Genomic DNA, 122,652 nt, shown 5'->3' on the forward strand with positions numbered 1-122,652 from the left:
GGTTTGACCTTCGGTTTGACCTTCCCATTCCTCCACGTCACTTCGCCGCTCCTGTCCTGGCTAAACCGTGCGGCAGCAGACAGGCTTTGGGTTTTTGGCTGGGGGTGGGAGTTAGGAAGGTCCTCCTGCTCCCCCCCGAGCCGAAAACCCAAAGGCGGTCTGCCACCGCTGGCTTGAGCCAGGAGGCATTCAGGACAAAGTGCGTGGAGGGTTTGGCGTTGGGGTTTGGCGTTCGGGTTCAGGAGGCTGCTGGGAAGCCTCCCGGCTGTTTTAAAAGGTGACAGCCGGGCTGCGGGGCTTCCCAGCAGCCTCCCGAACCCCGAAACTTTGCCAAACTTCCGGGTTCGGGAGGCTGCTGGGAAGCCCCCCCCCCCCCCCCGCCGGCTGTTTTAAAAGGTGACAGCCAGGCGGCAGTGGTTTTTTTTCGGGGTTTTTTTTTGTGTTGCACAGATTAATTGACTTTACATTGTTTCCTATGGGAAACAATGTTTCGCCTTACGAACCTTTCGTCTTACGAACCTCCCCTTGGAACCAATTAGGTTCGTATCTTGAGGTACCACTGTATATATATATATATATATATGTTTTCGTAAATTTTCACGGGTATATGTATGTAGATTGTTCTGAGTTCGGGTTTTGCCCTGTGTAATGTTTTGCATGTCTATGCGACGTTTCGGTGAAATCACATTCACCATCATCAGGCTGGAGTTCCAATCTTTGTGTTTTTGCAAATGAATATTAGCAACTGACATTTCTTCTTAGCATGTAGTGTGGGGGTGGAGATTTGCTTTGAATGTAGCAAATAGATTGGGTGACTATGCTTCCGTGATCTGATTGGTTGGTGTAATCATGGTTATAGAAGGAATGGCATGAAGATTATGAAGTGTTTTGTTTAAGTCTGATATCCAAATATAAAATTCTAAAATCATAATAATTAAAGGATTGACCTATTGATTATAATGAGGTGTTTATTTTGTTTAAGGCTGGTTTCCAAATCTCTGGCAGGCGCGAGGTATCATCCCTTTTATTTAAACAAAAAGATCTTTTTTCAATTTCAATAGCTTCTAGAGAGATTCTTTTATATAAATTCTCTGTTTTGTGGAGTAATTTAGTTTTTTCAAAGTCAATTTCGTGCCCTGTTTTTTTAATGTGCTGGACAAGGGAGGAGGTCTTCTCCTGTTTCTTGACTGCATTCATATGTTCTGCCATGCGCTGGCTCACTCTTCGGTTAGTTTGTCCAATGTATGTGGCTGCACATGTTTTGCAAGGGATTTCATAGATACCTTGGTATTCTAATTGGATTTTATCTTTGGGGCTCCTTAGGATATTAGATATTTTTTGGTTAGTGCAAAATGAGGTTTTGATGTTATGTTTTTGTAGAATTTTACTAATTTTATCCGTGGTGCCTTTGATGTAAGGAAGGATGGTGGTGCCATTGTCCTGTTCTTGATCTTGTTTTTTGGGGGGTGTCTCTTTATTGATCAATAAAGAGACACCCCCCAAAAAACAAGATCAAGAACAGGACAATGGCACCACCATCCTTCCTTACATCAAAGGCACCACGGATAAAATTAGTAAAATTCTACAAAAACATAACATCAAAACCTCATTTTGCACTAACCAAAAAATATCTAATATCCTAAGGAGCCCCAAAGATAAAATCCAATTAGAATACCAAGGTATCTATGAAATCCCTTGCAAAACATGTGCAGCCACATACATTGGACAAACTAACCGAAGAGTGAGCCAGCGCATGGCAGAACATATGAATGCAGTCAAGAAACAGGAGAAGACCTCCTCCCTTGTCCAGCACATTAAAAAAACAGGGCACGAAATTGACTTTGAAAAAACTAAATTACTCCACAAAACAGAGAATTTATATAAAAGAATCTCTCTAGAAGCTATTGAAATTGAAAAAAGATCTTTTTGTTTAAATAAAAGGGATGATACCTCGCGCCTGCCAGAGATTTGGAAACCAGCCTTAAACAAAATGAACACCTCATTATAATCAATAGGTCAATCCTTTAATTATTATGATTTTAGAATTTTATATTTGGATATCAGACTTAAACAAAACACTTCATAATCTTCATGCCATTCCTTCTATAACCATGATTACACCAACCAATCAGATCACGGAAGCATAGTCACCCAATCTATTTGCTACATTCAAAGCAAATCTCCACCCCCACACTACATGCTAAGAAGAAATGTCAGTTGCTAATATTCATTTGCAAAAACACAAAGATTGGAACTCCAGCCTGATGATGGTGAATGTGATTTCACCGAATGAAATATTCTCATTGAATACTTTGTTCTGTACAAAGTTAATGTGCTGACAACATGTGAAATTGATTGTCAATCAGTCTTGCTTCCTATGTTGACAGACGTTTGATTTACTTGGAGTTATATTGTGTTGTTTAAGTGTTCCCTTTATTTCTCTGAGCATAGATCTATTTCAAGCTAATTTGATCTCATCAGTTAGCTATACCCTTACTGGGATTTGAACCTGGGTGGCCTGCCTGTAAGGCAGTAACTTCAGTTACTTATTAACACTAAAATTCCATTGGGTCCGAGATCTGAAAGTTGGGGGCATGCGAAATGTTTACTTCTTCCTGGGGATGGGGGGGGGGACGGGGGCTAACAGAAAATAATTGAGAAGCACTGCCCTATATTAATCTCTCTTGCAAACAAACATCCTGGAGCCTGCCCCCCTCCATCTATTGGTGTAGTCTCCCAATTCTTCCTCTTTTCCTACAGCCATACGTTGTGGTTCATTTGATAATAATGGCTCTCATAATAGGTATAGCACAGCGTAAGCAGAATTGGGAAAGCCAAGCAACATGCTAACAAAAGGAAGCATTGCAGTGAGTGAAGGGACCGCTTGGTGCCATGAAATATCTCAGGATTCACAGCGAGAGGCAGCAGATGTTCTCTGGGGACAAGGCTATTCAACTCGATGGCTGTTTATCCCACCCCACTCCACCCCATAAAACCACAGATGGCCTGCCTTGAAGATCAGCTGCTATGGAATAGCTGCGGAAGAGGCCAATTGTCGATTTGTCCACGTTTGTTTCTTTTCTGGATGTTTTTATTTATTTTTTTATTTTGTCCACACAATGAGGGTTTTAGTGGGTCTATATATATTCAGCAAAAAAACCCCATGTGATGTATGTATGTATGTATGTATGTATGTATGTATGTATGTATGTATGTATATATATATATATAGTCCCCTTTTTTTTTTTTGCTGAATTTGAAAATTAAGGGAGACTAGGATAGATCTATTTTGGCCTTATTTTGGCCTCATCAGCTAGCCATACCCACTGGGACTTGAACCTGCAACCTTTGCCTTGTAAGGCAGAGAATTATCCTCTAGGCTACAGTATCCAATCCCTTCAGCTATATGTATGTATGTATGTATATATATGTGTGTGTGTGTGTGTGTGTGTTTTCATAGATTTTCACAGGTACAGGTATGACGGTCTTGGTATACAGTGATCCCTCGAGTATCGCGAGGGTTACATTCCAAGACCCCTCGCGATACTCGATTTTTCGCAATATAGTGGTGCGGAAGTAAAAACACCATCTGCGCATGCGCACCTTTTTTCCCATGGCCGCGCATGCGCAGATGGTGTTTTCACTTCCACACCTGGCCCAGGGAAGGTTCCTTCCGCCGCCCAGCAGCTGATCTGCTCGGCAGCGCCGCAAAGGGGAAACCCCGATCTTCGGCTCCTCGCTGCTGCCGCGCCGGCCGCTTGTCCGCCGGCCGCTTGTCCGCCGGCCACTTGTCCGCCGGCCGCTTGTCCGCCGCTTGTCCGCCCGCCGAACTTCCGCGTTTGGCTTCAGGACTCAGCTGGGAAGAGGCACGGCTGTTTTAAAAGGTCGCAGCCGGCCTGGGGGGCTTCCCAGCACCCCCCCGAACCCGGGTTGGGGGTTCGGGGGGGGTGCTGGGAAGCCCCCCCAGGCCGGCTGCGACCTTTTAAAACAGCCGCGCCGCTTCCCAGCTGACTCCCGAAGCCAAACCCGGAAGTGGTTTTTTTTTTAATTAATATTTTTTTTAAAATCGCGATATAGCGTTTCGCGAAGATCAAGATCGCGAAACTCGAGGGATCACTGTATTCGAGTTTCTTCCCATGTAGGATTTAGACATTTCTGGCGACGTTTCGACGAGGTCCCACTCGTCATCTTCAGGTTGGTGCTTCTGTCCTTGTTCTGTGTTCGCCCTAGAACAAGGACAGAAGCACCAGCCTGAAGATGACGTGTGGGACCTCGTCGAAACGTCGCCAGAAATTTCTAGAGGAGATACTCATAGTAAAATATATCTAAGAAAAAAATAGAAAAGAAGATATAGGAATAGAACATATCAGTGAAAGAATAGAAGAAGAGATATAGGAATAGAAGAAAGGTATAGGAGATATAGGAGAGCAATAGGACAGGGGACGGAAGGCACTCTAGTGCACTTGTACTCGCCCCTTCCAGTTTGTCCATTGGATTTTTTTGCCTCTGGGGCTTCAGGGATACTGATAAAAAAAAATAAAGGGAACACTTAAACAACAGAATATAACCCCAAGTAAATCAAACTTCTTTGAAATCAAACTGTCCACTTAGGAAGCAACACTGACTGACAATCAATTTCACCTGCTGTGGTGCACATTCAACTTTGTACAAAACAAAGTATTCAGTGAGAATATTTAATTCATTCAGATCTAGGGTGTGTTCTTTGAGTGTTCCCTTTGTTTTTTTGAACAGTGTACTTTTTGGTGTTTGAATCTGCATTCATTTCCTTCCATTTTAAGGGCGAGATTGACTTGCAGAGTTTAGTGTTAATAAACTCTTTGCTTTTTAAAAAAAATGCAGTTAAACCTCGTATAATTAAAATTTATGCATAGCCGCAGCAGGAAATCGCTTGTTTCATTAGAATGGTAACCTTTGAACACAACAAACAACGCTTTGAATTTTGAGACCGAGTATTTAAAATGAATTTATGTTATTTGACTGCTTGTTTTTGCCCCAATCTCTATTTTCAGACAGTTCTTGAAACCAAAACTTTTACAATGGGAGATTGATCTTTTCCGGGGGTTTTGGTGATGGAATCTTACAATTAAATCCCTTCTTTTGAACCTTATAGCTTTACTCCTCTGTAAAGAACAGACCAAGGCAAATAGCTTAGACCAGAGATCGGCAACCTTAAGCACTCGGACCCATATCCCACAGAAAAGAAAACACCAGGAGCCACAAAACTCTTCCGGTGCCTGACTGTTTTCTGAGCGGCTACAACACTAGCATTAAAGGTTGTGTTTTCTTCTGAAACTTTTATTTTCTTGGATTTATCCATGGTTGGCCTACTGGGGGTCAAAAAGTGTAGTAAATTTATTTATTTTATTTATTGGATTTGTATGCCGCCCCTCTCTGCAGACTCAGGACGGTTAACAACAATGATAAAAAACAACATGTAACAATCCAATTTAATAAAACAACTAAAAACCCTTATTATAAAAACCAAACATACACACAGACATACCATACATAACTTGTAATGGTCTAGGGGAAGGAATATCCTAACTCCCCCATGCCTGGCGACAAAGGTGGGCCTTGAGTAATTTGCGAAAGACAAGGAGGGTGGGGGCCGTTCTAATCTCTGGGGGGAGTTGATTCCAGAGGGAAGACATTGTTTGGCCGACGGGACCCGGAGAAGGCCAACTCTGTGGGACCTTATCGGCCCCTGGGATTCGTGCGGTAGAAGGCGGTTCCGGATGTATTCTGGCCCAATGCCATGTAGGGCTTTAAAGGTCATTACCAACACTTTGAATTGTGACCGGAAACTGATCGGCAGCCAGTGCAAATTGCCAGTCAGTGGGTGTCGCACATTGGCAGTTGTGCCACATATTTGAAGTGACAGGAAGCTGCAGCAGAGGGATGAAAGAGCCACATGTGGCTCCAGAGCCGTGGGTTGCTGACCCCTGATGGCGAACCTATGGCATGTGTGCCACAGGTGGCACATGGAGCCATATCTGAGGACACATGAGGCATTGTCCTGTCAGCTCCAGCGAGCATGTATGTGTCCCAGATAATTGATTTTCAGCCTTCCAGATTGATCTTTTCCATTTTTTTTGGTCCTTCTGTGATGGAGTCTTACAATTAAATCCCTTCTTTTGTACCTTATAGCTTTGCTCTCCTCTAAAGACCAAGGCAAATGGCTTAGACCAGGGCTCTGCAACCTTAAGTACTTGGGCCCATTTCCTACAGAAAAGAAAACAACGGGAGCCACAAAACTCTTCCTGTGCCTGACTATTTCCTGAGCGGCCACAACACTAGCATATATAGTATTAAATACTGTATATTGGCAGTTGTGTCATATATTTTGAGTGCCAGGGAGCTGCAGCAGAGGGATGAAAGAGCCAAATGCAGCTCCAGAGCTGTGGGTTGCTGACTCCTGGCTAAGACCATGGAACTATGTATTTGTCCAATACATAATACACATTGAAGAGAATAGATATATAATAATATAAAGAATAGAAGAAAATATATAAAAGTATAGGTGAACATGTTTGAAAGGAAGAAAAAATAAATGAGATAAGGAGAGACAATTGGACAGGGGACGGAAGGCACACTGGTGCACTTATGCACGCCCCTTACTGACCTCTAAGGAACCTGGAGAGGTCAATCGTGGAGAGTCTAAAGGAGAAATGTTGGGGGTTAGGGGTTGACACAATTGAGTCCGGTAATGAGTTCCACGCTTCGATAACTCGATTGTTAAAGTCATATTTTTTACAGTCAAGTTTGGAGCGGTTAATATTAAGTTTGAATCTGTTGCATGCTCTTGTGTTGTTGCGATTGAAGCTGAAGTAGTCATTTTTTAATTTTTATTTTATTCATTTGTCCAATACACAGATACATAGGAAGAAAAATAGACATGTGATAATATAAAAGAGGGTGAAAGTGAACTTAGAGGAGAGGATATATGAAAGGAAGAGAATATATATGATAGATGAAAGAAAGGAAAGACAATTGGACAGGGGATGAAAGACACACCAGTGCACTTATGTACGCCCCTTACTAACCTCTTAGGAACCTGGTCAATCATGGAGAGTCTAAGGGAGAAATGTTGGGGGTTAGGGGTTGACACAATTGAGTCCAGTAATGAGTTCCACACTTCGATAACTCGATTGTTGAAATCATATTTTTTACAGTCAAGTTTGGAGCGGTTTGTATTAAGTTTGAATCTGTTGTGTGCTCTTGTGTTGTTGCGGTTGAAGCTGAAGAAGTCATTGACCGGTAGGACGTTGCAGCATATGATCTTGTGGGCAATACTCAAATCGTGTTTTAGGCGCCATAGTTCTAGGCTTTCTAGGCCTGGGATTGTTAGTCTATTTTCGTAGGGTATTCTGTTTCAAGTGGAGGAGTGAAGGGCTCTTCTGGTGAAATATCTTTGGACGTTTTCAAGGGTGTTGATGTCTGAGATGTGGTATGGGTTCCAGACAGATGAGCAGTAGTCTAGGATGGGTCTGGCAAAGGTTTTGATGGGACCCTGAGGAGACCAACTCTGTGGGACCTCACTGGACACTGGGACTCATGCGGCAGAAGGTGGTCTCGGAGATCATTCTGTTAATTCTTCGGTTGTCTTTTTCATAGTAAAACAAACCGCTGATGGGAGATAAAGAGTTTCTGTAGTTTGTGTCTAACACTTCCAAGTGCCATGAGAAGCAGAGTCAAGTCTTTCCCACGTGGTCCTTCTTGCTCAGCAAGGGGCCCAAGCTGAGTCAGCTAAGGAGCAGAGCTGGAAAAGATGAAACGGCCACCACCGAAGGGTGGAAAAGCATCCGCCGATTCAGCGCCAGGTTCAGAGAGATAAACCAAGCGGCAGGGAGGCTTCAGAAGTGCTAAAAATATTCAGCCCCACTGCTGTATAAAAACCCACCGAGGGACCAAAAACAAAGAAGGTGCAAGATTGTGCTTTTCCTTGGGAGATCAAAGTGGGAAGGAGGGGGGCCGGGAGAAAGGCACCCACAGACAAATGCAGCAAACACACGTACCCAAAAGAGCAGCCACGTTGGTCTGCGGAATTTGCACGCTATCTCACGAATGGACAAAATTCACAGGCCTCCCTAGTCTTCCCATCCTGCTTCTCCAGAGTGCAACCTGGCTTCTATGGAGCGTTGCAGAGAGTACTGTTGTTTGCATCTCTTGGTTGACAAAGACAAATCTCAGCATCTAATATATGGAATGGAATGGAATAGAGAAAATATGGAATGGGATGGAATAGAATAGAATATTGGAATGAAGAATCACTAGAACAGAACAGAAAGGACAGAATAGAATATTGAAATGAAAAATCACATGGAATAGACTAGAAGAGAATATTGGAATGAAGAATCACATGCTATAGAATAGAATAGAATATTGAAATGAAAAATCACATGGAATAGACTAGAAGAGAATATTGGAATGAAGAATCACATGCTATAGAATAGAATAGAATAGAATATTGGAATGAAGAATCACATGGAATAGAGTAGTGTAGAATATTGAAATGAAAAATCACATGGAATAGACTAGAAGAGAATATTGGAATGAAGAATCACATGCTATAGAATAGAATAGAATAGAATAGAATAGAATAGAATATTGAAATGAAGAATCACATGGAATAGACTAGAAGAGAATATTGGAATGAAGAATCACATGCTATAGAATAGAATAGAATAGAATAGAATATTGAAATGAAGAATCACATGGAATAGACTAGAATAGAATATTGGAATGAAGAATCACATGCTATAGAATAGAATAGAATAGAATATTGAAATGAAGAATCACATGGAATAGACTAGAATAGAATATTGGAATGAAGAATCACATGCTATAGAATAGAATAGAATAGAATAGAATATTGGAATGAAGAATCACATGGAATAGAGTAGTGTAGAATATTGAAATGAAAAATCACATGGAATAGACTAGAAGAGAATATTGGAATGAAGAATCACATGCTATAGAATAGAATAGAATAGAATAGAATAGAATATTGGAATGAAGAATCACATTCTATAGAATAGAATAGAATATTGAAATGAAAAATCACATGGAATAGACTAGAAGAGAATATTGGAATGAAGAATCACATGCTATAGAATAGAATAGAATAGAATATTGGAATTAAGAATCACATTCCATAGAATAGAATAGAATATTGGAATGAAGAATCACATGCTATAGAATAGAATAGAATAGAATATTGAAATGAAGAATCACATGGAATAGAGTAGAATAGAATATTGGAATGAAGAATCACATGCTATAGAATAGAATAGAATAGAAGAATAGAATAGAATATTGGAATGAAGAATCACATTCTATAGAATAGAATAGAATATTGAAATGAAGAATCACATGGAATAGACTAGAAGAGAATATTGGAATGAAGAATCACATGCTATAGAATAGAATAGAATAGAATAGAATATTGAAATGAAGAATCACATGGAATAGAGTAGTGTAGAATATTGAAATGAAAAATCACATGGAATAGACTAGAAGAGAATATTGGAATGAAGAATCACATGCTATAGAATAGAATAGAATAGAATATTGAAATGAAGAATCACATGCTATAGAATAGAATAGAATAGAATAGAATAGAATATTGAAATGAAAAATCACATGGAATAGACTAGAATAGAATATTGGAATGAAGAATCACATGCTATAGAATAGAATAGAATAGAATAGAATATTGAAATGAAGAATCACATGGAATAGAGTACTGTAGAATATTGAAATGAAGAATCAAATGGAATAGACTAGAATAGAATATTGGAATGAAGAATCACATGCTATAGAATAGAATAGAATATTGAAATGAAAAATCACGTGGAATGGACTAGAATAGAATAGACTAGAATAGAATAGTGGAATGAAGATGAATAGAATAGAATATTGAAATGAAGAATCACATGGAATAGACTAGAATAGAGTATTAGAATGAAGAATCACATGGTATAGAACAGAATATTGAAATGAAGAATCACATAGAATAGAGTAGAATAGAGTAGAGTAGAGTAGAATAGAATAGGTCAACCATGATGGTGAGAATGTCATGGTCTGGGGCTGCATGAGTTCTGCCGGACTGGGGAGCTATAGTTCACTGAGAACACCATGAATGTCAACACGTACTGAGATACTGAAGCAGAACATGATCCCCTCAATTCGGAGACTGGGCCGCAGGGCAGTATCCCAACATGATAACAACCCTAAACACCCCCCAAAAATGACCACTGCCTTGCTAAAGAAGGTGAGGGTAAAGGTGATGGACTGGCCAAGCATGTCTCCAATCTTCAACCCTACTGAGCATCTATCGGTAGAGGTGTGCAAGGTCTTTTAACATCCACCAGCTCTGTGATGTCATCATGGAGGAACGGAAGAGGACCACAGTGGCAACCTGTGAAGCTCTGGTGAACTTTATGCCTGAGAGGGTGAAGGCAGTACTGGAAAATAATGGTAGCCACACAAAATATTGATACCCTGAGCCCCATTTGGAGATTATCATTTAGGGGTGTGGTCAGTGATGGACTCCTAGAGGTACGGTCAAAATTTTAGCAAAACTTTGGTCAGGCACACAGTACCGGTAGCAAAATTTTCATTTCCCCCCCTTTTTTTCCCCTTCTGGGCTCTGGGTATGTTTTTCCTATTGCAGTAAATGAGGTTGAATGTGTATAATTTTAGAAGAGCTATGTGTGTAATTACATTAAAAAAAAAAAAAAAAAAAAAATTTATTACAATACAAAGATTAAAAAAGAGCAGATATATAGTGTTGTACATATTGTATTATTTCAGAGTACAGTGGTACCTCATCTTACGAACGCCTCTTCTAACGAACTTTTCAAGATACGAACCCGGTGTTTAAGATTTTTTTGCCTCTTCTTCCGAACTATTTTCACCTTACGAACCCAAGCAGCTGCTGCTGGGATGAAGGGGTTTCTCCCCCCCCCCCTTTTTTGAAGAAAGAAAAGGGAGGGGCAGCTTGGAGGAGTAAAGATTTTGCATGCTTGCAAAGGCACTGAAACGGTGTCTTTTAAAGAAAGAAAAGGGAGGGGCGCCCCCCTTGCCTTTCTTCCTTCCCACTCACCCTTTAGCCTAGCCTTGCTTCTTCCACCCGCCCCCTTTAGCTGCTCCTCCCTGCCCTCTGTTTGCCTCCCTTCTAAAGTTTGGGATTTTCCTGAAGGATTTGCACGCATTATTTGCTTTTACATTGATTCCTATGGGAAACATTGTTTCATCTTACGAACTTTTCACCTTATGAACCTCCCCCTGGAACCAATTAAGTTCGTATCATGAGGTACCGTGTTTCCCCGAAAGTAAGACAGTGTCTTACTTTCTTTTTACCCCCAAAAGCCCCACTACGTCTTACTTTCGGGGTATGTCTTACATTGGAAAAAAATTGAAAGGGTCGCGTTCCCGAAGGCATCTCCCCAGAGTCCAGAAGGGCAGCCGCGGGACACGAGCCTCGTGAGCCCTTTTCCAAGTTCAACCTCAGGGCTCCAAGCGGCGTGCACGCGTGGAGCCACAGACGCGTGTCGGGGAAGCGTGTGTCTGGAGGGGAGGAGCCGCTCTGCGCAGTTGGGCAGCCCCACCTGCCTGCCAGAAAGGAGGCGGGCGAAGGAGGGCGCAGCTCCGGCCGCTCGCCTCGGAGCCGGTCGGCCTCGCTGGCCGCTTGCAGCCGAGCCTCGGCAGGACTCGGTTGCTGGGACGAGCGCCTTCGCTGCAAGCCGCCGCCCGCTCGGCTCGCTTCGGACCAGCGCCGTCCTTCGCTTTGCCAAGCCAGGTAAGAGGCGGTGGCGCCGCGGCGAGGCGAAGGCGAGGGGCGCGCGGGGAGCTTGGAAGCGACGTCATCGGGCTCCCCCCCCCGGCAATACCCCCGTGTTTCCCCGAAAGTAAGACATGTCTTACTTTCGGGGTACGGCTTATATTAGCCGACCCCCCTGAAACCCCCGATACGTCTTACAATCGGGGGTGTCTTACTATCGGGGAAAGAGGGTACCACTGTATAATTATTATTTATATAGTTGTGCTTAAATTCTAAGATACTTTATACAGAGCTGCCCCTAGTTCCCTCTCCCTCCCCGTTGAACTGTTAACCTAACAGTTCTATTTTTCCTTTTGATATCAATATGCAGCTTATGGCATCAGCAGTTGTCACACATTTGTTCTATCATACAATTAATCTAAAGCCAGATTGGTTTGATCTTAATTTTGTGTCTCGGAATGATTTTAAGAACATCTTGTTTATTTACTACCATTATTGTTATTGTTTTTGTTTCCCCCCCCCCCTTGTCTCTACCAAGTCATATTTTTTTTTCCAGATTTCATAATATTTTGATTCTTCTTTATTTTTAAGTTTTGGCGTTAATCTGTCCATTTCTGCACAGTCATATATTTTTTTTTATCATTTCTCTTTCTGATGGTGTTTCTTTTTTTCAATTTTGTGCTATTGTAATTCTTATTGCAGTAATCATATGTTGTATCAAATAATAATAGTCTTTTTTAAGTTTTTGATTTATTATGCCTAGAAGAAAGGTCTCTGGTTTTAATCTCAGTTTAATTGTGGTAATATCGAAAATCCATCCTTGGAGTTTCTTCCATGTCTTTTTTATTTGGGGACATGTCCACCATAAATGAAAAAAGGTCCCATTTTTATTTTTACACCTCCAACAATTTGGTTTCAGGTTTGGATATACAGTGATACCTTGTCTTACAAACTTAATTGGTTCCGGGACGAGGTTCTTAAGGTGAAAAATTTGTAAGACGAAACAATGTTTCCCATAGGAATCAATGGAAAAGTGATTAATGCGTGCAAGCCCAAAATTCACCTTTTGCCAGCCAAAGCGCCCATTTTTGTGCTGCTGGGATTCCCCTGAGGTTCCCCTCCATAGGAAACCTCACCTCCGGACTTCTGTGTTTTTGTGATGTTGCAGGGGAATCCCAGCATCGCAAAAATGAGCATTTCGCTGGCAACAGAAGTCCGGATGTGGGGTTTCCCAGCGAAGGGAGCCTCAGTGAAATTGCAGCATCGCAAAAACACTGAAGTCCTCGAAACCCCACCTCCGGACCTCTGTCTTTTTGCAATGCTGCGATTTCACTGAGCCTTCCCTCGCTGGGAAACCCCACCTCCGGACTTCCGTTGCCAGCGAAGCACCCATTTTTGTGCTGCTGGGATTCCCCTGCTGGGATTCCCCTGCAGCATCACAAAAACACGGAAGTCCGGAGGTGGGGTTTTCGATGGAGGGGAGCCTCAGGGCAATCCCAGCAGCGCAAAAACTGGTGCTTTGCTGGCAATGGAAGATCTGGAGGTGGGGCATCCCAGCGGCGGCGGTGGGTTTGTAAGGTGAAAATAGTTTGTAAGAAGAGGCAAAAAAGTCTTAAACCCCGGGTTTGTATCTCAAAAAGTTTGTATGATGAGACGTTTGTAAGACGAGGTATCACTGTATTTTGGTTAGTCTGGCTGGTGCTAAATGCCATCTGTAGAACATTTTTTGGATATTTTCTTTATATAGAACAGATTTCGTTATTTTAACATTTTTCCACATTAAATCCCATTGTCCTAAATATATGTTATGTCTTACATTTTTACACTTACACTTTATATAGTAGATAATCAGGGGTGAGCTACTGCCCGGACGAGGGGGGGGGACACGCGGTGAGGTAGCAAAAATGGAGCTCCACCCCAAAGCACTCAATTTGCACTGAAAGATGTTGAAACAAAATGCATAAGCCACACCCACAGTGTGGTAGTAAAAATTTTGGTAGCCCATCACTGGGGTGTATCCACTGTTGTCCTCAGAGTTTAGAAATTAATGGTTGTGTGTTGCATTATTTTGAGGGGACAGCACATTTACACTGTTATACAAGCTGTATACTCACTACTTTACATTGTAGCCAAGTGCCATTTTTTCAGTGTTGTCACATGAAAAGATATACTTAAATATTTACAAAATGTGAGGGGGTGTACTCACCTTTGTGACCGCCTTCTGCCGCACGAATCCCAGCGACCAATTAGGTCCCACAGAGTTGGCCTTCTCCAGATCCCGTTGACAAAACAATGCCAGGAGAAGAGCCTTCTCTGTAGCAGCCCCGACCCTCTGGAATCAACTTCCTCTGGAGTTTAGGACTGCCCCCACCCTCCTTGCCTTTCGCAAACTCCTAAAAACTCACCTTTGCTGCCAGGCATGGGGAAATTGATTCCCCATGGCCGCTCCATTTTATATATGGTTTGTTTGGGTTGTATGAGTGTTTTTATCAAGGGTTTTTAACTGTTTTGCTTTTTTTAATCATTGGATTTCTATTTTGTATTCCTGTTGTGAGCCGCTCCGAGTCTTCGGAGAGGGGCGGCATACAAATCTAATAAATAATAATAAAAATAATAAATAATACTGTGCATACCAGGGGTGAAATCCAACAGGTTCTGACAGGTTCGGGAGAACCAGTAGCGGAAATTTTGAATAGTTCAGAGAACTAGCAAATACCACCTGTGTCTGACCCCAGAGGGGGGAGTGAATGGGGATTTTTCAGTATCCTTCCCCTGTCAGCCCCACCAAGCCATGTCCACAGAACTAATAGTTAGAAAAATTGGACTTCACCACTGGTATATACCATGATACAAGATCATATACCATAGTAGTATATGTGTGGCACAGAATACGACCTATATATGGAGGCATATGACTACGGGTTTTTTTCTAACTACAGTGGTACCTCATCTTATGAAGCCTCATCTAACAAACGTTTCGCGATACGAATCCAGTTTTTAAAGATTTTTTTGCCTCTTCTTCTGAACTATTTTCACTTTACGAACCCAAGCCGTCGCTGCTGGGATGCCCCACCTCCAGACTTCCGTTGCCAGCCGAAGGCTCTCCTCGCTGGGAAACCCCACCTCCGGACTTCCATTGCCAGAGAAGTGCCCGTTTTTGTGCTGCTAGGATTCCCCTGAGGTTCCCCTCGCTGGGAAGCCCCACCTTCAGACTTCCATGTTTTTGCAATGCTGCGATTTCCCTGAGGCTCCCCTCGCTGGGATTCCCTTCATTTTTGCCGGCGCTGCTTTGAATCCCAGCAAGGGGAGCCTCAGGGAAATCACAGCATCACAAAAACAAGGAAGTCTGGAGGTGGGGTTTCCCAGCAAGGGGAGCCTCAAAGAAATCCCAGCAGCGCAAAAACGGGTGCTTTGCTAGCAATGGAAGTCCGGAGGTGGGGTTTCCCAGCGAGGGGAGCCTCAGGGAAATCGCATCGCAAGAACATGGAAGTCCGGAGGTGGGGTTTCCCAGTGAGGGGAGCCTCGGGGGAATCCCAGCAGCACAAAAATGGGCGCTTCGCTGGCAACGGAAGTCTGGAGGTGGAGTTTCCCAGTGAGGGGAGCCTCAGGGGAATCCCAGCAGCACAAGAACGGGTGATTCAGCTGGCAACATAAGTCTAGAGGCGGAGATTCCCAGTGGTGTAAGGCAAAAGGGGTGAGTTTTGGGTTTGCACACATTATTCGATTTTACATTAATTCCAATGGGAAACATTGTTTCATCTTACGAACTTTTCACCTTACGAACCTCGTCACGGAATGAATTAAATTTGTAAGATGAGGTACCACTGTACTTCTATAAGGATTAATCTTTATATTATTCATGTTGTGTTGCATTCCTGTATGGACTGCACCAGTAGAGGCTAAACCAATCCCGTTGTATACATGATGTACAAAAGGCTTTGAATTGAATTGAATTTGAATTGAACAGAACCCTAATTCATCCCAAGATTGCCTTAATATACTTTTCCATTAATATACTAAAAAACTCCAATCAAATATCTCACACGGATGTATTTTATTCTATTTATTAACCATTCACTTATTTAACTATTCCAATTGTTCTTACAAGTTTTATTTTCATCATACTGCAGTCACTTTCACCTTATTCTTATATTAGAATAGCTCCTCATATTTGTGCAAAAACTTCCATAACCTAAGTTTATTTACTTTACTGTATCAATGCTCTAAATTAACAAATCTATACTAACCTTTCCTTCCTGTGTTCATACATTTGTCAACTGTATTGCTGAAAAACAAACATTTCATCTTATTTGTTTGTTTGTTTGTTAAATTTCTAAGCCACCCAACTCCTTCTGGACTCTTATTTCCCTTGCCTTGCCAGCTGTAAAGTATATTTATGGATTTTGCTGATTTTCAACTCTTTTACCCTTTCAGTAAGAATTCTGCAAAACACCTGCTCAGTCATGGTTAAAAAATTAATCCTCTGCAACCTTCCAATTTTGGTATGTTTCCTGAAATCTATTGAAAGAGTAACATTTGGAGTCTTCCCATATGCATTGTCTCTCTTTTCTTTGCATAACTATTTTTTAAAACGATAAATGGATCAGCAATAGATAGCTTCACAAATAACAGCTGCATGAAATAACCACTGGTGTGTATGTATCTATGTATGTATGACAGTCTTGGTATATTCAGGTTTCTTCCCGTGTAGGATTTAGAAATTTCTGGCGATGTTTCGACCAGGTCCCACTCGTCATCTTCAGGCTGGTGCTTCTGTCCTTGTTCTAGGGCGAACACAGCGAGATCTGAGCTGCCTTCCTTCTATAAATACTGATGGCTGGGTGTGGTTTGATGGCTCAGTAATTGCCTGCTGTGTAGAAACTTCCTGGTGAGTCAGTGGGGTAACACCTGGGGTCATTGATTTAACTGAGGTATGCTGATTAGTTAATGATTGTGGATTAGGCGTGATATCCTGAGTAGTTGGAGGTTGCAGGCTACTTGGTTGTTTTGCAATGTGTGTTTTGAGTCTGGTTTAGGTTTCTATGGCTGGGATACGTTTGTTAATGAGGGCTGGTTTCCAGATGTCTGGTAGGCGGGAAGTATCATCCCGCTTGTTCATATTTTGGGGATGTTTTTCTATCTCGATGGTTCCATGATTATTCTTTTGCTGTAGTGTTCTGTTTTGGAAATTAATTTAGTACTGTCAAAATCAATTTCATGTCCTGTAGTTTTGAAGTGTTGGAAAAGGGAGGAGGTTTTTTCTTTTTTTCTTAATGCATTCTTGTTCTGCAACACGTGCATTTACTCTCCTATTAGTTTGTCCAATATATGTGGCTGGGCAGATTTTACATGGTATTTGATAAACTCCCTGGTTTTCTAGCTGGATATTGTCTTTGGGGTTTCTTAGGATTGTGGCTATTTTTTTATCTGTACCAAAGGCTGTCTTGATGTTGTGTTTGTGGTGAATTTTGCTGATTTTATCTGTGGTGCCTTTGATGTAAGGGAGGAGGGTGATGCCATTGTCCTGTTCTGTGTCTTCGTTCTGTGTCAACAGAATAATGGTAACTATTTACAGCTGAAGTGATATATACCTTTTTTCTATTTTATTGTATTTTTTTCAATTAAGAATTTTTTTTTTCTATGCAGGGTTTTCTTTGACATTGGAGGTATTTTTATCTTTGTGTTTGTTTTGTGTTCCTGTTTTTCTGTCATTGCTTTAAAGCAACAAAATAATATTTTTTTTACAAAAAAGAAGTCACACTTGTTTGCAAGTTTTCAAGTTGGTGTTTTGACTTTTAGTGATTACATAATTTCTCCTAGAATTAGCTGTCGCCAACAAAGGCATTGATATTTTAACATTTCTCCAGGCATTCGTATACTGAGATGTCCAACCTACCTCGCATCTTATTTTTGAAACAAACATATTGCCTCTTTTTTTTAAGCAGATGCTTCTCACAGTTACCATCCTCATTTTATTCTTGAATTGTTTAAATGCTCCAAACTTCTTTTTTGTGTGTATTTTGTTGCCATTTTTCTAAGAATCCCTTCACGTCATCTAAAGCAGTGTTTTTCAAGCAGTGTGTCGTGGCACACTAGTGTGCCGCGAGACATGGTCAGGTGTGCCGCGAAGAAGGAAGCTCAGGTTTCGGTCACACAACTTTTTGCTGAGAGAGAGAGAGAGAAAGTAAGCAAGAGAGAGAGAGAGTGAGAGAGAAAGAGAAAGCAAGAGTGAGAGAGAAAGAAAGCAAGAGAGAAAGAGAAAGAAAGAGAGAGAGAAAGAAAGAGAGAAAAGGAGAGGAAGGGAGAGAGAAATGAGCAAAAAGGGGAGGAAAAAAAGAGAAATGAGAAAATGATTGAGACAGAGAATGTGAGGAAAGAGAGAGAAACTAAAGAGAGGTGACTCTTGATTTAAAGCATATGATAAAAAGCACCCAAAGAATAAGAGAGAAACCCCCCCCCCCTCAGCCCTCACCTGTTTTTGGAAAGGGTTCCTGAATGTGTACACAAACACACACACACAAGGGGGGGGGGAGACAGGGATGGAAAAAGAGAGGAGAGTGTCTTAGGGTGTCATTTTGGTTGGTGGTGTGCCCCAGGATTTTGTAAATGTAAAAAATGTGCCGTGGCTCAAAAAAGGTTGAAAATCACTGATCTAAAGAGTATTTCCCCTCCTGTCTGGACCGCATTCATTAAGAATATTGCAAAATATTTTTTTCCCCTAAAGAAAGTTACCTCTGGCTCTTTCATTATTAACATTCGCGGGATGTAAATGCATCTACTATTAATCTATATGAGTGCCAGCTTTCATAAATACGCACCTCAAATAATTTGGATAAATCAATTCATTTATTTCATTGGCTTTTTGAGGCTACTGTTACACACTGTTGGCTCATATTGAACTGGTTGTCCACTAAGACTCCAAGATCCCTCTCACAGTTACTACTATTAAGACTGGTTTCACCCAGTCTATACGTGTACTTTTGGGTTTTCTTGTCTAAGTTTAAGACGTAACTTTTCTCTACGTTGCATTTCATTTCATTTTATCTTTGGGACCTTCTTCTGCCTCATGTATCCCAGCGGCCAGTTAGGTACCAGAGAGTTGGCCTTCTCCATGTCCCATCGGCCAGACAATGTCGACTGGCGTTGCCTAGGGGAAGAGCCTTCTCTATGGGGGGCCCGGCCCTCTGTAAACAAACTCTCTCTGGAGATACGTACTCACGGCTACAGCAAGGAAACTGCTTTGGTCATGCTGATGGATGATCTTTGGAGGGCCCGGGATAGTGGTTTATCCTCTATCCTGGTGCTTCTTGACCTCTCAGTGGCTTTCGATACCATCAACTATGGTACCCTTCTGTGCCGGCTGGAGGGGTTGGGAGTGGGAGGCACTGTTTTATGGTGGTTCTCCTCCTACCTCTCCGTTTGGTCGCAGTCGGTGTTACTGGGGGGTCAGAGGTCGACCTCTAGGATTCTTCCTTGTGGAGTTCCTCAGTGGTTGGTCGTCTCTCCCCTGCTATTTAATATCTACATGAAACCGTTGGGTGAGATCATCCAAGGACATGGGGTGAGGTATCATCAGTATGCTGATGACACCCAGTTGTACATCTCCACCCCGTGTCCACTCGGCAAAGCAGTGGAAGTGATGTGCCAGTGCCTGGATGCTGTTGGGGTCTGGATGGGTGTCAACAGGCTCAAACTCAACCCTGACAAGACGGAGTGGCTGTGGGTTCTGCCTCCCAAGGACAATCCCATCTGTCTGTCCATTACCTCGGGGGGGGGGAATTACTCACTCCCTCAGAGAGGTTCCGCAACTTGGGCGTCCTCCTCGATCCACAGCTAACATTGGAGAACCATCTTTCAGCTGTGGCGAGGGGGGCGTTTGCCCAGGTTCGCCTGGTGCACCAGTTGCGGCCCTACCTGGACAGGGAGTCCCAGCTCACAGTCACTCATGTCCTTATCACCTCGAGGTTCGACTACTGCAACGCTCTCTACATGGAGCTGCCTCTGAAGAGTGTTCGGAAACTCCAGATCGAGGAGAACGCGCCCGCATGAGCAGTCATGGGTCTTCCCAGATACACCCATGTTTCATCAACACTCCGTGGCCTGCATTGGTTGCCGATTAGTTTCCGGACACAATTCAAAGTGTTGATGATGGTACAAGTTACAAGTTAAAGCTACAAGTTTGCAAAGAGGGTGGATTCCAATTAGGGTCCGAGGCAAATCTAAGCTGTAGGGTTTAATCGACGGAATTCCAGTTCCATTGGATGGACGAGGGAAGCAGGCAGATCCGGGATCTTCATCGAAGCAGAATAGGTTGGCGACGGTTTGGAAACAGAAAGAAAATGGCTGTGGCCAGCGACCTTTGATGGCAGAGGGGTGGAACCCAGGCCCTTTCTTTATGACTTGTGGACTTCAACTCCCAGAATTCTGAGAACTGGCTCAGGGATTCTGGGAGTTGAAGTCCACATGTCACAAGAGGGCCATCCATAAAACACCCCTGTTTTATGAAAACCATCTCATGAAGATTTCCCCCTCCCCAAAGAAAACATCACCACAAAAAGCCTCACAGGCTACAAAGTAAGGTATTGTTTAAATAATTCACTCTATTTTATTATTTTCCTTTAAAATAGCTTAAACTTTATGCTACAGACTCGTTTCAAAAAAAAAAAACCAACCCGAAAAACCCAGAAACTCTCATCTTGCGCATATATATATATATATATATATATATATATATATATATATATGCACGTATCTCATATATATGCATATACTACGTATACACATATACGCACAATCGAATGAACATATATATACATATACATATAGTCATTCAGTATCACTCTATTTTTTTCCTCCAGACCATTAAATATTACATGGAGAGAAGAATGTGTGTTAAAAAGAACTTTTTTGTGTGTGTTTTATGACTTTTTAAACTCAGCAGTTACAGAAACAAATTCTAACTTTCTCTCCCCCTCCCACCCAAAGGGGGAAAAATAGAGATGCGAGCAGAGTTGTTGAAACCAAGACCTGTCGAGAAAATTAGAAGCCCGATCCTGCAGCGTGCCATATTGCTTATAGCAAAACCAGGGAGGTTTTTGCAGCCGAAAATGCCAACTTTACTGAAGGCTCAGTATGACGGCGAACCCAAAGTGGGCACGCTTGCCTAACCTGTGCTTAAAAAATATATATTAATGATCAAGTGCATCGATTCTTAACCATACAAGGGCTACAATCTCACTGTTTCAATTCGAGCAAAAGACAAATGGAGACAGGTTGTCGCTCTGCCAAAATAGAATACAACAAAAATAGCAAAAAATAAAATGAAAAATAAAATGAAAATCAAACTCCAAATCCTTTAAGCCAGTGTTTCCCAACTTGGCAACTTGAAGATATCTGGACTTCAACTCCCAGAATTCCCCAGCCAGCGAATGCCAAGGTTGCCAAGGTTGGGAAACACTGCTTTAAGCTATCCAGTGGTGGTATTTTTTTCTCTTTCTTCCTCATCCTTTTTTAAAGAAAAAAGATTACTTTTTTCTACTCTTCGAGAGAGAGGAAAAGTGTAGTGTTTTTAATTAACAAAAAAAAAGAGAGAGTGGTGGTGGTGGTGGTGAGAAAAACTGGTTACCAAGCTAAAAACCTCATGATTCCTTTAGAACAAACACAGTGCACAATTGGAAGAAGTTTGGTTAGAATGCAGTCAGGTTTTTTTTATATATATACATGGAAGTCACAGCAAATACAAACTAAAAAATAGCTTCTTCTTTTTTTTGTCTTCACCCCCTCTTCATTTTAAAGGGTAATCCACCAGTATGCCCCCCCCCCCCCAGATGATTCTGATACTGGCCAATAACATGAAGAGACTAAATACTGGATTTATTAAATCAGTAGATCAGTTAGAGCTATAGCTTTCCTTACTAAAAGAAAGAAAGAAAGAAAGAAAGAAAGAAAGAAAGAAAGAAAGAAAGAAAGAAAGAAAGAAAGAAAACATAATAAAATCCCCCCACTTTTTCTGGATTTGGGGGAAAGGAAAACAAAGCTGCTCTAAGCCAGATTTCATTTAATCTTCAGCAAATTCCATCAGCTCTGCTTCCCCTAACACAGGGGTCTCCAACCTTGGCCATTTTAAGCCTGGAGGACTTCAACTCCCAGAATTCCCCAGCCACCATTGCAAATTCTGGGAGTTGAATTCCTCCAGCTTTGCAAAGCTGGCTGGGGGATTCTGGGAGTTGAAGTGGCCACGGTTGGAGGCCCCTTACCCTAATATAGTATAGTTTCGGGTGTCACCGTTGGAGTGGGAAAATTGAAAGTGTGCAGGAGGACACAACTGCAATTTGGTAGAATTGGGAGGCGGCCTTCTCTTTGGCTACGCAGGAAGAACTCGGTGCTCTTTAATGGCCCCGTTACCTCCACTGCTACTTTATGTACCGCTCATGCTGACGGGGAAGGACCCAAGCCAGAGAGCGGCCAATGACCTTGATCTGATCTTCCCATGTGGAAATTATGGGATGGGCCTCTGGTGAGACAGGAGGGAACCAGCCCTTGAGAGAGAAAAAGAAGAGACGGTTCTTCGACTTGGAAAAAATCAGATCTGGACCCACCGCTGGCTGCCTTGAGAACCACAAAATGGTAGAGGATGGGGACGAGGAACAAGGAGCCTTTCGGAAGTTGGGTGGGTTATTTGAGCAACATCTGGATGATAGCCACGTGCTATCATGCCTAGGCTGGTTTCCCTTTTTGACAGGGGAGGAGGGAGCATAAACACACACACTCCATCAATGATGGGTTGGCGATGCAATTTCCGGCTATTGTTTTCCGGCGTATCCGTGCCGGAAGAAGCCCTCAGCTGTGCTTAGGACAAGGAATAAAGATCGCCATTAAGACGAGGGCGGGCGGGGTGACTTCTCCCGACACAATCGCCGAAAATTGCTTCGTCAGTGAGTTCCTACCAGTGTGGTTCTCTGGACCGCACCAATAGTAACCCACCACTGCACCCCACCTTGTAGGAAATAAGATTCACGCTTCACAAGGGGTCCAAGCCTGCTTAAGGGAAAGGGAGCCCCTCCTTCAAGAGACGCATGGTCACAGTTCTTCTCCGAATCGTTGTAAGATTTATTTCCCGTCTTGAAATCAACTTTAGGCGAGGGTCAGGAGGTGAGAGGGCGTCCCGCAAGGCTTTCTGAGTGTGCCTATGTGTGCTTGGGTAGGGTTAGCAAAAGCGGGCGCGCTCGGAGGAACGCCGCTTCCGTTCACATCTGATCTAACGGCCTCGCTACATCAGGGCTGGCGAGGCACAGAGGTGCCAACTCAAGATTTGAAGCCGGCCATTCGAACCAAGAAATCGGCAACCTGTCCCTTACCTGGTTAAGACTTTCCTAGCCTCCCTAAGTGGTTAAAAGCCTCACAATTCTGCAAAAGGGTTGTTGGTTCATTCGCCCTCTTAGGGAGAGATGAATCCTTCTTGAATTTTCTACATCCGACAGCTCTCACCCGCCTGTTTGGCTCCGCTGAGTCGAACACAAGCAGCAGATTTTATTATTTTTTAATACAGAACGGGCTCGTGACCTTCAAAGGACTGGATCTACTTGGGGGTACATGTTTAAGAACATGCTGAAGTATTATATTTTATGTTTCTATTTATATTTTTTGGTTGCGAGCCGCCTAGAGTCCCTAGGGAATGGGGCGGCATACAAATTGAATTAAATTGAAGTCGAAAAATGCTTCTGAATCCCAGCAAATGGCAGGGTGTTCCAGGGTCTACATTTTTCTTTTCTTTCCTTTTTTAACCTGAGCAAATGTAGGGTTTGTTTCTCTTCACTTTTCTTTTAAAACCGCCCCAACTTGCCAAGTAATTCTTTCTGATGTGTGATCCTCGCTTTTCTAAAGGGGTTGGTGCAGGAATAGAAAAAATTTCTTTTAAACCAGAGGTCTCTCCAAACTTGGCAACTTTTAAGACTTGTGGACTTCAACTTCCAGAATTGAAATCCACAAGTCTTAAAGTTGCCAGTTTTGGAGACCCCCCTCCTTTAAACTACTATTCGCAGTAGGTGCAATCTGATGATCCCCCCCAATTGCTCCTCCAAAGAAGGCCGGTGAGCGAGGACACTTCGCGTAAAGTGGAGTCATGCCACGAATTGTCGTGCATGCAAAGCCACCGGGAGATTGAAGGATTTTTTTAGGGGCCAAGCTTCCTGACACTTTGGGAGTGTTTGAGGCTGGCTTGCCCAATGACCCCAGGACAGAATAAGTGCCTCCATTATTCCATCCCACTCCCCAGGAATAAGGATGATCTCAGTGGGCAGAGAAAGATAACGCCTGCAGAAGGCAACTGAGCCTAAGGCCCAGGAGACGTTCTACAAGCAAAGTGCATTGTTCTTATTTGGGTGGTGAAATCCAGCTCAGTTTAAACGAGAACTCAGGAGGAGATCCGAGAGTTGGGAGTAAAATTAAAGCGCATTAACTGCTTTACAAGCAAATGTATGCGCATGAGCTGAATCCTCTGGTTATCGGTTTGGGGAACAGCAACTTTTTTCCCCCAAGAACGCATTCAAATGAACCCAGGCAGAGCAGCACAGCCTGTTCCTGCACGGGTGCCATGCCAACGCACACCTTAATTTCATTCCGATGTGATCGGAGCCTTCCCTGGGTTTTTTTCTCCTCGGTTCCAATTGACAAGACAGCTACCCTGAGAAGGAACAGCACTCAGGCTCTTCTGGTTACGGAAGAGAAAAATTTCAGAAAGTGGTAGCATCCCTCTAAATCCCACTAAGAGCAGAGCTTGGAACGGTTTGACTTTTAAAATGGTTTGTTTCAACCTTTGGTGTGAAGGCAGCCTCTACAGTAGTCCTCACTCCCCCTACAATCACGTCTCTATAACCTCACAAATATGGGATTACAGCTACAACAATAGTGGGTTGCAGCCGGTAAGCCCATTTCTGTCCTGGTGGCAGAAAAGGAGATGTACATGCGTCTCGTGGGCCCCTGGTGCGTGCACGCATGAGATATCACTTCTGCGCAAGCGAAATCTCGCACGAGGATGCTCTCGCGTGTGAGATTTTACCGATTTTTAGGCATTTTTTGCATGCGCGGATGCAAAGAAACCGGCGAAAATGAGCAAAATCTCACACGCAAGAGCCCCCTCGTGTGAGATTTCGCTTGCTGCGCATGCGCAGAATCAAAATCTCATGCCGACAGGTGTGTGCATGCCCACCGGGCGCATACCGGGCGCAGCCGGTAAGTGGAACCCTCACCTGAGCTACAACCCTAACTGTAAAACACAGCTGAGATCAGAAAGGAGAAACCCCTTTCTTCCTGTTGTGCTGAGTTCTTTTCAAAAAAAGGCAGGGAGGGGAAAAGGCTGTTAAAGAGGCCAAGTGACCAATGGGACACAGTGGTATAAGGGGGGGAAGAGGGAAATAATAAAGAAAATGAACTACTCCTTTAAAACTCAAATCTGACCGCAGGCTGAAAATTCGCCAAATCGGGAGGCAGCTGGGTCTTGGGGGAACCGAGTCTCGGTCCTTCTACGACTGAATCCGTTGGCCAGCTGGTCCTGACTCGCTGCTTGTTAAACTCTCCCCACCCTCCTTTCCAATTAGGCTACAATGAGGATACTCGGAACCGGGAGCCTTGTTGGGCCAGCAGTGCCTTTTTAATGCTTACACTGCCAAGAGACGAAGGAAAGGACACCAGCCGCATGCGGCTTGCGTGGTGGGTTGAAAGCAGCCGCTATAAGCTCTCTCTCTCGCGCGCGCGCGCTACAGGGTGGGGCCGAGGAGGTAGCGTGGCTCCCAGCCGACCGGCACCTCCGACCGAAAGACACAGAGTTTAAAAACAAACAAACAAAACAAAAACTACACCGTGGAAGCTTGTCGCTGAAGTTCAAAGTGTGCTAGGCTTTCCGCCGACGACGGGAAGCTCCTTTCTTTTTTTTTCTTCTTTTTTTTAAGCAAAGTGTCCTCCGTTCAAAGGAAACGTCTGAAGCGATCTTGCAGTTCTAAAGGCGGGAGGGGAGAGGTGGAGGAGGCAGAGGAGGAAACGTTCCCAAGGGAGTCTAAAGATTTCCAAAAAACCCCAAAAAACCAATTCTCGGAGCAGAGTCTTTGGACACCAAGGCGATATCCAGAAACTTCTGTGCCACACAAAAAAAGGAAAAGGACTAAACAACTAAAAAAAAAAAAAAAAAAGGAAAAGGGAGGAAAAAACGAAACCACAGTGGAAAAAAATTACGGCATTACAGTAAGTATTTCCGCCGGGTGTCCTCGTCCAGCGTCAGATCTACGACTTCGGGGGGCGAAGACCAATTCTGCGGAGGAGGGGCCACGCCTGTCCATGTTTCCGATTGCCGCGGGCACTGCAGACCTGAGCCGAGTTTCCGGGAAGACACCGTCTGAATCACACCTCCACGAGGATGGACGTATCTGTGGTCAAAGCAAAGGGAGAGACACGTTCTTGAATATGGCCTGGTGCAGCAGTGGATCGCAGGTGGTACGCATGGAATTGGCGTCCTGGTGGGTGGGTGGGTGGGGTCATGTGATCAAAATACAAGTGATTGGCAACTGGCAAGAGGTTTATTCATTCATTCATTCATTCATTCATTCATTCATTCATTCATTCGATTTTTATGCCGCCCTTCTCCTTAGACTCAGGGCGGCTTACAACATGTTAGCAATAGCACTTTTTAACAGAGCCAGCCTATTGCCCCCACAATCCGGGTCCTCATTTTACCCACCTCGGAAGGATGGAAGGCTGAGTCAACCTTGAGTCGGTGATGAGATTTGAACTGCTGACCTTCAGATCTACAGTCAGCTTCAGTGGCCTGCAGTACAGCACTCTACCTGCTGCGCCACCCCGGCTTCTTAATTGATGATGGTTGCAGTGCCCTTACATCACGTGATCATTATTAAAGAATCAATTGGGGCGGTTCTGAATGTGGTTGCAAGTTGAGGATTGTGTGTCCCTTTCCTGTTAGCATTGGAGGTTTGCTTTAACAGCTGCGAGGAGGGGGGAAATTCTATTTCCTCAGTCCCCAGGAGCTGTTTTACTTTAAATCTTAATAATATGCTCTCTACATGGGGTTACCTCTGAAGAGAGTTCAGAAACTACAAATTGTGCAGAATGCAGCCACGCGAGCAGTCATGGGCCTCCCAAGGTATGCCCGTGTTTATTTAGCACTCCACGGTCTGCATTGGCTGCCAATTGGTATCCGGACGTGATTCAAAGTGTTGGGTATGACCTATAAAGCCCTACATGGCATCGGACCAGATTACTTGCGGGACCGCCTCCTGCCGCATGAATCCCAGTGTCCGGTTAGGTCCCCCAGAGTCTGCCTTCTTCAGGTCCCGTCAACTAGACAATGTCACTTGGCGGGGTCTAGGGGAAGAACCTTCTCTGTAGGGGGCCCAGCTCCCCCCAGATTCACACTGCCCCTACCCTCCTTGCCTTCCACAAGAATCTGAAAACCTATTTATACCACCAGGCCTGGGGTCACTAGACCCTAGCCTCTGGCTAATGAGATTATTATTATTATTATTATTATTATTATTATTATTATTATTATTATTATTTGTATGCTACCCCTCTCCGCAGACTCGGTATGTCTGTGGTCTGAATCTGAATGAATGAGTTTTAATGTTTTAGCTTTTTCAGGATTGTTTTAGATCAGTTATTATCCCACTTGGGACTGTATGACTGTCACTTGTTGCTTGTATCCTAAGATTCTTATTAATATTGCTTGTTTCTTCATTGCTTATTGACCCCTATGACAATCATTAAGTGTTGTACCACATGATTCTTGATACATGTATCTTTTTCTTTTATGCACGCTGAGAGCATGTGCACCAAGATAAATTCCTTGTGTGTCAAATCACACTTGGCCAATAAAATTCTATTCTATTCTATTCTATATTAATTGGATTTTAGATGGAGAGGGACGGCATACAAATCCAATAAATAAATAAATAAACAAACAAACAAATAAATTATTGGCAGGAGGTTCAACTTGAATTCGCTGCACCCTATAAAAGATTGTAATAGCTTTCAGGAGAACTGAAGGGGTGCCCTTCTACCATGCTTCCCCGAAAATAAGATCTTGTTTTATATTTTTTTTGAACCCTGAAATAAGCATGTTAGGATTATGTCCAGAACTGTTGGGTTGGCAATATATTGGCTGCAGCTATTGCAGACTGCCACCAGAGGGAGCTACAGTTTATAGCTTATTTTTCTGAGTCACCCTCTCTGTTTCTCTTTGGCTACTCACTGTTAATGGCTATTCACTGTTAGGTTTGCTCTGCAATTCTCTGCATGCTCTGTATCGTAGTTATGTATATCAGCTAAAATATGTTTAGGCTTGATATCTTTCTTTGACGATTATGACAAAACACAACTAGTAAGAAAGACTACGAGGGTCGCCCAGAAAGCAATGCACCCCATTTTTTTTCTCAGCCTACAGTAATGGTACGAATGCAAAACTTTAGATATTCATTATTTGAATTGTCAGGAGTGCGTGTGTAAAATTTTGCATTTCTTCAGACAGATAGCGTAGCTACAGCAGTGTTTTGAAATTGTGTCTGTAAGTAGTGTATGTTAACAGGCAGCACATCATCATTGAATTTCTCACTGTGGAGAAAGAAACTGTTGGGAACATTCACAAACATTTGTGTAGTTTATGCAGAATCTGCGGTCGAGAGAAGTACGGTTAGACGCTGGTGGGCACAGAGGGTGAGGCCATTAGAGGGGATTCACACAGTGCAGAAATGGCTTTGTAACCAGAACAAGGAGTGGTACCGACAGAGCATACACGCCCTTGTGGCTCGCTGGAGGAAGGCCAAAGAACGGGACGGAGACTTCGTGGAAAAATAGGGAATGTAGAAGAAACATCATTCTTTCTTGTGTGTAAGTTTCATTGTGTTCAATAAATAATTGTTGAAGGGAAAAAATGTGGTGCATTACTTTCTAGGCAACCCTCGTATGCACTTAATAATATTTGGATTGTTATTCTGACTTATGTGTATGACTTTAGACTGTATTAGCTGAACAGGCTATTTCTCAAAGTAAACTTTAATTCAAGTTAGTATATCTGTGTGTGGCTGAACAGTTATTCACAACTGATCCAATGCCCTACATGGCATTGGACCAGATTACCTCCGGAACCGCCTGCTACCGCATGAATCCCAGCGACCGATAAGGTCCCACAGAGTTGGCCTTCTCTGGGTCCCGTCGACTAAACAATGTCGTTTGGTGAGCCCCAGGGGAAGAGCCTACTCTGTGGCGGCCCCGGCCCTCTGGAACCAACTCCCCCCGGAGATTAGAACTGCCCCCACCCTCCCTGTCTTTTGCAAACTACTCAAGACTCACTTATGCCGCCAGGCATGGGGGAGTTAAGATATTCCTTCCCCCTAGGCCATTACAAGTTATGCATGGTATGTTTGTGTGTATGTTTGGTTTTATAATAAGGGTTTTTAGTTGTTTTATTAATTGGATTGTTACATGCTGTTTTTATCATTGTTGTTAGCCGCCCCGAGTCTACAGAGAGGGGCGGCATACAAATCCAATAAATAATAATAATAATAATAATAATAATAATAATAATAATAATAATAATAACTAATCTCAGTCTAAAAGTTTCTGTGCGTGCACAACCTTGGTAAAAAGGGACTACTCTGCTCATACATTAACAAAGCACTTGGCCTCATTGCCATTCACTCAAAAGCCCAATTGCGCTTATTATCAGGGGATGTCTTGTTTTGGGGGAAAACAGGGTAGGCTGGATATCTGCATTTGATTCGTATCTCTCCTCTCAAGGAAGGGAATGCCTAAAGGGGAAATATCTTGTGTTAAATAACCTTTAATGGTTTAATGTCTATGGAGATTCTCAGTCATCCATAGAAGATTGACGGCAGAAAAAGACCTCATGGTCCATCTAGTCTGCCCTTATACTATTTCTGTATTTTATCATAGGATGGATAATGTTTATCCCAGGCATGTTTAAATTCAGTTACTGTGGATTTACCAACCACGTCTGCTGGAAGTTTGTTCCAAGCATTACTACTCTTTCAGTAAAATAATAATTTCTCATGTTACTTAGGACATGGTTGTCCTTAAAGTGCTTTTTCAAGAGGCAACTGGACTTTCTGGGGTTTTTTTCCTTTCAAGATGTTTTGCTTCTCATCTAAGAAGCTTCTTCAGCTTTGCAGAATGGAAGGATTTATATTCCTTGCAGACCGCTGGTCATCTGCGTCCTATTTGAGGGTCCTTGAAGCACTGGGAGGTCTTTGTGTCCTCAGGGTCCACCTGACTTGTGCTGGTTCCAGTAGTCAATGACCTTCTAAAAGGATGCAAATGAAGAGTTTATCTGCAGGGAGTATCAATTCTTCCTTTCCCCACCATCCAGTTCACAGCTGAAGTAGCTTCTTGGATGAGAAGTGAAACGTATTCGAAGAAAAGCCAGAAAGTCCAGTTGCCTCTTGGGGGAAAAAAACATACAGTGGTAAATCGTGATACGGACCCCTGTGATATGAACATTTCGAGATATGAACCAGGGCTTTGGAAATTTTTTGCCTCTTCATACGAACTTTTTTCGACTTACAAACCCACCGCCCGGCTGTCACCTTTTAAAACAAACGGGGGGCTTCTCGGCATTCTCCCGAACCCGAACTTTTCGGGTTCGGGAGGCCGCCGAGAAGTGCTGCCGCCTGACTGTCACCTTCTGAAACAGCCGGGGGGCTTCCGAACCCGGATGTTCGGCAAAAGTTTGGGTTCGGGTTCCGGAGGCCGCAGAGAAGTGCCCGGCTGTTTCAGAAGGTTACAGCCGGGCGGCGCTGGGCAGTGGAGCGCCGTTTTTGCAATCGGCAGTGGCGTTTTTGGCCGATCTGGAGGCTGAAATGGAGGTGGGGAATCCCAATAGGGAATTCCATGGGCGGAGCTTTGACGTCACAAAGACGTCCTTCCTGGTTAGCTGAAACGTGGCCTCCAGGAAGGACGTCTTCATGATGTCAAAGCTCCGCCCATGGAATTCCCTATTGGGATTCCCCACCTCCGTTTCAGCCTCCAGATCGGCCGAAAACACCACTGCCGATCGTAAAAACGGCGCTCTGCTGGGCGCCGCCGTCCAGCTGTAACCTTCTGAAACAACCAGGCATTTCTCGGAGGCATCCGGAACCCGAACTTTTGCCGAACTTCCAGGTTCTGCGTTCGGAAGAATGCCAAGAAGCCCCCCGGCTGTTTCAGAAGGTGACAGCTGGGTGGCGGCGCCCAGCGGAGCGCCATTTTGCAATTTTTTGTCCCCCTTGCATGCATTAATCGCTTTTACATTGTTTCCTATGGGAAACATTGTTTCATGTTACGAACTTTTCGCCTTACGAACCTCCTTCCGGAACCAATTAGGTTCGTAAGACGAGGTATTACTGTATTTGGGAAAAGCCTTTTGCAGGCAACAAAAACATAACCCCAAAAGCCTAACCTTAGTTCAGATGTCCTCAAACCCAGCAACCTTAAGACTTGTGGACTTCAACTCCCAGAATTCCTCAGCCAGCCAGGGAATCCTGAGAGTTGAAATCCATTCAGTCTTCAAGTTGCCAAGTTTGGAGGCCCTCGTTCTACGTGGAGAATGAACACGATTCTGCAAGTTTAGCTTTCACTGGAAGAAGGAGGAATAGCTTTGTTTTGGCACCTGTTCTCAAAGAGTTCTTCACTTTTCGTGCTGGGCTTTCCTTTTGGCAGCTCATGGGGGTTCTCTGCCTTCATCTCACTGCTCCCTATGCCTGGGATTCTCTGGGCCCCTGCTGCTTGAGACACTTCATTCCTGTTTCAAAAAAAGGATCTCTTTATAACTTCTTCCACTTCTCTCCTTGCAGGTGACTCTGCTACGACTCGATGCTTTAAGGCTTCGATGACAAACCTATGGCACACCTGACACAGGTGGCACATGGAGCCAGCTCCAGCACGCATGCTGAAGGCGGCCCCGGAGTTGCCTAACTATTACTGGTTGGAGGTCTTCAAGTCCAACCCCCTGCTTAGGCAGGAAACCCTATACTCCTTGAGACAAATGGTTAAACATAGAAACATAGAAGTCTGACGGCAGAAAAAGACCTCATGATCCATCTAGTCTGCCCTTATACTATTTTCTGTATTTTATCTTAGGATGGATATATGTTTATCCCAGGCATGTTTAAATTCAGTTACTGTGGATTTATCTACCACGTCTGCTGGAAGTTTGTTCCAAGGATCTACTACTCTTTCAGGAAAATAATATTTTCTCACGTTGCTTTTGATCTTTCCCCCAACTAACTTCAGATTGTGTCCCCTTGTTCTTGTGTTCACTTTCCTATTAAAAACACTTCCCTCCTGGGCCTTATTTAACCCTTTAATATATTTAAATGTTTCGATCATGTCCCCCCTTTTCCTTCTGTCCTCCAGACTATACAGATTGAGTTCATGAAGTCTTTCCTGATACGTTTTATGCTTAAGACCTTCCACCATTCTTGTAGCCCGTCTTTGGACCCGTTCAATTTTGTCAATATCTTTTTGTAGGTGAGGTCTCCAGAACTGAACACAGTATTCCAAATGTGGTCTCACCAGCATTCTATATAGCGGGATCATAATCTCCCTCTTCCTGCTTGTTATACCTCTAGCTATGCAGCCAAGGATCCTACTTGCTTTCCCTACTGCCTGACTGCACTGTTCACCCATTTTGAGACTGTCAGAAATCACTACCCCTAAATCCTTTTCTTTTGAAGTATTTGCTAACACAGAACTGCCAATACAATACTCAGATTGAGGATTCCTTTTCCCCAAGTGCATTATTTTACATTTGGAAACATTAAACTGCAGTTTCCATTGCTTTGACCATTTATCTAGTAAAGCTAAATCATTTACCATATTACAGACCCCTCCAGGAATATCAACCCTATTGCACACTTTAGAGTCATCGGCAAATAGGCAAACCTTCCCTACAAAACCTCCCCCTATGTCACTCACAAACATATTAAAAAGAATAGGACCCAGAACAGACCCTTGTGGCACACCGCTTGTAACCTGACTCTGCTCAGAATACTCGCCATTAACAATAACTCTCTGATGTCTACGCTTCAGCCAGCTGCAAATCCATTGAACTATCCAGGGATTAAGTCCAATCTTCACTAATTTATCTATCAGCTCTTTATGTGGAACCGTATCAAAGGCTTTGCTGAAGTCCAGGTAGGCAATATCCACGGCACCACCTTCATCCAACACCTTTGTGACATAGTCAAAGAAATCAATGAGATTAGTCTGACATGATTTGCCTTCAGTAAAGCCATGCTGATTTGGGTCCAATAAGTTATTGTTTTTTAGGTGCTGATTTATCCTCTTTTTGAGTAGAGTCTCCATCATTTTAACTACAACTGATGTCAAGCTAACTGGCCTGTAGTTACCAGCTTCTTCTCTACTGCCCTTCTTGTGGATAGGCACAACACTGGCCATTCTCCAATCCTCAGGAACATCTCCTGTTAACAAGGATTGGTTAAACAAATCAGTCAGGGGGGTAGCAATGACAGATCTGAGTTCTTTAAGAACTCTGGGGTGGATGCCATCTGGACCCATTGCCTTATTTATCTTTAATCGTTCAAGTTCTTCTAAGACATCGGCTTCTAAGATCACTGGAGCTGAATCCGTACAGCTGAAAGCAATGCTATATCCCTCTATAGTTTTATTTTGTAAGGTGTCTTTTGAGAAAATTGAACAGAAGTAGCTATTGAAATGGTCAGCGATCTCCTTATTCCCATTAATGCATGTATTATTCCCGGTACTAAGCTTCGTGATGCCGCAGTTTTTCTTCTTCTTATCACTAATATATCTGAAGAAGGTTTTATCCCCCTTCTTTACAGATTTGGCAATTTCTTCCTCTTTTGAAGCTTTAGCAGCATATATTATCTGTTTCGCCTCCTTCTGTCTCATTTTATACACCTCCCTATCAGCTATACTTCCAGACTCTTTATACCTCCTATAGGCAGCCTTTTTTTCATTGACTATAGCCCTTACATCATTGCTAAACCATAGCGGTTTCTTCTTCCTTTTACCTTTAGTTATTTGTCTTACATACAGTCCAGTGGCTTTTAAGATGGCCTTTTTTAATATAGTCCACTGGGTGCTCGCTCCTGCCATTTTATCCCTCCCCTTTAATTCATTATCTAAATATTCCCCCATTGCATTAAAATTTGTTTTTCTGAAATCCAATACTTTGGTTGCATTATAGGATTGCTCACAATGCGTTTTTACATCAAACCACAAACATAGATGGTCGCTGCAACCTAAATTTTCTCCCACCTTGACATCTGAAACCCAATTCCCATTCGTAAAAACTAAATCTAGAATATTCTCCCCTCTAGTTGGTGTCTTAACCAGCTGTGCCAGAGCTGCTCCTGTAAAGGCCTCTACTATATTCTTACTTTTGCATGTAAGGGCACTGGGGATATTCCAGTCAACATCAGGCATGTTGAAATCACCCATAACCACAATATCTCCCTTTACTGCCATTAGGGTAATTTCATCCACCATCTTGTTGTCATATTCCTCGGATTGCCCTGGAGGCCTATAGATCACCCCAATTCTAATGACAGAACCTTCTTTATTCAACATCTTCTTCAAAACTTCCAGTGTTGGAGCATTTACAATTTCTGGAGGCAAGTTGATTACTTGCCTGATTATACACTGATACAAAAATACACGGATTACTGTATTTTTCGGAATATAAGACACACGGGAGTAAAAGACGCCCCTTAGTTTTGGGGGAGGAAAATAGGGAAAAGTATCTGCTTACCAGATATTCATCTGGCTAGCGTCCTTAGTCAGTTTCAGCGCATTATTTTATTCCCTAATTAGGACTTTAAAAAAACCTTATTTGGGGAGAATAACAATGAAAGAGCTTGCAAGCCAGTCAGAGGTGGGAACGTTGTTAGAACCTGGTTATGGCTGGATCCAAACCGACATCAACTCACCTCTGATATATATATATAAAGAAGCAAAGAATATAGTTCAGCATCAAGTGGACTCATGAATTCTCTTTAAAGAAACAAGTACAAGCGCACTAGCCAGCTGTTTTACAGCCTTGGGGAAGGCCGTTTCACCCCCTGGACGCTTCAGGGAATCTTCCCTGAAGGCTCCGGAGTGTAAAAAACCCGTCCAACGGACAAACCGGAAGTTTAGAAAATATACTTCTGGTTTGCCCACAGTGCTGTTTTTTGCACTCCAGAGGGTTCATGGAAGCTTCCTGAAGCCCCGGAGACAGAGGTGGGCAGCAGGCAGGACGGGGTGGAACGCAGTTCCACCGGTGGAAAAGAAGATGCGTGCGCAGCTCCATCTGATCGACGGCTGTCACTTCCTGGATTACTGGTCTCATCTCGGCTCTCCTTTTTTCCCCTGCTGCTGTTGCGTCTGCGCTCCTTGCTTTTTTCCTCTTTCCTCCTTCCTGGCCTCGGACGAGCTTCCCTCTTTCTTGCCCCGCTCCCCTCCAGCCTCACACGGCCACCTCCCGCCTGAGGTGCAAGCAGAAGGTGTGGGTGGAAGCGGCGCTGGCAGCATTTATGCTTGTGGCAGCACCCATTTGCCCAGCTACCCAGCCTGAGGCGGGCGCGACCTAGGAAGGAGAGCGCGGAAACGCGAAGCAAATTGTCACCCCAGCGAGCAACACCGGTAAGGTTGTAAGTTGAGGACTTAACAGTTCACTTGAATGATGATGATCTTTCAAGCCACTCCCACCTGGTCACATGGCCAGCAAGCCACTCCTACCCAGTCACATGACCATTAAGTCCATCCACTGGATATACTCTCTTAAGCCCAGAATTCCATAACTGTCAGATACAGGGTGCATTCCAAAAGTACTGCAATTATTATTTTTTAAAGTAATTTATTGAACAGATTTGCACAAAATTCTTCAAATTCTTCAAAGTACTGTCCTCGGGCCTCTACATATTTTTTTCCAGAGGCTCTGCCATGACCGGTAAGTGCCCTGGAAGGCGTCTTCGGGGACCTCTCACAAGGTCTTCATCACGGATGATTGGATCTCTTCTAAGTACAAAAAACGCACTTGGCCATGACGCGCTACAAGTCCATGAGTTCCTGGCCAAAACCAGGTGTCAATGCTGCCCTCCCCCCTATAGTCCTGACGTCACCCCAGCAGACCTCTTTTTGTTCCCTTGGATTAAGGCAGCTCTGTTTTTCATCCATAGAAGAGATCCAATCAGCTGTGATGAAGACCTTGTGAGAGGTCCCCGAAGACGCCTTCCAGGGTACGTACCGGTCACGGCAGAGTCACTGGAAAAAATGTGTAGAAGCCCAAGGACAGTACTTTGAAGATTTTTAAGTGTTTGTGCAAATCTGATGAATAAATTACTTTTTTTAAAAAAAAATTGCATTACTTTTGGAACGCACGCTATAAATGCTGCTTCTACATCTGAAATTAATCTTAAAAGAAACAAGCCACCTGCCATAGCTGGAGAGATTTTCAAACATCCATGTCATGGCTTTCCCAAAGGTGCTGTTTCAAGAGGCAACTGGATTTCCTTTGGGGGGGGGGTGTCCCTTGAAGATGTTTTGCTTCTCATCCCAAGAAGCTTTTTCAGTTCTGACTCTTCGGAACTGAAGAAGCTCCTTAGATGAGGAGCAGAACGTATTCGAGGGAAAACCAAGGAAAGTCCAGCTGCCTTTTGAAAAAGCACCTTTGGGAAAAACTCACCTGCAGGCAATGAAAACATAACCCACAAAGCCTAACGTTCTTCATTTTGGAAACATATCCCAGTTTTGTGAGCTGCATTGGCTTCCAATCAGTCTCCGGACGCAATTGAAGTGTTGGTTATCACCTATAAAGCCCTACATGGCTTACGGCCTGACTATTTACGGGACCGTCTTCTGCCCTATACCTCCCAGCGACCGATCAGAGCATACAGAATCAGCCTTCTCTGGGTCCCGTCGGCCAAACAGTGCCAACTGGCAGGTCCACGGGGAAGGGCCTTCTCTGCGGGGGCTCCATCTCTTTGGAACCAGCTGCCTCTGGAGATTCGTACTGCCCCCACCCTCCTGGCCTTCCGAAAGTCCTTGAAAACCTGGCAGGCCTGGGACCCTTGAGCTATGCCACTCAGCTCCGGCCAAAAGGAGTAAATGTGTTTATTGAATGAATGTTGATGGGTTTTACATTGTTATAGTCTTTTATGCTATTTATATTGCTTGTTTTATATTGTTTACGTACGCTACTTGTTCACCGCCCAGTCCAAAAGGAGTTGGGTGGCTTATAAATGTAATAAATTAGATTAAATTTAATTTTTAACTATAGTAAGAGTTAAAAACCGGAAGCAAATGGGAGGGAAAACTTAATAAACACCTTGCATGTTCTTGGACTCCTACAATCTCCACTTCGCTATCAGAGGAGGCCACGTTAATTTCTTCCTTGACCTGGGAGTGGCTGGTGGGAAGTTTGTTGCTTGCCAGGAACTCAGCATCCAGATGATCTGCGGGAGAGAAACCGACAGGCATCAGACTCAACGGCTGGAACAGCTTCAATGCTAGGTTATTCGAAGATCCTACTCAGTGCAGCACAGCTGCAAACTTGCAGAGCTAGTTTTAAAACAGAGCAAAAGCAAATTCCAAACAGAATAGAATAGAATAAAACAGAATAGAATAGAATATATGGAACGGAATGGAATGAAATAGGATAAAATAGAATAGATAGAATGGAATAGACTAGACTAGACTGGACTAGAATTCTCTATTGGTCAAGTGTGACTGGACACACAAGGAATTTGTCTTTGGTGCATAGAAACATAGAAGACTGACGGCAGAAAAAGACCTCATGGTCCATCTAGTCTGCCCTTATACTATTTCCTGTATTTTATCTTACAATGGATATATGTTTATCCCAGGCATGTTTAAATTCAGTGACTGTGAATTTACCAACCAGGTCTGCGGGAAGTTTGTTCCAAGGATCTACTACTCTTTCAGTGAAATAATATTTTCTCACGATGCTTTTCCCCCCAACTAACTTCAGATTGTGTCCCCTTGTTCTTGTGTTCACTTTCCTATTAAAAACACTTCCCTACTGAACCTTATTTAACCCTTTGACATATTTAAATGTTTCGATCATGCCCCCCCTTTTCCTTCTGTCCTCCAGACTATACAGATTGAGTTCATTAAGTCTTTCCTGATACGTTTTATGCTTAAGACCTTCCACCATTCTTGTAGCCCATCTTTGGACCCGTTCAATTTTGTCAATATCTTTTTGTAGGTGAGGTCTCCAGAACTGAACACAGTATTCCAAATGTGGTCTCACCAGCGCTCTATATAAGGGGATCACAATCTCCCTCTTCCTGCTTGTTATACCTCTAGCTATGCAGCCAAGCATCCTACTTGCTTTTCCTACTGCCCGACCACACTGCTCACCCATTTTGAGACTGTCAGAAATCACTCCCCCTAAATCCTTCTCTTCTGAGGTTTTTGCTAACACAGAACTGCCAATGCAATACTCAGATTGAGGATTCCTTTTCCCCAAGTGCATTATTGCATAAAAGAAAAGATACATTTGTCAAGAATCATGAGATAAAACACTTAACAGAATGGATCCAACCCAACCCCCTCCCTCGAGCAGGAGACCCGATTCCATTTCAGTTAAGTGTCTGTCTAGACCAGGGGTGTCAAACTCAATGCCAGGGTGCTTAAATCTGGCCCCTGGGCCCACCAGGGAAACTTTGACGGACCGGCCCATGGTGTGTCTTCAATCATCCATTTTCTTTTGATTTCTATCCCTCTTTCCTTAACTTCTTTTTTCTCTTCATTTTACATTTATACCCCAGCTTCTTTCCCTCCAAACTTTTTTCCTTCTCTTTAGGTAGAGCATTTGCCTAATTCCACCTTCAATTCTTCTTAATCTCTTCACTATATTTCCCCCTTCTTTTTTTAATTGTTTCATCCAAGACCAATAATTTCTCCCTATTCTCTTTTTTGTCACTGTAAAACCCAGTGTAATTATCATAAATTTCAACATTATCATCAATTTATCCATTTAGAATGTCCTTTTTTCCTTTATCAGTTCAAGTCCCTATGTATTCATCAGTTTGATTATTCTCTTCTAGTTTCTTCTTTTCTTCCTTCTTTTCTTTTTCGTTGTTTTCATGATTATTGTCCTCTAACCTGCCACCTCCAAATTGTGCCCCACCGGAAGACGCATGTTCTACCTAGGATTTGTAGCTTCGTCGCATTCCTCAGTGTTGTTTTCCAGGGAAGAAAGCCCATTGTATTGGTAAAAAATAATTTCTCGCGAGTTCAATCAAACTTCTCAAACTCACAATAAATTTTCTTTTACCACTACAATGGATTAGATTAGATTTATTGGATTTATATGCCGCCCCTCTCCGCAGACTCGGGGGCGGCTCACAACAATGGTGAAGAACAGTACATAGTAACAAATCTAATATTTAAAAATCTAGATTACAGTTTTAGGTTAAAAAGTCCAAAAAAGAAACCCCAATATATAAAAAACAACATACAATCGAATCATATACAAAAACTACATGGGCAAGGGGGAGATGTTTCAATTCCCCCATGCCTGACGGCAGAGGTGGGTTTTAAGAAGTTTACAAAAGGGAAGGAGGGTGGGGGCAATCCTGATCTCTGGGGGGAGCTGGTTCCAGAGGGTCGGAGCCACCACAGAGAAGGCTCTTCCCCTGGGTCCCACCTGACGACATTGTTTAGTCGACGGGACCCGGAGAAGGCCAACTCTGTGGGACCTAACCAGCCGCTGGGATTCGTGCGGCCGAAGGCGGTCTCGCAAATATCTTGGTCCAATGCCATGAAGGGCTTTATAGGTCATAACCAACACTTTGAATTGTGACCGGAAACTGATCGGCAGCCAATGCAGACTGCGGAGTGTTGGTGTAACGTGAGCATACTTAGAGAAGCCCATGATTGCTCTCGCAGCTGCATTCTGCACAATCTGAAGTTTCCGAACACTCTTCAAAGGTAGCCCCATGTAGAGAGCGTTACAGTAGTCGAGCCTCGAGGTGATGAGGGCATGAGTGACTGTGAGCAGTGACTCCCGGTCCAAAGAGGGCCGCAACTGGTTCACCAGGCGAACCTGGGCAAACGCTCCCCTCGCCACAGCTGAAAGATGGGTTTTCTTCCCCTGGACACAACGCTGAGGAACGCGAGGGAGATACAAGTCCAAGATAGGACATGATCGTGGGATTACTGTGCTTGATTGGCCATCAAATGTGCCTGACCTGAACCCCATAGAAAATCTATGAGCCATTGTCAAAAGAAAGATGAGAGACATGAGATTAAACAATTCAAAAGAGCTGAAAGCTGCTATTGAAGCATCCTGGTCTTCCATAACACCTCAGCAGTGGCACAGGCTGACTGCTCCCATGCCACCACCGCACTGAGGCAGTGATTGTTTCAAAAGGGGCCCAAACCAAGTACTGAGTGCATATGCATGCTTACATTTTTTAGAGGTCCAATATTGTTCTATGTACAATCCTTGTTTTTTTGATTGCATGTAATATTTTACAATTATGACAAATCACAGCTTCAACTGTCTTGCCTTGCATGTAATGAGTGTCTCTCATATATTACATTTCACCTTTTAATTTGCATTACTGAAATAAATGAGCTTTTGCATTATATTCTAATTTTTCATCTGAGTTTCCAAACAATAGAGAACAGCAGATTGACGGGGCTGTCTGAAAAACATAGCAGCGGATAAATATCAGGAGGTAACTACATTTATATACTGCAAGCAATTCTTAAAAAGAATTTGCTACAAAGTAGAATGGTATTTTAACCATATTTCTGCACCCAGTGCAGATTGAACATTGTCAGATTATATTATATTTTGAAAAGAAGATATATTTATTGCATTTCTCTTCCGCTGATGGGAAAGTCATAATCCAAAACTACAGCTCAGAGTAGCCGTAGCCCCAGCATTAATTTAAATAAATTCTCAGCCTGTCTCCCCCCCCCCCCACTACTTTCTACATAGTGTGGCTTACAAATATAAAATGCAACCGAGCCACTGAAATATCAGTTTGAAACAAACTGTCTCCTGAAACGATAGTTTTCTTCTCATTAGCTACACTAATGAATCTCCTTAGAGAGAAAGTTCCGAAGCCCTAGAAACAAAGCAGGATGATATGTGGCAGAAATAAGAAATAAGCTTCGATGCTTATTATGTTTGTTTGTTTGTTCGTTCGTTCATTCATTCGATTTGTATGCTGCTCCTCTCCGCAGACTCGGGGCGGCTAACAACAATGATAAAAACAGCATGTAACAATCCAATTAATAAAACAACTAAAAACCCTTATTATAAAACCAAACATACACACAAACATACCATGCACAACTTGTAATGGCCTAGGGGGAAGGAATATCTTAACTCCCCTATGGCTGGCGGCATAAGTGAGTCTTGAGTAGTTTGCGAAAGACTGGGAGGGTGGGGGCAGTTCTAATCTCCGGGGGGAGTTGGTTCCAGAGGACCGGGGCCGCCACAGAGAAGGCTCTGCTCTTCCCCTGGGGCCCGCCAAACGACATTGTTTGGTCGACGGGACCCGGAAAAGGCCAACCCGGAGGCCCTCTGGAAGCTGAAAACAACCTGTTTCCCAACTTCTGGTGGGCCCAGTGGGCTTGTGTTTTGCCCTCCCCAGGCTCCAAAGGCTTCCCTGGAGACGGAGGAGGGTAAAAACGCCTTCCCCCATCTTCCCGGAAGCTCTCTGGAAGCCAAAATCGCCCTCCCAGAGCCTCTGTGTGAGCCAAAAGTCAGATGGCTGGCACACAAATGCATGTTGGAGCTAGGTCAATGGCTCATGTGCCAGCAGATATGGCTCCGCGTGCCAGCTGTGGCACCCATGCCATAGGTTCGCTATCATGGGCCTATACCATAGGTAGGAAGATTTATTTATTTATTTATTGGATTTGTATGCCGCCCCTCTCCATAGACTCGGGGCGGCTAACAACAGTAATAAAAACAGCATATAAACAATCCAATATTAAAACCGTTAAAAACCCTTATTATAAAACCAAGCATACATACAGACATACCATGCATAAAACTGTAAAGGCCTAGGGGGAAAGAGTATCTCAGTTCCCCCATGCCTGGCGGCAGAGGTGGGTTTTAAGAAGCTTACGAAAGGCAAGGGGGATGGGGGCAATTCTAATCTCTGGGGAGAGTTGGTTCCAGAGGGCCGGGGCCGCCACAGAGAAGGCTCTTCCCCTGGGTCCCGCCAAGCGACATTGTTTAGTTGATGGGACCCAGAGAAGACTGGTCGCTGGGATTCGTGCAGCAGAAGGCGGTTCCTGAGATGTCTTTCTCTGTGCAAGGTGCCCTGTTTCTCGGAAAATAAGCCCTCCTCCGAAAATAAATCCTTCCCTGAAAATACCCCCCCCCCCCCCAATAAGCCCTCCTTGGAAATATTTAACTGCATGTGCAGCGGCCCCTGCCATTTCCTCTGGTTAGGGTTAGGGAGACAGAGTTGGAAATCGTTTTAAGACGGCAACAGGAGCCCCATTTTGTTCTAACACACCCCAAAATAAGAGCTCCACAAAAATAAGGCCAATCACTTCAAAAATGTAAGACAAACTACTGAAGTTTGCAGATGATACAACAGTGATCGGACTCATTCGAGACAATGATGAATCCGCATACAGACGGGAAGTTGAACAACTATCCTTGTGGTGTGACCAGAACAATTTAGAACTGAACACACTCAAAACCATAGAAATGGTGCTAGACTTTAGGAGAAACCCTCCCACCCTTCCACCTCTCACAATACTAGACAACACAGTATCAACAGTAGAGACCTTCAAATTTCTAGGTTCTATCATATCTCAAGACCTAAAATGGTCACCTAACATCAAAAACATCAAAAAAGCACAACAAAGAATGTTCTTTCTGCACCAGCTCAGGAAGCTCAAACTGCCCAAAGAGCTGCTGATACAGTTCTACAGAGGAATCATTGAGTCTGCCATCTGCACCTCTATAACTGTCTGGTTTGGTGCTGCAACCCAACAGGACCGACACAGACTTCAGAGGATAATCAGAATTGCAGAAAAAGCAATTGCTGCCAACCTGCCTTCCATTGAGGACCTGTATACTGCATGAGTCAAAAAGAGGGCGGGGAAAATATATACTGACCCCTCCCATCCTGGACACAAACTGTTTCAACTCCTACCCTCAAAACGTCGCTACAGAGCACTGCACACCAAGACAACTAGACACAAGAACATTTCCGAACGCCATCACTCTACTAAACAAATAATTCCCTCAACACTGTCAGACTTTCTACTAAATCTGCACTTCTATTCTACTAGTTTTTCTCATCATTCCTATCAACCATCTCCTCCCATGTTGACTGTATGACTGTAACTTGTTGCTTATATCCTAAGATTTTTATTAATATTGCTTCTTCATTGCTTATTTGACCCCTATGACAATCATTAAGTGTTGTACCACATGATTCTTGACAAATGTATATTTTATTTTATGTACGCTGAGAGCATATGCACCAAGACAAATTCCTTGTGTGTCCAATCACACTTGGCCAATAAAATTCTATTCTATTCCATTCTATTCTATTTTCAGGGAAACATGGTATTAGTAGAAGATCTAGGTTGGGATAGCTTTCCCAAATATGCCCATGTTACACCAACACTCCGCAGTCTGTATTGGTTGCCGATCAGTTTCTGGTCACAATTCAAAGTGTTGGTTATGACCCATAAAGCCCTTCATGGCACCGGACCAGATTACCTCAGGGACCGCCTTCTGCTGCACGAATCCCAGCGACCAGTTAGGTCCCACAGAGTGGATCTTCTCCGGGTCCCGTCAACTAAGCAATGTCGACTGGCGGGACCCAGGGGAAGAGCCTTCTCTGTGGCGGCCCCAGCCCTCTGGAACCAACTCCCCCCAGAGATTAGAACTGCCCCCACCCTCCTTGCCTTTCGTAAACAACTTAAAACCCACCTCTGCCGCCAGGCATGGGGGAATTGAGATCCTCTTTCCCACTAGGCCTTTACAATTCTATGCATGGTATGTATGTATGTTTGGTTTTTATATTAATGGATTTTTAATCATTTCTAATACCAAATTACTATTGTACACTGTTTTATTGTCGCTGTTAGCCGCCCCGAGTCTCCGGAGAGGGGCGGCGGCATACAAATCCGATAGATAGATAGATAGATAGATAGATAGATGGATGGATGGATGGATGGATGGATGGATGGATGGATGGATGGATAGATAGATAGATAGATAGATAGATAGATAGATAGATAGATAGATAGATAGATAGATAGATAGATAGATAGATAGTGTGATTCCACATAGAAAGAGAAGTAAATCTCGAGAGGAAGCACCCGATCCTAGCAAGACCAATGAAATGTGTTCTACCCACTTGTCTCAGCATTCAGCTCTTCCAGCAACCCTCTCGTCCTCCAATTAGGCTCCGCGTTCTGGTTGGCGACGGAACTGTTGTGCTCTTGAACGGCTGCGGCTGCCAAAAGATTGTCCACGTTCACCACTTCCGGGTCAGAGTTTGTGTCCGAGATATCGTAATGGGGCACGACGGGAGGTCCATCTGGAAAGGAAAAGAAACCTAAAGAGATCAGTGATGACACCGCATTAGATACATGCAGGAAAAAAACCCCGACCGCCTTGGCTGTGAACCCAACATGTGAGCATTTCAAAATAAATGGCGCAAATGATACGCATGAATAAAATGCTTAATGTAAAAACTTAGGAAATGAATACATGAAACAGACAAAATCAAGAATTGGGTGATTTCTTTTTTCTTAAAGATGGTGTAGCCCAGGGGTCGGCAACCTTAAACACTCAGAGAGCCATCTGGACATGTTTCCCACGGAAAACACCGGGAGCCACAAAACCCATCCCGTGCCTGACTATTTCCCACAAACTAGCATATATAGTTGAATTAAAGATTATGTTTTCTTCTGAAATTTTTCTTTCCCTGGATTTATCCATGGTTGGCCTAGCGGGAGTTGAAAAGCTCAATAAATTGTGTGCCAGCGGGTGTCGCACACTGGCAGTTGTGACGCATATTTTGAGCGACAGGGAGCTGCAGCAAAGGGATGAAAGAGCCACATGCGGCTCAAGAGCCACGGGTTGCTGACCCCTGGTGTAGGTGTATCTGTTTGGAAAATGGCTGATTAAACCGAATAAATTTCAAATATATGTCTATACTGAATATATTCTGATAGGTGACTGCACTGGCATGCTATTTTGGTTTTATGTATCCTTACATCAGAATTTGATCCTATTTTTTCCCCAAGTTGCAGTATTTGTTTTTTAGGATGGAAGGACTCAAAACAAAACTCCAGATTAAATTTTGAAACAGAACACATAACAGGCCTATTCCCAAACTAGCCACGCTGGTACCTATTGTATTACTATTAATACAAAAGAAGAAGAGAAATTAAATAAAAGGGCACGGGGTTTGTGATACAAAGTCAACGGTCCAATTCAGATATGGCCAAATATGCTGGCAGAAATATCTATTCTTCTCTTTTGTATCTTTTTAGATTCTGGGAATTTTTCCCAGAAAATTGCCTTCCCGTCCAAATGAGGCATAGTTTTGTGTTCCCATTTATCATCATAGTTTATTTCAAAATTGGAACTGGAAACTTCAGTTTGAAATGGGCCTAAAACTAGTTTTCACACACACACACACACACACAAATCTGAGTTTGCTCATTTGGAAGCCATTGCTGTTGGCTCACTGGGGCTATTTCAGTGTTATCGGGAAGTGAAGGAAGGAAGTGAGCGTTGCAAACATGGAGATAAGTCTGAGTTGCCAAGTTATATAAATCATATCTGAACTAAGTCCAAAATTAAGTCCATTTGGATGCACATTATTCTGCAGGAATTCCCAGTGGAATACATTTCCCCTTCAGTTTTATTTTCAGAACAATGGGGATTTTTAATCTCAAGGGTTGCGGTGGCTCAGCAGTTGAAGACAGCCAGGAAGCTGACGGACAAAGTTTGAGCCCCGAGCATCATGCAGCAGGGTGAGCTCCTGTTTCTACCTCGGCTCCTGCCAATCTAGCAGTTTGAAAACATGCAAATGCAAGTAGATAAATAGGTACCACCTTTGGTGGGAAGTGAACAGGGTTCCCTGCATCTCAGCATAGAGTCATGCCAGACATTTGACCACAAAAGTGTCTTCGGACAACACTTGTTCTCTTAGCTAAGAAATGGAGATGAGTAACATCCCCTGGAGTCGGACATGGCTGGACGGGGGAAACCTTTATCATTTTTACTCCCAATGTCACTTAATGTGGACTTGAGACTTCCTAGCCATCACATCAGTAGTGGCCATCACTCACTTTGAGGATTTATAAACCCCTTTGGGGAATCAGTGCTCCGCTTTGTTGTGGTTAGCTCTGGCCCAGCTCCTGCCCCAAGGACTGTGGATGTGGGGGAGACATCCACATGCCGCAGGCCTGTTTTGCCCCCGGTGGAATCTGCTGATGAAGGCTCCTCTGACCAAGAAGACATGAGTGACAGGGAGGAGGAGAGTGTGGCAGACAGCTCAGGAGGAGATCAATTATCTAGCTCCTCCTTGGATTCAGAACAAGAGTTAATGATACAGCCACACATGAGGAGAGCGATGCATAGGCAGCAACAACTGAGAGATTATTATCAAAGAAAATGAGGCCACCTGTGGTTGGGTGGGGATGTGATGATTAGTGAGGCTGCTATAAAAAGCAGCCTGTGGGTTTGGCCATTGAGGAGGATTATCTGATCATTGTGTTTCGTGACTGCTTTACTGACTTTGACCTTTTGTGTGCTGATTTTTCCCCGCTTTGAAACTAAACCAGAGCAAAATGTGTTTCACTTTGTGAAAGAAGAAGGACTGTGAATTGCCTCACAGCTGCAAGCTAAGTATCACAGAACTGATAAGGGACTTGTACAAATTACCAGTTTGTTTGGAGAAGAGTCCTCTTTGCTATACCAAAAGAGGGCTTGGTTTAAGTGAATTTTCATTATAAAGAACATTGTTTTGAATTTTAAAACGTGTGTGTATCTGAAATTTGTACCTGTGAATTTTTGGGAGGAGTCTACTAGAGAGCCCGACAGAACACCCTTAGGACAGTGATGATGAACCTATGGCACGGGTGCCACAAGTGGCACGCAGAGCCATATCTGCTGGCACACAAGCTGTTGCCCTAGCTCAGCTCCAACGTGCATGTGTGTGATGGCCAGCTGATTTTTGGCTTGCATAGAGTCTCTGGGAGGGCATTGTTGCCTTCCAGAGAGCCTACGGGGGGTGGAATTGACTAAGATCATGGGAAAAGACAAATTTCCCCTGGTGTTAGGACCTAATGCTTCTATTCTGGCGCCTTGGAACTAATCAGGTGTTTACAGTGGGGGTGTCCCACTGACCTTCCTGCCAATCAGCTTAAAGTTCTGTTGGGAGAATTGGGGCTAGACTTATGGTTGGGGGTCACCACAACATGAGGAACTGTATTAAGGGGTCACAGCATTAGAAAGGTTGAGAACCACTGTGTTATAGGAATACGTACATTGTTAAGAAGCATTTAAAGCAGGGACGTCCAACCAGTGAAGAAGGGCTACCAAAATTTTTACTACCATGCTGTGGGCGTGCCTTATGCAGGACGCCCTGCATTTTCTTTCAATATCTTCCAGTGCAGATTGGGTTTCTGGGGTGGAACTCCATTTTTGCTACCCCACTGCGTTCCCCTCCCGTCCGGGCAAGTAGCCCACCCCTGCGTCCAACTTTGGCATTGGACCAGAGTACCTCCGGAACCGCCTGCTACCGCACGAATGCCAGCGACCGATAAGGTCCCACAGAGTTGGCCTTCTCCGGGTCCCGTCGACCAAACAATATCGTTTGGCGGGCCCCAGGGGAAGAGCCTTCTCTGTGGCAGCCCCGGCCCTCTGGAATCCACTCCCTCCCGGAGATTAGAATTGCCCCCACCACTCCTTGCCTTTTGTAAATTACTCAAGTCCCATCTATACCGCCAGGCATGGGGGAGTTGAGACACCTTTCCCCCAGGCTTTTTTATATTTATGTTTGGGTATGTATATGTTGTTTGCTTTTTTTTAAACATGATAGGGTTTTATGTGCTTTTTAATATTAGATTTGTTTTCGCTGGAATATTGTTTTTATTATTGTTGTGAGCCGCCCCGAGTCTTCGGAGAGGGGCGGCATACAAATCTAATAAATTGAATTGAATTGGCGACTTTACAATTTATGGGCTTCAACTCCCAACTTCTGGCATTTGAAGTCCCACAAACAGTAAAATGGCCAAAGCTGGATACTCCTGACTTACGGGCACACCGGTTAATCAAATGGACCCCTTGATTAGAAAATCAGAAATAAGAATTCTTGAAAAGTCTAAACATTCTTGCTTTTCCAACGTGATCAAGTTCATTTTTTGGAAGCACACATGCAGGATGAGAGCTCCTGGACCTCCTCCCACTGTCACTCTCCAGCAAATGGTAAATGAATCATCGCCCTTAACAATGGTTTATAATCGCTTCCATAAATTCCATATCCTGCCTCTTTGAATGCGGTACTGGAAACCAGCAGCTGTCTCAACCCTATAACCTTTCCCCTTCGGAGCGATTAATAAAACTGTTTTGTAGAGGACGAAAGAGGAAGCCTCTTGCTTCCTCACTTAAAGGAATTTAGACATTTGCTCCCAGTTTCTTTCCTTAGTGTCCTCGCATAAAGCAGTGCCCAGGGTAAAACTGGGAATCGCCTCTGCCAAACATTTTAGGGAATTCACGACGTGCTAAGACGCAGTGTTGGACTCATTCAGAACAGGCAGTCCTCGATTTGCGATCACAATTCCCCTTCCTAAGCGAGATGGCTGTCAAGTGAACTTTGCCCCATTTCATGGCCCGTCTTGCCACGTTCGTTAAGTGAACCCCTGCAGTTGTTAAGTGATCTCAAGCTTCCTCCATTGAACTGGCTCGTCGGAAGGGGGGATCACATGACTCCAGGACACGCTACCGTAATAAATGAGTCAGCTGCCAAGCAGCATCGCATGACCATGGGGGAATGCTGCAAAGGTTATAAATATAACGGGGGGGTTGGAAACGGTTGCAAGTCACTTTTTCAATGCGGTAGTAAACTTTGAACGGTCAGTAAATGAATTGTTGCCTGTTTAATAACAACTATTAACATTGGAACAGCTGTTGTATTGCATGCAAGGTAACCTTCATTCTGATATAACTAGAGGTGATGAAAGAATCAACTGTATTTAAAGGAAAAGAGTGGGAAGCTTGAAGATCTAATGGTTCAAACCAAAGTCTTTTCTCTGTTACCAGGAGAGGACAGCAATAGCACTTAAGATTTATATAACGCTTTGCAGCCCTCTCTAAGTGGTTTACAGCCTCTTGCTCCCAACAATTTGGGTCCTCATTTTACCCACCTAGGAAGGATGGGCGGCTGAGTCGGCCTTGAGCCTGGTGAGGTTTGGACTGCCAAATTGCAGGCAGATGGCAGTCAGCAGAGGTAGCCTGCAGTACTGCATTCAACCAGTGCACCACCGTGGCTCATAGCGTGACACCCATAGCAATAGCAATAGCACTTAGACTTGTATACAGGGTGTCCAAGGGGAAAGCATTTTGAAATTCCCTGACATTTCCCTGTAACTTGTGATCTAGTTAAGGTGCGGTCGTAGATGACGCCACACAAAACGGCTAAGCCATGGAGAAATATTGGTAGCTAAGCACGTTGTTGCCACAGTTATGCTTATCTTTGCTTGACTCTGCCAGGCAGCGCGATCTGTTGGGTTTTTTTTACATGATTTTCCCCTGACTTTTAAACATTTTAATGCAGTTTGCTTCCCCCTCCCCCCGATTTATTCTGGTTTTTTTTCACAAATTCCCTGATAATTCCGATATTTCCCGAACCGCCAATTTCCCTGATAATTTCCTGATTTCCCTGTTTTCCAGGTTTGCTGGACACCCTGTATATATCACTCCATGTTGGTTTACAGCCCTCTCTAAGCGGTTTACAGAGTCAGCCTCTTGCCCCCAACAATCTGAGTCCTCATTTTATTGACCTCAGAAGGACGGAAGGCTGAGTCAACCTTGAGCTGGTCAGGATTGAACTTCTGCCAGTGGGCAGAGTTGGCCTGCAATACTGCATTCCAATGAAGTGTTTCACCTGGGTCCTTGATTTACGACTACAGCTGAGCCCAACATTTCTGTTGTTAAGTGAGACAATTGTGAAGTGAATTTCACTTCCATTTTACGATCTTCTTTGCCTCCGTTGTTAAGTGAATCACTGCAGTTGATAAATTAGTAATCCAGCTGTTAAGTGAATCTGACTTCCGTACTGAGTTTGCTTGTCAGAAGGTTGCAAGACGAGATCACGTGACTCTGGGACTCTGCAACGGTCATAAATGTGGTCAGTGCCAAGGCTATGAATTTAGGTCATCCAGCCATGGGGGTGCTGCAAAATTGTAACTGTGAAAAACAGTCATAAATAACTTTTTTCAGTGCTGTCATAATTTTGAATGTTCACTGAATGAACCTTTGTAAGTCGAGGACTCCCTGTACTTTCCTAAAGAGCCTTCCCTCAAGAAAAAAGATATTTGGACATGGGACCTCTAAGCACTGACATTCCATCCAGTGGATGAATTTTTAAAAAAGAATCAAAATTTTAATCCACAGTTTGCCCTTCCCTTTTAAAATGTTTGGCAGGTAAGATTCCAAGGCAAATTACGCAGAGAACATCTAAAATCAGTTTTGCAATTTATACTAAAGAAAGATATACCACGAAAGGAGTCAAATCTAACTTCTTCTTCCTCCAAACGTTCTTTTCTGAAAACCTGCAGTTCAAAAATGACTTCACTTAAAACCACTTTACTTCAAAAGGAAAAATGAATGGTTAAATATGAGGCGGCATGGGGGTTGGTGAGGATGGAAAAACGATGATTTTGCAATGAACGCTGATGACTGCAAAGTGTTGGAGACGCCTTAACCAATCGAAGTGTCAATATTCACTGTCTAAATGTGATGTGCAGCGACATCGAAGTTAACGCTTGAGGTTGGGGAAGGGTTTGCAGGTTTGGGTAACGTGAAAAATGAAAGCTGTTTCTCCCTTTGACGAGTCATCAGAGTTCAGAGCAACTGAGCTTCAACAGACATTGCATGATCGATTAAAACAAAAGTTTTAAGTGCAGAAGATACGAGGGTTAAGTACAATATTGACTGTTTTATTACCTAACCAATGACGGTGCTGTTCGTAATTCCTCTTTATCAATTTCTCAATGGATTGCCTTTAATTATCAGCACTGGTTTTGTCCAAGATAGAATCAAACAGATTTATGGAGGTCAAATTATGCTTAGTTAACAATAAGAACCAAGTCAAAATTGTACCACTCCAACATGTATAATCATGCAAAAATGTAGAATAAAATGCATATACATGCAGAGTGATATTCTGATCACCTACCCAGAGAATAACTTGGGTGAAAGTCTTCATCAGTAGGAAATACAAGCATAAACTTGCTATCTGTTGCGCCAACTCTGGTATCTTCCACACTTCCAAACAGCAAACCTTATAGCTTAGCTTAAATTTAGCATACATGAGACAGTGACAACTTAACATGCTGAACAATAAGACTTATTAAGAAAATACATCAACTGTTTTTTTTTAAGTTTTTGTTAAGACAAGAAATCAAAATGTATGCCTTCGCTCTGTGAATGGAACAAAAATATTGCTTTTTTTTAATTAAAAAATTGACTCTTAAGTTTTTCCTGGTAAAAAGAAATAAGCTGAGAAGAACACAAGGTTGGAATATTTGGCACAAAGTTTTTCCGCAGAAATGTTCCTAAGGTTAATGAAACAGGGCTCAATGAAACTTCGGTAGGAAACTTACCAATAAATCTTTGTTTACAGGAAATAGTATATACAGTCTTCCCTCGATTTCCGCGGGGGATGCGTTCCAAGACCGCCCACGAAAGTCGAATTTCCGCAAAGTAGAGATGCGGAAGTAAATACACTATTTTTGGCTATGAACAGTATCACAAGCCTTCCCTTAACACTTTAAACCCCTAAATTGCAATTTCCCATTCCCTTAGCAACCATTTAGATTATTACTCACCATGTTTATTTATTAAAGTTTATTTTTAAAAAAATATTTATTAAAGGCAGATGAAAGTTTGGCAATGACATATGACGTCATCAGGCGGGAAAAACCGTGGTATAGGGGGAAAAAACGTGAAGTATTTTTTAATTAATATTTTTGAAAAACCGTGGTGTAGACTTTTTGCGAAGTCCGAACCCGCGAAAATCGAGGGAACACTGTACATGCAAACGTTCCAGTGATGGGCTCCTACGGGAACGGTCAGGAACGCAGTTCCGGTAGCAAAATTTGGAGCTCCACCCCTGAGCACTCAATTTGCACCGAAAGATGTTGAAACAAAATGCATAAGCCACACCCAAGCTGTGGTAGTAAAAATTTTGGTAGCCCATCACCGAAACGTTCCTTCGTGATATTCAATTTCAAGGCTACCATGCAATGCATACTTCCATAGAATAACTCTACTGTGGTAATTGAGAATTATTCCTATTTTGAATAAACAAGCATGGGGTTGGATCCTGTGGTCCTGAAATGTATTGGGTGAGCATTTTCTCAAACCGGTATCTTTCAGCCATACCACAAACCAAACTTTTTCAGACTTGCTCTTTCTCTCATTTTGAAAGTAGCTAAGACGATGCCTCTTTTAATGTGTTTTAATCACCGCACAGAATAAGTCAGGCCCATTCTTGCAGGAAAGCTGAAATGAATGTAATGAACTGAAGAATAGAATAGAATAGAATAAAAAACATGGAATGTAACTGAATAGAGAACAAGGAATGAAATAGAATGGAATAGAAAAGAAATAACGTCTACGGAGAGGGGCGGCATACAAATCTAATAAAATAATAATAATAATAATAATAATAATAATAATAATAATAATAATAATAAAATAATAATAGAGGGATGGGACGGGACCAAACAGATGGAATGGAATAGAATTAGAATAAAATATACTGCTCAAAAAAATAAATAAAGAGAACACTCAAAATAACACATCCTAGATCTGGAATGAATGAAATATTCTCACTGAACACTTTGTTCTGTACAAAACTGAATGTGCACAGCAGCATGTGAAATTGATTGTCAATCAGTGTTGCTTCCTAAGTGGACAGTTTGATTTCACAGAAGTTTGATTTACTTGGAGTTATATTGTGTTGTTTATTTTTTGAGCAGTATACAAAACATGGAATGGAATGGAATAGAAAATAAATCATGGAATGGAATAGAATAGAATTAGAATAGAAAACATGGAATATAATGGAATGGAGTAGAATGGAATTCTGTATTGGCCAAGTGTGATTGGAACACACAGGGAATTTGTCTTTGGTGCACATGCTCTCAGTGTACATAAAAGAAGTTTGTCAAGAAGCATAATGATAGTCTGGGTGATCACATGACCTGGAACACAACAACCATTATAAAATACCATTCATCTCCCACCTCTTTAAAATGCAGATTTGAAACCAGCAGCTGCCTCAGGTTGCCAAGCTTCTGAATTCTGATCCCATGACCCTGGGGGGGTGGGGGGGTGCTGTTAATGGTCTTAAGTGTGAAAAAACACTAAAGGAAGTTGAGTTACTATCTATATAACCTTTCAAACTTTGCAGCCGGATTCCCTTCAAAGGTGTCTATACTCTCCTTTATTTCCTTAGTGGTTCTCAACCTTTCTAACGCTGCAATCCCTTAATGCAGTTCCTCCATGTTGCGGTAGCCCCCAACCATAAGTCTAGCGCCAATTCTTCCAACAGAGCTTTAAGCTGATTGTCAGGAAGGTCAGAGGGACACCCCCCCCCCCCCCACTGTAAACGCCTGACTGGTCGGATTGTAAAAATATGTTCCAAGGCACCAGAATAGAAGCTTTGGTTCCTAACACCAGGGGAAATTTGTCTTGTCCCTGTGAAACGGTTGTTTGGCCCCCAAAAGGGTCCCTTACCCCCAGGTTACTAACTGAACAACTCCAAATTGTAAAATGGGATAAAACTGACAACAAATTTCTCACGGAGCCACGTAAACTTTGGGCTCAACTGTGGTCGTAAGTTGAGGACTACCTGTACCGACCTTATTCTATGCTCCTTTTGTATGACTTTGCATGTGCTGCAGGCATCACCTGTCCTGACATGAAATTAGCACTCATGCCTTGACATAATGGGAGGCAAAACAAGATGAGAAAAACAATTTTAATTGTATTATATGCTTTGAATTGTGAGTCATCCAGAGTCATTTGCTGAGATGTGCCGCCATAGAAAGGGAGGGAAGGAGCTCAGGGAGGAAGAGAGGGAAGAAAGAAGGGAAGGCGGGAATATAGAAGGAAGAAAGGAGTTCAGGGAGGAAGAGAGGGAAGAAAGAAGGGAAGGAGGGAATATAGAAGGAAGAAAGGAGTTCAGGGGGGAAGAGAGGGAAGACAAGAGGAAAGAAGGGAGGGAGGATGGAAGGAAGAAAGGAGTTCAGGGAGGAAGAGAGGGAAGAAAGAAGGGAAGGAGGGAATAGGCGTTGATTGCTTACCTGAACGCCTCTTCTCGTACGGTGAGCGGGTACAGCAGTCACATGGGTTGCTCATGTCCAATCCGGTGTAACTGAGCCTAGTGTTAAAAAAGCTTGCCGGATCCGCCCCTTCCCCAGAATTCGCGAATCCATAGACTAGGCTCAGCTGTGAAGCTCTGTAGTGTTCAACTCTCATTGTTAGAGGAAGAAAGGTTATAGGAAGGTAAAGAAGACACATACAAGGGCGGGAAGTGACTGCTGTACCCGCTCACCGTACGAGAAGAGGCGTTCAGGTAAGCAATCAACGCCTATTCTCCGTACTGAAGGAGCGGGTCCAGCAGTCACATGGGACATACCCAATAGATGGTCCCTAGGGTGGGATTAGATTGCTATCGTGTGAGATAACGGATTGGAGTACCCTTCTGCCGAAGGCAGCGTCCGCTGAAGCGTAAGAATCAATCTTGTAGTGCCTGATGAAGGAATTTGGCGAGGCCCAAGTGGCTGCTTTGCAGACCTCCTCCAACGGGGCTTGAGTCGCCCAAGCGGCCGAGGTGGCTGCGCTCCTGGTGGAATGCGCTGTGATGTTCCTTGGAACTGAGAGGGAGGCCGACTCATAGGCCTTAGATATAGTCCCTCTGATCCAACGGCCTATTACTGTTGAAGACACTTTGGCACCCATGACTCTGGGGTGATAGGCTATAAAAAGTGCTTCTGACCTCCGAAAGGGTCCTGTGCGTTGGATATAGATTCTCAGCGCTCTAATGAGATCCAGGGTGTGCCATCTAATTGCCAAGGGATGGTCTCGTTGGAGGCAGAAGGAAGGTAGGACAATATCCTGAGTTCTGTGGAACATGGAACTGACCTTGGGTAAGAAGGTGGGGTCCAGACGCAAGACTACCTTGTCCTGATGAAATTGACAAAGGTCCTGTCTGATTGAGAGGGCAGCCAGCTCCGAAATGCGTCGGGCAGAGGTAATAGCCACCAGGAATGCTACTTTAAAGGATAGGTACCTGAGGGACGCCGATTTTAGGGGTTCGTATGGTGCCTGCGTGAGGGAATGGAGAACCCGTGGCAAATCCCAGGATGGATACCTGTGGACCTTGGAAGGTCTGAGGTTGGCGATGCCCTTGAGGAATTCCTGAACTTCTGGGAAGGATCGGAGAGGCTGTCTGCGGGGGCCCCCTAGGACAGAGGAAATGGCCGCCAGATGACGCCGGAGGGTGCTGGTGGAAAGTCCTTTATGGAAACCTTGCATAAGGAAGGAAATGATTCTGTGTATGGGAATGCACAGGGGAGAGAGGCCTTCCTGTAGACACCACTGGTGAAACTTGGACCACGTGTGGTCGTAGATTCGATTGGTCGAACCCCTTCTGGCCTTTAAAATGACCTCCACTGTATCGGGGTCGTGACCACGCAGTTCTAAGTCTCTCCTGATAACAGCCAGGCGGTGAGGTGGAACCACTCCGGGTCTGGATGGAATGAGGCCCCCTGCCGCAGCATATCCCCCGAAACGGGGAGTCGCCAAGGGTCCTGGACGGACAACTGTTGGAGATCCGCGAACCAGGGCCGGCGGGGCCAATGAGGGGCGATTAAGATTACTCGGGCCCTCTCGGTGAGGACCTTGTGAATCACGTCCGGGAGAATTGGAATTGGAGGGAATGCGTAAAGTAGGCCTGGAGGCCATGGGCTCCGGAGGGCATTGATTGCTTCCGCTCCCGGGGATGGAAATCTGGAAAAGAAGCGAGGGAGTTGGGCGTTCGCATTGGTCGCGAAGAGATCCAGAATTGGTCGGCCGAATCTGAGGCTGATTTGATGGAACAGGTCTTGATGGAGGTTCCACTCTCCTGGGTCTATCGTTGCTCGAGATAGCCAATCCGCCTGGACGTTGAGGCTCCCCGAGATGTGGTCGGCTAGGAGCGACCGAAGATGTTTTTCCGCCCAAAGGCCTAACTTGAGGGCCTCCCTCATGAGGGCCTTGGATCTCGTGCCCCCCTGTCTGCAGATATGGCTTTTTGTGGCAATGTTGTCGGTGAGAATGAGAACGTGCCGGTTGGGAATGCGAGGAGAGAAAAGCTTCAGAGCCAGGGAAACGGCTCTTAACTCTAGCCAATTGATTGGCTTGGAAGCTTCCTCCGGGGACCACGTGCCCTGGGCTATCATCCCCTGGGCGTGGGCGCCCCATCCCGATAGACTGGCATCTGTGGTGATGACAAATTGATCCGGGCACCTGAACGGGGATCCTTTGTCCATGGCCGGATACTTCCACCACTTGAAGGATCTGCGAACAATTGGTGGGATGACAATGCGACGATTTGAGTTGCTGTGCCCCGATCTCTGAAAGGGTAATAGGAGCCACTGTAGTTCCCTAGCATGAAGGCGAGCCCAGGGAATGATGCCTATTCATGACACCATCTTCCCCAAAAGGGAAGACAGGGTTACTATGGATACTGAAGGTTTAGATAAAATGCAAGAAATTAACTCCCCTATACTGAATTTTCTCTCGGGAGAGAGAAAGACCTGGGAAGATTCTGAATTAATAATGGATCCCAGGTGTAAGATGGATGTGGAAGGTTGGAGATGACTTTTATCAAGTTGATGGAAAATCCATGGTCCTGAAGGACTGACATGGTGACAGAAAGGTCTGTTTTCACTTTCTCTAGGGAGTTCCCATGAATCAAAATATCATCAAGATAACATAAAATGTGAATGGGAGACGCCCGGATATAGGCCGCCAGGGACCCCAAGAGCTTTGTAAAGACCCGAGGGGCCGAGGAAAGGCCAAATGGCATCGCCCTATACTGGAAATGCCTGCCTTGAAAGGAGAAACGTAAAAATTTTCTGTGGCATTTGGCTATAGGAATGTGGAGGTAGGCCTCAGTGAGGTCTAAAGAGACCATGAAATCTCCCGTGTGGATGGCGGCCAAAATAGATGATAAGGAGTGCATCTTAAACTTCCTATATTTGATGAATAGGTTCAGCTTCTTTAAATCCAAAATAGCTCTCCAACCTCCGGAGGATTTTGGAACCATAAATAGGATGGAATAAAAACCTAGACCCTTCTGACCGGAGGGAACCGGTTGAATGGCTCTGATGGACAATAAGTGGGAAATGGCCTCCTCCATACGGTTACAATCTGAGGAGGACCTGGGAGAAGGGCAGGAAATAAAACGTTTCGGGGGGGGAGAAATAAATTCTAAAAGAAGGCCTGTTTGAACAGTGTCAATGACCCAGGGGTCCTTGGAGGTGAGACGCCAATTAGAGGCGAAATGGGCTAGGCGACCACCTATGGGAATTGAGGAAAAATTACCATCTAGGTTTCTTTGAAGCCCTGTTAGAGGACGCTCCCCTTTGGAAGCGAAAACCTCTGCCCCTGGAGTTCCTACCTTGGGAACGAAAGCGGGGGGAATACTGACCTGGAGATCTCTGATAGGAAGCCGCTTGATCTTGCTGACGCCCTGGGCGACGAAAGGACTGCGTTTTGGTAGCCTTTTTGGTGGTTGGACCCAAAACTTTCTTCTTGTCCGTGGTTTCCGTGAGGAGTGGATCCAGAAGATCACCGAAAAGACGGTCGCGCTTTAAGGGTCCCAGAGATAACTGCCACTTCTGGCGTACTCCCGCTTGCCAAGGGCGAATCCATAGGAGTCTTCTTGCCGTTGTAGAAGCTGCAATAGACTTAGCAGAAAATCTGGTAGATTGTAAAGTGGCATCAGCCACGTACTGAGCAGCTGCAAAGACCTTGTTGAAGTCTTGTTGACCTCTCAAGTCATCGGGAGGAATATGCTGTTGAAGTTGGCGAAGCCACAGAAGCATGGCTCTGGAGAAAAAGGAAGCCGCTGCAGAACTTTTAATGGCCCAGGAATCTGCGGTGAATCCTCTTTTGAGCATTTGTTCAATCCGCTTGTCCTCTGGGCGGAGGACTTCCTCTGCTTCGCCTGGCACAGCAGCCGCCGAGTGAAGGATCTTGACAGGTTCATCCGGTTTAGGAAAGGATAGTAGCTCCTCATAGGAAGAGGAAAGTTTGTACAATTTTCTATCCTTGGTTGAGGGATTAAGCCCAGAGGCTGGGAAATCCCACTGCTTAAGTAAGGCATCTTTAAACAATTTAGGCATAGGAATTACCTCGTTATCCTCCTGTTCCTCTGTGAAGTAAGGTAAATTCTCCTCCGGGGGATCAGTGGATGTGGAGGCCTGTTTCTCCTGGGCCGCCAATCCCGTAGAAATTCTAGCTTTGAGGAGGAGAGATTTGAACAATTGAGAAGGAAAAATAGTAATTGGAGAAGGAACCTTTATTTGGGATTCCTCATCATCTGAGAGGCCTTGAAAGGGATCCTCATCCTCCTCCATATCCTCATATTCGTCCTGAGAGGAATCTGAATCATCCTGAATAGGAGCTCTAACCGCTGGGGAAGAACCCAAGGGGCGGGAGGAACGAGGAGGTGGAGGAGGTAAGGGAAGCTCATTGATGGTAGAGAATTTAGCATCAATGGCCTTAGACAACACAGAGAAAATAGATTGGAATTCAGGAGGTAAACTAGAAATATCAGCAGGAATGGCAGAAGAATCCCTGAAGGCCTGGGAGGATCCTGGCTGGGGGGAATCTTCAATGATATCTGGTTCCTCTGGACCTATTCCCCATAGGTTAGGTTGGGGTCTGTCTAGGTTTGGCTCATCCAGAGATAACACAGGGACCCCAGAAGGAGGCAGACTAGAAGCCTCTGGGGGGTCTTGACTACTGAGTACTTGGGCCTGTACTTTTAAACGCTTTGCTGATTTGTCATGGATTCTTTGTAGGGCTAGGTCCCTTCTCTTCTCAGCCCTGGTGACCTTGGTCGAGGGGCGGGCCCCTGAAGAAGAGGAGGTCGAGGCCTGGGGGATACTGGTAATCTCATCGCCTGTAGGCCTGGCCTCTCTGGGACCTTTAGTTGTGCCTCTCTTGGGAAAAGTAGCCATAGTCTGACAATTAACAGAAGACCAGGCTGAGCCAAATATCTGAATAATTAGGGAGAAGAATTTCAAAGCCTTCCCAAGAGGAATGGATCCTGCTCCGAGGCCTCGGAGCTGCTGAGACTTGAGGGCAATCTGGGCAAACCCAGAGTTCGTGTCCCCAAATACAGCGTGGCCAGCCTCCCTAAACTTTAATTAAAGTAACCAAGGCACTCTGGTTGGAGGCTTAGCCGGTGGAGAATTAAGCCTGAGCGTCCCAAAGCCCACTCCGGGATCCACGCGGTGGACTGAGGCCTACGCGGCTGGCAGGAGGCCAACACGAGAGGCCTAAATTTAAAAAGGGCGCGAAGGCCTTCGCGCCGAAAAATCGCTCCGTAATAGAATTCTTAAAGGGGAAGCGATCGACTAAGTCCAGGAGACTAGAAACAAGCGTCTCACTCCGCAGGAGGTATTTCTTAAGCCCTTTCACAATAATACAATAATGAATCAATGAATCAATACTTGCACCAAGACCTCCAGGCCAAAGGATTAAAGGAATCCACAAGCGGCAGCGGGGATCGTAAACGGCAAAACCGCCGGGGGAAAACGAAACCGCAACTTCTCCCAAGGAAAAAAGCCGAGCCACAAACGGCTGGCGCTATTAGTGCAAGTAAATAAATAAGGATAAACAATTCTTACTACTTTTGAAGGAAAAGATCGAAGGGAAGGTGTTAGAATGTTGAACGAGCTATCACAATACAACCGCAGGATATGCGAACTGAGCGAATTCTGGGGAAGGGGCGGATCCGGCAAGCTTTTTTAACACTAGGCTCAGTTACACCGGATTGGACATGAGCAACCCATGTGACTGCTGGACCCGCTCCTTCAGTACGGAGAATATAGAAGGAAGAAAGGAGTTCAGGGAGGAAGAGAGGGAAGAAAAGAGGAAAGAAGGGAGGGAGGATGGAAGGAAGAAAGGAGTTCAGGGAGGAAGAGAGGTAAGAAAGAAGGGAAGGTGGGAAGATAGAAGGAAGAAAGGAGTTCAGGGAGGAAGAGAGGGAAGAAAAGAGGAAAGAAGGGAGGGAGGATGGAAGGAAGAAAGGAGTTCAGGGAGGAAGAAAGGAGGAAAGAAGAGAGGGAGAATGGAAGGAAGAAAGGAGTTCAGGGAGAAAAAGAGGGAAGAAAAGAGGAAAGAAGGGAATGAGGATGGAAGGAAGAAATGAGTTCAGGGAGGAAGAGAAGGAAGAAAAAAGGAAAGAAGGGAGGGAGGATGGAAGAAATGAGTTCAGGGAGGAAGAGAGGGAAGAAAGGAGAGAGGGAGGGAGGAAAGAAGGAAGGAGTTCAAATGGGAGGGAGCGAGCAAGACTTGGGTAAGAGTTACGGTGAACTAAAATGGGCGGTTTATAAACAAACCAACAAACAAACAAACACACACTGAGGTCTATTTCATCCCCAATCATAAGAGAGGGGTGTGTGTGTCAAAGGATGTGTTGCCATTTTGACAATCTGAGGAAGAACGGAAATGAAGACAGTAATAACAAAGGGAAAACTTTAAAGTATAGGGGAGTTTTCTGGGCATCAAATCACTCATGATCAACCCCAAGGAGTCCTGGCTTTCGACCCAGCTGAAGACTGTAATCTCATTCTTATTTAAAGAGATGAGGAAATTTTACAGCTTAGGTCCTGGTTGTCCCAAATATGCTTTTTTTTCAAAGAAGCAACTGGACTTTCCCACCACCACCATCCAGTCAGAGCTGAAGAAGCTTCTTGGATGAGAAGCGAAAGATCTTCAAAGAAAAACCAGAAAGTCCCCTTGCCTCTTGGAAAAAGCACCTTTTACAGCTTGGGAGTTGCACTTACCAACTGATATTATTTCCTGGAATCTAAAAAGAAAACCATTGGCGACCAAATAGATGCTTCTGCTCTTTTGCGGAAATCTCTCATTAAAGTGAAAAATAATGACCCCTAAATACAAGTAGCCTTCAACTCACAGCGGTTCGTTTAGTAACCATTCAAAGTTACAACGGCACCAAAAAAAAATGTGACTGATGACCATTTTCCCCAGTTACTTCCCACGGCCGAATGGTTTACATTCAGTTGCTTGGCAACTGGTTCACATTTATAACGGTTGTGTCCCAAGATCATATGATCTCCTTTCGTCATCACCTTCTGACAAGCGAAGTCAATGGGGAAAGTTGATAAAACTGACAACCAAGTTGATAAAATTGAACGGGTCCAAAGACGGGCTACAAGAATGGTGGAAGGTCTGAAGCATAAAACGTATCAGGAAAGACTTAATGAACTCAGTCTGTATAGTCTGGAGGACAGAAGGAAAAGGGGGGACATGATCGAAACATTTAAATATGTTAAAGGGTTAAATAAGGTTCAGGAGGGAAGTGTTTTTAATAGGAAAGTGAACACAAAAACAAGGTTGCACAATCTGAGGTTAGTTGAGGGAAAGATCAGAAGCAACGTGAGAAAATATTATTTGACTGAAAGAGTAGTAGATGCTTGGAACAAACTTCCAGCAGACAATATTTGGTAAATCCACAGTAACTGAATTTAAACATGCCTGGGATAAACATAGATCCACCCTAAGATAAAATACTGGAAATAGTATAAGGGCAGACTAGATGGACCATGAGGTCTTTTTCTGCCGTCAGACTTCTATGTTTCTAAGTTACTAACATATCAACTGTAGAGAGTCCCTTAACAAGGAAGGTCGTAAAATGGTGCAAAACTCGCTCAACCAATGTTCTGCTTAGTAAACAGAAATTTTCAGCTCAATTGTGGTCATAAGTTGAGGTCTATCTACGGTATTGCAGGCTACTTCTGCTTGCAAATTGGCAGTTCGAATCACATCAGGCTTCGAGGTTGACTCAGCCTTCCATCTTTCTGAGGTTGGTAAAATGAGGAGCCAGATTGTTGGAAGGGCAATAGTCCCATTGGGATTGGGCGGCATAGAAGTCGAATGAATGAATGGATTAATGAATGAATGAATGAATGAATGAATGAGCTGACTGTAAAACCACTTTAAAGAGTACTATAACGCACTGTAAAGCACCATCACTCTACTAAACAAATAATCCCCTCAACACTGTCAGACTTTTTACTAAATCTGAACTTCTATTTCTACTAGTTTTTTCTCATCATTCCTATCATCCTTTTCCTCCCACTTAGGACTGTCACTTGTTGCTTGTATCCTAAGATTTTTATTAATATTGATTGTTTCTTCATTGCTTATTTGACCCCTATGACAATCATTAAGTGTTGTATCACATGATTCTTGACAAATGTATCTTTTATTTTTATGTACACTGAGAGCATATGCACCCAGACAAATTCCTTGTGTGTCCAATGACACTTGGCCAATAAAAAATTCTATTCTATTCTATTCTATTCTATATAAATCCCAAGTGATACTGCTATCTGCCTTCATCATTTTGCACTTTTATCTGTATTTAACGATCGCTGGCTACCCTGTATATTCTGATGAGAGAAAAGATGCAGAGAACAGATGGGAATAAGGATAATATAAGAGGGACTTTTCAGCAGGATGCTGAATTAAGAGCTGTGCCATGTGCATACCATTTCCAACACTTTTTTTTTTTTTAACAAAGAAGTCCTAACCTTCCCCACTGTGCCCTTTATCTGCCTTGGGCTGCCAAATCCAGAACAAATCACAAAAGGAGGATGGAGCGCCCACAACTGTTGGGCTTCTAACTCTCACCAAATCCTAGCAAAATATCATCAGAGGCAGCGAGCATTTTCATGCAATGCCCTTTGTGGGGTATCAGGTACCTCAACCCATTTTCCATTTACCTACGGTGAGGGAAATGAGGCTCTTTTATTTATTTTTTAGCAAAATTGGATTGGTGGGTGGAGGTATACCTGCTGTGATAGCACATAGGAATATATACTGGGCTGTTCAGTCATTGGGGGTGTGACAGCTCAATGGTTAAAGACGCTGAGATTGTCAGCTGGAGAGAGATGACAGCAGAGGTGGGATCTTGCCGATTCGGATCAGAACGCCCGAACCGCTAGCAACTCGCTGGTGACGTTAGGATGGCGTCATGAACCCAGTTCGGTTGATGTCAATCCGTGGGCACCATCTTTTGGGAGGGTGGGGGGTGGATGGGTTATTTTTGATGAATTTATTTATTTTATTTTAATTAATTAATTAATTAGATTTATATGCCGCCCCTCTCCGAGGACTCAGGGCAGCTCACAACATATAAAAAACAATATAAACTTCATAAGCCAATTAATTTAACAAATTCAACTAAAAACCCAAAGCATTAAAAATCAATCATTTCCATTCTTACAACAGCATACGTTACATGTCATCCACCAGGAGGTTAAGGTCTAATGGCCTCAAGCCTAGCGGCATAAATGAGTCTTTAGACTCTTGCAAAAGGCGAGGAGGGTGGGGGCAGTATGAATCCCTGGAGGGAGCTGATTACAGAGGGACAGGGCCGCCACAGAGAAGGCCCTTCTGCTTGGTCCCGCCAACTGATATTGTCTAGTTGGCGGGACCTGGAGAATGCCGACTCTGTGGGAACTAACCGGTTGCTGGGATTCATGCAGCAGAGGGCAAGTAATCTGGTCTGATGCCATGAAGGGCTTTATAGGTCATAACCAACACTTTGAATTGCGTCCGGAAACCAATCGGCAGCCAATGCAATGCTGTTGTTACTGTTTGAACGTTGTTTCCTCTGCTTGAGAAAGGGCCCTCCTGCCCTGCCCCTCGGTTGAAACTGACCTTTGCCCGAAGCACAGATGATGTGCTCCTCAGTTGTGTTTCGGGCTGATTCCAGCTACTGAACATACATGGAAGCAAAACTGCATGAGGGAACACGCGGGTGCGTGCAAACGGAAAGGCGTGCACACGCAAAACATTGGGATGCAAACCGGTGACAAAAGTGGAAACCCAGCCCTGGATGACAGCCTGGGTTTGAGACCTGAGCTTGGCACGATGGGGTTAGCACCCATCACTTGATTCATTTCCTGCCCACCTAGCAGTTTGAAAGCATGCAAATGAGAGTAGATTAATAGGTACCACTTTGGAGGGAAGGTAGCAGCGTTCCATGCACCTTTGTCATACAGGTAGTCCTCAATTTACAACAGTTCATCTAGTGACCATTTGAAGTTACAACAGCATTGAAAAATAGTGACAACACCATTTTTATACTTATGACACTTGCAGTAATCCCAGTCATATACTCGAAATTCAGGCATTTTGCAACTGACTGATAATTATGATTGTTGCTGTTGTTGTTATTATTATTCTTATTATTATTCTTATGTCAATACAACACAGCAAATGAGATCACTATGCTGGATTTCGTATTTCATCACCAGTCGGGCGCTTCCCAAGCACCTAGGACTGCGGAATGTAGCGGCAAATTATGTTTGTCGATCCCAGTAAAGCGGCCTTTTGCAATTGACAGATGGAGATTTTGTCAATTCCGATGGTTTTCAAATGTCCACTGAGATCCTTTGGTACTGCACCCAGCGTGCCAAGTACCACTGGGACCACTTTCACGGGCTTATGCCAGAGTTGTTGCAGCTCAATTTTTAGATCTTTGTATTTCTCTAGCTGCTTCTCCTCAATTCTGCTGTCCGCTGGGATTGTGATGTCGATGATCCATACTTTCTTTTTCTCCACAATCAGGATGTCTGGTGTGTTATGCTTCAGAATTCAGTCAGTCTGAAGTCGGAAGTCCCACAGTAGTTTTGCTTGCTCATTTTCGACCACTTTTTCAGGCTTATGATCCCACCAGTTCTTTGCCACTGGTAAATGGTAGTTCCGGCACAAGTTCCAGTGGATCATCTGTGCCACAGCATCATGTCTATGCTTGTAGTCAGTCTGTGCGATCTTTTTGCAGCAGCTGAGTATGTGATCGATTGTTTCATCTGTTTCTTTACAGAGTCTGCACATTGGACCCTCTGTTGATTTTTCAATTCTGGCTTTGACAGCATTTGTTCTTGTACCGCCAGTATTGGTCCTTCTGTCTCCTTTTTGAGTGTTTGAGTGTTTTTGAGTGTTCCACTTGTAAGCCATGACCAGGTCTTTTCTTTATCCACTTTGCCTTCAATCTTCTGCATGAACTGGCCATGCAATGCTTTGTTCTGCCAACTGTCCATACGACATTGAGTTACAATTTTTCTATACTGGTCCTTGGTTTGCTTCACCTTGAGAAGCTTCCTATTGTTGACCTCCATCAACGCTGACTCTTGCTCTCCTTCACATAGTCAGCTAATGCATGCTTCTCTTCTTCCACTGTCTGCTTCACTTGCAAAAGTCCTCTGCTGCCTATTTTCCTTGGTAAATACAGCCTGTCAATGTCACTGCGAGGGTGTAGTGAATGATGGATCGTCATTAATTTTTTGGTTTTCCTGTCCAAGTTGTCCAGCTCTGCTTGAGTCCAGTTCACTATGCCAGCTGTGTATCTAATGACAGGTATGGCCCAAGTATTTATAGCCTTGATAGTGTTGCCACCATTCAGTTTGCTCTTCAAAATTTTTCTGGTCCTCTGGATGTACTCTTTGCTGATCACAGTTTTCACATGACCATGCTTGATATTATCTAGTTGCAAGATGCCCAAGTATCTGTAGGCTTCTGGCTGGTTGCACTTGATGGTTTGACCATTTGGCATTTCAATGCCCTCACTTTCAGTGATTTCCCCCTTTTTCAGTGCCACTGTAGCACATTTATCCAGGCCAAACTCCATGCTGATGTCATTGCTGAAGTTTCGCACAGTGTTGGTTAGTGACTGTATCTCAGTTTCTGTTTTTCCGTACAACTTCAGGTCATCCATAAACAGCAGGTGTGAAATTTTTGGTGAATTCCTAGCAGTTTGGTAGCCTAGGTTTGTTTTCTGTAGGATGAGTGACAGCGGGATTATAGCAATGATGAATAGCAATGGGGACAAAGAATCCCACCTTCTGATGTTGATAGCTTTCATTCCCAACAAAAAGCTCAGTCTTCCAATTATCTCATTGCCTTTTCTATGAATTTCCTGATGTTTTCATTGACTCCAATGACTTCCAGGCATTTTATGATCCAGTTGTGTGACAATGAGTCAAAGGCTTTCTTGTAGTCAATCCAGGTCATGTATAGGTTTGTTTTCCTGTTCTTACAGTTATCCGAAATCATTTTATCAATTAGGAGCTGGTCTTTCATACCTCTGCTTCGTCTTTTATTGCCCTTTTACTCCGCTGGCATGATGTCATTTTCTTCTAGGTAGTCCTGAATTCTGTCAGCTATGATAACTGTCAGCAGTTTTAGCATGGTCGGCAAACATGTTATTGGCCTGTACTTTCCTGGTATGGTCCTTTCGCTGCGTCTTTCTGTATTAAATATGTTCTGCCAGTTGTAAACCATTCACTAATATTTCCTGTCTGCAGCATTTTGTTGAACAATTCGGCCATTTTTGCATGCAGGCTGGTCAGGTATTTCAGCCAAAAGCCATGCACCTGATCAGTGCCAGGGGATGTCCAGTTCTTTACCCTCTTCACTCTTTCTGCAATCATTTCATGTGTTATCTCCAGCTGTTGCATATTGCTCCCTGAGAATTCCTTCTCAAACTCCTTTATCCACCAGCAGTTTTGTTATAGTCCTTTTCGACCTCCCAGAGATCTTTCCAGAACTTTGTTGTTATTTTCACCTCTGGCTTTTCAATTTTTTTATCTGTTTGCTGATGCAGGTTCTGGTAGAACTGCCTCTAGTTGCATTGAAATGTTTGATTCTGCCTGTACTGGGTGATCCTAGCTTCATATTGCTCAATTTTCCTGGCTGTCGCTGTTATCTGCTGCTTTACAATTTCCAGAGCTTCCTCGATCTTTCTTGCACTAAGCCAGTACTTTTTTGTCAAATAGTCTTTGACCTTCTGATTGTTCAGTTTCTGCTCCTTAATGTTCTTCAAGTTACTTGCAACTGATCTCAAGCTTTTGATTTTCAGTTCTAGTCAGATTTTCCATTTTGGTTTTCCAGTTGGTTTTCTGATTGGTTTCTGTTGCAATAACCCTAGTTCTTCAGTTACTATCACAGCTGTACTGTAGGCAAGCTGATTCAATTCTGCAATTGAAGTTACATTGACAGTTGCAAGTGCAGAGTTAATATCTTCCATCAGTGGGACAATTTGTTTCTTGCTTATGTTTTTTAAGGCTGGCAGTCTCTTTCGCTCTGCCTTGGACCCTGCATGAGCAAGTATTTGGTCCTTCAGTTCTTGCTGCCTTTGAGTTATAATGCCAAGTGCCTCATATGCAGCTTCTTGCTGTCTTTCCAAGTTTTCATCAGGTTCCAGTTGTGCAGTGACTCCAGATCTTATTGGAACTTCTACTGGTGCCAGGTTAGATTTTTGGTGTTTCTATTTTACAAATTTTCTGTATTTCTTCTAATTCGACTTCACTGAACATTTGGTTCCTGATTATAAGTCGTCGCTGATTGGCCACTCGAAGTTCCGTTATTTTTGAGTCTACATGTTCTTGTTTCCATAATTGGTACATCTGTCTTTGATATCCACGTTTTTCAGGCTCCGAGTTGTAATAACACTTCATGATTGTGCAATTCTCTGACATTGAGAATTTCTGCCGCTTTTTGATTTGTAAGTTTTGTTTGTTTTGTTCCTGTAGCTCATTTGTCGATAACTGCCCAGGTTACACAGCAGCCACCACGGTCCTTTTTATTCTGGGCGACGACCGAGCCAGTATGGACTTATTTTTGTTTTGTCTCTCCATTAGTTTAAATGGGTTAGGTACGTTTAGTCTGGCTCCTCTGCTTTGACCACTCTGGCAAGGTTAGACCTACCAGTAGTTTACACTACCACCGGCACAGCTCTTAGCTTCATTGAAACATATAAGCCCCACTACCACGACAAGGCATATCCATCAGTGGTTATTATATTCTATTATTATTAATTATTTATTATTATTATTATTATTATTATTATTATTATTTAATTAATTAATTAATTAGTATGCCGCCCCTCTCTGGAGACTCGGGGCGGCTCACAACACAGCAATAATACATTACAAATCTAATAAAAATTTAAAAGTCAATTAAAAACATTAATATAACATAAACAGTGTACAGTAATAAAATCCCCAACTACACAATCCTGCACATTCAACCCAGTTAATCATACAACAGAGGTCAGAAAACACAACGAAGGGAGGAGGTAGTCATCCCCATGCCTGACAACAAAGGTGAGTCTTCAGCATTTTACGGAACGCGAGGAGGGTGGGGGCTGTTCGAATCTCTGGAGGGAGTTGATTCCAGAGGCCCGGGGCCGCCACAGAGAAGACTCTTCCCCTGGGCCCCGCCAACCGACATTGTTTAGTCGGAGAAGGCCAACTCTGTGGGACCCCCTGGTGGGGTCACATGATCCCCTTTTGCGACCTTCTGACAAGCAAAAGTCAATAGGAAAGCCAGATTCACTTAACAACCAGGTTACCAACTTAACAATTGCAGTGATTCACTTAACAAATGCGGCAAATGGGATAAAACTCACTTAAATTTCACAGTTAGTGGCATAAATGCTGTAAAATGCTCCAACAGTGGAAGTTTTAAAGAAGATGTCGGATAACCATTTATCTGAAGTGGTGTAGGGCAGTGATGGGAAACCATAGGTGGTACATGGAGCCATATCTGCTGGCACACGAGCTGTTGCCCTAGCTCAGCTCCAACATGCATGTTTGTGCCGGCCAACTGATTTTTGGCTCGCACAGAGGCTCTGGGAGGGGGTTTTTGGCTTCCAGAGAGCCTCCAGGGGGATGGGGGGAGGGCATGTTTACCCTTCCCCGGCTCCAGGTAAGCCTTTGGAGCCTAGAGAGAGCAAAACATGAGCCTACTGGGCCCATCAGAAGTTGGGAAACAGGCCGTTTCCAGCCTCTAGAGGGCCTCCAGGGGGAAGCTGTTTCGCCCTCCCCAGGCATTGAATTATGGGTGTGGGTACTTGTGCATGCACAATAGCGTGTGCACATGCTCTTTCAGCACCTGAGGAAAAAAAAGTTCACCATCACTGGTATAGGGCTTCCAGCCTAAGCAGGGGGTTGGACTAGAAGACCTCCAAGGAACCTTCCAGCTCTGCTATTCTATTCTATTCTAAATTTTGGGCTCAAATTTTGGTCAATTTGTGGTCGTAAGTTGAGGACTACATGTATAGCCATGCTGGTCCCATGACTACAGGAATTTTCTTTAGAAAATGCTGGCTTCCTCCACCAAGAAACGGAGACAAGCACTGTGACCCACAATCACACATGACTGAAATGGAAACTTTGTATTCATCATAAAAAGGTATCTACACTCATTGACAAAATGGAAATGACCTCTTGGTTTCATAACCACCTTTGTGAGCAACCAATGAAAGCAATGATGATACAAAGCAAAAGTTACAGGACAGCTGCCTAGCTAAAATTAAAATAAAAATGCATTTTCACAAATTACCAGGAATTTTTTAAACAGTAATGTATACTCGATCCACATCTCACATTAGAGAAACATCTTTCAGCTGTGGCGAGGGGGGCGTTTGCCCAGGTTCGCCGGGTGCGCCAGTTGTGGCCCTATTTGGACCGGGAGTCATTGCTCACAGTCACTCATGCCCTCATCACCTCGAGGCTCGACTACTGTAACACTCTCTACATGGGGCTACCTTTGAAAAGTGTTCGGAAACTTCAGATCGTGCAGAATGCAGCTGCGAGAGCAATCATGGGCTTCTCTAAGTATGCCCATGTTGCACCAACACTCCGCAGTCTGCATTGGTTGCCGATCAGTTTCCGGTCACAATTCAAAGTGTTGGTTATGACCTATAAAGCCCTTCATGGCACCGGACCAGAATATCTCCGGGACCGCCTTCTGCCGCACGAATCCCAGCGACCGATTAGGTCCCACAGAGTTGGCCTTCTCCGGGTACTGTCGACTAAACAATGTTGTCTGGCGGGACCCAGGGGAAGAGCCTTCTCTGTGGTGGCTCCGACCCTCTGGAACCAGCTCCCCCCTGAGATTAGGATTGCCCCCATCCTCCTTGCCTTTCGTAAACTCCTTAAAACCCACCTCTGCCGTCAGGCATGGGGGAATTGAAACATCTCCCCCTTGCCCATGTAGTTTTGGTGTATGATTGATTGTGTGCTTGTTTATATATATTGGGGTTGCTTTTATGAATTTTTTAATCTAAAACTGTAATTAGATTGGTAAATACTAGATTTGTCACTATGTACTGTTTTTGCCATTGTTGTGAGCCGCCCCGAGTCTGCGGAGAGGGGCGGCATATAAATCCAATAAATCTAATCTAATCTAATCTAATCTAATCTAATCTAATCTATTTATTTGTTAAATGCATTTGCCGCTTATTTCACTATGCATGTAATGTCTTGAAATTTGAGAGAGAGAGAGACAATGTATAACCTGGAGGGTTGTGTTTACTTAGGATTTTAGATTCCGTGTTGATGCTTCCAGAAATTTGTGCTCTCCACTACTTCCTGGTTTTTTTTGAAGGAAACTTTGCACTGCATTAAACTTAAAATTATGGTTAGCTGTTAAATTTTCTTTGAAACTGTAGTTACTGTTAGCCTTACCTTTGCCACACAGGTAACAAAAATCAATGACAAATATTAAATATTGAGTTTTGAGAAATATTGAACATTGAGAAAAATATTAAATATTGGGAAAAGAGTGATGGGAGGAAAGTGGGCACCTGGGTTTGAAGTGAGCACCTCGAATAACATGATTAGGACCTGGGAAATATTTTATCTGGAGATCTCTGTCAGATTGAACTGCAGATTTAACAATTCTTCATGTTCACAATTGTTCAGATTTTTTTTTTAAAGGCTCAGAAATACAAATTATTAGTATGACATAATTAAGACAAGTAGAAACAGTACATTTTTCCCTGAAGGACTCGAATAGTATTAATACATTCACACTTATTAACCTGTCATTCAGAAGAAATATGTCTGTCAATTTTATTTAAATCTAAATATTTAAAATTGATGTACGATAATCCTAACTGATATGAGGGTAATGCTACTTTTCAGAAACATCTTCAAAACAACAGCCCAACTATTTCATGTTAGCACGGACAGAAATAAGCTTGGTACCAACTTCCAAAGGAGGTAGTGGACCAATAAACTGAGTTCAAACAAGCTTGGGATAAATACATGTCCACCACCTGGCCAAAATTGAAAATAAATATAAAATAAAATATAAAAACAATAAATTATAATAAATTTAAAAGGGGAAAAAAACCCTCAAAGGGCAGACTTGATGGAACACTAGGTCTTTTTCTGCCATCAATATTCTATGTTTTTAATAATGCTGAATGTCAAAATTATGGAGCCATAATAAATAAGGTAATCTTAACCTTAAGTAGCTGGGATCGTGGGACTTTGAACCATCACCTCAAAAAGGTCTTTTGCTGCGAACTGTACTCAGCACGCAAATGCAGAAGTGTCAGAAGGGGACAATAAGCCAGTAGCTAAATCTGTGATCTGAACTAAACCATGTGATTTCCCCCACCAACCCACCCTTTAAATTTAGTACAGTAGGTTACATAGCTTCAGCCACTGTCTTTAATAAGCTGTGATTTATGGCTTACCATATCATGTTACTTTAATAAAGCATGCTTTAAATAATCAACCATATTTAAAATAAACCGTAGTTTATCTTCTTTGGGGACCACAACAATCTGTTCATTTCAGCTACCATAGTTTATAGATCATTTTACGGCTTAGTGTGATGTATGAACCCAACCACTACTGGCTTACTACATAAATTGTATGATAGTTTTCTAAGTAGGGCAGTTGGATTTGTTCATATATTGCCCTAAGCCAGAGCTTACAAAATTATATCAAGATTCATGCAATTGCAATAGCACTTAAGACTTATATACCACTTTACAGTGCTTTTACAGGCCTCTCTAAGCAGTTTACAGAGTCAGTCTACTGCCCCCAACAATCTGGGACCTTGGAAGGATGGAAGATTGAGACGATCTTGAGCCTGGTGAGACTCGATCTGCCAAATTGCTGGCAGCAGGCAGTCAGCAGAAGTAGCCTGCAATACCGCATTCTAACCACTGCGCCATCGTGACAATGATACCATACAAAGCCAAAATGACTCTGAATTGCAGTTTTGTGTGACATGTGACCTGTCACTGTAACTCACTAGCAAATCACAGTCAAAGCAATTAACAGTTAAGTATGGGAGCCAAGGTAATAGGAAAAAAAACACTTCTCAACAGGACAAGGCTTGGGTTCCAATTCTTTTTGGGGATCACATTTCTTGTTCGGCTACTGACATTTAATCATCATAAACCAGACTTGCTTCCTGGAAAAGTCCTACCTCTGACAGGATCGGGCAACTGGTAATGGAATGAACCATGCAGGATACTCTCTTCCAGTTACTTAAGTCCCTGTGGCTGGATTCACATAAAACAATAATGAAAATACAAAGTCTACGAACCCAACTCAATGAAATAAATCTTCCTGGGTTATTACAAACCAAGTAGGATCTGTAACCTGAAAAGCACCTCCATGTTCTTGACTTGTGGCTTACAGGATAACCTTATACTTACTCAGAAGTAAGCTGCTATTAAATTCAATTTCATTGTAAAAGCTGAGTAATGTAAAAACTATTCCGCAGTGTCAGACAATAGGAGGAAAAATCTGGATGGGGCTCCTTCCATACATTTTAGCATATGTATTATTATTATTATTATTATTATTATTATTATTATTATTATTATTATTATTATTATTATTATTATTTATTCGATTTGTATGCCGCCCCTCTCCGAAGACTGTAAATAGTTTCCAGGTCTTCTTTCATGATCTTGATCTTCTGGTGCTGCTCAGGGGAAAGATACAAAACAGCTCCCACAAAAAAGCACAAGGAGGAATTTGTAGGAGGACATAAAGGGGAGAAGAGTAAATTTAAGGGTTGGGTAAACTGGCCTGGTGATTCTCAAGTAAGACTGCGGTGACAGCAAATAGTATTACTAATAACTGCAATACTATTTGGGCGTATCCAATATGAACCCAAAATCTTTTGACACCTCATCATTTGCAATTTGACATTTTCCGCATTTAGTCAGAGCAAGAATCTGAGCTAACAATGGGTAAAAATAAGCAAGAGTTCTTAAAGTAGGGGGGGAAATGATATACAATCCTTTAGAAATAAGATTTCAAGTTATTTGGAGCCAAACTTGCAAGGTACTCGTTTCTAATTCATCACCTGGGTAGGTTCCTCCTCCTCCTCATTAATTACTATATGTTTCATGTTTAGACACAAAATCTTAGACACAAACAGATGAAGGCACAGATAAAAAGAATTACTTGTGAATGGGTGGTTTCATGTACTAATCTGCACCGGCAGACAAGACACTCATGAATCAAATTTTAGATTGCTAATGCGATTAGCTGAAATTAAGATATAGTTATTAGTGTCTTCAGTTTCTCTGCCCCCTACAAAACCCCAGAAGCACTCTGCTTCAAATATGGTTGATTATAACCATGGCTGTTATAACCTCAAATACAGTTAGTTGTAATCATGGCTCTTAGTGTACTCAAACCTGAATTCAATACCCATAACTGAGATTAATGGAAGTGACTTCCATTTTTCATAGCTGAGCTTTGCCAAACCATGATTTAAACAGTAACACTATCCTTACTTTTGATTGCAGGGCTACAGGTAGTTCTCAACCTATGACCACAATTGAGCCCCAAATTTTTGTTGCTAAGCAAGACATTTATTGAGTTTTGTCCCCATTTTATGACCTTTCTTAACACAGTTATTAAATGAATCATTGACATTGTTAAGTTAGTAACACGGTTGTTAAATAAGGTTTCCCCATTGACTTTGCTTGTCAGAAGGTCACAAAAGATGGTCATATGACCCCGGGACACTGCAACGGTCATTTGCAAACAATCTGAATTTTGGTCACCTGACCAGGGGGAGGTTGCAGCGGCCAGAAGTACAATTCACTTTTTTTCAGTGATAATTTTGAACATTCACTAAATGAACTGTTGCACGTCGAGGATTTCTTGTGTCTTTGTATAGCAGCATTTAACAAAATCCAGTTCACTGGCATCAACAAGGAATGCTACAGAGGTTTTGTGGGAAAACAATCAATTTGTAATGATTGTTAGAGGGTGAGAGTTGGAAAGATTATGTCAAGAGCTGTTTCCTATGTTAGTTTAGAATCCAATCAGAAATAATATGTTGTGAAAAATTTACCAATAATCCATATCTGATTTCTTATACTCCTGTAATGTTTCCGAACATGACTAAAGCAAGAAAATGGTATTACAGTAAACCAAAGTCTCTGCCTGCTAGGAAAGACCTACTGTATATACCTGACAGCCTCCACAGAACATAATCCTAAATTCTTACCTGTTACCTCAAAAGCAAAACAAAGTAACTACAATGCAATAAACACTACACATTCTTAATTTGTAAAAGAATGGCAAATTTATGCTTTATTCAAGGCAAAACAAAAACTAAAACCAACTTGTCCAGATACTAAAGAAATTCCCTACTGTTTAAAATCAGTTAAATGTATACATTTTTAAGGTTAGGAAGGTATCAAATTCACATCCATATCAATATGATACATGAAAAACTATTAACACCACACGTATTTAAACCATTCACATTTCTTTTCCATGTTATTTCCTGCATAGCCTTTTGAACAGATATCCTGAACAATGCAGCTTTTAAAAAGCTGCTTTATTTTTCCTAAGATAAATTATGTAGTGGAGAGGATAGGAAAACGGTTTACATATTCTATTTTTTTAATCCTTTTTCCTTAAAAAAACATTCAGCGATAAAATTAACAGGATGGATCAATGAGTAATAGCTGAAGATATCTATAAAGTACAGGCATCCGAGGTATTGCTTTAAATATCACAATCTTAAGAGATCTTTTTGAATTTTTATTTCACTGCATGCCTTTTCACAAACTGCATTCAAAGGGCTTTTCACTTTCAGACTGCTTTCCATGTGGTAGGAGCAGTCTTGAGAAAAACCACACAGCATCCTCATACAGAGGAGCCCAAACAAACCAATTTGTTAATTCCCCATCAATTTTTACAGTTGAACATTTAGGTTGGATCCTAAACCAAGATAAAGCTGCAGTGACCTGCGTGAGATTTACTTTTGAGTAAACATGTTTAGCATTTCAATAACTGTGGAGAGGAATCAATCAGCCATAAATTTAACCAGATTGGGCTACACACATTTTTAATTTTTAACATAGTGAAAAAGTGCTTCTTTGGGACCAAACCTAACTTGTAAGGGATGTTTACTCAATAGCCTATCCCAAGGCATGAAAAAAAAATTAAACTGAAAAGAATTACAATAACTGAACATTGAAAGGGTATTTCCAACCAACACCACTAGAAAGAATGTTCAGTGAACAAGAGCTTAGAAAATGTTTCTAAAAATAAAAAATAAAGACATGGAAAAAAGAGCAGCAAAATCCACTTATTCAAGGTGGGAATTTATTGTTCTATGTCCATACATGCCATTTCCACATTTACTTGTAATATTCAAGGGGGGGGGGGGATTTTTAAGGTCAAGGAGATAAGAAAGAAAGAATATTCTGAAAATGAACTCTGAACGAACATTTGCAAAACAAAACAAAACAAAATCTTACCATATACTGCTTCCAGAATTACATCTTCTGGAAACAGGAATGACTCAGGGCACGGAAGAGTTTTTATCCCTTAAATCAGGGGTATCCAAACTTGGCAAATTATGGGCTTCAACTTCTAGAATTCCCCAGTCGGCCATGCTAGCTGGGGAATTCTGGGAGTTGAAGTCCACCAGTCTTAAAGCTGCCAAGTTTCGAGACCCCTGCCTTAAATGTATAGATAGAATTATTATGCAGCACAACAGATGCTGACTAAAAAGAAGAGCTATCAAAACAATCATGCTATGAATTCTTTCAGGAGTACCTGATAACATTCTATGGGTTGCAAATGACAGCATCTTTCAATTTGTAATTTACAACTGGCCAAATTTCAAGAGTTAACCCTACTATTATTTCACAATATAGTCCAGAATTGATAGCATAACATTACAATTTTATTGTATGAACATACCCACATCGACAATTGCTCTGTTTTGACAGGTGGTATGGGTTCATATGCATGCTTCTATAGTAAATTTTCACTTAATCTCTTTCAACATTCCCAAATTAATTTAACCCTTGGGAGAGATAGATCTATTATTTTTCTGTCTCAAATTCCTCTGGCCGTTAGGATTAGTACATTTTTACAAAATGAAAGTTTCCTCTAAATATAAATACTGTGAATGCAAAAACTTGCATGAAAGAGAATGAGAAGACTGAATGGTTTATCAAAAACTTTCCAATTCACAAATCAACCAATTTCTGCCCTAAGTAATGGAGGAACCAAACGTGGCAAGTAGTATTGTAATTCTGTTTAAGATGCACAAAATAGATGCTAGCATTTCTTTTAAGAAAATATTTACAGGACATACTGATTTGGTACATGTCTTTAAATTTCAAACTCTGTGTGTGTGTGTGCGTGTGTGTGTACACATACAGACATATACATATATACACGCAGATATACATATATACATATATACATACACACACACACACACACAAACAATTCTGGCATGCAAAAGGAGCAGTTAAGGAATACATTGATTGGTCCTACAAGATACACAAAATAAGCTCACTAACTTGAAAGCTCTGCCAGGAAGAGCATCCCAATGGCAAAACCAAATTACATCTCTTTTCTCAAGGAGGCGACAAGAAAAATAAACGCTGTTTAAAAAGCCTAAAAGAAGGAACCAAAATGTGTTATTTGTTTTACAACGGTCAGCTTTTCCCAGTCAAGATCTACGGGGTTCACCGTAGCCGCTTGAAGATCTTGTTAAGTTTGTGATGGCTTCAAACTGGATCCCACGATATTCCCATTTTCAGGGAAGAGAGCTGGGAAATTGTTATTCAAAGTCTCTGGAGCCTCTAAAGCCATCTCAGTATTTTGACAGCTGGCGTAAGAATTAAAGGGCTGCTGCTGTGGAAGTGCTTGGCTATCCGGCGGCACCTGCATAAAAATCCCTGCCTGAGGAGTTGAGGAGGTTCTCTGGCCATCTAAGGGTACTTTAGGTTCCCTGGACTCCAGTTGCTGCTTGCTTTCTTCATCGGTGTCCAGGCGAGTGAGTTTTTCTATCCACATGCGAAACTTCTCCTCTGTCTGCCTCTGCATCTCGGCAAAGCAGTTCATGGCGTCTTCTAGGACGCTGCCTATGCAGTTCCTATCCCACACGGTGCCCCTGTCAAGCAATCCTGGAATTTCCCTGGTCGCTCCTCCAGATCCCCCAGCACGGCTGAAGCCAGCTTGAAAGACATTGAGGCCATGGCATCAGATATCATTAAAGGAAGATCATCACATCCACACATTTTAAGGCATGCGAGTAGGATATGAACGAGCGACACGTTTGCTCCAACTGGCTGAGAGACACCGTTCTGGAGGAGCACCGTGTCTGCGTTCATAAACCACCTGCACATTTAAGGAGAACCTTTTTGACTTTTCGAAATTATTTTCAATTCCCACATGCAGATTAAGCCTTCATTGCAGAAAACACCAAAAATAAAATAAAAATAAAATAAAAACAACCTCAAATCTAGGCTGTATGCATATTTTTCTTCACATAAAGTAACCCTCCAAAAGCAGTTCAGCATTTCACTTCCATTAATCCATTGGTATCTTTGGTAGTTAGTAAGTAACACTTGAAGGTGACACGCCATTCCTGGTTTAATTGAACATACAGTGGTACCTCTACTTAAGAACTTAATTCGTTCTGTGACCAGGTTCTTAGGTAGAAAAGTTTGTAACTAGAAGCAATTTTTCCCATAGGAATCATTGTAAAAGCAAATAATGTGTGCAGACCCATTAGGAAAGAAATAAAAGCTCAGAATTTGGATGGGAGGAGGAGGAGGAGGAAGAGGAAGAAGAGGAGGAAGAGGAAGAAGAAGAGGAGGAAGAGGACAGTCGCTGCCGAAGAAAGGTGAGGGGAGGGGAATCAAAAAATCCAAAACTTTAAGGCTTTAAAAAAAAAAAAGAGGGACTCTGAGGCGGCGAGGAGCATGCGCCTCCCATACATCAGGTGCGAGGCTGCCTCCCATACACTGTGCCAGAGAGAGAAACCCAGGGGGAATGGCAGAAAACTGGCCGGACCTTTGTGCCACTCTCAAATTTCCTGGGAAATTTTTCCAGGCTCGGGTTCTTAAGTAGAAAATGCTTTTTAAGAAGAGGCAAAAAAATCTTGAACACCCGGTTCTTATCTAGAAAAGTTCTTAAGTAGAGGCGTTCTTAGGTAGAGGTACCACTGTATTATCCATAAACATGACAGTTCTGTTCATCTTATGGTTACTGTCATTCTCTAGGCCTCTAAGATTTAAAAGAGGCTTAGCTATCCACTGGGGAAGCAGTACACAATTAATTATGTCAAACCAACTTTAATTACATTGCTGTAAAAAGAAAATAAGACAATCAGACCAAAAACCCATCCAGTCCTGCATTGTTATCCACAATGCCACTCCGACATCCCTTCGCAGCTTATGATAAAGACATGAAATTATCCTTCCAATTATGTTTCCTAGCAAGTATGTCATCATGACTAGTAGCTTTTGATAGATTCGTCTGTTAAAATTTTCATTTGATTTGGCTTTATGGACTAATCAATAAAGTAAACTAACTGGTTTAATTACCTTTTAAAAACTTCCAATTTAGTAGCCCATCACCACTCTGCTAGGATTTTTTTTAAAAATACCCCAAACCTTGGATACCTGCTCTGTGGACTTTATTGGGGGGAAAACTGCTCCTGCAGGCAGTTACTATTATGTCATACAAATTAACAATTACACAATTCTAGACATTCCCAAAGAACCACTTTGGAAAAGTCCAGACTTAAGGGACAATTGGAGTATGCTCACTGAAATCAAGGTTTTTTAATATCATACTCATGGAAATGTAAACAAATTTAATTTTCAATTTGTATTCTGGTACATCTTTGCCAAAATTTGTGATATTTTATCAGCGAATAAAACAACTAAGGATGGAATAAATAAACATGGGTATAGAGAAAAATTAGGAGGAACACAGAAAGTGAACAATGAAGAAAAAATGGAAATGCACTAATTATTTCAAGTGACTATTATAAATTATTTTCCAGGATTCTTTTGGTGTGTGCTTCATATGTACACCATCAGTATATTTTATCTAATAGCTAATATTTTTGTTTAAGAGACATTAAAAATCCAATCATCCCTATTATAAAAATCATGATAGCGAAAGAAGAGGAATGTGTTTTCCCACTTAAATCTACAGGTGAGTTTGCTACAGCTTTCTGATGCCTATGGGAATGTATCAGAAAATCATGGAGATTGAAGAATCGGGTTTTTAAGCTCAGAGGTCTCAGCTGCCTGAGGAGTTCTGGAGTTGAGGTCCATAAATCTTAAAAGTTGCCAAGGTTGGAGACCCCTGGTTTAGATGCACTTTTGTGGGGGCGGGTGGGTGTCCAAATAGCAACATATCATTTAATATAAAGGGCATGCAGATTTAGCACCCAGGTAATCAACAAATAACTGTCTTTGGCTGACTTGTCTGGCTCAGAAGCTAAACAGGGCCTGACCTGGACTTGGATAGAAGACAACTTGAAAATATAGGGCAGTAGGAGTAGGAAAATACTGTATAAGGCAGGAGTCAAAAAAGCATAAGGGAAGAAGGCAAAAATTAATTCAGTTATACAGTTGTAAAGTTGTATCTATATAGGACTAAAGTCATCGAGTCAATTTTGGTCTTATAAAAAAATCTAAACATGGTTTGACGTCATTAATAACAATGAAAAATTAATAATAGGAGACTACAGAGAAATCCCGGGATGTAGAATAGACTGGAAAACAAAAAATAACTTTGTGAAAGGCGATGACAAATCATTTATGTACTGTTACCAATAAAATTGCATGAAAGCATCTAGGAAATCAGAAAAGGGTTGAGATATTAAAGGAAATGTTTGGGTTTTTTTAAACAAATTCAGACTAGTCTCCTCTAACTTAGCTCGGAGAGAACCAATCTAGAACTAAGGAGAAAATTCCTGACAGTTAGAACAATTAATCAGTGGAACAGCTTGCCTCCAGAAGTTGTGAATGCTCCAACACTGGAAGTTTTTAAGAAGAGATTGGATAACAATTTGTCTGAAATGCTATAGGGCAGGGATCTCCAACCCCCTGTCCGTCCATGGCATGCCAGAAACTGGGCCTCGCAAACAAAGCTCCACCCACAGCATGCAAGCAATACACGAAACTATGCTCCCTCTCGTCCACAGAAAAACCTCTCTCCAGAGAACCGATCCCTGATGCCCAAAGGTTGGGAGCCACTGGTATAGAGTTTCCTGCCAGTCTAGTGGGCACAGCCATCTTTTTTTTAACCCTTTTGTATCTTCTATGCATGTGCAGAAGCCGAGTTTCCAGCACTGCTCATAGATCGCTATCTTGTTATTGGCTATTTTTCTTTTTTCCCCTTTTCCTTTTATTTTTTTGCATGTGGGTAAAGGAAGTGAATCAGTAGCAAGCTAAGTTAGAATCTACCCCTGGTTGGACTAGAAGACCTCCAAGGTCCCTTCCAACATTGTTATTCTGTAACCTATAGCTCTCCCAAGGGTCTTTATACTACCCGAAGACAAACTAGCAAATTATTATTCACCATCAATGAAAGTAAAGTCCAACAGTATCACTGCTCTTGAACCAGGATACATTGTGAGCTAAGAATACCAGGAGCATTTGGTTCATTTTTCAGATGGCTCTTGAAACCATGATCCCTATTTCAGAGAAAATTGTGAACAATCCAGATCATCATATTCCTTTCTGAATCCAAAAGCAAAGCCTTACTGCTGTAGTCAGGCAATAGAAACTACGAAAACATCAACACTGAATTTCTCTGCAAAGACACAACTGAGTAAATTCTACATTAATCTCAAACGCAAAACTACAAGGCTTCAGTCTACAAAAGGAACACTTGTTAAAAAGATAATGTAAACATGTTTTTGTATGAGTTAAGTCATCAAGAAAAAATGTGTAGGAAACAAACCAACCCCTTACATTATGTGCTTCTTTTATTCTTTTGAATTATCTTTTAGTACAATTTTTAGCAGAGAGTAAGAGAGCAGCATATTTGCTATTTCTCTTTCGGTCCATGAATACTTACATCAAAATACCTCTGGGAATAACCCCAATATTCAGGGTTTTAAAAATTTGGGTTACTCATGCTGGCCAACCAAACCTTATTGGCAACATAAAATCAGAGGCAAATAGAATCTCATCCCTCTCAAATCCAAACTCCGTAAAGTGCAACCTCTCTGCCCCCACTAAAAAAGCAATGTTTTTGCACCTGCCTACGACTTCCTTTTCCTGTTGAGAGCTGTCATAGGAGAGTGAAGGCATGACTGATACCCATCAGTCAGCATAAGTTCTAACTACCTCTCAGCTATAAACCTCTACCCCCATCCCGTCCTTTCTTCATTCAATAAAAATACGCAGAATTTCCTTACTTCATTGTCTGCCGCGGCTGAGACGCTAACGCAGGGGTCCCCAAGTTTGGCAACTTGAAGACTTGTGGACTTCAACTCCCAGAATTCTCCAGCCTCTAAGACTAGAAGTCCACAAGTCTTAAAGTTGCCACGTTTGGCAACCCTTGCACTAAAGCCGCAGTTCTACTAGCACACAGGGTAAAAAAGGCTCCCTGCGGTCTTTTCTTATTATCTTCTCATCTTAAAGGTGAAGACAGAAACCTGAAGTCCCACCTTCTGGTCAGGTTGCTATTACAGGTAGTCCTCAACTTACAGCCACAATTGAGTCCAAAATTTCTATTGCTGAGCGAGCCAGCTAAGTGAGTTTTGCCCAATCTTACAACTTTCTTTTTCCACGGTTAAGTGAATCCCTGCAGTTATTAAGTTAGTAACCTGGTTGTTAAGTGAATCTGGCCTCCTCGTTGACTTCGCTTGTGAGAAGATCGCAGAAGGGGATCACGTGGCCCCCTGGGACACTGCGACCATCCTAAATATGAGTTAGTTGCCAAACTTCCAAATTCTGATTGCATGACCATGAGGATGCTACAACGGTTATAAGTCTGAAGAACAGTCATAAGTCCCTTTTTTAGTGCTGTTGTAATTTTGAGTGGTCGCTAAATAAATGTTGTTAAGTCAAGGACTACCTGTATGACAAGTGACAGCAAAGATGGTGGAAGGTTTCTCCTTGTAACTTGGACCTAGAAGGGTAAACATTATGCAACTTGTCAATATTGTTACCAACTTCCCTGCGCTACAGGTGAAGTCCAACTCTATCAACCCTCCTTTGCACAAATTGCGAAGATGCCAAAATGATTGTGTGAGTCCAATGAAGTCATCACCCAAATGCCACGATTGATACCGGCATCAGATGACAAACATACATAAGGAGAGAGGAGGAGAGCCTGTAGTTTAGAAGTCAAAGCTACTGCCTTATAGGCAGACTCCCTAAAGTTCAAATCCCAGTAAGGGTGTGGCTAGCTGATGAGAGCAAAATAAGCTTGAAATAGATATATACTAGTCTCCCTACCATTATCATTATCAGCAAAAATGCTATACACACACACACACACCTCAAAAGAAGATAAAATATTAGCATCAAAAACTACACATGCATGTTTTATAATTTTTTAGGAGGGGAATTTACTTTAGGAGGGGAATTTTTTCCTAGGCAAAACATTACAATGTTAACGAATAGATACAGATTATGTATTTTTGTACTTTATTTTTACAATTTAATTTCCCTCACTGGCAGCGTGCTCAATCAAGTGAAATCTCTTTGTATGCTAAAAATATAGCATGTAAAATATGGAATTAAGATAGGGTGACGTGTTTCTTCAAATTGTCTGCTCACTAGCATTTGTTTAGCTTTATTTAATTTATTTATTTATTATTTAGATTTGTATGCCGCCCCTCTCCGCAGACTCATATTTTAACCTAACCCTATTTGTTGTATAATTAAAAAAAAAATCCCCATAATAGATTTGCACTAAGAACACCTATAATTTAATGTATAAGAATTTTTTTTTAATGCCTAGGGGGACTACTTTTGGATCTGCCAATGAGGAAAATCTACACTAAGTAGAATGGCTAAAATTCAATCAACTAAGCTAAATAGTACAGAATTATATGTAATTTTATATATCAGAATATTACTCCAGAGATTTTGATATCTGTTTCATACACATTAAAAATGAACAAATGAATCCAGATTTTGTCTTATAAACAGGTTCAAATAGAATCCCTTATTCAGTGGCAAAAAAATTATGTTTCTATTCATAATTTTCTGATGCACATAATTTCCCCAAAGCCAACATTTGCACACAGCCAAGAGAAAATTAGCTAGCCTGACCTGCAATTTGAATGAAGGCTGCACTAAATTATGTCCAAACAAAACCAGTCCAGCAAAATCCATTCTGAATTTTATTTGTGATGGGACTGTAACATCTGAGATTGTACCCCACTGGTTACATTACCAACAATTTATGTGGAGAAGCAGGTTAACTTACTGTCTGAAACAGTGACTACTAGCAAGAGATAAACTAGTGTAGCTTTTGCTAGTATGTTTTAATCAAGACAACAGTAAATACTTGTGTATAATCTGTCATCAAATAAATATCCATTTCAAAAGAAATCCGGAGGATTAACTATTGTTTGAAAATAAATGTGATGTCCAGAGCATCCACCTCACACAGCTGTGACAACTTTCATTAATTTCAAATGCTTTGGAAAGAGCCTTCATGAGATCCAAATTAAAATGGAGATTGGAGGGCTACAATGTCTGCAATATGCAACCCGAGCACAAATGCAAGCCTCCATAAATTGTGCAAAGGCAGAATCCATCACAGGTGCTAGAAAGAACACTGGAGGGCCATGTTCTGACCTCAACATTGCAGCCTCCCAAGCCTTCCTACACAGCATAGAAGCAGATTTACTTAAAACACCGACTGTAATTACAAAACTCACTTCCTTTTGTGTAAAAGAGATAAATGTGTCTTCACCCATAAAAGATTAGCAAACCAAAAGGATTTTTAAACAGTATTTTATTTTAAGGTTGCTATAAATGCAAATATTTTGAATACCATATGCCAAGTAGTTAGATACATATTCCTGGTCATGCTATTTCAGCTAGAGGAATAATGTAGACCTTAACAGTCTTTTTTGCTTTGTTTTTTAAAAATAACACAACTGTTATTTTATGAGAACAGCCAAAATATTTTTCTCCTCAATTTAAATGCAGCAGGATTGGGGAGGGGGGAATAGTATTGATAACTGTGCAATCCACACAGTGTAATCTCTTCTGAAACTGTGGGATAGCATTGGGGGGGGGGGGAGATACTCATTTGCAACCTGTGTGCAAAAGGTACCTTACACAGGCTTCTGAAATAACCCAAGTTGCCTGTTATTAGAAAAATTGCAGCAAAGCTGAACCAGGTTATCATGCACTCAAACAGAACTAGAAAGTGCAACATTAACAGGGGAGGGGGGCTTTTCTGTAGAAGCAGTAAGTTGCCTCCTGAAATTTCAGATGCAGAGAGAGGAGCAGCTGCGGCACTTTAAAACAACAGCCCATTCAGAACGAAATAGCAGCAAAGTAGACTGTTTTTAAAAAGATTAAAATCTAAGGTGCACTAATGCCAACTGGCAGGAGGAGGGGGGAGGAGAATAATGGACCAGTCAACATTATCACAATTTTGTTTGGATTATTATCTTGTATTTTTTTTAAGGTGAACTATCGTGCAAATAAGAGCACTGAGAAACCCTCCTTACCCGCCTTGAAAACATGTCACGTTTTAAAATACACTGAAGCCCCTTGTATTTATACAGAGCTCTGGTTCTCCTAGTGAATTATTCATTTACTTTTTTTTTTTTTTTTGGCTCCTTCCTTTCTAAATTTAGCCCGACAGCTGAGAAAACGATGGCAGGAGCCTTTTTTTTTTTTTTTTTTTTTGCCAGTTCAGTTTAAAAAACATCCTCTACCTGGTATCTCCGCAGTGATTGTCTTGCTGCTCCCTGAAACTTCGTCGTCATCGTCCGACGAGCTCGTGCTGGAGTCACAGGTTAGGTCACTATCGCTGGTACTGCTGTCCTGCAGCAGGTTATACTTCTTGCGGGCGGCGGCCTCCCGCTTCTGCCTCAGTAGCCGGATGCGCTCTTTGTGCTTTTGGCTCCGGTGACCTTTGACCTTAGCGACACGGCCGTTCTGCTTGTCGCTCGATTGCCGGTTTTTCTTTGCAGCCATTGTCGAGGTTTCGCTCTCGGATCTGGACCGCCTTGATTTCCTCCCAACGGTCGACACGGACACGGTGGAAGGGTCTCCCTCGACCGCCGTCTCAGGTTGGCCGGGAGCGTTCTCTTCTGCGGAGGAGAGCGTGTCGGAATCAGCCAAATGGCCGCTGGATGAAGGGGACAGCATGCAATGGTTGGAAGAGTCACTCTCATAAACGCGGGCGGCCGTCGGCTTGTCGCTTTCCGTCGAGGCCAGCTGAGATTCAGAGGAGTCCCGTCTCAGTTCCATCAGCAAGCAGGGCATCGAGGCGAGGACTGCCGAATCCTCCCCCAGCGCTCGGTTCTCTTTCTGAGCAGGCATATCCAGTTCTATAGATCCCTCTTCACCCAGAGCTGGCTCCTGTTTCTCTGAGAGTTTGGGTGGGACTTCTGAGTCAATGAGATCTTCTGTTCTGTCTGCTGCCTCCATCTTCATTTCAGAACTTTAAAGTCTCTCCTGGTCTCAGAGGATGGACCCAGAGCTTTGTGGAAGTGCAAACTCACCTAGGGCTTCAGCAGGAAAGCAACCTAAGAGAAAAACACATACAGCACATGAGTGAGCTGGTAATAAGGATATATCTGGATAATATTTTGTGAAGAGCTTTGTAAAGTAAAGCAGCAACATACTGATTATGCCACAGAGGACGGCAAATCTAGGTGTATATACATTTAGGTGCATTTAGAAAGTATTCAGAGCCCCTTCACTTTTATTTATTTTATTTATTTATTAGATTTGCATGCCGCGCTTCTCCGAAGACTCGGGGTGGCATACAAACTGTTATCCATTTTATTATGCTGCAGCCAGTTGTTGAAATTCATTTTTCCCCCTCCTTAATCTACATTGAAAAAGAGGAAAAAAACTTCCCATATTGAAATAGGTTTGCCTATTTGCCGATGACTCTAAAGTGTGCAATAGGGTTGATATTCCTGGAGGGGTCTGTAATATGGTAAATGATTTAGCTTTACTAGATAAATGGTCAAAGCAATGGAAACTGCAGTTTAATGTTTCCAAATGCAAAATAATGCACTTGGGGAAAAGGAATCCTCAATCTGAGTATTGCATTGGCAGTTCTGTGTTAGCAAAAACTTCAGAAGAGAAGGATTTAGGGGTAGTGATTTCTGACAGTCTCAAAATGGGTGAGCAGTGTGGTCGGGCAGTAGGAAAAGCAAGTAGGATGCTTGGCTGCATAGCTAGAGGTATGCAGGAAGAGGGAGATTGTGATCCCCTTATATAGAGCGCTGGTGAGACCACATTTGGAATACTGTGTTCAGTTCTGGAGACCTCACCTACAAAAAGATATTGACAAAATTGAACGGGTCCAAAAACGGGCTACAAGAATGGTGGAAGGTCTTAAGCATAAAACGTATCAGGAAAGACTTCATGAACTCAATCTGTATAGTCTGGAGGACAGAAGGAAAAGGGGGGGACATGATCGAAACATTTAAATATGTCAAAGGGTTAAATAAGGTTCAGGAGGGAAGTTTTTTTAATAGGAAAGTGAACACAAGAACAAGGGGACACAATCTGAAGTTAGTTGGGGGAAAGATCAAAAGCAACATGAGAAAATATTATTTTACTGAAAGAGTAAGTAGATCCTTGGAACAAACTTCCAGCAGACGTGGTTGGTAAATCCACAGTAACTGAATTTAAACATGCCTGGGATAAACGTATATCCATCCTAAGATTAAAATACAGGAAATAGTATAAGGGCAGACTAGATGGACCATGAGGTCTTTTTCTGCCATTAGTCTTCTATGTTTCTAGAAAGTATTCAGAGCCCCTTCACTTTTATTTATTTTATTTATTTATTTATTTATTTATTTATTCATTAGATTTGCATGCCACGCTTCTCTGAAGACTCGGGGTGGCATACAAACTTTTGTCCATTTTATTATGCTGCAGCCAGTTGTTGAAATTCATTTCTCTCCCCCCCCCCCTTAATCTACATTCAAAAAGAGGAAAAAAACTTCCCTTATTGAATGATTGATTGGGGCTTATATGCTACCCAACTCCCAAAGAACTCTGGGCAGCTAGATCATTGCTGACATGTTTCTACACTTTATAATTTGAATACTGATTCTCCCCACTAGCCTCTATTTTTATAATGGAGTGGAGTGGTGCTTAAAACTCAAGAAGTAAAAATGAAAATGCTTTTATAATTTCATCAGAATGTGTAACTATTAAGAATTTCTATAGTACTATCAGCTATTCCATTCACTTTCCCTGGGAGCTAACCTCATAAATTAATTAATTTTAGCCTATTCTTTTGCCAGGAGCAGAATGGGGGGGGGGGGGGGAAATAGAGGGGAAACCTTGGTCTTTTAGAAGAAAAGTGAACAATGAAAGCTACAATCACCCATTAAATCATTTAGATTAATACACAACTCTCAATCTGATATAAAAACTGGAAATTTATCCAAGTACTTTTATTTATTTTTATTTTTATTACATTTTAAACCACCCATCTGCTTCAGGGGGGCTCTTCTTTCCAGATTTATTTTATTTATTTATTTATTTATTTATATTTGTATGCCGCCCCTCTCCGCAGACTCGGCATAACAAATCAATAAATGATTCAGCAAACCCCACCCCATTGTCAATCTGTCAGTAACAAAGTTATTCCATATACCTGCTGAAAAGACAGTTACAGAATGGTTCAAAACCACACAGAGGCCTCAAAATCTTCGAACTGAGTATGCTGTCATGAGAATTATGAATGCCACCAGGGTTAAAGTGAATATACGACAACATGTTTTTATATACAGTAGTGCTTGTCTGCCATATACGGTAGATAAGATTCCTGCTTTTTAAAAAGGTTTGCTAGAATTTTAGTATTAGCAAAATACTGTATTAAATTTCAAAGAGGAGTAGGGAGGGGGAGAGAGAGACAGGGAGGAGGGAGAAAACTATATGCATTACATAAATACATAAATATTACTAATAATGTTATTAAAGTTTTTAGATTTATTTTTAAATATTTACAGTCTGTAAGTTACTAGTGTAAAATTATTGGTTTATTGAACTTTGTTATGTAATTGATGTTAAGCCATCACAATACATCCTAAAAATGTAAAGACAATCTTGTTTTGTTGTGTGTCAAAAGACATGACATTCTCTGTTTGTTGCTGGCAAACAGTATGTATTCTATTGAGAAGAAAATCTTCATTTACATAGACAAGAGCATAGACATTTGGGGTTTTTTTTTCTTCAGTGCAACTTGTTCCTGTCTAAGTTATTCCTGGATTATATTGTCAGACTAATCACAACAAACTTTATTTAGGAACGTTATTGTCACTGACAAATACATTCCAAACTTCAGGCAGAGTTGTTTTTTAATCTTTGCTTTCAAATGCCATGATTTGAATCTGGGAATATTTGCATACCATTTTACCCAACACAAAAAAGGACATAAAAATATAAAGTAGATGTAGTTGCTCTATATTCAGTCAAGTCTTCTGAAGCACCTTCAAAAGGAAAAAAGAGCTGTAAAAGCCACAACCCAGTTGTATAAGGCAAGCGGAATGGAAGAATTAAAGCCAACAATAAAGCTACAACTGCAACTTGAATTGAGTTAGCAAATAGTTCCAAAATCTAATCTCAGGTACCTGGTCACAGTGGTAATGTAGTTAAAATGGAACTACAGACAAACAACAGAGGGTTATTTTTAAGCTAAGAGAACCCAAAATGGGTAAAAATAGAAGAATCTTATGATGATATTGTGAATAAAGGAGTCCAGCATAAATGCTCTGTGGATACAGAAAGCCATGGGTTGGGAGAACAAATAGCCAGAGACAAATTGGAATATTCCTATCTCTTAGTACAAGGGATGGACAGAAAAATGGAAACACCTTGAAAAATCATCAAAATATCTTTTAATATGGTGTTGGTCCACCTTTTGCGGCAAATACAGCCTCACTTCTCCGAGGTATTGATTTATACAAATTGTGTGAATTGTTTCCAAAGGAATTTTAGCCCATTCTTCAGTTAAAGCACCTTCCAGTTCTTTTAGAGATGATGGTGGTGGAAATCACATTTTGTCACTGCTCAAGGGACCATTTCTGGTGGTTTCTATACCACTCTAAACGCTTTGGAGCATTTGTATTTGAGAGCAGAGGTTTTCTGACTGCAGTTCTTCTGTGGAATCAAGATTTGTGAAGCTCCCTTCAAACAGTTTTTGTGTAAACTGGGCTCTGTACGTGTCTATTGAGCTCTGGGTTCTGTACGTGTCTATTGACATTATGATGCTCAAAAGTCAAGTGTTTCCATTTTTTTGTCTACCCCCTGTAGCCTTTTATACTATTGACTATGGTGCCTTGCTGGACCAGCTCCAGGAACTGGGGGGGGGGGGGGGCACTGTTTTACAGTGGTTCTTTTTTCTCTTTGGCCATTATCAGTCGGTGTTGGAGAGGAAGGCAAGGTCAAGACCCCAAGCCCTTATTATGTAGGTTGCCTTAGGCTTGATTATTTCTCCTCTCCTATTTAACATCTACAAGAAGCTGCTGGAAGATGTCATCTGGTGGCATGGGGTTTGGTGTCATCCATATGCTGATGATACCCAATTACACATCTCTACCTCTTACTGGGCCAATTGATGCCATTTGGGTGCTGGCTTAAGAGGTTGTAAGGATGGAGAGAAACCAGCTGCAACTTAACCCTAACAGGATGAAGAGGTTCTAATGTTGGGGTACCTGAGGTCGTGCAAATTAACATATTCGGACTCTGGACATGATAATACACCACCATACAGGTCTGGTGCACAGTTCAGGGTTCCTCTTAAACTCACCACTCCTGCTACAAGTGGCCAATAATAATAATAATAATTATTATTATTATAACAATAATTACAATTATTTTCAAGCAACTTATACAGGAACAATTTTTATAATATCACATGCAGAAAAGGTTTTGGGAAGAAATGTGTAGACCTGAGGCAACCAAATAAATAATTAGATTAGCTTTTCCTTCACTTGCCGAAAGAATCCAAAAGAAAACACTGTTCTTCCAATTAACTACCCACTCATCAAAAGTATTAAACTAATAATAATTTGTACACTTGTTTTGATTAATATTGCTAATCAAGATTCCTTGGTGACATTTAGAGAGGCTCAATTTGTAGTGTTCTCCGAATGCCAAAAGCAGGTTTAAGTTTCATTTCAAAGTTCCTCAGCAGCAGATTAAATTTCTGGTAAAGAACAATATCTCTCTTCACTGCTTGGCAATAAAGAAGGAAAAGTAATATTCTGGATGGATACAGGTAGTCTTTGACGTATAAGCATCCATTTAGTGACTAAAATTATAATGGCACTGGGAAAAAAGTGACCTATCATCATTTTTCATGCTTGCAAAGCTGAAGAATTCCCAAGGTTGCATGATCTAAATTCGGACACTTGGCAACCTTTTGTGACCTTCTGACAAGCAAACTCAATGCGAAAGCTAGATTCATTTAACATTTGGGTTACTAACTTAACAACTACAGTGATTCCTTTAACAACTTTGGCAAGAAAAGTGATCAAATGAGGCAAAACTCATTTATTTATTCATTCATTCATTCATTCATTCATTCATTCATTCATTCATTCATTCATGCAATGGTGGCGCAGCAGGTAGAGTGCTGTACTGCAGGCCACTGAAACTGACTGTAGATCTGCAGGTCAGCAGTTCAAATCTCATCACCGGCTCAAGGTTGACTCAGCCTTCCATCCTTCTGAGGTGGGTAAAATGAGGACCTGGATTGTGGGGGCAATAGGCTGGCTCTGTTCAAAAGTGCTACTGCTAACATGTTGTAAGCCGCCCTGAGTCTAAGGAGAAGGGCGGCATAAAAATCGAATACAGTGATCCCCCGGGTATCGCGATCCCGATCAATGCGAACGGCTATATCGCGATTTTTCAACCCGGAAGTAAAAACACCATCTGCGCATGCGCGCCCTTTTTTCTATGGCCACGCATGCGTAGATGGCGCCGGGCAGATCAGCTGATTAACAAGTCTCACTTAGCAACATAAAATTTTGGTTAAATTGTGGTCATAAATTGAGGACTACCTGTATGCATGTCCTTTCTCTGGGAGAGGGAATGGCTGGCACATGTAGGTGGGGAACAACTGGTTGTTGTTGTTGTTGTTGTTATTATTATTATTATTATTATTATTATTTATTAGATTTGTATGCTGCCCCTCTCCGAAGACTTGGGGCGGCTCACAACAGTAATAAAAAACAGTATAACAATGGAACATATCTAATAATAAAAATTATATAAAAAATCGCAACAATTAAAAACCATACAACATATACATACCAAATATTAACTGAATCATTTGCACTGCCAACTCATGCGGGCCTCAGAGTGGCACTTAACACTTGGGAGTTGTGGTAAGCACCTTAAAGGCACCATCTTTTTAAACTTTTAACTTATTCAATATTTGTTTTTGTTTTTTTAAATACAGCTCCCATTTGACTGGTTTATTTTATCTGAATTTTATGCTTTTAGCTATGACCTGGCCAGAGTAACTTCGAGAGTGAGATGGAAAGTATCTAAATTTGATAAGTAATTATTTTGTGATTCCTGGCAGATGCCTGTACATATGTGCACATCCAAATAATTGCCTTAAATTAACGGTGAACCAATAAAAACGTTTGCAAGTAAAATTTTGCATATATTTAAATATGAATATATTGTTGAATTAATTCATTACCTTTCAGCCTCTGCTGTCACTGCTCTGCAGACAGAAGATCTGAGAATCCAAAGTTGTCATTCTGGCTGTTTCCGACCAAATTCTCTAAACAAACAAACACACACACACACACAAATTAACTTAGAAAAATGCTTTAAAAATAAATACATGTGGAAGATTTAGCTAATGCTTAAGAATATTGTTTACATTTCTCCTATTTTATATAGAGAAAACAAAATTTGAAAAAAATAGGTAGATGTATGTTGCTTGTTTGCAGAATTCAGCACAAATTAATTTCTCTTCCTCGTAAGTCAACTCTGTACTATAAAATGTGTTGTTTAAAGTTACAATACATTCAATTTAAATAATGCTATTATAAGGTAAGAATAAACAGTGTTGCAACTTACAAAAGACTTCATGCATTTCAATCCAATTCCCTGTTACATTTAAGCAGACATGCAGATTACTTCCTTTTTTTAGTAATGAAAGCAAACAAAAAAGAGCATAATTTTTGTATAATTTTTTAAAAGTAACAATAATTGTAATTTTATTGTAATATTGTGTACAATAAATAGTACACAAAAAAGAACCAAAAATAAAAGATACAGAAAGGAAAAAAAGAAAAGAAAAAGAATGAAGAAATTATATAAGACATACTCACACACAGAGAGAGGGAGGGATGGCAACATGAACATAATAATGTTGTGGTACTGGTACATAGTACAATACATAGGGTAAAAATGCACAGAATGTGAAGAAAAAGCAGAGTATAAGGCTGTGATGGCGAACCTATGGCATGCGGTGTTGCCCTATGTCAGCTCCAGCGCGCATCTATGGGCATATGAGCAGTCACCCAGCTCAATTCCATTGCGCGTGCACTCATGCCTCCTGCCAGCCAGCTGATTTTGGGGTCTCTGCCCTGGGGGACCAGGGCACATGCAAGAGATGTGTTTGCGTGCGGGGAGGGGCACACATCTGCAGGGGGTGGGCAGGTATCGCAAATGCATATGCGGGGGGAAAGTGCAAGGGGTTGGTGTCTGGATGGCTGTCAACAGACTCAATCTCAACCCAGATAAGACGGAGTGGCTGTAGGTTTCGCCTCCCAAGGACAATTCCATCTGTCCGTCCATCACCCTGGGGGGGGGACAACTATTGACCCCCTCAGAGAGGGTCCACAACTTGGGTGTCCTCCTCGATCCACAGCTTACATTAGAGAAACATCTTTCGGCTGTGGCGAGGGGGGCCTTTGCCCAGGTTCGCCTAGTGCACCAGTTGCAGCCTTATCTGGACCGGGACTCATTACTCACAGTCACTCATGCTCTCATCACCTCGAGGCTCAACTACTACAATGCTCTCTACATGGGGCTACCTTTGAGGAGTGTTCGGAAACTTCAGGTCGTGCAGAATGCAGCTGCAAGAGCAATCATGGGCTTCCCCAGGTATGCTCATGTTACACCAACACTCTGCAGTTTGCATTGGTTGCCGATCAGTTTCCGGTCACAATTCAAAGTGTTGGTTATGACCTATAAAGCCCTTCATGGCATCGGACCAGAATATCTCCGGGACCGCCTTCTGCCGCACGAATCCCAGCGACCGGTTAAGTCCCAGAGAGTTGGCCTTCTCTGGGTCCCGTCGACGAAACAATGTCATCTGGCGGGACCCAGGGGAAGAGCCTTCTCTGTAGTGGCCCTGACCCTCTGGAATCAACTCCCCCCCGGAGATTAGGATTGCTCCCACCCTCCTTGCCTTTCGTAAACTCCTCAAAATCCACCTCTGCCATCAGGCATGGGGAAATTGAGCCCCCTGTACCATTCCTGCTTTGTGTATGGTATGTATGAGATGCATGATTGTCTTTTATATTAAGGGTTTTAAAGTGTTTTTAAGTGTTGGGTTTGTATTGTTTCTGTTGTGAGCCGCTCTGAGTCTTCGGAGAGGGGCGGCATACAAATCTAATAAAATGAATGAATGAATGAATGAATGAATGAATGAATGAATGAATGAATGAATGAATGAATGAATGAGGGGCATCCACAGCACTCCATTGCAATGTCTCTCAGCTTGCCTGTGGCTGCCCTGAACAAGCTCCACTGCAGCTGGAAAGGAGGTCATGCTTCCCTTTCAGCGCACAGTGCTCTCCAAGCATGGCTGCGCTTGAGGGGCATAGCAGGCAGTGCTTCCCCCAGCCAGGTTTGTGTGCCTAGCAAAATAACCCTCCAACTCAGTCGACTGAAGCCGCACATCTCAGTTCCTCAGAAGCAGCATTTTTGTCACACGAAATGATTCTGAGGAGCTTCATCCGCTCCTGTGCATTACTGGTAGTGAGGGCATTCAGGAACGTACGCTGGTTTCCTTTTCATGGCAACCAGCTTAAGAGCGCTGGGTGTGGAAGACGAGAGAGAGAGAAAGCCTCTCGATTCCTGCGCATGTTTTTTCACTTTTCACTGTTTAAACATGTCTCTTTGTGTGTGGTGGGGATACACACATACATTTACACTTGGTGAAAAGTGATGCACAGGAATCAAGAGGATTTCTTTCCAATTCTAGCCACTCTTTGGCACTCGCTGTCACAGGAATCCAGCACTGCGGTTCCCCTCGCTCCAACCAGCAGCCTCTACTCGCGTCAGAAGGCTGGCGGCTGGGTGGGAGGAGCTAAGGATGGGCACAAGGTGATACTCCGCTTCCAGGCCAGGCCAGCTGGTGGATGGGCAATCAGGCAGCCCTCAGAGAAGAACGCTGCACTGGGCGACACATCCTCTGGTAGCAGGCTGGACGCGGACCCAGAGCAAAGAGAAGAGCAAGTGTGCAGCAGGCAACCGGAGGCTCTGCAGAAGCCAAGACGCAGGCCCGAAAGGCACGGGCGAAGACTTTTACCGCTTTCTGCCTCACAGAAGCAGAGATGTGTCAGGATCAGGCCTACCTGAGAGAATATTCCAAATTGCAGAGAGAATAGGCGTTGATTGCTTACCTGAACGCCTCTTCTCGTACGGTGAGTGGGTACAGCAGTCACATGGGTTGCTCCTGTCCAATCCGTTGGAACTGAGCCTAGTATTAAAAAAGACTGCTGGATCCGCCCCTTCCCCAGAATTCGCGAATCCATAGACTAGGCTCAGTAGTGAAGCTCTTTAATGTTCAACTCTCATGTGTTATAAGAAAATAGAATAGAAGGTAAAGAAGACCACACATAGGGAGGGAAGTGACTGCTGTACCCACTCACCGTACGAGAAGAGGCGTTCAGGTAAGCAATCAACGCCTATTCTCCGTACTGAAGGAGTGGGTCCAGCAGTCACATGGGACATACCCAAGAGATAGGTCCCTAGGGTGGGAGTACATTGCTATCGTGAGAGATAACGGATTGGAGTACTCTTCTGCCGAAGGCAGCGTCCGCTGATGCGTACGAATCGATTTTGTAGTGCCTTATGAAGGAATTTGGCGAGGCCCAAGTGGCTGCTTTGCAGACTTCTTCCAACGGAGCCTGAGTCGCCCAAGCGGCAGATGTGGCAGCACTCCTGGTGGAATGCGCTGTAATATTCCTTGGAATGGAAAGGGGAGCTGTCTCGTAGGCCTTAGAGATGGTCCCTCTGATCCAACGACCTATTAATGTAGAAGACACTCTGGATCCCAAGGATCTGGGATGGTAGGCTATGAAGAGTGCTTCAGATCTCCGGATGGATCTTGTGCGTTGGATATAAACCTTTAGCGCTCTAGTGAGATCCAGAGTGTGCCATCTAGTTGCCAGGGGATGCTCTCGTTGGAGTCAGAAGGAAGGTAATATGATATCCTGAGATCTGTGAAACATGGAACTAACCTTTGGTAGAAAGGTGGGGTCCAGTCGCAGAACCACTTTATCCTGGTGAAAACTGTCTGATAGAAAGGGCTGCCAACTCAGATATGCGTCGGGCGGATGTAATCGCCACCAGGAATGCTACCTTAAAGGATAGGTACCTGAGGGACGCAGAATTCAGGGGTTCGTAAGGTGCCTGAGTAAGAGAGTGGAGAACCCGTGGCAAGTCCCAGGTAGGATATCTGTGGATTTTAGAAGGCCTGAGGATGGCCACTCCTCTTAGAAATTCTTGGATTTCTGGAAAAGAGCGGAGGGGCTGCCTGCGAGGCCCCGCCAAGACGGAAGAAATGGCGGCCAGGTGTCGGCGGATGGTGCTGAAAAACCTTCCTGCGAGCACCACTGATGGAATTTGGACCAAGTATGGTCGTAGATCCGGTTGGTAGACCCTCTTCTAGACTTCAGGATGATTTCCACTGTGTCCGGGTCATACCCTCGCAGGTCTAAGTTCCTCCGGATAATAGCCAGGCGGTGAGGTGGAAACACTCTGGGTCCGGGTGGAAGGAGGTCCCCTGTCGCAACGTATCCTCCGAAACGGGGAGTCGCCAGGGGTCCTGGACGGACAGTTGTTGGAGGTCCGCGAACCAGGGCCTGCGAGGCCAGTGAGGGGCAATCAGAATTACTCGGGCCTTCTCCAGGAGGATTTTGTTGATCACGTCTGGCAGAATTGAAATTGGAGGGAAGGCATACAATAGACCTGGAGGCCAAGGGCTCCTGAGAGCATTGATTGCCTCTGCTCCCGGAGACGGGAACCTGGAGATGAAGCGAGGGAGCTGGGCATTGGCTTTGGTCGCAAATAGATCCAACACTGGATGGCCGAACCTGAGGCAGATCTGGTGGAACAGTGACTGATGGAGATTCCACTCGCCTGGATCTAAGGTCACTCGCGAGAGCCAGTCCGCTTGGACATTGAGGCTCCCCGAGATGTGGTCGGCTAGAAGCGACTGGAGATTTTTCTCTGCCCAAAGGCCTAACTTCGGGGCCTCCCTCATGAGGGCCTTGGATCTTGTGCCTCCCTGTCTGCAAATATGGCCTTTGGTGACTATATTGTCGGTGAGAATCAGCACATGTTGGTTAGAGATGTGAGAGTGGAATTGTTTTAGAGCTAGAGACACGGCTCTTAATTCTAGCCAATTGATGGGCCTGGAAGCCTCCTCCGGTGACCATGTGCCCTGAGCTAAAAGACCCTGGGCGTGGGCTCCCCAGCCCGAGAGGCTGGCATCTGTGGTGACTACAAACTAGTCGGGGCACCGGAAGGGAGATCCCTTGTCTAGGGCTGGAGAAGTCCACCACTTGAGGGATCTGCGAACCGTCGGTGGGATGGTGATGCGACGATTCGAGTTGCTGTGGCCCGATCTCTGGAAGGGTAATAGAAGCCACTGTAGTTCCCTGGCGTGAACCCGGACCCAGGGAACAATACCAATACATGACACCATTTTACCCAAAAGGGAAGATAGGGTGCAATGGAGGCAGATTGCTGGGGCAGGATGCGAGCAATGAGATCCAAAATGCTGCGTTTTCTCTCAGTGGAGAGGAAAACCTGGGATATCTCAGAATTAATGATAGTTCCCAGATGCAGAATGGAAGTGGACGGATCAAGGTGGCTCTTTTTAAGATTTATGGAGAAACCATGATTCTGTAGAACCGACATGGTAAAAGAGAGGTCTGCAGCCCCACCAGTTCTGGAATTTCCATGAATTAAAATGTCATCTTGAGCTGCCAAGGATCCCAAGAGTTTAGGGAAGACTCTGGGAGCTGAGGAGAGCCCAAATGGCATAGCCCTATACTGAAAATGCCTGCCTTGAAAGGCAAAGCGCAGAAAATTCCTATGGACCTTGGCAATGGGAATATGGAGGTAGGCCTCCGTGAGATCCAGAGACCCCATAAAGTCTCCCTGATGTAGAGCTGCTAAAATGGAAGATAAGGAATGCATTTTGAATTTCCTATATTTTATGAACCGGTTCAAATTCTTTAGATCTAAGATGGCTCTCCAGCCTCCCGAGGTCTTAGGGACCATGAAGAGGATGGAATAGAAGCCTAAACCTCTCTGGAGAGAGGGGACCGGTTGAAATGCTCTAATAGTCAACAAATGAGAAATGGCCTCCTCCATTCGGATACGAGATGGAGTGGAACTGGGAGAAGGACAAGAAATAAAACGGTTATGGGGAGGTGAAATGAACTCTAACCTTAGGCCCCTTTCCACAGTGTCAATGACCCAGGGGTCCTTACAAGAACGATGCCCGGTGGAAGAGAACCAGGCTAGGCGACCGCCTATGGGAAAGGAGGAAAACTTACCATCTGGCTCTTTTGGAAGCCCTGGTAGAAGAGGATCCTCTCTGATAACGGGAACCTCTGCCCCTGGTGGTTCTAGATTGGGATCGAAACCGAGGGGAATACTGACCTGGATTCCTTTGAAATGCGAAGCCCTGATCCTGTTGACGCCCTGTGCGCCGAAAGGGCTGCGGTTTAGGGGCCTTCTTGGTGGTAGGTCCCAAGACCTTTTTCTTGTCTGTGGTCTCCGTAAGGAGAGGGTCCAGAAGGTCTCCGAAGAGGCGGTTACGTTTCAGCGGACCCATGGCTAACTGCCACTTCTGTCTTACTCCCGCCTGCCAAGGGCGGAGCATAGAAGTCTTCTGGCCGTTGTGGAGGCTGCTACTGACCTGGTTGCAAATCTGGAAGATTGGAGGGAAGCATCTGCTACATATCGGGGAGCTGCGAAGATTTTGTTGAAATCCTGTTGGCCCCGTAAGTCATCTGGAGGCAGGTGTGGTTGGAGCTGACGAAGCCACAAGAGCATAGCTCTGGAAAAGAAGGATGCCGCTGCAGCACTCTTAATGGCCCATGAGTCTGCAAGGAGACTCCTTTTGAGCATTTGCTCAAGTCGTTTGTCCTCTGGCCGGAGGACCTCCTCTGCTTCGCCCGGTATGGCAGCAGTCGAGTGGAGTGTCTTCACTGGTTCATCTGGCTTGGGACATGTTAGGAGTTCCTCATAGGAGGAGAAGAGCTTGTAGAGCTTCTTGTCCTTGGGAGTGGGAGTAAAGCCAACGGTTGGGTGGTCCCACTGTTTAAGCAAGGCATCCTTAAACAATTTGGGCATAGGTATTACCTCATTGTCTTCCTGTTCTTCCATGAAATAAGGAAGATTTTCTTCCGGAGGGTCTGAGGAAGAAGTAGCCTGTTTTTCTTGCCCGGCTAGCCCCGTGGATACTCTAGCTTTAAACAGGAGAGATTTGAAAAGCTGCGAAGGAAAGATAGCAGCTGGGGCTGGAATCTTAATCTGAGATTCCTCATCTTCCGACAGACGCTGAAATGGGTCATCATCCTCTTCTGCATCCACATCCTCATCCTCTTCCTGAGAGGAGTCAGAGACCTCCATGGCTGGGGCTCTGTAGGAAGGAGAAGAACTCACGGGACGGGAGGAACGTGGTGGGGGATGAGACAGAGAAGGCACATTGAAAGATGAGAGTTTAGCGTCAATGGTGTTAGTCAGAATAGTCAAGATAGACTGAAACTCCGGAGGCAAGGAAGAAATATCAGCCGGAAAAGCCGGAGGATCCCTGAGGGCCTGAGCAGGTTCTGGCTGGGAGGAATCCTCGGTAATATCTGGCTCCTCTGGACCTAAACCCCATAGGTTAGGTTGGGGTGGATTTAGGTTTGGCTCATCCAGGGATAGCACAGGAACCCCAGAAAGAGGCAGGTTAGAGGCCTCCGGGGGGGTTGGATTGATATGCACTTGGGCCTGCACCTTAAAAAGTTTGGCTGATTTATCATGTATTTTTTGTAGGGCTGGGTCCCTTCTCTTCTCAGCCCTGGTGGGCTTGGCTAAGGAATGGGTGCCTGAGGAAGAGGAGGAAGAGGCCTGGGGAACTTCAGTAGAATTACCAGTAGGCCTAACCTCTTTGGGACCTTTGGTAGTGCCTCTCTTGGGAAAAGAAGCCATAGTCTGACAATTAACAGAAGACAAGGCTGAGCCAATAATTAAATAATAAGGAGAAGAATTTTAAGGACTTCCCAAGAGGAATGGATCCTGCTTCGAGGCCTCGAAGCTGCTGAAGAGTGAGGACAATCTGGGCAAACCCAGAGTTCGTGCCCCCAAATCCAGCGGGGCCAGCCTCCCTAAACTTAGTAATTAAGTAAACCAAGGCACTCTGGTTGGAGGCTTAGCCGGTGGAGAATTTAGCCTGGGACCCCCAAGGCCCGCTCCCGGATCCAGGCGGTGGACTGAGGCCTACACGGCTGGCAGAAGGCCAACACGAGAGGCCTAAATTTTTTAAAAAAGGGCGCGAAGGCCTTCGCGCCGAAAAGATCGCTGCTGAGAAATTTCTAAAGGGAAAAGCGATCGACTAAGTCCAGGAGACTATAAGGCGTCTCACTCCGCAGGAGGTATATTATAAGCCCTTAAATATTATATACAATAAATAATCAATATTTCAATGGTATAAATACTTGCACTAGGACCTCCAGGCCTAGGGATTAGAAGAATCCACAAGCGGCCGCAGGAATCGTAACCGGCAAAACCGCCGGGGGAAAACGAAACCGCAACTTCTCCCAAGGAAAGAAAGCCAAGCCGCGTTTTTTTTCTTTTTTCTTTTAAACGGCTGGCGCAATTAGTGCAAGTAATAAAATAAAGACAATAAATCTTACTACTTATTGAAGGAAAGATCGAAGGGAAGGTGTTAGAATGTTGAACGAGCTATCACGATACAACCGCAGGATATGCGAACTGAGCGAATTCTGGGGAAGGGGCGGATCCAGCAGTCTTTTTTAATACTAGGCTCAGTTCCAACGGATTGGACAGGAGCAACCCATGTGACTGCTGGACCCACTCCTTCAGTACGGAGAAGAATTGCATAACTTTAACAATGTAAAACTGCCTAGCCACTGTGAATATGCAAATTGTATTGTAACTTGATTGCCTGACAAAAGTATATAATGCACCTTTGCATAGGCGTGGCCTGTGGCTTGGCTTGTATGTATTATAGCTAATAATAATAATAACAACAATTATTATTTTTAATAATTAGATTTGTATGCCGCCCCTCTCCGAAGACTAGTATGGTTTAGAGTGGCTTGTAAATGAGGTGGCTTTTGGTGGCTGAAGAATTGTAGCTAAATATTGTAACTGAGAATAATAAGTAAAGAATTGTGAGTACTTTGTACATTAACTACTAGAGAGCTACAGTGTAAATAGTTAGTGTAGGTTTGCTATGAAAGAAGTAAATATTTTCCTAGGAAACTCTGCAGTATGGTCTTCAATTACCTTCAAGATAAAGGTTCCTGATATCCTGGTCTGAGGCAGGCTGGTTAGCTGCTGTGGCTATCTGGGTGGGGTAGCTTCTGCATTACTCCAACAAGATGGGCAGGAGGCCCGAGAGCAAAAAACACCCCAGCACAGCAGTATCCCAAGGGCTGTCCACCTCCCCTCCCCTCCAACCTTAAGCCCTGTACCCCCATGGCTCATTTTTGGTCCCAGGCTTCAAGGAGGCCTGCCAAGCCCAAAATAGGCTGGGGGTGGGATGCAGCGTGCATGCACAGGGGGATCATGGGTGGGAGGTCATGCAAGTATATGTGGGGGCATTGAATTATGGGTGTGACTTCCACCCCCTCCACCTCCCCCCCCCCCCCCACACACACACTTTCAGCACACGATGACAAAAAGGTTAGCCATCACTGGTATAGGGGTAAAGAAGATCTGAACAAGGGACAAGGAAAGTAAATTCATGCCTGCTTGCTCATTCATCCATTTTTCATTCATTCATAAAATTTTATTGGCCACTTCCCTTTCCTCAGGGTAGCTCAGTGGCTTGTATAAAATATATTTATACAGTACATTGAAACATAAATTAAAATTAAACATTAAAATCTGATAACACATGGTGGGGGGCAGGGACGGGATGAGGGAGAGGGGAGGTGGGATCTATTGTTATTAGATTATGTTACTACTCTGGTTAATGGACTGCAAGTATTTTTTTAAAAAATTTAAAGTGTATATACTAAAGTCAAAAGCTGTTTTTAAAACCTATATCCTTTTCAGGGTGCTTTATAAACCTGTAGTGCATACGAAATAATGGTGCATAGAATAATAGTGATCTTTGGAAACAGCTTTGCTTTTTTTGATGTTCAAGTCCTTCTGTAGCTTCCAAGGAAAACTTTTTTTGGTCAATAATTCCTTCTTTGAACTCTTATCAGTTCATATCATCCATGATTGTATCTAACTATTTTGTCTTTTGCTTGCCTCTTTTCCAATTATTAGGGTCTTTTGCTAGGATTTTGCCTTTACATTAGCCATCCAAGTTATTTCAGCTTCAGTTTAATTTTACTTTAGTGCTTTCGGTGAATACTCAAATTTAATTCATTTTATACTTATTTGTTCTTCACAGTCCAATGTATTCTCAACTATTTCCTCCAGCATCTCAATTGAAAGTAATCAATTTTTCTTTGCTTGGGCTTTCTGATGTTCCAGCTTTGACAATCACATGGTAAAGTGGGAAAACATTATTGTTGGAAATGTGTAATTTTTGTTGCAATTGTGATGTCTTTTTGACTTCACTATTTCATTCAGTTTCATCATAGCACTTCCCTCAAGTAATGGATTTCTCTTGATTTTATTGCCACAGTCACCATCCATTTGAATTTTGTAATTCTGGAAGGCTGGGCTTATTACTGCTTCAGTTTCCTTTCTGTCTTCCGCATTTTCACTGAGCTAGGTTTGCCTGTTTATGTAATCTGAGGGTTAAAAAAAACACCTGAGCAACAGATTGTTTTTTATAATTTCTTCTTTCAACTTTGACAAAGGATTTTTTTGGTCTTCTTTGATTGCAATCATCAAATGGTATCACTCTGTATCATAATTGAGGTTACCCCGTCACTCAAAGTTCTGACTATCCCATCCCAAAAATGACAGCATGGAATTAGAAAATATGAAATCAGGATTTTGATACTGCCCCATTTTCAATTTTTAAAGACAGTATTTCCAAAAGTATGACAGTCCAACTGTGGCTGGCTGAGCTGATACAATGAAATACATACTTTTGAATCAGCACTGACTCTTTTTATTTTATAAACTCTGAAAGCATGAAATTAGCTTAAATGTGCATAACAACCTATATGGATAAGAAGTAGGCAAATTTTTACAGCAGCATGGAACTTGAGCAATCAAAGGCAGCATTCAATTAATCTGAATAGTTTACGGGCAGTACAGAATTGATCAAACTTTTTTATTTCAACTAATAGACAGGCCACAGCACTCATCTGTAAGGCAGTCAATGAAACTGCAGCAGCTGAAAATACAGGAAGATTCACCCAACTTGACTACTTCCTCTCAAAAAGAAAAACAATATGGCACTCTCAGAAAATACACTTGAGAAAAGAGTTGTGGAATATAAAATTCAAAACTTCAGAAATCGAAGCCAGGTTAACACTAAACCACATTAACTTTCTTTGCTGTATATTCTGCAAATCACCAGGGCAAATGTTGAAATAATTCAGTATCTGGAGCAACCAAGAAAAAAAATCTACACCTATAAATTACCTGTACTAAGGCTAATAAAGTGGTTTGCTTTTGTGTTACTGCAGAAGGAAGAAGGATCACCTTACTAATTCATCCCAGATCAATTGCATACAAATACTACTTCTTACCAGTTTTCTCAAGAGACTACAATATTTCTAATCCTATATAATCATTTCAACGGTTTTGTAATTTTTACTAGAATAGATATATAGATGTTGGGTAAACATATTTCACCTGATTTGTTAGTCTATTTTTAAACACATGCTATAAATACACAGAGGATTATATTTCATAGCAATGAGACACATGGAAATAGGCACCTCTGCTGTTTAGTTGTATTAGTCTTAACCTGGGAAGCAACACTCTGTCGTGTTCCATTAAAAGGCTAGATGAGAGATGCTTTTTCAAAACTGGGAGGGGGGGATTGTATGACAAGATGATAAGCATTCAAATTTTGATTAAATGAACTATCTACAGGTAGACCTTGATTTACAACAGTTCATTTAGTTCGTTCAAAGTTACAACCAAAAAAAATGACTTATGAACATTTTCAATTGTGGCTGTTGCAGCATTACCATGGTCACATGATCTACATTCAGACACTTGGCAACTGGTTTCGGGTCACCTTTTGTGACCTTCTGACTAGCAAAGTCAATGGAGAAGATAGATTCACTGAACAACCATGTTGTTGTGAGTCGCCCCGAGTCCTCGGAGAAGTCTGACAGCAGAAAAAGACCTCATGGTCCATCTAGTCTGCCCTTATACTATTTTCTGTATTTTATCTTAGGATAGATATATGTTTATCTCAGGCATGTTTAAATTCAGTTACTGTGGATTTATCTACCACGTCTGCTGGAAGTTTGTTCCAAGGTACTACTACTCTTTCAGTAAAATAATATTTTCTCATGTTGCTTTTGATCTTTCCACCAACTAATCTCAGATTGTGTCCCCTTGTTCTTGTGTTCACTTTCCTATTAAAAACACTTCCCTCCTGGACCTTATTAAACCCTTTAACATATTTTTATTTTATTTATTTATTATTTGGATTTGTATGCCGCCCTATCCTTCTGTCCTCCAGACTATATAGATTGAGTTCATTAAGTCTTTCCTGATACTGAATCTAATAAATTATTATTATTATTATTATTATTACTACTAATAATAATAATAATTTCACAACTGCAGTGATTCACTTGATAAATGTGGCAAGAAAGGTTGTAAAATGGGACAAAACTCACTTAACAAATTTCTCACTTAGCCACATAAATTCTGAGTTCAATTGTGATCATAAATCAAGAACTGCCTGTATTATACAGCTGACAGCTTTGGAAACAAGCATCATTTTTTAAATAAATCATTGTGGAACCCAATGAGGCAAATGCAGAATGTCTGACACAGGCAATGACACAGCAGGAGTAGGCGTTATCTGCTTTTTCAGCATAATCTCTTGCTCTACTCCCAGCTATTTCCAATTATCCTTGCTATGCATACTGCAATTAAAAACAGAAATCTGTTTCTACTAGCAAAGTTCAAGTGTGGCATTAGTGCGAAGGCAACTTGCCGTTCAGGAATGTCACACTGCAAGATATTAAATGGTCAACCCTTTTTAAAGCGTTGGTAATGCAGGTAGTCCTCAACTTACAACAGTTCATTTAGTGACCGTTCAAAGTTACAGCAGCACTGGGGGAAAAAAGTGAGTTATGACCATTTTTCATATGTATGACCGCTGTAGCAGCCCCGTGGTCATGTGATCAGAATTCAGATGCTGGACACCTGACTCATATTTATGAGTCAGTGTCCCAGGGTCATGTGATCAAATTTTGCAAACTTCTGACAACAAAATCAATGGGGAAGCCAGATTCATTTAGCAAATGTAGTACTAATTTAACAACTGCAGTGATTCACATAACAACTGTGGCAAGAGAGGCCATAAAATGGGGCAAAATTCACTTAACGAATGTCTCTTATCAACAGAAATTTGGGGCACAATTGTGGTCATAGGTTGAAGACTACGTGTCCTCACAAATGCAGGTTACAATAATTCCATTCCATACAATAATAACCTTTCGAAGACAGGAGAGGAAAACAGAAGTTACAATGTTTAGATTATTAGAGTAGGAAGCGACCTTGATCATTTCGGACAAATGGCAGTTAATCTTCTCTTGAAAGTCTCAAGTGTTGGAGTTCTTACAACTTCCACAGGCAAAAGCTGTTCCACTGCTCTCACTGCCAGAAAATTTCTCCTTATTTCTAGGTTGCATCTCTCCTTGATCAGTTTCCATCCATTATTCCTTGTCTGGCCTTTGAGTGCTTGGAAAACATCCTGACCCCCCTCCTCTCTGTGTAGCCCCTCAAGTATTGGAACACTGCTATCATGTCTCCCCTGGTCCTTCTCTTCTCCAGACAGGCCATGCCCAATTCCTGCAACCACTCTGCATATTTATTTATTTATTTATTTATTTAATTTTATTTATTTATTTATTTATTTAATTTTATTTATTAGATTTGTATGCCGCCCCTCTCCGTAGACTCAGGGCGGCTCACAACAATAACAAGAACAATGTAAGAACAAATCTAATAATTTAAAAAACGCTAAAAACCCCATTATTAAAAGCAAACATACACACAAACATACCATGTATAAACTGTATAGGCCCGGGGGAGATGTCTCAGTTCCCCCATGCCTGACGGCAGAGATAGGTCTTAAGAGCTTTACGAAAGGCAAGGAGGGTGGGGGCAGTTCTAATCTCCGAGCTGGTTCCAAAGGGTCGGGGCCGCCACAGAGAAGGCTCTTCTGGGTCCCGCCAAACGACATTGTTTAGTCGACAGGACCCGGAGAAGGCCAACTCTGTGGGACCTAACCGGTCGCTGGGATTCGTGCAGCAGAAGGCGGTCCCAGAGGTATTCTGGTTAATCATCCTGGTTATTCTCTTCTGCACTTTATTTAGAGTTTCAATGTCTTTTTTTTTTTGTAGCTTGGTGACCAAAACTGGATGCAGTACTCTTTTAAGTCTAACTAAGTCTTTATAGAGTGGTGTTAGTACTGTATCTCCTTAATCCTAGATTGTCTCTCTCTACAATCTCTATTTAGGATTGCATTGCTTTTTTGGCTGCCGCCACACTCTGCGGGCTCATGTTTAGCTAGCTGTCTACTAAGACTCCAAGATCCCTCTCCCAGCCACTGCTATTGTAATTTATGGGACTTAGAAATGGCTGGGTGAAAGAATATAAAATTGGTTTATTTGATTAAGGCTTAAATAATGAATTGGTACGAATTGCTATGTCTGAATCTTAATGGTCATCTTGACTGGATAGGTTTTTTTTTAATGGAAATGTTGAATTGTCTTAATGGATTACTTTGCATTATCTACAATAGGTTTAGTGTGTAAATAAGGATTATTTCCTGTAATGTTTAATTACTTTTTCCTATTGTTTAATTGTTAAATGGAATTAGACTTTATTAATGAAGAGAGGAATGAGAGGGGTTTGTATTAAATTAAATGGAAAGGGGGGAAATATATGCTTATTGGACCTTTGAAGATTAATGAGGAGAGTTAAAGATTGAGAGGTTTGTTTGTTTGTTTGTTTGTTCATTGGATTTGTATGCCGCCCCTCTCCCCAGACTCGGGGTGGCTAACAACAATGACAAAAAACAACATTTAATTTAATAAAACAACTAAAAACCCTTATTATAAAAACCAAACATACACACAAACATACCATACATAACTTGTAAAATACAAAATGGGGTTAGGTAGAGAATGAAAACACATTGAGAGAATTCAAGTAAGATGGGGAGAAAGTGGCTCTTCATTTTGTAGAGAATAATTGTGCCCAAAAAGTAGCTTATGGAATCCAGACAATGGATAATTCTCTCTAGAGGAAAGAAAGATCTTGATAACCCCCATGTATTCTTAATCAGGGGCCTCCAAACTAGGCAACTTTAAGACTTGGGAATTACAACCCTCAGAATTTCTCAAATAGGTACGGAGACCCCATTGTAAACAACTGGGGTGGGGGAGGTCTGAGTCAACAGCAGGAACAGATTTTTACAGTCGCTTATGTTCAGCTGGAAATGACAGGTTCCATCATGCTCTGAACCATTAATATAACCAAAGTTTGTCCTAGCCTCACTTTTTAAATGACCTTGCTGTTTAATCTTCTTTTTACTATCTCTTCAAGATTGAAAAACTTTGAAACGTTGTCAGAAGGGTATTTGCTGTTTTAAGAGAAAGAAAAATATGTGTCTCCAAGACTAAGATTTTCTTTTTTCTAATACAGTATACAACAAGGGGAACTATAGCGTTGTTTTAGAAACCTAGAAACCTAGAAGACTGACGGCAGAAAAAGACCTCATGGTCCATCTAGTCTGCCCTTATACTATTTCCTGTATTTTATCTTACAATGGATATATGTTTATCCCAGACATGTTTAAATTCAGTTACTGTGGATTTACCAACCACGTCTGCTGGAAGTTTGTTCCAAGGATCTACTACTCTTTCAGTAAAATAATATTTTCTCATGTTGCTTTTGATCTTTCCCCCAACTAACTTCAGATTGTGTCCCCTTGTTCTTGTGTTCACTTTCCTATTAAAAACACTTCCCTCCTGAACCTTATTTAACCCTTTAACATATTTAAATGTTTCAATCATGTCCCCCCTTGTAAATACTAAGAATATGGATGAAACTGATTTATAGAAAGATGTGCAAGTCAACTAAAAATATCCTATCTTGTGGGAAAGAGTGTCTGTGTTTATAAATTGCTGAGAAAAAGGCTTTGAAGGCTGGCTACCCATTAGAAAACGCCAGATGGCCTTGTTAAAGAAAATTTATAACCAATGGACTCAAGAACAGTGCGAATTAGTTAACTTTATGTTGCAACCAAAAATGTTGAAGAAAATCAGACTGCTCTGAACAAAATTTTAAAGGATATTATAAAAGACTCTAAAACAATAATTCATAATAAAGAGATGGAGATATTGGATCTACAAATTCAACTGGAAGAAACAACAGAGATATCAAAAGGATGACATGGTTTATTAAAATTAAAATGAGAGATTTGTCGGAGAGGCTGCACTTCAGAGTATAACTGGAATTTGATAACGATGACATGGATTTGGAGAGATAATGATAACAAAAGAAAACAGATGTTAGCAATTTGATATATGGGATTTCAAGATTGCTGGGGAGAAGGAAAAAATTGCAAAACTGATTTGTTGATAATGGTTAAAATGGGGTCTTTCCGATGTTGTTCAATAGATATTGAGGGACAATATCTAGGGGGGCCTTTGCACAGGTTCGCCTGGTGCACCAATTGTGACCCTACCTGGCCCAGGAGGCTCTATGCAGTCAAGAAAGCAGCCGCACGAGCTATTGTAGGTGCACCTAGGTACACACACATCACACCAAGTCTCCGCGAGCTGCACTGCCTCCCAGTCAGTCTCCAGACGCAATTCAAGATGTTGGTCATCACCTATAAAGCCCTACATGGCTTAGGACCAGATTATCTTTGGGACCGCCTCCTACCGTATACCTCCCAGTGACCGATAAGGGCTGGCCTTCTCTGGGTCCCGTCAATCAAACAATGTCAAATGGTGGGGCCGCAGGGAAGGGCCTTCTTTTGTGGCGGCACCAGATCTCTGAAACCAGCTGCCACCAGAGAGCCGTACCCTCCCCACCCTACTGGCCTTCCGCAAAGCTGTAAAGACGTGGCTTTTCTGGCAGGCTTGCGGCCGTTGACCAAATGAGATACCATCTAGATCTGTTCATGAGAGATATGTATGACTTTTACCAGGGTTTTGTAATTATTTTTAAATTGTTCTTTTAAATATTGTTTTCGATTTTTTGTAAGCCGCCCAGAGTCCTTGAGGCGTTGGGTGGCATATAATTTATATATTTGCACTGGTTGGGTCTAATGAACTAGTCCAGTGAAGGAAGCACGGGCACACACACTTGTCTGAGACGCAACCTGAAAGAGAACCTGCCCAGGAGGCATGAATGCACCGTAAAATGAATTTCTGGTTTCTCATGTGCACACATGCAGTGGCCAGCTAGTCTTCTGGTCACTGGCATACATGACAATCAGCTGACCGGCATGCATGTTCACACCGGAAAATGGAGGACCAGCTCTTCTAGTTTCCGTCACTGCCGCATGAAGGCCAGCTGATGATTGTCTCATGCAGGCCAAAACCCGAAAGAGGAACGGACGCTACGCTATAGGTTCGCCATCATGGGGCCAGTGTATTATATGGATATTACTACTTTTGGTATATAAATAACAGGTTATTATATTAATGGTTGGTATCTTTGGTGGTTAATGGTTACTTAGTATAACTCCAAAGCAAAAATTATCCAATTAGAATAATGTTTGGTTAGCAATATCTATATTATTATATTACTTTTCATATGTAAATCAGTGATCACTGACCTCTGGTAATGTTTGAAATTTTATAATCTTTGTGGTGTTTCATTGCTAATTGAGATTTAATTCTGCTTATTATGAGAAATAAGGGGATTAGGCCTTAAATAAAAATGGAAATGTATATTTATGCTGTTAGATACTTTTCTAAACTTTTATTGGACATTTGCAAAATAATAAAGTGAGCTTAGGATTTAGAGATGAGTTTACAGAAAATGGGAAGAGGTACAGAATGAAGATGTATTTGGGTATATTTTAAGAGAGATAATAAATTATGGTTGAACATACTTGGGGATGAAGTTTCTTTTTCCTATTTTTTATTTTCTTCAAGGGTGGGTTGCACTTTTTATAATTTTAATGCATTTTTGCATCTTTTATATGTTTAATATAATTCTTAATAAAATCATTGGGGGGGGGAAGGAATGAAGATATATTCAGCTGTTGTATAGAATGTAAGGAGATGGATCAGGGCCGGGCGTCACACATTCCAGAGAAGTAAGCAGGCTACTCAGGCCAGATATCATGTGTGAGAGAAGGAGGGTGAAGACAGCCTCTCCCTAATAGTTCACAGAGTACTCTATATTGCAATTGCAGATTAGTCTAGTAAGATTTTCTCTATGGTATAAAACAATTAAAGAAAAACTCAACTTGGAAGAATTTTCATGTATCATTCTTGGTTTTGAGTCTGACAGCTGTATTTTAAGAGACAGTGATAAATGATTAATGTTAAATATATTTGCTAGGGATGAAGCGATTGATTTTTTTACTACTTCCTTTTGTGAGGTGGGGGACTTTTTCTACACTTGTCTTTTTTTTCCTTTTAAGATATTTTTGTATCAGGTTTTTACATTAGTTTTAATTAATATAATTCTTAGACACCTTTCCCCCAAAAATCTTATTATGATTTTGGAGAAAAATCATAAGTTAAATGAGGCTTGAAAAGAGACTACTTATGAAAATAAGGGATGAGAAATCCTGATTTAGAAAATCCATTTTTGTCTGTCTCCTTCCAATAATCGTACCTGGTATCTGGTTTTTTATATCTATTTTTCCATTGTTACTAGCAGTTCAAAACTAATATGTTACTGCTGCCCGACAATGTTGGGTAACAAACAAACATGGAGGGCTTCACATCTCATAAAAAAAGATTACAACCTGCAGTTATTTACCCTGTGAGCTGCCAATATAAGTAGTCCTTCAAATAGTGACTGTTAGAAATTACGACAAAATATGGCCATTTGGCAATTCATCCGCCTTTACAATTGACTGGGATATCAGAAGAGGAAATATTTTTTAATACTGTTATTGTATTTTTATTAATACATCATGGTTCATAACCATAATAAAAAGGAAAAAATAGGAAGGGAAGCATTCAAAACTCACTGAACAGCATTTTAGCCTTCCAAATTGCATCACAAAAGTTCAGATTACTGAATAACAACTTGGAGATTATTCAGTAACAACTCAGCTTTATGTTTATGGTTTAAGCTATCAAGCCTTGCATTTTAATCACATTACCTGTACTAACTATTTTACAGGCTGCCAGTATTTACATTATCACCATAAACTTTTTCTGGGAAGTACAGTATTATCATTTCGGGGCTTTACACTTAATCGAGAAATTAAAAAACACCCCAAAAGAAGCTAGTCTTGGTTGTTTTCTTAGCTGCAGGAATCTTTGGGGAAATAATGCAAACATAAGAAGGCTCTCTTCCTGATTATATTTTTTAGCACTTATGCTTAATGAATCAGGCGTGGATCTAATTCCATTAATTTAGGCAGGATGTATACCTATCCATGTTTCTCAATTAACTTAATAATGAATCTACCACTTCACATAATAATAAAACCACTAGAGCCATGATGCCACCATGGTTACAATGCAGCAGTGCAGGGTAATTTTACTCACATTGCCAGGAGTTTGGTTTTTTTGATCCTGACTGGCTGACTCAGCCTTCCATCCTTCCGCCCAGATTGTTGGGGGAAAATACAAAGACTTTGTAAACCACTTAGGGAGGCTTGTAAAGAACTGTGAAGTGGTATACAAGTCTAAGTACTATTGCTATTTCAAACACAACTCATCAAAGACGAACTACATGATGTATACATGCCACAAGGGGCACACAGAGCCCTCTCTGTTGGCACACAAGTTGTAACTCCAGCTCAGCTCAACCACACATACGCGCATAACTCCTGATGAGTTGGGGGTCTCTGCCACACATCCAGGCATGTGGGAGAGGTGCATAAATGTATGGAGGTAATGCATATGCCCGGGGCACATGGAAGGATCGCGTGTGCATTGCATTATGGGTTATAAGTGCAGGGAGGCCGACTAGGCCCAAAATGGTACACGGGGGATGCAGCATGGCCCCCTGCTGCCTGTTTTTTGTTCACAGGAGGCTACAGGGAGGCCTAGTAAGGCCAAAATGGGGCATGTGGAGGGGTGTGACACACACACACACGGCCAATTTTTGCTCCTAGGATGTTGCAAGGAGGCCTACTGGGCCCAAAATGGGGCGTGTGTGTCCCATGCGCATGCACGGGGAGGGGTCAGATGTATAAGCGAAGCGGAGGGAGGCGGGGCACACAAGGGTCATGCATGCATTGCATTATAAATGCAGGTGCATGTACTGTTGCACACACACTTTCAGTATGCAACAACCAAAAGCTTAACCGTCACTGTAGGTATAAGGTTTTTTTTCATATTTCCTTGGATAACATCATATCAAACACTGAACAAAAGATTCAAACCCTCATATCAAATGATGAACACTAGCTATGAGGAATGACATCATTTCTGAACCAACATGGAACTAACTGCCAAATCTACCATAAAATGCCAGAAAGCCTTTTCAAAGTTCAGTTAAGGAAATGAACTGGATATGTACATAGACACAGCTACAAGGATACATGTACAATTCTGCACCAACTGCGTACATCTCTCTTGCCTCTAAATGGTGTGTCACACAATCTTGATCTCTTAAATTTAACTTTTGAAATTATTCTCCACTACCTATGATGTCTGCTTAAAACATACTGAAAACTGCAACATTATAATAATTCAGAAATGAATGGGAAAAAAATTAGAATATACAGTAACGTGATGCACAGAGGTCAACCTAGAAATTGATGCTATCAAAATAGTTGGGAAACAGCACCTAATCAGTCCATTGCTGCTGATTTACAGAGGAAACTATAGATTACGCATTTTCCCTAGAATCTGATACATTCATCTGACATCATTTAAATTTAATTTTATCAGCAGTGCCCTTTTTATGTGATGCCACCTGGTACTGACAGGAATAACAGCTTGCTTTCCAGATAAGGAATTCTTGTTGCTCTGTTTCTGCACAATGTTCTCAAGTGAGAATTGGCTTGAGATCTTGTGGACAAGCAGACTATTCCCAAACCAGTCCTTTTCTGCGTGACAGAAATGTTTTGATCCTTGAAACCTGGCTAAGATGGAAGCTAAGTACGGGGGCTGAGTAAAGAAGTTATAATATAAAAATCTAAAAGACAGATAAAAATGCAAGAAAGCTAGCAGGGAACATTCAAGCAGCACTTTATTCTAAGAAATAACAAGGAAGCCTAGCTGGGAATTACGGTACGTGTTAATTTTATTTTATTTCTCCAGTGCTGAATATTTTCACATGACAACCTAGAGTTAAAATACATTATTTCATTTCCTTTGTTTTTGTTTGCCTGTTATTATAAGATCAGTGTTTCTCTCAAAGGGGGGGGGAAACTATAATGCCAGCAGATACACTGAAGTATCCCTAGGTGGGCACCTCAACACTCCCAACAACTATAATGCCAGCAGATACACTGAATAATTTCTACTATTTTCATTCTCTTTACTTTTTAGTCTGCCAGAAGAGCACCATTGCTTATTGGAGGGGAGGGGGGGGCAATAATGTTGGGGCCATGGGGGACAATGCCAGGTGAGGCACCTATTATAAAAGACAGGCAATTATTTTCAGCTGCTGGAAATAAGCAGGCAATTATTCCACACAGGCAGGGCAATGGTAGGCAGACACAGAATTTCTGCTAAAAGAGACTTGTGACTTTCAACCTTTCTCCTTATGGGCTCGATCATGCTGCTAAGCGATTGTTCCAAACTCACTGGGGGGAAAAGAACCTTCCATAAGAAAAGTGTTGTTTGAACTCTGATCAATGTTTTAAAACCTTGATCTTCGTCATGCTCGTTACGCAGAAAACAACTGAGCAAAAGCTTCTGTTTATTTGCTCTCAAATACAACCGGATCATATTCCTCTGACTGAAGCCTGTATTGTGTGGTTTTACCTGTGAATGACATCATATTAGGCCTTTATGTTAAAAAGCATTTGAGGGTTTCATTAACAGTTATACAATATACCATAGGTAGTTCTTGACTCATGACCCACAATTGAGCCCAAATTTCTGTTGCTAAGAGAGCAAGACATTTGTTAAGTAGATTTTACAACCTTAACAACTGCCACAGTTGTTAGGTGAATCTGACTTCCTCATTGACTTTACTTGTCAGTTTGGAAAAGTTGATCACATGACCCTGGGGGTGGTTGGTGGCTTCTGCTTTGAAATCTATCTTTTTAACTGTATCTCTTATTATATGGTTTCATGGGTCTAATCTACCTAGAATCATTTAGAAGGATGGGTAGTGTATTTGATAAACAAACAATCAGACAAAAAAAGCAGAATTAGAATTAAGAGGTAGGTAGGTAGGTATTTAAAATAGTTAAAATTTAAAAAAATCAAAATATAGATTAAACTATCGAAATAGTTAAACTTTAAAAAATCAAGTATCATTTGCTATATTGACTAATAAGCTCCTAACCTTTCCTTAATTGTATTCTAAATTATCCTAAATTTTAATGTCCACTTTAGTAGCTAGAAAAATATATATATATATTGTTCTATGATGTCCAAATTATACAACCAATTTGTACAAAATGCCAAAAATATTATAATTCATTCTATTAAAAACATAATAATCATTGAGAAAGGTCAGCTCTGCGTGTATCTATGTTTTTCACACAGATTTCATATCTAGAGAGTTTTTACACATAGTCATCATCAAATGAACTCCGCCCATGGAAATATTGCTCAAGTTTACTTCTCAGTCAGAAACAAATTCACTGAGATCTTCTTTCTGAGATATAAAACTATTAATACTGTGCCAAGGACACTAAGAAGTATCACAATTGAGGATATGCAAATGAAAATATTTGAATGTAGCCTAGAGTACAACTGAAACAATTTAAGACAATAACTATAAAACACCTTCACTAATTTTATTTAGTTTCTTATAGCTGCTCAACTCCAATGGACTCTGACTGTGCAGAATAGCAGTGTTTGTTCAAACCAAACTATTATTAAAATTTGAATTTTACAAAAATAATCTTATTTCCTCTTTAATATTTCATGAATAATTCAAAAGTATGTCTCAAAAAAATTCAGAGCAGAATTATATGCCTGAATAAACAGCAAAATCTAGCAATAGAGAGGTGCTTAAATTTAAATATCTTTTACTCTAGAATTTCAAGGGAAAACATTCTGTTCTGTACAACATGCAACCTTCTCCAAGTTTTATCTTATTCAATGTTAGGCTGAGATAGTGATCACCCACTGAGTTTCTATGAAGACTAGGTTGTCCCAATCTACTACTTTTATCACTTTACCACAGTCATTAATACAAACTGCTTTTGGTTGTCAATCCTAAACAAGAAAAAAGTAAAGTCCAGGGAGTTTTCCTATACAGTATTGTCTAAATTGCTGTAACTCGCAATTATTATCTAAATTGCTGTAACTTCCCCAAAACCTCAATTTGTAATCCACTGATTTATTGCACTGGATGCAACAAAAAGAGCTAAGACTAGTAAGCAAAATCCACTCATGTGTATCATCAATATGTAGGGTTTCTTCTGTTCATACATGGACCTGTCCATATTCTCAAGGTTTTGTCCACTATCATAATTATGATTTGATTGCTTATTTGTACGCAAACTATCATTAAGTGTTGTACCTAACGATTCTTGACAAAAGTTTATTTTCTTTTATGTACACTGACAGCATATGCACCAAGACAAATTCCTTGTGTGTCCAATCACATTTGGTCAATAAAAATACTACCTATTATCTATCTATAATTAAATTTAAATTAAAGTTGAAAATTTTACAAAACCATCCTGGTGACTGATTGCTAGATCTTTTTCAATTGAGTTTCAGGCCGATTATAGTAGTCAGTACAGTACTAAGACAGTATTGGTTGCACATACAGTACACAGCACAGCATTGTTAGTGACCCATGGTGGATCCAAGATGGAGATGACACATTCTCCTGGCCCTCCTGGATCTTTCAGCAGCTTCCTCTTAGTATTATTCTGAATCAGCTGTGGGGGAATAGGATTGATAGGAATAACTGTGGCCAATTCAAGTTACTTACTGGGTCTAAAGTCCTAACTTGGTCAAGAGCTACAGGGGTCAACATTCTCATCCCTTCTGTTTAATGCCCACATAAAGTCACTTGGGAAAGTAATGTTTCAGTTTGAAGTCAAATATTATTAATATACAGATAACACCCAGTTATCTGGCTAGCAAAGGACATGTTTCACTGTTTGGGGCATGTTGAAGTGGGTAGGGATACACAGAAGATGGAGTGGCTATGGCTACTTCAAACTCTTTGATTTGGGGTCTTCATCCTTAAATGGGCTGTTAGGTCTACTGTGCAATCTAGAGTTCTTCCTAAACTCTTAGCACCTGCTTGAAGGGAAGGCATTTGTGAAACAGCTTGTGCCAAGGAAAGCTGTTGCACAAACCCCACTTGTGCACCAATCATGCTTGGATTGTGAGACCTTCCTTGTGGTTACTCATGCATTGGTCACCTTATGAGTGAACCATTGCAAATGGGTCTACACCGCTTCTGAAGATCATTCAAAAACCGTAACTGGCCCAGAATGAAGCAACACATTTAGCAACAGGCAAGCCTAGCTGTGCCCAGGAAACACGTTTTGTGAGCTGCACTGGTTGCTAATAAGCTTTCGGAAATAATTCAAGGGGCTAATACCTATAAAGCCCTACATGGTGTTCCTGACAGACTGTCTGGATCTCATAGTATTTACAATCAGAGTTGGCATACTTTAGATCCAATCAAATAAGCAATGTCCTCTAAAGCAGGATGACTATGTATTTTAAATATTATATTGGTCATTTTTTTAATGTTCTAAAGTTGCTTATAGATGTTTATGAAATTGAGAGACATAAAAATTGGATGAATAATTACAATCATATTCCATTCAATCAATGTGGGTATAAGAGATTTTAAAAATTTCATCAGGCTTCCATCTGTACTAAATTTGATATTTATTCTTTCATTTATTCTGTGATATTTTTATGCCGCCCAACTCCAGAGGACTCTAGCTATAAAGCTCGAGTCCTCTAGAGTTTATTTTAGATAAAGCTAAAGACATATAAACGTTGCTATTTAAGCAAACTAATGGGCTACTAAACAAGCTTTAATAACAAAGATATTGCCAACCATTTCACCTAAAATTGAGCTTAGTGTTAACTGAAAACTAGTGTCAATTTCCCAGATATAATAAACTGATTAATAAAATTAGGACTATGTTTTCACTGGTTTAGTAAATAGCTGATGAACCTAGAAATTAAGCTTTGCTGAGTGATGTCTCAGATCCCAGAAATTCAATGCAGCAATATTTATCATTTGCTATCATTATACTGTATAGCCAAGGAATTCTTTACTTGAAGTTGAATTTCAGTTACATCTCTGGCTTATTTTCATCTCTGCTTCTAGCAGGAATAGATAGAATATTCAAAACATGACATGGTGATAAAAATACAACACAAAAATATATTTTCAACCCTTTTAATAGGAAAAAAAGGATCACCACATAACATTGTGGGACATAATTAAATCCAATCTAATGTAATTTTCAATAAAAACAGGAAGGATGAAACACCAGTAACCTCTGCTGTTAATGAGGTATGATTTAGGGAAAATATTACTTCTTCCTAATCTTAAATCTTCTCTGCTGAATTGGATTGCAACAGCCTTGTAAGGAATCTCCGAAGATTCTCAGACATCCAAGTCATGGTTGTCCCAAAAGTGCTTTTTTTCCCCAGGAGGCAAAGAAAGTCCACAGCTCCCATTGACCAATAAGGGCTCATAGAGTTGGTCTTCTCTGGGTCCTGTCAGCTAAACGGTATCGGCTGGCAGGGCCACAGGGGAGGGCCTTCTCTGTGGCAGCTCTGGCTCTTTGGAACCAGAGATCCGGACTACCCCCACCCTACTGGCCTTCTGGAAAGCTGGAAAGACCTGGCTTTTCTGGCAGGCTTGGGGCCTTGATCTGATGGTGTACCAATGAGATTCGGACATAAATGGTATGGGGTTTTTTAACTGTTGGATTTAAATAGTTTTTAAATAGTTTTTTAGAGGTTTTGATATTAATTGTATGTTTTCATTTTGGTTGTGAGAGGCCTAGAGTCCCTAGGAAGATGGGCGGTATAAAAAATGAACAAATAAACAGCCTTAATCTCCTGGAGATTCGTGGAAAATATCTACAAGAAATTCGTCCCAAAAGTGTAGTTAAAAAAACAAACAAACAAGCATGAGATGGAAAATATTCAAAAAGCCAGAATACATCCTTGCCTCTGGAATTAAAATGAGGGCTGGTTTAAGTCTTTCCTCGTTTCTTGTAAAAGGAAGGAAGAAATTGTTTCTACGGGTTTAATAATAATAATAATAATAATAATAATAATAATAATAATAATAATAATAATGTGGGAAGGGACCTTGGAGGTCTTCTAGTCCAACTCCCTGCTTAGGCAGGAAATCCTACACTACTTCAGACAGATGGTTATCCAACATCTTCTTAAAAACTTCTAGTGTTGAAGTATTCACAACTTCTGGAGGCAAGCAGTTCCACTGGCTAATTGTTCTAACTATCAGGAAAAATTTCCTTTAGTTCTAAGTTACTTCTCTCCTTGTTTAGTTTCCGCTCATTGCTTCTTGTTCTACCCTCAGGTGCTTCGGAGAATAGTTTGACTCCCTCTTCTTTGTGACAACCCCTGAGATACTGGAACACTGCTCTCACATCCCCCCTTCTAGTTCTTCTTTTCATTAAACCAAAACAGACCCAGTTCCTGTAACCATTCTTCATGTGTTTTATCCTCGAATCCTCTAATCATCTTTGTTGCTCTTCTCTGCATTCCTTCTAGAGTCTCAACATCCTTTTTACACCATGGGGACCAAGACTGAATGCAGTATTCCAAATGTATATTTGTACATATTTCATATGCTGAAATGGTAATGGGTCTCCTGTTTGAGCAGGGGGCTGGACTAGAAGACTTCCAAGGTTCTTTTCCAACACTATTCTGTTTATAAAAAAAATACATGGAGTGGAATAAGGAGATCTCACACAGCTTCAACTTTTTCAAATTTTGGGGCTGTTGTAACCCCTATAACATCTGAAAAAAATGTGGATTTTTCTCTTACTCTTTGTCTCAAGCATGTGGAGATATTTTGCTAGAATGTTTGACATGTGCAGAATTGTCAAAGTTTCAGTTAAATTCCTACCTTCACCCTTTTACAGACATATTTTGGGGAGGCACTGCTATTGTGTGATAGAGACAAGTTCTTTTCTCTATCACACAATACTAGGACAAGGGGGCACTCCCTAAAGCTCATAGGTAAGAAAGAGAGGACAAATAAAGGGAAATATTTCTTCACCCAAAGGGTCATTGGTTTATGGAATTCCCTTCGAGAAGAGGATGTGACAGCTGTCAGCCTGGATAGCTTCAAGGAAGAATTAGAACGATTCATGGATGCCAAGTGTATCTGTGGTTATTGAAAGGGATGTCCAAGTGCCACCTCTATGTTGCTTGAGGCAGACAGGAGTCCCTTGGGTATCATTTGTTGGGGGTCAAGGGAAATGGAGGGTTTTGCCTTCTTTCTGCTCAAGATCCCCATGGACAACTGGTGGGCCACTGTGTGACACAGAATGCTGGACTTGATGGGCTTTGGCCTGATTCAGCATAGCTCTTCTGATGTTCTTATGCTTTGGACCTCACAGGGTCCAGAGTTATGTCCACTGGAAAATGTACAACTGACTCCCCCAACACACACACAGATACACTTTCAACCAGGATAACGGTGTGTGTGTGTGTGTGTCTCATACCAACCGTTAACTGGACCACACAAACGCTTATCCCCTCCTTAGAAACATAGGCAGAAAAAGACCTCATGGTCCATCTAGTCTGCCCTTATATTATTTCCTGTATTTTATCTTAGGATGGATATCTATTTATCCCAGGCATGTTTAAATTCAGTTCCCGTGGATTTACCAACCGTGTCTGCTGGAAGTTTGTTCCAAGCATCTACTACTCTTCAGTAAAATAATATTTTCTCAGGGTGCTTCTGATCTTCCCCCCTTCCTCCAGCGGCCTAAAACAGTGCGGTCCGAATTAGGGGCCTTTAAAGGAAGGAGAACAGCAAGGAAATTGCGGGGTGGAGTGGCGAGGGGGGGTTGTCTCTTTCAACAGGCCTGGCCTGACTGACTAGAGGGTGGCCGAGCGAGGCGACCCGAGGGAAGCGGCCCCTCGCTCCCCCTCCGGACACACGGAGAGCGGTTTGGGGACTCGGTCTTCGTAGGCCAAGACACTCCGGGAGGCTGAAACGACCAAAAAACCAGAGGGTCACTCACCAGAGTTGTTGCCGCCGCCGCCGCGGCCTCCGAGGCTCTTCCCGGCCTGAGGCCCCGCGGGAAGGGCCAGCACGAGCATGAGGGGCCGGGGCTCCTCCTCCGCTCTCCGTTCCTCCTCTGGCGTGGCCGGGTGCCGTTTCTCCGGCCCGGACGAAGAGGGACGAAAAGAAGAAGCCGGAGGAAGGGGGAGGAAAAAAAATGTCACCTCAGAAGGGAGGCCGCTGGGATCGCCTCAGCTCGAGCCTTCCGACGTCACTTCCGGCAGCAACAGCGGCGCTGACGGAGGAAAGTACGCCAAGGTGGAAAAGCAGTGCGCGGCCGGAAAGAATGGCTTGAGAGCGTGACGCGGCTTCCCGGCCACAACGCCCCCTTGCGGCTCCCAGCCGCTCCTGCAAACGGCGGAAGGCAATTGGGCGGGAATGCGAGGGAAAAAGGAGGCGGTGCCTCTCTTAGGATTCCAACGGTCGCCGCGTTCGAAAGGCGGCGCGCGGACGATTAGGGGCATCGACCGACTGCGCGTGCGCGCTAGGAAGGAAGGCAGGAAAGATTAACCCCTCCTTCCCTAGTCTGTTTCTTCTAAAAAAAAATTGACCCGATTTAGGGAATTATATGAAGAAGGCTTTTAGCCTGGGTGTGATCACGTTTACAAAAAGTCAAAAAGGGAGAGAAATCTTGCATGCAAAACCAGTATAGGATCATAATAATAAACGCATTATTGTTGTTGTTGTTGTTATTATTATTAATATGGCATCATGTCTACCGTCCCTGTCTTATTATTGTCCAAATTTACCTATACCTATTTTGCTTCTGTTTATGCTTAGACCAATATTATTATTATTACTATTATTATTACTATTATTATTATTATTATTATTATTATTAATTAGATTTGTATGCCGCCTCTCTCCGAAGACTCGGGGTGGCTCACAACAGTACTGTAATACAAAAACAATATAACAGTGAGACAAATCTAATATTAAAATAAAACATATCTAAAACCCCAACAATTTAAAAACCATATGACACATACATACCAAACATAAACTATAAAAGCCTGGGGGAGGATGTCTCAGTTCCCCCCATGCCTGACGATAAAGGCGGGTCTTGAGTAATTTGTGAAAGACGAGGGTGGGGGCCGTTCTAATCTCTGGGGGGAGTTGATTCCAGAGGGCCGGGGCCGCCACAGAGAAGGCTCTTCCCCTGGGGCCCGCCAAACGACATTGTTTAGTCGACGGGACCCGGAGAAGGCCAACTCTGTGGGACCTTATCGGCCGCTGGGATTCACAATACCTGCTATCTTGTACAGGTGAAACTCAAAAAATTAGAATATTGTGCAAAAAAATCATTTATTTCAGTAATGCAACTTAAAAGGTGAAAGGTAATATGAGATTCATTATATGCAAAGCAAAATAGTTCAAGTTGAGATTTGTCATAATTGTGATGATTTATTTATTTATTTTATTTATTATTTAGATTTGTATGCCGCCCCTCTCCGCGGACTCGGGGCGGCTCACAGCAAGGCATAAACAAATCGTACAAATCCAAATAAATTTAAATATTTAAAAAAGTTTAAAAGAGAACCCCAATATACTAACAAACACACACACAAGCATACCATACATAAATTATACATGCCAGGGGGAGATGTTTCAGTTCCCCCATGCCTGACGGCAAAGGTGGGTTTTAAGAACTTTACGGAAGGCAGAGAGAGTAGGGGCAGTTATAATCTCCGGGGGGAGTTGGTTCCAGAGAGTCGGGGCCACCACAGAGAAGGCTCTTCCCCTGGGGCCCGCCAACCGACATTGTTTAGTTGACGGGACCCGGAGAAGGCCCAC

General features: G+C 42.3%; 1 protein-coding gene across 5 annotated transcripts; it reads right to left on the bottom strand.

The window, feature by feature from the left end:
- Positions 1-23,565: 23,565 nt before the first annotated feature.
- On the bottom strand, positions 23,566-121,210 carry ARK2N (arkadia (RNF111) N-terminal like PKA signaling regulator 2N). Of its 5 annotated transcripts, none has more exons than XM_070743625.1 (7): positions 120,818-121,210; positions 92,357-92,440; positions 85,380-86,195; positions 44,206-44,388; positions 37,155-37,281; positions 31,473-31,604; positions 23,566-26,223 (listed from the first exon to the last, which is right to left on the bottom strand). In XM_070743625.1, the coding sequence occupies exons 3-7, from the start codon at positions 86,101-86,103 to the stop codon at positions 26,037-26,039; spliced, it is 1,353 nt and encodes a 450-aa protein (XP_070599726.1). In that variant the 5' UTR covers positions 86,104-86,195; positions 92,357-92,440; positions 120,818-121,210; the 3' UTR covers positions 23,566-26,036. The 5 variants fall into 5 exon arrangements, with proteins under 5 accessions (XP_070599726.1, XP_070599725.1, XP_070599728.1 ...); XM_070743624.1 differs by having other exon boundaries at positions 44,206-44,406; XM_070743627.1 differs by lacking the exon at positions 31,473-31,604.
- Between the last annotated feature and the right edge of the window lie 1,442 nt (positions 121,211-122,652).

Source organism: Erythrolamprus reginae, chromosome 2 (assembly GCF_031021105.1).
Source record: "Erythrolamprus reginae isolate rEryReg1 chromosome 2, rEryReg1.hap1, whole genome shotgun sequence".
Classification (NCBI taxonomy): domain Eukaryota; kingdom Metazoa; phylum Chordata; class Lepidosauria; order Squamata; family Dipsadidae; genus Erythrolamprus; species Erythrolamprus reginae.

Coding starts and splice junctions, on each gene's coding strand:
- ARK2N (XM_070743624.1), bottom strand. CDS start 86,103: ATGAAGATGGAGGCAGCAGACAGAACAGAAGATCTCATTGACTCAGAA. Junction 44,407..85,379: donor AATCACTGCGGAGATACCAG/GTAGAGGATGTT, acceptor TGATCTCTTTAG/GTTTCTTTTCCTTTCCAGAT. Junction 26,224..31,472: donor GAAGAACTCTTTGAGAACAG/GTGCCAAAACAA, acceptor CTTTGACCACAG/ATACGTCCATCCTCGTGGAG.